The following is a 121,896-nucleotide window of genomic DNA, read 5'->3' as shown; positions in this document are numbered from 1 at the left end:
ATTCTAAATCGTAATGTTGATGAAATTCACATTTATTCACATTTTTACAAGAAAGGAGAGAAATAGAGGGAAAAAAATAATTAAATGTGCCCATATGATGAGGAGAGAAATAAAACTGTTGGCCTCAGAATAGTAATGTAATGTTACAATTATTTTGTGATAATTCAAGAGGATATATATTACAATTAAAAAAGAATACATGTGGAAATTTGAAGTTACTACTATTCAAGTGCGCGATTGTATAATACTATTATCAGAATAGTAATGTATTAATTTTCGTATAATTTAACTATTCAAGTGTGCGATTGTATAATACTATTATCAGCCAATATTTGATTTTGTTATTTTTCTATCTTTTTCCCTTCCAAACACAAGTCACTTCCCCACTTGTTCCACAATTAACTAACCACAACACAAAATAATAGTTGTACATATTTTTGCCTGATCCTAAGCTAATATCATATCTTATGTCTTCTTTCATTTCTACATCTTAAAAATGGTACCACGTTATCTACCATCTTACCATTTTTTGGACCATCAAGTGCATAGCCCCAAAATAAAAATATAGGGAGGCAACAACTATTCATTAAGCCTATAATACTTGATTCCTAATAGACTTGTAAAGCAGTTAGTCCTATAATACTTGATTCATGTTAGACTTGTAAAGCACTTAGTCTCAAACAAAACTATTCTCTTTTTTGCTACAAAGATCCTCCATCCTTCTTACTCTTTTTGTTGATTACACGTACTTTCTACTTCAATTCTATTGATTTTACTTCCTCAAAATAATGGTGGATTTGAACGCACTACTTATTGCATCAGAATCATCATTAATGAAACCAACTCAACCAAATAATTATTCTTTATTTAACAAACACAATGATTTAATACAAATAAAACTAAAAAATTGTAAGGCATAGGGTGGGCCGTGGCCCAAACAAGTCCTCCCTTAGATCAATCCTTGCACCTCCCTTTTTCTTTTTTTTGGGCAAACTTATTCTACATACAAACCATACTCTTCTATCCTTCAAAAAAAAAAAAAAAAAAAAAAAAAAGCCATACTCTTCTAAATTTATCCAACAAACCCTACTTACAATATTTTCTTTTTAAACTTTCTTACTTAAATTCCCTTTACAACGCTATGATCTCTCCATCTCTTGCTCTTACCATACAATTAGCCACTAGCTACGCTCTCTTGATATTCATCTTTAATTTGAATAACCTCAGAATTTGATACAAAGTTTTTTTTTTTTTTTTTTTTTTTTTTTTTTTTTTGTGCTAAAGATAAATGAGACTTTTATTTGATGACAGTGGAAGTAAAAGCCAATAAGTAAAGAAAAACAAACCAACCAAATTTATCTGTACTTAGTATATAAAAATACAAATCATAATGCCATATGTCATCCTTTTTTTTTAATTAAATAATACCACATGTCACCTCATTTAACCTACTTTCTTCATTATTTTAATATTGCACCACTTGCCTTTTAAGAAATTTTCACAAAAAATATTTCTGTTTATACTGCAAATATCCAATATACTCTTACTTTTTCACACTAATTCTTTAGTTTATATTTACATTACATGGACACTTCTACATTTTTACCTTTCTCTTTCTAACTTTTTCCTACTACCAAAATTATTGTACCCAACTTGAATTGTGCAATTATAAAAAAAAAGGAGAAATAATCTTTCTTTCTAGCAATCGTAAAAAAGAAAACTAGCCTAATACATTTTCTCCAACTTAATATCTCTTAGAAGTTTATTTACTTTCCACCCCTTTTCTCCTTTATAAATTATTCATTTTTCCAATAACTTAAATATACAAGTATTATAAAACAAACAATAAATTACATTATATACCTATGGACAAACCGTGCATTGCTCAGGCTAGAAGGCTAGTTGGTAGGAAAGGAGTAATATAGAAGTTGACATGACACTTTGAACAAGTGTTTCTCTTCTCATTTAAACCCCTCTCCTTCTCTTCTCAACTTCATTAAAAAAACTTAAACTTGTCTCCCTTCACTCCCTTATCTTTTCTCTTAAATTCTCATCAGCCCCATATACACTCCAAAGAAAATTTGTATTAACAAATATTGCATGCTTAAATCTTTAGCAATGCAAACACTTCTCACTCTTCCACCTTCTAATAAAAAAATCTCATTGTTTGATACATCAATTCTCAAACATGAACAAAACATCCCAACCCAATTTATATGGCCAGATGATGAAAAACCATGCTCACAAACGCCTCCGGAGCTCGAGGTTCCTCCCATTGATCTAGGAGGGTTCCTCTCCGGAGACCCGGTCGCGGTGTCAAATGCAACTAGACTTGCTAATGAAGCCTGCGAGAAGCATGGCTTCTTCTTAGTTGTCAACCATGCCGTTAATTCTAAGCTCCTAGACAAAGCACATGAACTTATGACTCAATTTTTCGAAAAGCCGATTTCACAAAAGCAGAGAGCTCTTAGGAAACCTGGTGATCATTGTGGCTATTCTAGTAGCTTTGTTGGAAGATTTACTACTAAGTTGCCTTGGAAAGAGACTTTTTCCTTTCGATATTTGGCTGATGATAAGGCTTCAAATATGGTAGAAAACTATGTTTTGAACTCAATGGGGACTGAGTTTCAAGAATTTGGGTAAGACAACTGCGATTTGTATGTATTACTTCCTTTGTCCCTACACAAAAATGACCACATTCGATACTTTTATATAAAGGACGTCGAAAAAAAATAAAATACGACTCTAAATTTAGTAAGTAAAACTTTTTATTTTTAATCCCTTTTCAGATGTGGTATATCTATATGTATATTATACTATATTATCTTTAAGAGACGATTTTAAAAGGTTTTTTTTTTTTCTTTTTTTTGTGCAGGCGGGTGTACCAAGAATATTGTAAGGCTATGAGCAACCTTTCTCTTGGTGTCATGGAGCTCTTGGGAATGAGTCTAGGAGTTGGAAGAAACTATTTCAGGGATTTTTTTCAAGAGAATGACTCAATAGTGAGGCTAAACTACTATCCACCTTGCCAAAAGCCTGATATAACTCTTGGAACAGGACCTCATTGTGATCCCACGTCGTTAACAATTCTTCATCAAGATCACGTAGGAGGCCTTGAAGTGTTTGTCGATGATAAATGGTGCTCCATTCGTCCTAATCCCGAAGCTTTTGTTGTCAACATTGGCGATATCTTCATGGTAATCAACATTGAAATTACTGTTTATTTGTTAATTACTCCCTCTGTTTCTACAATGTGTGCCCACTTTGTGACGTGAGTGACTCACCTATTACAAAGAGGGAAAACATTGTAGGATGTATGTTATGTAGGGTTTCGTACCACTTCCTCATTATTTTGCGCACTTGTCTTTTAACACGAAAATATTTTTGTGTAGGCTTTATCGAATGGAAAGTACAAGAGTTGCCTACACAGGGCAGTGGTAAACAACAAAACACCGCGAAAATCACTAGCATTCTTTTTGTGCCCCAAAGGAGACAAAGTGATTAGTCCACCAGGTGAACTGGTAGATGGCGAGTTAGGGCAGCCAAGGGTATATCCGGATTTTACATGGCCACTTTTTCTAGAATTTACACAAAAACATTATCGGGCCGACATGAATACCCTAGATTCATTCACAAAGTGGCTCAAAAACAGGTCAAGTGAAGAGATCAAACGGCAGCATTGCAACAACAAGAGTGAGTGAGTGAGTAAGAGTGTAAGACCATGCAAGACATAAGGCACTTCGACTGTTCGACAGGATAGCATATACTAAATGACCAAACAAAAGAGTGCTACGTTTTATGTTATTTGGATTTTCATGGTCCTACAAAAATCGAGAGAATCAAGTTAAAAATGATCGATCAATCGATAAATTTATCAACAAAAAGACTACTACATTTTAATTTAAGGAATAAAGAGTTGATTAATTACAACTCAAACTTTTGATTATATTATTATCTTTACAAAGTTATTAATGTACTATTTCTAAAGTTTATGTTGATTCATTGCAATAACACGTGGTATGAGTGTATGACCACTCTTTCTTTAATCCTATCTTCGACCCTTCAATCACGATTTTATTCATTTATTCTATTTCTATGCATTATTTTACAATGCTCAACTATAGTCTTATATTAACTCTGATAACAACACATAGGATAATTGTATTCTCTACTATAAGAATGTAACACTAATCCAGACTAAAGCTAGATCTCACAAACGAGTTGTGTCGTGTTCATGTTTGAAGATAAATAAATTGGGGAATCTCACTAACCTGACCGTTTATTTAAACATGTCGTGTTGACCCGTTCAATTATACGTGTTGGAAACTAGCCTTGACACATATAACCTGCTTTTCTTGTGACCAATGTGTTGTGTTATCTTGTTATTATGTTAAACATAGCCCCATTTACAAGATTTATCATCAATTCCATAAACTATTGGTTAATTTTTAGGCAGGTCGAATTGTACTTTGTTTTGTAATGGAAATCTTAACCCCTAACCTACGTGTTTTATTAAACTTATTGTGTTGTGTCATTGATCAATTTAATTAAAAAGATAGTAAACCTTTGACATTAATCCATTTTTTCCCTTCTTGTTTGGTTAGTGCTGTATTAAGTGTTAAAGAACCAGACCAACTCAACCAAAAAGTTAAGATGATGGTTGGAACTCAAGAATAGGTTTTATATTAACTTCTGCTAGCTCAAATCCGACAGCAGGGACACAAAAAATGTTATTGTGATCACTTAGACAGAGTGATGAACTATTTTGTGAAGCTAAGCTCCGGTGCTGGCAGTGCATGACTCTGACTGACCACAACAAATACTCAAGAAATGAACTAGGAAGTCGGTCACAATGGATAATACTAGTAGCAAACACCAACATATATAGTTGATAGTGACTAGCTAGTGAAGTGGATGCAGAAATAGTAGACATCCTATTGGAGATTTTATAAATGCTTCAATTCAAGCATTTACCTTCAAACACATAGTACAAATGTGGAGCCAAGAACTAACTATGGTGCTAGCTTTTTTATCCTAATTGTCAACTGCTACTTAATTAGGTGTGTAGTTTAAACAGTTTACTGTTTTGAATCAATAACAATCTCTAAACAAGGGCATTATAACTCTATAGTTGATATCGTCACAAGTCAACAACAACAGCTGATAAGGTATACAGCATTTTAGTCCGAAATAGTTAGTTAGCTGACACTTTCTATATCTAGTATATCTAGTGGCTTAACTCTAACTAGTTCAAGGTAGCCAGGCCATATGAATTTACTACTTGACTACAGCTAGGGACTCTGTTCAATTCCCTTCCTCTCTGATTCGCCGCAATAGCTTAAACTCATATTAGGGCCCTTCTCATCAGTTTTCATTAGGAAGAGAAAATATAGTTTACGATGACAAACAATATTTGAAAGCCTAAAGGAAAAGTTATATAGCACCTTATTAATTTCCCATTGCAAAGGTATTCAATTCATGCATATCTTGAAAGGAATTCATCTATACCGTCTTTTCAAAGGGTCTCTATTAGCCATAAAGGTATATATATACTTCAAGTTGATTATTCATATAAGCAATTAGCCCCGATCATAGTGTCTCTTCTTGTATCTCGTTATCTATTACTTGATAACATTTGACGTTTGATTTTATGTTAGTGATTTGTGTACTGTGTCTAAGTTATTAAGGTTGGACAAGATATCAGTAGGAACATATGATCTGAACCCATATGGCTACACGCCTACACATACGTGCACGAATTTGTAGGTTAATTTGTATAAGCCTTATGATCCAGTATGACTCTAGGACTATGACGTTTTACTATTGCACAAAGCAAAAGGCTCTCAAGTATAGCTTTTTAGAAGGTTGCAAATTGGTCTTGCGATATAAAGTCTAACTACTATGATTAATAATATACTTGTATATGCTATATGCATGTAAAACTAATTCATACATGCAAGTATATATGTATGACAACCAAACATTCTTGGTGAAAATGGCGGAGAACTCGTGATCACCTCGTGACTTTGAGGTTACAAGTTCAAGCCTACTATCTACATATGCTTATGAGTTATGAGTAGGGGATTTCTATAACTTTCCCATCTACTCTCAAGCATTGAACTGTGTAAATAGACTAACTAATCTATAATAGGGGATGAGTTCAGTAGGGTCTTTCTTCTTATTGATTAAATACAACTATATACGACAAGATATCCCATCATTCACAAGGGACTTAAGACAATGGTGCGGATCATACCTGTTATGCTACTCATTAGTAAACAAATTTTGGTGGATTTAGTATATATGTTATGGTGATTTATCTAAGTTCACATGTACAACATGTGATGTGGGCTCTAGTTTGTTAGTGTCTCCTTTGAAACAAACATAATTTGATGCCCAAATAAGGCTAAAACAAGAACGGGGGGTTACGCATTGAGTCAATGGAAATAATAATAGTAATAGCCACCCACTTTGAGTTTTGGCTATAAAGTACAAACCACTGAAAATAGAATCTTGATGATACAAGGAAAAGCTATTTTGGGCATACATACATAGGAATGAACAAGTACCTTATAGTGACAAATATGTACAAGTTGTACATGTTTTACATACTTGGGATATTAAAGAGTACTTTTCAATGGATATAAGTATTGACTTTTTTTTTTCCTTCTTCTTCTTAGAATCAAGATTAGTCTAGTTGGTTACAAGCTCACTTTCCATCCCTATGAGAAGGAGAGGGGTTCAATTCTCACCCCAAGCAACTAGGATCCCCAATTTCCCCCCTACTCGCAAGAGAATTCTCCTTACCCATTTTTTTTTTTTTAAAAGTATTGACTTGTATAATTGAACAAATTGAATCCCCTCCTAATTACTGTCATATGAGTATATGACAACAAACCTTTCTTGTAACTAGTACTGTACGACATATCAATCATTATCCTACCTCTGTTTCAAATTATTTAAAACGATATATTATATAATTATCCTAAACCTCGAAGAACCTTTTTTTAAGCATATTTTCGGAGGCATTAAGGAGTATGTCAGAGGTTTTTCATTAAATGACATGTATTATTGGTTGTTTCTGGCCAAGTAAACGACTTCATAATACAGTTTAAAACAACAATTAATTAACAGAGAAAGCTTACGGAGGAGCATATGATTATACACAACAAATCTTTAAATCTTCTATAAAATGATTTTCCTTCAAAATGATTAAATATTACATACCCTATAGTTTAATTTTAATACTGGCAATTAAGACACCAATTAATTGTATATTATTATTCTTTCATTTTTTTTTCTAAGCTTTATATAAAGATGACTAATAAATCAGCAATTAGGCTAAGAAATCCAGTTGTATTTTCAATTAAACAAGTATGTAATCTAAAGCTTGATTGTTGTTGTCTTATAAAGATTGAGAAGCCCCACTCAAAAAACATATCAGATCTATAGATAAGTTGCACAAGTGGCAGGTCCCATGATTAAAGGAAACACCCAACTTTAACAAACTTACGAGTAGGTTTCTTTTGTAAGTGTAAGGTAATGTCCCACTATTACATTACCAATTTTGTCTAATTACTCACCTTCAATAAGCTCCCCACACACATTATCTTTCCTTAGTAAGTTAAAGATTCTATACTAGTATATTATGTTTGTTTTATATTATTTACAATAATTAGATATTTTTTACTTATATTTATATCAAATCGTTGTAAATAATATAAAACGGAGGTAATATTATACATTACTCCCCCAATTTCAATTTCATCAAAATAGTTTGTATGACACGCATGTATTAATGCACAACTATGACCATTAATTTTTGTAACTTTATTTTTTTTACGGGTAATATTTTTAATTATATATTAATAAAAAAAATTATAAAAAGTTGATAAAAAGAAAATCAATAACATAATACTAAAACAGACACCAAGAATGACACATGTCACTTTCTAACCGGTGTCGTTTTTTCCCTCCAAAAACCTTTTTCCAAAAATAATTATTATTCTAACTTTATTTTTCTTTTTATATCTTTTTAATTGACAAATTATTTAAGACAAAAAAATTATAAATATTTAATTTATACTCCTTATATTATAATAGCAATTAAAGATTCTTATTACTAATATTAACATTATTTGCTTAAAATGATTTTTTTTCCTAATCTATTACACTCAAATGATTTAATTTATAGTATGAAATAATAAAAACATCTTTACTTTATAGTGCATCAAATCGACTTTAACACATAAATTTATAATTATAACTAATATATTTCTCTGTATATTAAAGGTGAAACCAAGATTGACATGTGTCATCTCCTTTATTTTTAAAAAGATTCCCACCAAGCTTTTTTTTTTTTTTTTTTTTTTTTTTTTTTTTTTTCGCCAAAGCTTCTTAGAGAATATTTAATACTAGGCGAAAAATAACGAACGCCACGGGGGCGTTGGATAAGATAGTTAAAACTAGAACTATTAAATTAAAATAAATGTTAATTACATCGATCGACGCGTGATTTTGACATGCATTCCCAAAGTAATACCACTTTAGGAAGTATTTTAAATGCTTATCTAACATCTCAAGGACGTTCGTTAGCAAGATCCTTAATACTATGCAATTATATTTCCTTTACTATTTGGTAATTATATTCAATTTATACACATTCATCAAAAATATTATTCTTTTATTTAATAAAATACAATAATATTTTCCTACATATAGCTTTGTGACGTAATATGTAATTATTTATATTAGTCGTGCATTATGTAATACTCCCACGATTTTCTGTAGTATGATATAATTTTATTTTTACTATTATAATTATGAATTTTTCATCTTATTTTGCATGAAATTAGATTATTTTTATATTTAAATATAGTGTTAAACTAAAAATAGATAGTGAAAATTACTGTACATGACACATAACCTAATCTAGTGTACTATAAAGTTTAACCCCAAAACATATTACATGACATGATTTGATTTTTATATAGTGGTAGAAAAATTATACTTTAAGTGCAAAAGTCAGTGTTGCAATTAATCTAAGACAATGGTAATATTCCTCCAAAAAAAAAAAAAAAAAAACAATGGTAATATACATTACAAAATTACAACTTACATTATATGACTATTGCTACACAAATTTTAGATGAAACCATTAATAAAGTGGTTAATTTGGCGAAGTTTAAAATACTACGTAGAAACATTTCCCTCTAGTGTTACAAACCCCTTTCAAACAATAAGATCCTCCAAGAAGCCCTTCAAAATCAAAGGTTTTGATCCAAACAACTCTTTTAAACCTCCCTTAAACTATTCTTTAGCAAACACTCATATAAGAGGTTTTGAGTTTTTACAAAATCTAGAAGGGGTCAAAACTCTAAACTTCTCTTTTTTCTCAAAACTCTCTTTGCCAAATATCCCTAATAACTTCCTACATACTACTAAACTTCTGTTAAATTCTCGTCCATATAATGCTATATCCTTGGCCGCCTGCCTGCAAAAATATGGAAATAAGACAGATCTTTCTCCTATCTTGTTTTGTGACATTAATACTTAGCTTAATCTTGCTCAAAGCTGAGTTCAAAAATAAAAGAAATATTATCGAAAGCATGATCAAGTTTTATTCTGCTTATAGACTCGGACTTTACTCTAAACCTAATGCAAGCATCAAATTCTTTATTTCACTCAAATCTATCTATGAGTTAAAACAAGCATAATTCAACATATTACATCCTAAAGATAATCAAAAGGCTCTGTTTATAACAGCAGAAGTATCGAGTCAATCGATGCTGATTTCCACACACTTGTTAGAATTTGACTATGGAAGGAATGGGAAAGACAGAAATCAAAAAAGAATTGAGAAAATCACCGCCCATGAGCATCTTATTACAAGGTCTCTGACGGCATAGGTGAAAATCAGCGCATCAAATAATGATAATATCCCCAATATATATATGTGCTATTTTGAATTAGTTACAGGCATTGAGGAAATTCAGAACCCACCAGTAAAGTCATATCGTCATGGCATTCACTGTGTTCGGTAGGTGACCCAAATTTCAACATTCCAGCAAGCTTGCCTAGTTGCCTACAGAGGAGAAATCTTCTAACATACAATGTTTGTAAGACAATGCAATTTTGTTGCTTCTACAGGAAAGTTTAAGACAAACCTGCATGAGAAAATGGTAAACAAATCACTTATCAGACTATTGGAGAACGTAGTGGCTCGTTTGAGAAAAAAGCTTGCAAGTTTCCTTTCACATGTTCGTATAAATCATGGTAGGCATCGTCTGTGCAAGCAGCTAGATGAGGTGATAGCACAACGTTGTCTAATCCCAATAGCTCTTTCGGGATACTAGGCTCGTTCTCAAACACGTCCAGCCCAGCACCTGCTATTTGGCCTTCCAGTAAAAATTTCACCAGCTCTTTCTCATCAACTACCGACCCACGAGAAATATTGATGACAATTCCTTCCTTTCCCAATGCCAATAGTACTTCCCTGTTTATCATATGCCTCGTTTCATCAGTTAATGGACAGCATATTACAAGAACATCACTATTAGCTGCCAATTCATGGATGTCTGGATAAAATGAGTATGGTACAGAAGGCTTCTTTTTCCTAGAGGTGTACAATATCCTGCAATTAAAACCCGCAAGTCTTTTTGCAATCCTGGAGCCAATGCTTCCCAAACCAACGATCCCTATCTTCCTGCATCCGAGCTGAAACCAGATGATGCAAACAGCAGCAACATTAGGGAAGAAAGGACGGGTGAAGCTAGATGAAAATAGTGACTTGCTAATTAGGATGCTGTGAAAGTTAGAGTGACAAGTGTACCATCAAAGCTCAATACAGGCCATGCATAAAATTGTAGTGGATGATTATCTGAATGAAAGCTACACGAAGGCTATGTGAAATGGAATTAAAGATGACATGGTAAATGAAAACCGTGCATAACTTGTTGGGGTTCTACGGTTCTCTACCTTCTCTTCTACCTTTGAAAAAGAAACGGTAGGCTTATGAATGGCAGTTAGCTGTGCAGTCATGTATATGAACAACTGAGAGTCTGCTGACATATGAAAAGAAAATTTAACTTTGTTTTCATACTCTTCCAACACCCCAGCAGCCCAGCCAAAATTTCAAACTAGCAAACCCAAAGTTCAATGATTTAGTTTTTTACATTACAAAAAAGTTGGGTGATTTAACAGGATATATGACAATTTTTCTAAATTCAGAGGTATTCTTCAGTTCTTCTTCAAATATTATTCGCAAAACAAATTCACAAAGACAACTAAGGTAATCCCTTCAAAGATTATACATACTGGGAAAAAAAACATTGATCATATTAGAATCATGATGATATTCATCAGTTACTTAAAAATCAAAATGAAGTGAATATATTTCCACAAGTGAAGTCTTGTAGAGAGTTTAATTAGTGTGGTAGTCTGGTTGAATTGATCATTTCATAACACATTGGTTGAATTGAGTTGACTTTGGATTGATCAGAGTCAGGTTAAAACTATGGATTGGGCGCCAAATGTATAATTCTGTTAAAATTTGTATCGTGCTCAAACTAGTGTTCTGGGCTGATAATATTAATCGGAGATTAGTCATATCTATTTTCAGGTAGGGTTAGCTACAATTCGATCAATTAAACTGAAATTATTAGCATTGCCTAACAAAATACGAAGAACTAATCCAACAATAACTCCCCATGCCATTAATAAACTTTAGTTAATAGCAATTGAATACAAATAAGAAACTAGGGTTTTGAATTTGCATATTACCCGATTACCCAACGGAAATGCACCAGAAACGCTCCAATTTCCGCGGCGAACGTAACGATCAGCGGCAGAAATCTTCCGGAGAACGTCAATTAGAAGACCAACGGAAGAATCAGCACAATCAGTGGAGAAAACGTCGGCGGCATTAGCGACGGAAATGCGACGGCGGCGGCATTCGTCAAGGTCGATGAAGTCGACACCAATGGTGGAGGTGACGATACAACGGAGGGAAGGTAAGTGGTCGAGAATGTCGGCGGCGGTGATTCGAGGGCCGAGGCTGGTGACGAACATGGCGGTGACATCGTCGGAGGAGTTCTCGGCGGCGAGGAACTCCGGGAGAGAAAGTGGGGATTCGAAGGATTTGAGGAAGTTGAAATGGTGAGAGAATTGGGATTCGAAGCGGTGGTAGATTGGTGGTGGAGGTTTTAGGAGGAGCACTTTTGGTAGATTTTTGGGGTTTGAATTGTGGGGTTTTGGGGTGGTTGTGTCCGCCATTGATGCAGCGGAGCGAGACATGTGTTTCAGGGTGATGTTCATTTTGGAGTTCAGTACTGTATATAGACTAGGACCATTAGCTCTTAGGTGGTATGCTGGTTTTATTACGACTTTGCCACTTAGGGTCGCTTCTGATTTACTGAATCGAGTTGAGCTGAATTGAATTGAATTGAATTGTTTATGAGAAAAGAAAATTAGGAATTGAACTGAATTGTTTATGAGAAAAAGAAATTAACAGCTGAACTAAATTGAATTGTTTATAAGAGAAGGAAATTATTACATGAACTGAACTGAAATTAAGCTGAAGAGAACATGCCCTTAAAATACAATCCATTGAGCATTAATGTGAACGTAATAACTATGAAGTGGCTTGTACAAGAGTATGTTATACGAAGTACATTTGATTCACTAAAATTGTGGACACCTTAATATGATAATGGCTCCTTACATATTGATAATTGTTTCATAACAAGTCAACAGAAGTGAGATAATGTTGATGTCTTATGTCTTTCATAAAAAAAAAAAAATAATAAAAAATGTTGATGTCTTAAAGGACATCAATCTCTGATCAAATCACAATCATGTTCTCAATCAAAGAAGATGTTAAGCGATGGAAACTAATTTAGGCCCTATTCTTTTGAGCTTTTGGGCAGAGGAGAGCAGATTTCAGCAGATTCATCATTATTATTATTACTATTACTATTACTATAACTATTATTATTACTATTACATTACTATTACTACTACTACTACTACTACTAATACTATTATTATTACAATTATTAATATGATCGCATTATTATTATAATCATTAAATATTATTATTAAATATTATTTAATCATTATTTTTATTATTATTATTAAAAATTAATAATTAGTATTATCTTTGAATATTAGTTATTATCTTTAAATATTAATTTTTATTATAAAAAATCAATTATTATTATCATTATTATTATTAATATTATTAATAATAAGTATTATTATTATTATTATTAAATATTAATTATTATTATTAATATTATAATTATTAAATATTAATTATTTATTATTATTATTATTATAATCCAATATTAATTATTATTATTAAATATTAAGTATTTATTATTATTAAAGATTAATTTTTAATTATATTATTATTAAATATTAATTTTTAATGATATTATTATTATTAAATATTAATTAATTATTATTATTTTTAAATATTAATTTTTAATATTATTATTATTAAATATTAATTATTATTTATTATTATTAGATATTAATTATTATTATAATAATTCAATATTAAGTATTATTTTTAAGCAGGGCAGGGTAGGGCAGATTGAAGCAGAGCAGAGCAGATTTCAACAGAGCAGAGCAACTCTAAAGAACAGGGTCTATGTGAATGAGATATGAGAGTGTAAAATTCAATTTATAGAGTGTCAAAAAAAATTTCTAGGTGTACCAAACACAGGTATAAGTCTTGTTGTGGACTTGTAGTGTGCTCCAGTATTAATTTCAAATATTCCGTTATTAGAGACTGGTGAAATTTTAGGCAATGGTACGTGTTAAAATGCAGAAAAAAATTGGTCTTTCGTACCAAGATAAGTTTTAATTGCTTTGCCTGCAGCTTTACATCATTTAAGGCTCACTTTGTATTGCTTGCAGCATTAATTTTAATCTAGCAAGTAGCAACAATTCAACAAAAAACACAGAATAAAACTTCAGCGATTTAACATGCATTTCTGACTTTCAACAGCAATCTAATAAACATACTTAAAAAATATGGTTGCTTGGTTGAACATAGAGCATTCAAATATAATTAAAACTCCAGCAATCCAAATTTGAACCTTGAAAACAACTTACTCCCCTGCTTCATATACATTTCTTCCTCTGCGAAAGCAGAGCGTGCAGGCTTCAAACTCAGAAATTAGCTAGACTTGTAATGCTGAGGTTGTTATTCAAGACTCTTGGTTTTATGACAATATTGTCATGACCTCTCCCTACCATCTTCATATCTTACTAACAGAGGAAGAACCTTCTGTATTCGGCTAGAGTATGACCCGTGAAACAAGGTCTTAGCCTCTTAGGATTTATCCATCCGTGACTGGAGAGAGTAATGGTTTGTTTGAAAAGAAAGCTTGGAGATTTCCTTTTGCAAGCTCAAAAACATCACGAAATGACTCGTGAGTTAAATAGGCTGCATGAGGTGACAGAACAACATTGTCCATTGCTAGCAGCTCTTTCGGCACATTAGGCTCTTTCTCAAAAACATCCAATCCAGCACCAGCTATCTTACCTTCAACTAAAAACCTCACCAGTTCATTTTCGTCTATTATAGGCCCTCGAGCAATATTAATGATGACACCTTCCTTCCCTAATGCTGTTAGCACTTCTTTGTTTATCATATGCCTGGTTTCATCAGTTAAGGCACAACTTAAAACCAGGGCATCACTGTTAGCTGCTAACTCGTGAATGTCTGAGTAGTAAGGGTATGAAACAGATGGTTTCTCTTTTCTTGAGTTGTACAGAATTTTGCAGCCAAAAGCCTCCAATCTTTTCGCAATCCTACAGCCTATGCTTCCCAATCCGACAACTCCTATCTTCTTCCCTTTTAACTGCATGTTTAATTGTAATTAATATATGCAACACAACAAGCTAAGAATCTCAGATACCTCAAAAATGTACAAGAAAATTCAAATAGCGTGCTGTCTTATTTGATTCATCTCGATATATATAATATATTCTACAAACAAAGGATGTATGCAGGACTGTAGGAGTTTTGCAAATGCCTTAACTTTTAAAATGAATGAATTGCAGACAAAAGTGTTAGATAAGATGATATTACCCTTTGACCCAAACAATACAGTCCATCAGTAGAACACCAATCACCTCGTCGCACAAACCGATCACCAGCAGACACCTTACGAAGAAGATTAATAAAAGAGCTACTGCAAAGTCGGCACAATCATCAGAGTAAGCATCATCAGCATAGGATACAGCAATACCACGGCGACCACACTCTTCAAGGTCAATATGGTTGAGGCCAGCAGTGATGGTGACAATGCAACGGAGGTTAGGAAGGTGATCAAGTACGTCAGCAGCGGTAATGGGAACGTGGCCACCAATGAGCATGGCGGTGACACCAGAGGAGTTTGCAGCAGCAAGGGATTCAGGCAGGGGAAGTGGGGATTTGTAGGCCTTAATGAAGTGAAAATGTTTAGAGAATTCGGCCTCGAAAAGGGAAAAGAAATGTAATGGATTGAGAATGAGGACCTTTGGAAGATTTTCCGGCTGAGGTTTTCTAGTGATCTCCATTGGTATGTTGATAAAGATGATATTTTGTGGGATGAGGTGTGGCAATGTTGCTTTTATTTGTATTAATGATAGAGGATTTGTTACATCTTAGAGTTGTGCAATAATTATTGAAATTACCTAGTATAAATTTGTTTGGATTTATAATTTAATTCAGTGAACTTGTACATCTAAGGAGAGCCTATTATGTACATCCGGAGTCATTTGTTAATTCAATAAATAAATAAGAAAATATATTTGCTTATTTGTTGATTAAATAAGCAAATGATCTCGAGTGTACGGTACGGGTGTATATAACGAATTCTAACATCCAAGGCACAAATCACAAATAATAGAGTATGAAGAGTGAAGAAGACTACAATGTACAAGTATTACTTTCAAATTTCAATTATTCTGTAAGTAGCCTACCTTAGGACACATAAGAGTTGTAAAAAGTATGTACATCAATGATTAATCTAACCAAATAATTAGCTATTACTCTATTAATTACGTACTCCGTAGTACTCCATACAAATAATCACTAAACATTTAATACCTATAACTAGTGTGTAGCACGAGCGTTGCACCGGGTTACTACTTTTAAATATATATAATGACATAATGTTGGTAAAAAAAAGACTTAACATTGTCTTAATTTTGTTGAATCTATTCGTTTTTATTAATTTTTCTCTACGCTATATAATTATTTATGTGTTTACTTAAACATATAGTAATTTATGTGTGTATAAATAACATGAGTTACTATTGGGTAAGATGGTAAGAATGTAATCTCATATACATGAAGTCACATGTTCGAATCTTGTGAAATGTTTTTTTCATAGGTTCTATAAACAACAATCATCATAGTATAAATAAATTGTTAATCAATAATCATCCATCATTATTTTTAGGAAATTTTGACTTTTGCTACCTCTAAAACACATGCATTTCACTTTTGCTACTTAGGAAATTTTTTATTTTATTTTACTACCATACAAATGACATTTTGTTAAAAATCGCTACCACTTAACGGAATTTGTTAGAGTTCCGTTAAGTTTATTTTAAAAATAAATACATAATATAAAATAACAATAAAAATAAAAATAAAAAAAATAAAAAAAACCCAAATGCCCAGCCCTCCCTCCCGTCAGCCACCCTCCCCCTCCCCCTGTCGACGACTGGCACCCAAAGCTGCAGCCGGCGCCGACGACCCCCTTCCACATCCTTTCCCCCACCAACACAGCCCAGCCCCTTCCCTTTTCCCCTTCTTGCTGCCCGACCTCAACCACCACACCGATTCAGTTCAATTCCAATTCAATCAACAATTCCAATCCCAATCCCAATTCAAATTCCACCATTAACAAACGGTTTGATGACGACGACGATGATGATGATGTTGGTGATGAAATTGAGGAATTTTTGGATGAAATTCGATTGAAATTGAATCAGAAATCAAGAATTGGAAGCAGAAAATGAGTGATTTGGGGAGTGGGAGAAGAGGAGAGAGAAAGAGGAGTTGAAAAGAATTTCTTTACTCTTTAATTATAATTTGTCTCGTTTGTTCATTCATCCTTCTACATTATAGTGTGGTTGTTGTTAATGATGCATGCCTGCATTTACCGAAAGCAAATCAAATATTGTTAACTGCAGATTCCAGTACGTCCATACAATCATGACGAATATGAAAGATTTTTACCAGTGGCTTTTCCTTACAATCATGACGAATTGGGGTTGAAATGAGGAGATCGACAGTAGAAGAGAGAGAGAAAAAGGAGGAGGCTGGGCTGTGGTGGCTGGGGTCGGGGCAGCAAGCAAGGGAAACGGGAGGGGGCGGGGTTGGGCTGAGTAGGTGGGGGAAAGGGAGTGGGATGGGTTTGCCGGTAGGGGGGAGGGGGCTGGGTGGCTAACAGGACTACGAGAGGGGCTGGGCTTGGTGGCTGGTCTTTTTAAAAAAAAAATTTTGTTGGCTGATGGGGAGGCAGTTAGGGTGGCTAAGGAGGGAGTGGTGGCCGGAAGGTGGTAATGAGGGTGGCTGGATCTCACTAACAGAATTACCAACTGAAAGTGTTAAGTGGTTGCGATTTTTAACAAAATGTCATTTGTATGGTAGTAAAATAAAATAAAAATTTTCCCGGATAGCAAAAGTGAAATGCACGTGTTTTACAGGTAATAAAAGTCAAAATTTCCTTATTTTTAATAATTTTTGTTCCAAACATCCCAAAGACCAAAGTCGATTATTTATACATATAGAGTGATTAAATAGAGTAATAATCACAATTCACAAGCGATATCAATCGATGAGGTCTTAGCCGAGTAAATGAAGCACGTATAAAAGAGCATAGAAAGAGGAATCAAAGTTAAAAGATGAAATTACCCGATTACCCAAGCAATAATCCCCCTTATCACTCCAACCACCTCTTCGCACAAACCCATCACCGGCAGTTACTTTCCGAAGCACGTCAATCAAAAGAGCCACCGCATGATCAGCGCAGTCATCGGAGTAAGAATCTCCGGCTGAAGCGACGGCGATACCACGGCGGCGACACTCAGGGAGGTCGATCTGATTAAGTCCAGCAGTGGTGGTGACGATAAAACGGAGGTTTGGGATGTAATCGAAGACGTCACGTGCATTTAAAGGGACGTGTCCACTGGCGAGTAAGGCGGTGACTCCGGCGGAGTTTGCGGCGGCGAGGAAGTGAGGGAGCGGAAGAGGTGAATCGGAAGCTTTGATGAAGTGGAAGTGTTGGGAAAATTCGGATTCGTGGACGGTAAAGGCTGGTGGTGGTTTGATTATGAGGACTTTTTGTAGTGGTGTTTTGGCGTCAATCGACATTGATGAGATAGAAATGTAATGGTCAAAGGAAGGTTGGTTTTGTATGTGGATTTATTTTTAATTCACAATTCTGTTGGTTCTAACTTTGATTAATGTGTGGACGGACAATCACGGTATTGGGGTCTTGTATGGTATTGCACTATAGCTTGTTAGGTAAGGCCGTAAGGGTGTCAATTTGGGTAAATGACGTGGTTAATTAGGTCGAGTCAAGTCGGGTTTAATTTAAGTTTGAGTTATATTTCTTCTACTCCGTATATTTTATTACTCCGTATTTGCTTCATTTTTTCGTAAGCAAAATTTTAGAAGAAATAGTATAAAGTAATAAAATATGAAAAAAGTAGGATTAGTGGAAAAATAAAGTATAGTAATTGAAATTTGGAAGGAAAGAGAATATGAAAACGTTAAAGTATAATAGTTGGGGCCTTGGGATCCACTAGGAAAGGAAAAAAATATAGTAAAATATTGTAAAAGGCTTTTAAAAAAGGAAATTGAGAAATTAATTAATTATGGTTGTAAACTTGTAAAAGAATAGTGGAGCAAGTAATAAAAAAATTTAGATTTAAGTTACTATCTAAATTGGGTTACTTGTACAAAGCACTTACTTCCTCTATTTCATAACAATCGCAACACTTTCCTTTTTTTTTTTTTTTTATCTAAAGTGGGTTAGTTGATACGTTTATTTTTTGGTTAAGTTTTATACCTTATTTTTTTTAGTGTACTCCACTTGCTTTATTACTCTCTCCTTATGTATGGCTAAATTGAACGTGTCAACTAAATAGAAACGGAGGAAGTATGTCATATTTTTTTTCATGTAAAAATCTAAAATTAAGTTAATTGTTGGTAACTTGGTTTAATATATAAGTAAGTCTGTAGAAGACAAGATCTTCTTTGGATATTTCAATGTATATTTTCAACATTCGAAGTATTAGTTTTTCATGTTTTAAACTAAAGGATAGATATACAAACTACAAAGTACTACATCAAGGTTCACAATTGCATTAATTGAATGGTTGCATTTTCTTACCCAAAAAAAGAGAAAAAAAAATGAATTGCTGCATTTACTTTTTATTTTTTATTTTAATGGAATTGTTGCATTTGCTTTGACAACAAAGTTATTACGGAGTATAAATTTTTATTTTTTAGAATTAAGACATTTGGACTTCAATTTATCTCACAATCAATATTCCTTTATAAAATACACTGTATTAGCTAATTTTTCTATGACAAATAAATAAATAATTGAAATACCATTATTTCCTATCTCGTATATTTTCCAATATAATAACAATAATTGATAACCAAATAATGAAATGGAGTAACAATATTGAGCACCACTTAAAATTATTTGTGACGAAAAGTTGAAACAAATTTCCGTATAGTATAGTTGTATAAAACACGTTGAATAGGGCCGTTGTGCATGAATCACGAACCTATTTGTCTCTTGAATAATTGTGTCGTGTTAAGCTTAAAGCAGCTTTTTCCAGGGTGAGGTCAATTCATGACAACTTGCCAAGCTCTATATACACTCAATGAGGCTTCAAGCCTTGTAGGTCCGCTGGATACATTTTCTTGATCGTGCCAATACATGATTGTCATAGGCCTCCACATAACCCAATTTACCGCCTCTCTAATCTTATTTGCTACGGATTACTTAGTAATACTTTTTCCGTTTTTTAATAGTTGCAACACACACTTTTTCACGATATTTAAAAAATATGGGGTTCACATTATATAATACACTTGAAATGAGGTGAGTGGTTGTTAAGAGTATAATTTAGTAGGCCATGTGCTTTAAATAAGGGAAATAATACATATTTTTCCTAATATAACTTTTCATTTATATTAATCAAAAAAATATTTGGTGGTAAAATAAAAGTTTTAGAAATTTTGGTGGTATTTTTTGATTTTTTTTTGTGGTAAAAGTCAAAATATCCTTTATTTTATAGAGGTGAAAAAATTAAATCAACTATATTATGTGAATAGTGCAAAAGTTGAAGTGATGCATTTTTTAAAAAAAAAAATGGAGGGAGTATAAGAAAGTTCTTGGACTACCACATGAGTTAGAATTTTATTGATTAATATCTTGAAGATTTCTCATTGATGATGTTATTACTAATCTATTATTTCTGGCAAAAATGAGATTGTTGAGTGGGACAAGGAAGTGAAGCAGTTAACTGAGAGGCTACTGGGACTATTCTCTCAAGGACTAGGAGTGAAAGCCGAAAAATTACCAGAAATGTGCAGTCCAGGAGAAAGATTCATGTTTGGACACTACTACCCACATTCTCTCAAGGACAGTTGGGATCGCGTGCCATACAGATCCAGTTCTCTTCACTGTGCTGCTGCAGGATCAAGTTGGTGGGTTGCAAGTTAAACATCAAGGAAATTGGTTGAATGTCACACCAGTTCATGGTGCACTTGTTATTAATATTGGTGACTTGCTTCAGGTATATCAAACATAGCTTTATTTTGAATGCATGTAATTAAACCTCTTTATTACGAGTACTTAATTCAGTGTTTCAATTTCTTAAAACAAACGCTGAATATAATGGTTTTGTGTCTTTCTCAGATCCTCTCGATCGAATGATAAGTGTAAGAGTGTAGAGCACCGAGTGTATGCTAATCCTCAGCATCAAGCACGGGTGTCAATCCCCGTGTTCTGCAACCCTAGCAAGAGGGATGACCTGTATGGACCATTACCAGAGATAGTATCACCTCAAGAGCCTGCACATTACCGGCACTTCACATACTCAGAATTCATTAACAGGCTTTTGAAAAAGGATCTGGATGGAAAAACCTTGCTCAAATTCTTCAGTTTGGAAAACTAGTGATTACTCAGCTCATCTCAATTGGGATGATTTCTGATCATGCAATTGCTCGCCGTGATTGCGTAGTTAATTTATGGATCATTTGGTTCTGTTGTTGTACTGATGTATACTCTTTCATGCCAGTATTGTGGTGGTTAACCTCTATCTTAAATAAGGTTGTCAAGCTGACAGAATTTTGGAGGGAATGATTACTTAAATATTTATTTTTAGTGATATAAATGTTTGCACGCTATTTTTAAGTATTTAAAAAGTAGACAATTATTCATCAGGATAAATAAGTAAATAATATTTTTTAAGGATATAAACTTTTTAAATGTAGAGAAGAGGAAATTATGGATCTCATTTGTATGAGTGAAAATCAAACTCCTCTCACTTAGTTGAAAGGAGGGCCTTCAATTGCTAAGCCAACCTTGATATTGATAGTTAAGTATATGAACTTGGAACAAAGTTTGAGGAAAGGTAGAGGCCAAAGAGAACTTTAACTAAAGAAATGCTAAAATAAAAAATATACATAATGCAAGTGGGGTTAATGAGATAGAAAAATAACAATAAAATTGGCCCCTATCAAACAACAAAAATAAGATATGGAGTAATAATGTAATAAAAAACAGATGAGAATAGTATTATCATTAGTCATAAACAAAAATTACTCCGTATTTAAAATAGATGAAAAATGTTAAGTATACTTTATTATTAGTAGACCGCTTTTACGAGTCACTAACTGACTACACGTCTACACTTTTACACTACGAGCTTGTGACCTCTTATTCCAATCTAGAGTTTCTAGACTGTACAATTTGTTGATAAGTTCTCGCGAGTATAAACAAAACTGGTCCGCAAATTAGAGTTGCGTAGCCTACAATATATAAACCATTAAGTTCCGTATTAATCTCATTTTTACCTAAGTTGAAAATTCACACCAAAAATTGACCATTACTCCTCCTTAAAACTACTTGTATATATCATCCCTATTCCCAAAATTAGATCACCCCCTCAAAGTCCTTACACAATTACGCCCAAATAAGAAAACAGGAACTATAATGACATCAGTTAATTCCGGTATTCAACCGGTCATCTTAGCATTCGACCGTCAAGACGAAGTCAAAAAATTCGAAAACACAAAACTAGGAGTTAAAGGCCTAGTGGATTCAGGTATCACCCAAATCCCTTCCATCTTCCACCACCCTCCAGAAAACCTGGTCGATACGGGAAACTCAGCACCCGACACGGGATCGGGTGCTGACCCAATTCCCGTTATCGACCTATCATGTCCAACACCAGAGGTGGTGGACCAAGTCCGTAAAGCTGCGGGTACGTACGGGTTTTTTCAAGTGATAAACCATGGAGTCCCAGTTTCTCTCCTTGATCGCCTCGTAAAAGCGGTCAAGGCATTTCATGAACTCCCGGCTGAAGAGAGGATGAAGCATTACCGGAGAGATATGACAGCCGGTGTTAACTACTTTTCGAACGTTGATCTCTTCGTATCAAAAGCTGCCAGCTGGAGGGATACGTTGCAACTTCGCTTGGGTCCTATTATGGCTGATGTTAATGCTATTCCGGATATTTGCAGGTAATAATGCTCATTTTTGTTAGCTTTATCTATAACGTTACATGTTTTAATTTGTGACTCAGAGTTTCGTGTTGGATTTTAATTCATCTTTTTGTTTGTCATTGTGTGTTTTTTTTTTTTTGGGTTTGGATCGTCTTTTGAATTTTCGGGTTTGAGATAAGTTTTACGTAATTATTTTATTTATAGATCATTTCTATTATATAATCAATTACGAAGTACTATAATTAATAATGTAGTACGAGTAGCGTAATTGAACAAAAATATTAAGCGACCCATGAATATCTTGGTGGTGTAACTACACGTCTCTACAAGACTACAATGTTCTTTTTTTTTTTTTCTTTTTTTTTTTCGCGTAATTATAAGTACAAGAAAATTCTTGCCTTCTCGGGCTATACCCTACAAGTTTGAATTTCGTTGATTAATGTTTGTAGTACGTTGCAACTTTACAATGTCCTTTGTCATTTGATCTAACTTCGTGGACAACTTAATTTTAGGACCATATTTGATTCACCTGAACCCAAATTATTCGGCATGTTAGATGATTAAATTTGATATTTCTTCTTTGATAAACTAATTTAGAATAAACATGACCTCAACCTAATCTTGATACGACTCGAGAAAAAAGACATGTTAGCTACCGTGACCTTAGCCACCCTTGTCATCTCAATCACTTTTTTTGTTTATTTGTTTGTTTGTTTATTTATTTTTTTTCTAAAACAAAACTGCAAGTTATTGAATTCTAAACTTGCTCAGAAGCAGTCCACTCACTAAAGCCGCAATGTCCAAAAATTTTCCCAGAATTAGATTAGTCCACTCTATGATATGGATATCTATATTAATCCTAATATTCAACTTTTAGTTGGTAGGAGTAATATTTTTTTATTTGTTGACAATCTTGACATTGGTATTAAGCAGTTTATTACGGAGTACTCAACTATGAGTAATTTTTCGTCTCTATTTGTTGTTTCTAGTTTGACTCTTTTATTTTCCTCGTCTATCAAAAAGAATCTAAAAAGACGGAAGGAGTAAATGGTTATTTTGGACAATTGGATACATAAGTACATAAATTACCCCTGTCCTGTCTAAAAGACTTTGTGAACTACCATTCTTGTTGATGTATATCCTAAGCATCATGGTAAAAGTACCAATGTTACGTATTGTGTTGAAACCTTACAAGTTGATTGATTTCCTAAATATTGGGTTTCATTGATGATGTTATTTCCAAATTATTAATTGTGGCAGAAATGAGATTCTTGAATGGGATAAGGAAGTGAAACAGCTAACTGAGAAGCTATTGGGACTATTCTCTCAAGGATTGGGAGTGAAAGCCGATAAGTTGGTAGAGATGTCATGTTCAGGAGGAAGAATCATGGTTGGACACTACTATCCTTATTGTCCCGAGCCTAACAAGACAGTTGGGATCGCGTGCCATACAGATCCCGGTGTTCTCACTGTGCTGCTGCAGGATCAAGTTGGTGGGTTGCAAATTAAACATCAAGGAAATTGGGTGAATGTCAAACCAGTCCATGGTGCACTTGTTATTAATGTTGGTGACTTGCTTCAGGTATCAAACATAGCTTAATTTTGACTGTAAACCTATTACTTACTGCAGGGTTTCAGTTTGTTAAAATACTGGTTGGCTTTGTGTCTTTCTCAGATCCTCTCGAATGATAAGTACACGAGTGTAGAGCACCGAGTGTATGCTAATCCTCAGCATGAACCACGGGTGTCAATTGCTGTGTTCTGCAACCCTGGCAAGAGGGATGACTTGTATGGACCATTACCAGAGATAGTATCACCTGAAGAGCCTGCTCATTACCGGCAATTCACATACTCAGAATTCATTAACAGGTTTTTAAAAAAGGAACTGGAAGGAAAGTCCTTGGCCAAATACTTCAGTTTGGAAAACTAGTGATTAATCATGTTCAGATGATTTGTGATCATGTAATTGCTCGGCATAATTGTGTAGTTAATCTATGAATCATTTGGTTCCGTTGATGTACTGATGTATACTCTTTCATGTCAGAATTGTGGTTAACCTGTATTTATCTTGTGCCTTCCATCACTAAACATGTTATCATTTTAATGAAAAACAGAACATTCAGAATTGTTGTTGATTTCGTTGATTTCTTTTGTTCACAAGTCATTTTTTGTTGAGGGTTTTAAATAAGTTAGTCAAGCTGAAGGCATTTTCCAAGGAAAAAGAATTACTTGTATATTATATACAACTAATGACCCACCAATCTATCCAACTAAAGTTTGCAGATCAAGTTGATGATGTTGACAGCACGCTAAATTATGCCACCAACCAATGTTTAGACCATATTTTCTACCTAATCCCATATTTCCTATCCCTGAAATCATGACAGCAAACACAAGCAGTATCAGTAGCCTCTCAAACTACAACCGTGATAAAGAACTACAAGAGTTTGATAACACCAAACTCGGTGTAAAAGGCCTGGTTGACTCAGGCATAACACAAATCCCTCGCATTTTCCACCACCCACCAGATACCTTGTTTCACCTCAGCAACACTGATAGCAGTTCAGAACAGGATCAGACGATACCTGTTATTGACCTCTTGAGTAAGCAACCAGAGATTGTGCAGAGTATCAGAGATGCATCAGCTAAGTTTGGATTCTTTCAGGTGATCAACCATGGAATTTCAGTCTGCCTCCTTGACCGCCTGCTCGACAGAATCAAGGCCTTCCATGAACTGCCACCTGAGCAGAAGATCCCTCATTACAGAAGAGATACCACTACTTGCAGCAGTGGTGGAGTGGGATTTTACTCCAACTTTGACTTGTTTCAATCTGATGCTGCCAGTTGGAGGGATACTCTTGAGATTCGGCTGGAACAATTTGATCCCAAAGCTCTCCCAGAAGTATGCAGGTGAGTCTGTGTTGAATTTATTTATTTTGCGTTGAATCAGTCTGTCTCTTCGAGTGACCTTGCACAGATTCTTCCTTGCTAATATTGTGATCAGTTATCTTCAAGATCCTCTTCTCTGCGTGGTGGACATAGCCAACGATTTGTTAGAGGAACACATTAAATCTGTATTCTTGTATGTTGATTTCACGTAATCATTCTAGCATATGCTATAATAGGCATGATTCAGGAGCTCTAATTTCACATTTCATACAAATTATGTTTGATTTCTGATTTCCTGATCAACTAAGAACTATTCTGATAAAAAGTATTCTGCAACGTCAGTACACTCACAATTCATTATTAGTATGTTGTTTTAGAGAAAATACTTCATATTTCTCTACTTAACAAGACTGCATATATTTAAACCTCCTCAAATTAAGCCAACAAAAACCTCCTCCTAAGTTGATATTGTAAAAAGGAATTAGAGATATACAAATTAAAACTGATTTTTCATCTCTTCTCCTGTTGCAAGTTATGTTAAACATGACCAGGTGTTACCTTAGCTTCGTTATATTTAATTTTTGTGGATGGTAGAGAGGAGGTGATTGAGTGGGACAAGGAAGTGAAGCAGCTAGCAAAGAGACTCATGAGGTTATTGTCCGAAGGTTTGGGGTTAAGCAGGAACAGATTACTGGAGATGTCCTGCATCGAAAGAAGACTTATGGTCGGCCAGTATTATCCACACTGTCCTGAGCCTAACAAGACTGTTGGGATCACTGCACATACAGATCTTGAGACTTTGACGATATTGTTGCAGGATCAATGTGGAGGTTTGCAAGTTAACTGCCATGGAAAATGGATTGATGTGAAGCCAGTTCATGGTGCTCTTGCATATCCATTGGTGACACGCTTCAGGTATCCTATCTTATATTATCATTACAACTATAAAAATTCTGAATCACTAACATGTTAGCTACCAAACACATAAAATTTGGGAGAAACATCTTTAAACCCAGATCAAGTACAAGTATATGTTAAAGACTTTTCTATATCCTAACCATTAGACCCCGTCAAAAAAAAAAAAAAAAAAAAAAACCATTAGATATCTCCAACATCCCCCTTCCCCAAATTTTTTAAAAAAATGTTCTGTTTTTAGTCATTTGAAACTAATCTCTATGAATTCTATATAGATGATATGCAATGACGAATACAAGAGTGGAGAACATCGTGTATTTGCTAATTGTTTAAGTGAACCAAGAGTGTCTGTTGCAGTCTTCTTTGATCCAGGCATCAGTGAAATCGAGTATGGACCTTTGCCTGAGTTAGTTTCACAGGAAAAACCTGCATTGTATCAACAGTTCAAATTCTCCGATGTGCTTAACAAGGGCTTGGATACAGGGCTAGAAGGCGAGGGCAAGTACACAATAAACTACTTTCGACTGTGAATCAGCATGTTTGATTGAAAACCAGACACGTACATATAAATGTAATGTTGGAAAGAAGTATTAATTGTCTTGTGTACTCCATAAGTTCATACTTCGTATACCAAGCAAAGCTTGGTGGAGTTGGTGGGGAAGTCACCTTGTGACATTGAGATCACGAGTTCGAGCCCCACCAACTACTAAATGTTTGGGAGTAAGGGGATTCCTATACTTCCCCCCTATTCTCTCTAATAACCCTACTACCAAATCCCATATCATTTTTCATACCAAACATGGAAATATAATAAAACTCACTTCTTTTCTTTTCCGGCCAAATCCCATCAACCAAACAAAGCCTAAGAGTATAAAAACGAGTTTCCAACAAAAATATGCAACTAAAGATTAAAGACCTCTATTCAAGCCAACCATGATGTGTAAATAATAAAAATGCATAAGAAAACATAGTTTATGGCATGAATTGCGTTGAATCAGCATTTCAAAGAATGAGCTCATTATCACTAATCACTGTAGCATCGTATTTATTTTTATCAATGTCATCCTCATTGATTATGCCATCAAATAAGGCTTGATCTAGAGAAAAGATTTGAATCTTATAGAAGATTTTCAGGGTGGGGACTTCCTAATCAATTCCACATGTTGTGCCTAGTGAGAGGGACCGGTCTTCTCCCTAACCTACCGAGCATAATGATTTGCTATAAATCTTTCTTGAACACAACCATGGATTTTTATAACTCTCAATCCCTAATAGAGTACAGGTTACTACCCAAATCCGGCAAAACACCTACCTATAATCAAAATTGTATAATCAGAAATGACAACTGAAGTTAGTGATTATGACCGCCGTAAAGAGCTAGAAGAATTTGAAAACACCAAACTCAGAGTGAAGGGCCTAGTTGACTCCGGCATAACTCAGGTCCCACACCACCCACCTGAGACCCTCTTTGATCATGAACAGCCCCAAACACCCAGTCCTAATGATGTGCATAAGCATATCATACCTGTCATCGACCTCTCAGCTTAGTTTGGGTTCTTTCAGGTGATAAACCATGGTATATCAGTCTCCCTCCTGGACCGTCTGCTTGATGCTATCAAGGCCTTCCATGAGCTGCAGCCAGAGGAATAGTCACTGCAGACAGTGGAGTGGGGTTCTACTCCAACTATGATTTGTTCAGTTCAAAAGCTGCAAGTTGGCGGGATACACTGCAACTCCATCTAGCTCCCAATCCTGTTGATCCCAATGAACTCCCTGAAGTTTGCAGGTTAGTTATTAAGGTTGATATCATACTTCGACAATATATGTCACCAGATAATATCAACATAGTTATCCAAATGCATCTTATTAGTCCACATTTGATATGAAGTACACACAGGGCCGGGGCTATAATTGGATAATATTTTTGGGCCCTGTTCAACTTATCAAATTGGGGCCCTAGATTCAGTATATATAATAACCAATTATTTATTTCATAAAATAAATTCATTCATTATGATTATTAAGAATTATGATCATCTTGAAGATTTATTTTTTATTTGTAAAATTGAAAGAGCTAGTCAAATACATATATAAAGAATTTGTGGAGAAAATCAACGGTATTTTTATTAATTTTAAGAATTTGGGTTGGGATTGTAAGTTTAAAAATTGGAAATTATAATGTTTAAAAATTAATAAGGGGTCAATTAATTTTAGGTAATTGTTAATTTTGAAGAAGAAATAAATGTAGATTGAAATATTTTGAGAGAAAGAAGGGATAGATTAAAAGATTTTGGTTAGGATTGAAAAATTTGAGGAGTGAATAAGGAAATGGTAGAGAGAAGATGAAAATTTTTAGGAGAGAATTAAGGGAAATAAGGAAGGGAAGATTTTTACGAGGTTATTCAATGAACATAGACATTCTCTAGTATTGCTTCCCAAAAAAAGAGTAAAATTTGTTGGTTTCAGGAATTGAACCTTAAACCTTTGTTTTAAAAAGTAGCACTCAAACCATCATTCCAATGTTATTTTTCTGTTTAGACATGAAACTAATATACAAATATCCAAAATTTGGGGCCCCTAAAAATTGGAGTCCCTGTTCGGTCGATCACCCCGCACACCCTTAGAACCGCCCCTGAGTACACAATTATACAATCATGGCTCCACCATTTCTGCATGTATTACTAGCTGTATTATTGTGATATATTCTTCTACAATCTTATCATATAGGTTTCTGCTAAAAAGAAATAACAATACTGCTGATTTTCTGCAGAACTGAGGTGATAGAGTGGGATAAGGAAGCGAGCCAGCTCATTAAGCAACTCATGGGACTGCTGTCTGAAGGGTTAGGACTAAGTGCTGATAGATTAATTGGGGAGTCCTATTTAGGAAGGAGGGCCGTGGTCGGTCAATTTTATCCATATTGTCCAGAGCCGAACAAGACCATAGGTATATCTTCACATACAGATCCCGGAATTCTGACAGTGTTGCTGTAGGATGAAATGGGTGGGTGTTGCAAGTTAAATGTGATGGCAACTGGATCAATCTGAAACCAGTTCGTGGTGCACTTGTTGTTAACATCGGAGACTTATTCCAGGTACCTGACCTTAAATCTAGTCCATTCTTTCTTCAGTCCCAGTAACTACTTACATAGCATAACACAGGTCACAGTTTAGTTATCGAAGACTTGTATTAACTAAATTGAAAGAAGCAAGTCACATGATGTATCACATGATTAGTATGTTTTCAGCTAAACTTACTCCTTGCATTTTCTTTCACTTAGATAATATCCAATGATGAATACAAGAGTGGAGAACATCGTATTTACGCTAATCATTTCCTCAATCCACGAGTATCTACTGCAATCTTCTCAAGCCCAGGCAATCCTGATAATCTAAATGGACCTTTGCCTGAGTTGGTATCATCTGAAAGACCATCAGTGTACCAGCAACACAAATTCTCAGAATTGGTTATAAAATTCCTCTCAAAGGAGTTAGATGGAAAGTCCATAACCAGCTACTTCAGATTGTATAAATGTGGTCTTTTCATGTCCAAAAAAAAAAAAAAAAAAGGGTGTTGCCATATAAACTTCAATTTGTATTACTATGTACTGTAACTCTGTAAGAGTAAAGTTTAAAAGGCATACTTTACTGTTTTAAAGGAAAGAATAAAGATGGCGTCAAAGCCAGGCGAGATAATTTAGGAAATTCCTCAAATGTGACTCTTAGGGCCTGTTCTTTTCGGATTATATTCAGTTCAGTTCAGTTCTTAATTTCCTTCTCTCATAAAATTTTCAGTTCAGTTCAGTTCAGTCAATCAGAACAAGCCCTTAATTTCAATAAAATGAAATTGTGATCCGTGAGTTTGTTAAAGTACACCTAGCCCCTAAAGTTAACATATATCCAAGTGACTAGTTACTGATGCACATTACAGCTTGGAGAATATTCAAATGATATTGAAAACACTCTTTAGAACATGTGTGCGTTATTCACAACTTAGAATCAACATCAACCACATTGATCACGTCAATTAAAAAATGGTCGTGGTTGCGTCATAATTTTGGCTTGAAAATTCATACCAATAGAGAGTAGATAATACTAAACTCTTGGTCTTTGTGAAACCATTCATTCCCCTAAAATATACGGAGTATTACAGATGACAACTAGCAGGAAGCTGCAAGAGATGAATATCCCCCAAAGATCTACTAGAATTCGATGACATCAAACTCGGAGTAAAGGACTTAGTTCCTCACAGACTCTCTTTGTTCATCAGCTTCAACAACCCAACCCAAGTAATGACCTGACCATACCTGTCATTGATCTCTCTGGTGAACACGTGGATCTGATGCAGCAGCTGCAACGCTGCGAGCTGCCTCAGCTAAGTTCTGGTTCTTTCAAGTAATCAACCATGGGATGTCAATAAGATGCAAGTTTATCCCCGAGATACGATCACCACTGGAAGTGGAGTGGGATTTTATTCTAAGAATTGTACAAAATGTTACTTAATCAATGACCCCCAACAAGGTCAACAACCCCCTAACCCCAGTCCCTCCAACCAGCACACAAATTAACACATACAAAAAGAAATTACCACAGAAATTATTGCTTTGGTAAGGAACTACCTTCCAGATTCCCATCATTGGCCTTCTTTTAGTGTTGACTTTTTTTCTTCATTTTCACCCAAATTCTTCTGCTTTAAAATAACTTTTATCACCTCAATATCACCGAATCCTCATCTCTGCACTTAGATAACGCTTTGTTAGCAAATCATAATTTTTTGTTACATAAGAAGTACTCCATAAATCAACACATCTTGAATGAAGGGGTATACATATCTTATTCTTTGCATCCGTTATAATTGATCCAATATTCAAAATATCGACACATCTTAAATAAAAGGCTATACAAATCTTATAACATTAAAAAATTTGAATTAGTAACGCATTCAAACTTATGCAACTTTCTTAAAACATACTATAGGCTGTCTATAGCAAATAATTATATAAAAACAAGCCAGAATGCTCAATTAATAATGCATTCCTAGGAGTAATAACTATCACATTATTTTTATCCTACTTCGGAGTATATATACTTCGTACAACTTTGTAACAGAAGAAAGATGCAACAAAAGACCTCTCTTTTAGCCAACCTTGATATTAAGAAGCATAGTTTATGACCATAAAAGAGTACATTTTAATATTCAATTGCGTTGAATCTACACTTTAGAACCATGTGCGCATTATCACTATAGACTATAGTATTGATTTTTTTAAAAAAATATATTTTATCTTGATTGATATCATCCGCATTGATTCCGTCAACAAAAACAACAATTGACTATTAAGTATTAATCTTTCTTAAAAGAACCATTTCTATTTATAACTCTAAACCTTCTTCTCCATGCCTCATACCAAAAGTAAACCACCCAGCTATAATCAAACAAAATCTATCAGAAATGACAACCAATAGTAATGATTATGATCGCCGTAAAGACCTAGAAGAATTCGAAGACACCAAGCTCGGGGTGAAGGGCCTGGTTGACTCCGGTATAACTCACATCCCACGTATCTTCCACCACCCACCTGAGACCCTCTTTGATCATGAACAGCCCCAAACACCCAACCCAGATGGTGAGCAAATCATACCTGTCATTGACCTCTCGGGTAAGCACGAGGAAGTGGTAAAGCAGCTGCGAGATGCCTCAGCTAAGTTCGGGTTCTTTCAGGTGATCAACCATGGGATATCAGTCTCCCTTCTAGACCGTCTGCTTGATGCTATCAAGGCCTTCCATGAGCTGCAGGCAGAGGAGAAGATGCAGCTTTATCGTCGCGAAACAGTCACTGCAGGCAGTGGAGTGGGGTTTTACTCCAACTATGACTTGTTCCAATCAAAAGCTGCAAGCTGGCGAGATACACTTGCAATTCGTCTTGCTCCCATCCCTGTCGATCCCAGTAAAATCCCTGAAGTTTGCAGGTTAGTCATTTATGTGTTCTATTATACTTCAACCATATATGCCACCGGATAAATATCAACATAGTAATCCAAAAACATCTTATTAGTCATCAACCTTTATACGTCTGCTAGCCACCTATACATGTATATATATATACTAACATAATAAGAAACTTACGCCCGGAAATATTCATTTGGACAATGGCTCCTCCACTCCTGCATACACTACAAGCTTATTACCTAAACTATGCTATACTCTTCTTATCATATAGGTTAATTCAAAATTATATTATGTACCCATCAAAAAAAAAAAAAAAAAAAAAAAAAAAAAAAAAAAAAAAAAAAAAAAAAAAAGTTGTGTATATCGGGTAAAAGATATATCAATCAACAATAGTGCTGGTTTTCTGCAGAACAGAGGTGATGGAGTGGGATAAGGAAGTGAAGCAGCTCGCAGACCAACTCATGGGATTGCTATCTGAAGGGTTGGGACTAAGTGCTGATAAATTGACAGGGACGTCTTATTTAGGAAGGAGAGCTGTGGCCGGTCAATATTATCCATATTGTCCAGAGCCAAACAAGACGGTAGGTATAGCTTCGCATACAGATCCTGGGATTCTGACAGTCTTGCTGCAGGATCAAGTGGGTGGGTTGCAAGTTAAATATGGTGGCAGTTGGATCAATCTGACACCAGTTCGCGGTGCTCTTGTTATTAATCTCGGAGACTTATTCCAGGTACCTGACCTTCTAATGTCTAGAAAACATCTTTCTTCAAAGTTCAAACCCAGTAACTAACTATAGCGCAGGTCACAGTTTAAATATCAGAACAGAAAATTCTGACAACAGAATGTTAATGTAAACTTGAATGAAGTAGCTTACATGATGTATCATATATACTCAGAATGCTTTCGGCTTTACAAAGCTTACTCCTTGCATTTTGATTCATGTAGATAATATCAAATGATGAATACAAGAGCGGAGAGCATCGTGTATATGCTAATCCTTTCCTCAAACCACGAGTATCAATTGCATTCTTCTTAAGCCCAGGCATTTATGAGAATCTCTATGGGCCTTTGCCGGAGTTGGTATCACCTGAAAGACCAGCACTATATCAGCAACACATATTCTCAGATTTGGTAAAAAATTTCTTCTCAAAGGAGTTAGAGGGAAAGTCCATGACCAGCTACTTCAGATTGTAATAATGTTATCTTTTGGTTCAATGATATTAGCTTCAATTTGTATTATTGGTTGTATGATACAATACAAGGCTTGAATAAAAATAAAACTAGATATTTAACTAAGAATAAAGTTAAAAAGGTATCTTTTACTTTCTTTTTTAACAAAAAAAATTAAGAAGAAGAAGATATTGGGGTAGATGCTAGGCGAGATAATTTAGAAGATATTGGAGTATTCCTCAAATGTGACTGATAATTTCAATAAGAATAAATTGTATGTTATAGACTTAAAGTACACCTAGCCCGTAGCCCCCTGCCCTAAAGCTAACATTAATCCAATTATCCATGTGACTAAAAACTGATGTACACATTACAGCATGAAGAAAATTCAAATGGTATTAAAACCACTCTTTAGAACATGTGCGTTATCCTTACGGCATATGTTAAAACTTAACATCAACATCAATCACGGTGATCTCTTCAATAAAACCATGGTTGAATCATAAGAATGGCTTGAAATGTCAATAAGTGTGACGACTAAACACCAATCAAGAGGATACAATACAAAACCCTCGGCTTTGTGAAACCATTCCCCAAAAAATATTACAAATGACAACTAGCAGGATACTACAAGATGATGAATATGACCGCAGTAAAGAGCTACAAGAATTCGAAGACACCAAACTCGGAGTAAAGGGCTTAGTTGACTCAGGCATAGCACAGATTCCACGTATTTTCCACTTCCCACCCGAGGCTCTCTTTGATCATGAACCTCAACAACCCAACCCAAGTAACGATATGATCATACCTGTTATTGACCTCTCTGGCGAGCACAAGGATCTGGTGCAGCAGCTGCGAGATGGCTCAGCTAAGTTCGGTTTCTTTCAAGTAATCAACCATGGGATTCCAATCTCTCTCCTTGACCGTCTAATTGATGCTGTCAAGGCCTTCCATGAGCTGCAGCCACGGGAAAAGATGCAAGTTTATCGACGAGATATGGTCACTGCAAGAAGTGGAGTGGGATTCTACTCTAATTATGACTTGTTCCATTCTAAAGCTGCAAGCTGGCAGGATACACTTGCAGTTCGTCTAGCTCCCATCCCTTTTGATCCCAATGAAGTCCCTGAAGTTTGCAGGTTAGTCATTAATGTGTTCTATCATACTTCAAGTATAAGATCAGCACTAACTTAAGTAGGTAAGGTCCTCTGCTGTCCAAACCAATCCACTGAATCAGCTCTCTGGCCAAATTCATTCTGTTTACAAACAAGCAAACCCATTCTAAATAAGCAGAACAAAACCAGCTTTGCAAAAGAGTACCTCTATCACCCTTTTTTTTCCCCCCTCTGCTTTTGCGCTATATTTCTATAATTCTAACTGATATCTATTTTGAAAGTGATCCTATTTTGATTTTAAAGTCAGAAGATCATGATCAAAATCAAAAACCACAAACCTTTTATCATGTTATTGGTGTCCTCAACAAATTGATGTAATTATAGGGCACTGATTAATGTAATGACATACAGAGTAATACGGAGTTTCTCTCTGATGATATTCATATATGTAATGCCTCCTGTATAAACAACTACAAGGTCTAACCTAAATCTTTATGAAATTGGACTGAACTTTAATTTTTATCATCATATCTATTATAATATATGTGATATCTGGAGAAGAAACAAGAAACATTTCATGCAAAATAGTGCTGGATTTCTGCAGAACTGAGGTGGTAGAGTGGGACAAGGAAGTTGAGAATCTTGGGGAAAGACTCATGGGCTTGCTATGTGAAGGATTAGGACTCAAAGCTGATAAGTTGACAGGGAAGTCCTATTTAGGAAGAAAAACCATGGTCGGCCAGTATTATCCCTATTGTCCAGAGCCTGATAAAACAGTTGGGATTGCTTCGCATACAGATCCTGGCATTTTGACAGTGTTGCTGCAGGACCAAGTAGGTGGGCTGCAAGTTGAATATGATGGAAAGTGGATTGATCTGAAACCTATTCATGGAGCTCTTGTTGTTAACATTGGAGACTTATTACAGGTACTCGTCTTTTATAATAATACTAGTAATTGACATCTTTCTTCAATCTCATAAACTAAGGCAGGACACAATTTACCAAATAAAACTGAAAATTCTGAGGATAGACTGCTATTTAAAACTAGAAAGTGAAAGTTACATCTAATTTGTACTAAAAGTTCAATGAAGCCTATAGTCTGTGTTACTTAAACTCCTCATTTCAACTTTGACATTGACATGATTACTTGACTCTTCAATTAGGACTAAACGTTTTTTTTTTTTTTTTTTTTTTTTTTTTTTTTTTTTAAAAAAAAAAAGCCAATTCCAATTTAGCACACACTTGTATTCGACATTAGTGCACGAGCTCATTCACATAGACAGCCGTCACATCATAAGTTCAGTACATTTTCATCCTAATGAAACTTATTCTTGAAATTGCCATTTAGATAATATCCAATGATGAATACAAGAGTGGAGAACATCGTGTATTTGCTAATCCTTTCCGCACACCACGAGTATCAATTGCTGTCTTCTTCAGCCCAGGCATTCATGACAATATATATGGACCGCTGCCTGAGTTGGTGTCACCTGAAAAGCCAGCACTGTACCAACAACTCAAATTTTCAGACTTGGTTAGGAGGTTCTTCTCAAAGGAGTTGGAGGGAAAGTCCATGGCTAGCTACTTTCGATTGTAAACTTGGTTCAGTTATATACTTCAAATTTCTAGAACTTATTTGCAATCGTTACAAAATATGGCTAAAGCAGGGCCTAAGATCCTATGAAGTCCTGATGGATCAATAATAGTTATTTTTTTCTAACTAGTGAAGATATAAGAGTATTCAGAGACAACCACCCAAGGATATTAGGAGAAGCTCACCAATTTGACGCGACAAATTGAGAAAGCCAAGATTGGAATTACAATCAAGTAACACAATCGAATTATATGTCCTATTAGGCTCTCCAAATAACAAGACAATGTTTAACTCTTCAAATTCAGCAAAATTTCACCCTTACATAATTTGCATTAAAAGACTATCTAAAAACTACAATGGTTCAAACTCTGTTTCATCATGACTAACATAACTTAGCCTACTTAGGTGTCCATCCTACACCCACCAAACCCAAGTGTAATTTAACATAATCTCACATTACGTACACTTACACCCGCGTATAGAATAGAATTCACCTTGATGGTTGTATATCGTTTTTTTATACACTTGTCCCATTTCTTTTTCAGGTACAAGTCATTTTCCTTGCTCCATCATCAGATAAATCTTGTACTAATCAAAATTCATACTATTTCTCATCCTATCCACTTCCACATCATACTAATCTACATATAACAACAATTCACAAAAAAATACTCCACAAAAATTCACATAAAAATAACAAAAATTCACACAAAATTAACAACAATCAAATTAATTTACGAAGTATTTTTCTTAATATTCATACCTGATCTTATGGAGAAATTTGAGAAACCAAAAGTTCCGGTGATAATAGCAATGAAAGGGCATCCAGGCACCGGAAAAAGCACAATCGCCGCCGTACTCCGGTGCTCACTCATAGACAAAGACGACATCCGCGACGCAACACTTTCTCTCTCCTCCACCGCCACGTCATCAGCTCTCAACGACCTCTCCTACGACGCCATGTGGCGCGTGGCATCAACTCAGATTCGTCTCGGTCTCTCCGTCGTCGTCGACTCTCCTCTTTCCCGGCGCCACCACCTCGACGCCGTCCGCCGCATGCCGGTGAGACCCACCGTGTTGTGATCGTGGAATGTCGGCCGTCCGATGAAGGGGAGTGGCGGCGGCGGGTTGAACGGCGGGGAGAGGAAGATGTAGTGGTGAGGCATAAGCCGGCCACGTGGCAGGATATGGAGCGGTTGTTGGAAGGGTATGATGGATGTACGGAGTATGATGTGGGTGAGGTTCCTAAGTTGGTTGTTGATACTACTAATGGTGGGGTTGATGGGGTTTTATCTAGTGTTATGGAATTCATTCTAAATCATTGTGGTGATCATCCGTCGTGATCGGGTTAAACACGCATCGCGTACATGTAGAGTTAAGTAGCTAATACTTCATATGAGTAGACTACTTAATAAAGGTTGTTCATTGTGTTTGTGAATGTCAATGGAGTAGTACATAAATATGTTGATTGAGTTTGGCATAATCTTGAATGAATTATCCTTCTTAAATTAGAGGTATGTTTGCAAAGTTCTTCAAGTTTCTAAATTAATAAGCTTTGCAAGTAATATCAATCACAAATTTACAATTTATGCTAACTTTTTTAACTCGTAAAATTAGATAACTTTATAATTTCAATTAGTTTATCGATTTATTAAGTGAATGAAAAATTTCAAGATTTAGCTTCTTTCCAACGATTTTTCTATGACTTTTAAGGATCGGTTTGTTCAGAGTGTGGAGTCATCTTCCATAATCCTAAAAATCAATGATTCAACTCATTACTTATCTCAAAACCAATTTGCACATTTAAAGAAGGAAATTTTTTGCAATGGTAGCAAATTTTTTTTATCAAAGTTTAGTAAAAAGCTACTAACTCATATAAAGTACGAAGTATTAAACAATAGACTTTACGATTTTAGATAGAATGGGTTATCTTTATAGTGTCCATTCCATAGCAAATAGCAATTAGCCCACCACTACATTGTGGGTAACCTAAAAAAACAAAACATTGATTTTGCACAGCAGTAGTACTCCAATAATATTTATATATAGCACGTAACATTTACAACCAGCGACATCATCTGTTCTAATTCATAACCATCGACAACCAAATTTCTTCAAAAACACCAAAATGAACACCCACCCCGAGAAAATTTCTAATAAAACGGTTGTAAATTCATTAGATTAACACTAAGAAATAAACTACCCTTAACAATGGAACACCAACAAGTTGAAGTAATCACATTGCGTAACCACGACCACGACCACGACCACGTGATTGATCAGACCAACAATCAATAACATCCTCACCTTCCATTTGAAGATCAAGAGGGGTTTCACAATCTTTGACTTGCTTACCCAAATAAGTGAACTTAAAGGCCTTGTAGTTCAAACCCAATTCAAGGCAATAATTAAGCATAAGCTTTCCTAGTGGAGCGTTACGCTTAATATTATAAGTTACATCTTTGGTGTTTTGCATTTGTACTGTAATCTTCACTGTTTTACCATCATTTCCTTTTCCTCCGGACTTTCTTCCGCTGCCGTCGCCCGGGATAGGGCTGGGTGTCCTTGGCTTTGATGATCCTTCCATTCAAAGTACGCAAAAATATGAAATTTTTAGTAGAGAGGTTTCGTTGTTTTGCCTATGCTACCATTTTATAGATAGGTTAAGGGAACTATTACTGTAGTAGGGTTTTGAATTGTGAATTTTCTGATGATTGGGCCTTTAGACTTTGGTATTTATTCCTTTTTCTTTTTTTTTTTTGATATTAAAAATTGAATTAAATTTTTATATTTTAAGTGGAGTAAATGAAATTTTTTATTTGAAAGATTGTAAATGGAATTAATTTAGATAGGGTAATATTAAAGGTTGCAAGTTGCGACAAAATATATTCGTCACAACTCACAAGTTTACATGGCACTTATTTATTGGTACCACATAAGATTTGACTCATCGTATTTATTAAACCGAAGAAAGAATTAAATTTATGAAAATTAGAATATCTTATAGTAGAACATTATAATAATATATTGACAAACTTTTAAATAAATCGGATGTACCGTTATAAAGTTACCCCTAAAATGAGTAAAATTACCCTAATATGAATAAAAGTTACCCTAATATAAATAAAAGTTACGAATTATTTATATTTTATTGATAAAAGTTACCTAAAAAATTGTAAAAGTGACTCTAAATTAATAAAAAGTGACCCCTGATGTACAGTAACTTACTATACACCAAATGTATAGTAAAGTTATTCTAATATATTATACGGAATACGGAGTGGTATTTTTTACCTTTGTATATCATAGCTTCTTTTTTTTTTTAATCAATTTGTGCATCATAGCTAAAATCAGGAAATATAATCCAAATATTTTATTTTAGGTAATCTTTAAATTTTATACTAGTATAATATTTTTTAAAAAAATTAATAGTCAAAGTTATACATAAGTTTATGTGTTAATCAAAATATTGCGATTATTATAAAACAGGAGAGTATGAAAAGTTGATATACTGAAAATGTATAACAATATAAATTAACTATAATCCCGTTAAATAATTTATCCTTTAGCCCTTAAGGTCTTGTTAAATGGATCTAGCATTTGGAACATATAGTGCTCAAAGGAAAAACAGGCAAAACGTTACTAAACTCATAATAAGAAAAACAATTCAAAATTAAACTAGTAGAATCAATTCAAAGCAACAACTAAAAACACCAACGAAAACTGAAAACACAAGGGTGATCATATCGTTACAACGCCTAGAAAACAAGAACACAATACGAAGAAAACACACATCACATTAAGAAACTAACAAAGCAATTAATTGCTTAATTAATAAAGGTTAAGTAGGTTACTCCAGTAATTAAAAAAGTTGATGACCACCAATTTGATCAGCCCAACAATCAATAACATCTTCATCTTCCATTTGAAGGAGATTAGGAGTATCAAAATCAGAAATTTGCTTACCAAGATAAGTAAACTTAAAGCCCTTATAATCAACACCTAAATTTTGACAATAATCAAACATTAACCTTCCTAATGCAAAATCTCTCTTAATGTTGTAAGAAATATTTTTGGTGTTTTCCTTCATTACTGTAATCTTCATCATCTTCTCATTTTCTCCTTGTGCACTTCCCTTCTTCTTCGTTGTTTTACTGCTTGAACCATCCATGTTTTTTTTTTTATTTATTTTTTTTTCTGTAACTTTTTTAAAAAAGTAATGTAAGTTTCTTTTCTTAAAGGAATGTGAATGAACAAGCAAGTGTAAATTTATTTTTGTAGATAGGTAAACTTGCTTTTATCATAGTAAATGCTGTCTTGAAATATTTTTACCCATATTTATTGCTTGTTTGGTTGATAACTTCTTATAATTAAACATAAAGAGAATGAAAGATCTTAGGAATTGAAAGAACATGTTTTTTGGAATATTAAAGGTTACATTTATTATAAAGATGTGAAAATATGCTAATCTTGACTTTATATGGAGTACGATTTTTTTATTTTTTTATTTTATTTTTTATTTTTTATTTTATTTTTAAAAGCTTAGGTCTTGTTTGGCATCATTTCTGGTTTTTAGTTTCTTGTTTTTTTGAAAATCAAAAACCAAAAACAGGAAACAAGAAAAAGGTGTTTTCACTTTTTTGTTGTCAGTTTTCAAAATTATCATGATTTTAATAAGTTTAAATAATTTTTGATTCATTATGAGACATATATCATATACTTTTAAAAAACAAAAAACCAAAAAACAGAAAACCACAACAATGTCAAACGAAATACTCGTATAATTTTTATAATGGATAATTACAAATAACACAGATTAGTTAAGTTTTGATAAGTATTAATCAAAGCAATGCACTCATGCACTTGTTAAAAAAACAGAATTAGAGTAATTACTTAAATTACTAGGGTAATTAGAACTTTTTGTAAAAGCAAAACTTTTCATTTTCAACCAAACAACACTTCATAATTCCAAAATTAATGTTATGGGGCAAAACAACCTCTTGGGGTCCTAACTCCTAAGGCATTTATTTTCCTTCTCTCTTCTTATCTATTCCCTTTGTCCCTTATTGATAGTTTATTTGCTTTTTTCAAGTACCATTAATATCAAATTCCCTTCAATTTGCAACAATATCTGTGCAAATTTAACTTTTTCCATGTAAATTTTGCTTTTTCATGTACTTTTATTACATTATCTTTCTACTTTTTTGCATACCCAATGTAAAATTACCTTTTCAATGTATTTTTACTACTTTAATTTATGTTTATTAATTCATGTGAAAATTACCCATAAGGTACTATCAATAAGGGACGAAGGGAGTAAATCAAATAACTAATGCATCAATTTGACTTTTACATTCGTAATTTGACTTGATGGAATGTATGTTTTCATAATACTACGTATTAAATTATTATTAGAATTTAAAGTAATACATATAAAATTAAATATATTAAGTGTCAAATCTACAACGGAGTATAAGTTATCACAATTAATACATAGTTAAAGTGATACACTTATTAAGATATGAATGGAGTATGATTTAAAGATCTCAAGAGTTCGTAAGGAAGAAAAAATACTTCTAAATAACAACAGGTTAAGTTTGGGAAGTGTAGATTTGAAAATGAAGAATAACCATGAAGCATGTTGATGAATTGTCAAATTGATGATAATCAATGAACTACAACTACCAGGGTATATCATTGTCAGATTGATTCCAAGTCAAGAATCATTCGTCAGATTTTATGTCAAATTTTTTAAAGGCAAAAGTTAGCGAACGTTTTGGAGGCCTTGGATAAGCTAGCTAAAAGCAGAAAGATTAAATTAAAATTAGCATTAATTACACCGATCAACACGTGATTTTTTCATGCGTAATCCGAGTTCGACTCCGTTAAAATAATCCGACTCCGAGTCAGTGGAGGGTCGGAGCCGGATCCTACAAAAAATCTGACTCCGACAAATGTCTGACTCTGACGGATCATTCGACTCCAACTCCAACTCCAATAGATAGTGGATTTTTGTGTGGGTCATGGTGGCATTGGGTGTGGGTTGTAAAGACCCAAATAGCCCAATTTCTCAAAGTATATTGAATAACGAAAAAAAACTCGGAGTCGAAGTCGGAGGTCAGAAAATGAAGTCGGAGTCGGAGTCAGAGGTCAGATAATGAAGTCGGATTTAGCCTCCGACTTCCTGTCGGGTCGGAGTCGGATTTAGCATAATCCGCTCCGAGTCCGACCTGTTGCCATCCCTAATTGTTTATGTGGTTTTGTTTTTCACAAATAGGTCAAACTTATTGAAATTGTGATAATTTTTGACAATTAAAAAATGAATCACCATTTTCTAGTTTCCTATTTTTGATTTTTTGTTTTCAAAAAATCAAAAAACAGAAAACAACGTCAAACAATCTCTATTTATATGCAGTCAACCAAGCAAACACTTAAAGAGTTTCATCAAAATAGTTGCTTTAGCAAATCTAATCAATAGGATATGCTCCTATATAGGAGTAAAATTTAACGAACCAAATATATTTACCTTCCCTCCAAAGATAACCCCAATCTAACGAAAAGGAAATGTGTTCATAGAATTGGAATTTTAAAGAGCCAGATACCATTGGAATGACATTTAATATCAGATTAACATTACGGAAAAAAACTACTCCGTAATATACAGAGAAAAACAGGAGCAACAGGTTCTAAGAGTAGTCCGTATACACTATGTAGTAGCAATATCAGCAGATAATAGACGGATGTACACTTATAAGTAAACGGATATAATAAAAACTTGAAAAACAAATACCTTGCAACTTCATATTATATAACAAAACAAGAACAAATGACAGGCAGCAGCTGCAATAGCAAACCAATTCAAAAGGAAGCAGAACGGCTAGCTTCAGATTAGATTGTGAAGAAACTACGGTTTCTTTACAGCACATGACTACACCTTTAGGAGGGCATATGATTAGCCCTTAATTACTTAATATATTATATCATTAGCCAAAACCAAAAGCAACGCCACTATACAAGCTGAAGAGCAACCCTACTTAGTACTTACAAGCAACAACACTTGCAGAATAAACAGAGAGATGAAATTTATCTAGATATGTAAGGCTCAAAAAGCGCTACACAAGGATTAGGATCATACTGCATAATCTCAGCAGCTCGTTCGAATTCCTCCCGTAGGACTCTAATGCTGCGTTTGTCTACCACTCGTCCTAGATCATGGGATGTCTCGAACGGATCTTCTATGCATATAAGGTGACGATCATTACCCACCCTTCTTGTCCAATCTTTCTCTTGCTTCCTACCAGAACCAAAGAATTACCCATGCATAACTTTAGCCTTTTAACCCAAGAGTACTTAAAGAAAGTGAAGAGCAACTTGTATTCAAATAAACCCAAACAGAAAGGTTAGCTCAACATATTATTTACTGAAGAAAGTAAACAAGGAAGACATGAAGTCCCACAATAGTACAATAAAGACCAATGGGAAGCAGCAACCATGGTATGGATTACTACACAAGGTTTGACAAGAAAGGTCTGTATTTAAAAATGATCCTGATAATAATTGAATATTTATCTCACCTGAGGATACAACCAGCACGAACTGATATGACATTATTTGCATAATCATGACAATATGCCCAATAATAAAAGAACCCCCACAGTAACTTGGAAATATTTTCGTTATTTCGGGCTCCAAAATCACGAAGTTTTTCAACTTGATCAAAGAAAGCGCATTCAACATTATCAACAGTCACAGCATATGTAGGTTTCATTCTCTGCAAGAAATTAAAGGGTCAGGCCGTCAGGTTACCAGAATATTCAGCTAAAAAGGCTTAGTTAAACTACTCAAAAAGGGCAAAAATTAATCCTTCAAATACAATGCTAAGAAGAAAGTGACGCATGCTTGCATTTTGATACAAATCAAGAACTTGATACAAAAGCATCATCAAAAACCTTTTTGTTAATCAACCTTTCCGACAGATCCTCAGAAGTTACATAATAAAAACAGAAAGCCGGTTTAGTAAGTGAAGGGAACATACGCACACCAAATGAATGTAAAACTTGGATACTCTCTTCCAATGTCACTAGATGGTTTATTAAAGAATAGAGTTTCGAGTTTCAACAGAATACACAATGGATCTTGCTATTATTGTTGTTGAGGCACCTAATGCAAGTGCAGATTATCTGGGGTCGATAGAAGCATGTTTAGTTGTTTTAATGAATCGCAGAATTTTACTCTTGGAATCTTATACTTTTGAGCAAGAACACGACGTCCCTAGACGCGGGTGAACTGTGAGTGCTCCTGCATGTATCTATTTTCCAACAGATTAAGAGGTAAAATAGTTTTAAGACAAACAAAATCGAAGAAAGTAATTCATTCTAGCTTCACCATAAGTCCTACAGCCATACAGCATCCAGTCCCACACTCACTCCATATGGTGAATGTATACTACATTATAAGCATGCTTGTTGCGTAGCTAAAATATCTTTTAGGCTATCTATTCAGGATATGAAGAAAGCTTTTAAAGAGGACAAACTAGTATAAAGACAGCAAGGCCTTTCAAACAAAAGTAGAAACCAAAATGCAAAATTAGCAAAGGCTTCCAAATTCTGCTAAAGACCTTTCAAAAAAGTATTTACTCCAAGTTATCAGGTCATCCTTCAAGCATATCCAAACAAAAAACCTTTGCATAGCATCCTTATGATTAATCAATCCAAAATAAATTATCACCCCACACACACACAGACACAAAAGAAAAAAGGAAGCAAGCTTTAAAATGGCCCTGTAAAATGGTACTTGTACATACCAGATGCTCCAAAAGAAGCATTTAAACTTTTACCTGCAAACAAGGAAGGATGGGAGGATTACGCTGCTGTAAAAAATGGATGCACATCAGCACATACCTGCATAACAAATCAAAAAAGCTCATTCCATGTGAAGAAAGTTAAATTTTAGAGGACCACCATCAAATCCACTGAGTGAGGGGACATGAAAATAAGTTATTGCACAAACTTGACTGAATCATGATTAATTCATCAACAACAGAAATGGAAAAGTTACATGGCAATGAAGTCACATAAGAGCTTTTGAAACTTAAAACTTAAAAAGGTAATTACTTTGTTAGTCTAAATGGCCTATTTAACAGACATAGAAGTATATTATTCAAGTGTCAATAAGAAGATGATGACGAGCAAACCTACAATGCCAACCCCCTTGGTATGAAAAATACAAATGTAGATATAAGTATATAACCAATCACATCACAAAATAATCATTTATTGAAGAAAAACTCACGCGTAACTAGATAGTGTTCCCTGATAAGTTTCATTAACTCCTCTGGACTTCGCCCAGTGTTTCACAAGAAATGCCAACTGCCTTAGTCTTGCATCAATTTCTCCATAATCTCGAAGCAGCTTTGTATTTACAACAGCTAAAACATTGTTTATGCAAATGTCACATGAAATTCCTGTCACTGGATCCATAAGCTTTACTATGGGAACCCGTGCACGAGTCAATGCCTGTAATCAGAAATTAAAGCAAATTGAAACACAAAAACTGCTTAAACCAAAGCATGAATTTGAAATGAGAGTATCATGCCCAAATCAACTTCAAATAAGAATCACATGCCACTGTTTCCAGATTGACCCAAAGGAGAAAAAGAGAGATGCATATCCTAGATGAATATATACCAGTTTTCTAACTTAGCCATATAAGTGATTTAACCCGCCTTAAGTTCATGGGGTGACACTATATTGGTATTACTAACCAGAAACACATAAAACAGTTGCTCATGCTTGTCAAATTCATTTTTAGCGCTTTTCAAATTTTATCTGAAAGAAAACACCAAAGTTAAGTTTTAAACGAAAAAAACTGTCTTTTGAAGTCCTTCGCTATATTTAGTTTATGTGTTCAATAAAATAATCACAGATGTAGTGGTAAAAGGTGAATTTTAAACAGTAATGGCAAAGAGCGTAAGAGAGTTGATACAAGATCATATTTCAGTATGGGCCCCATTGCAGAATGCAGAACTCATTTGGTAATATTATTATTGTTATGATCAATAACTTAAGAAAATTTTATCTATTAATACAAAATTGAATTGCTTTCATTCCATGATGAAAATAGAAAGAAATTAAATCATTTGGATACATCCAAACTGAAAAGAAGATTCCACAATTTATGAGAACAAACATCACCTAGTATAGACCACGTCCAATTAAAATTTTTGAATACTAGTAGTGCAAATACAATGCAAAAAATTTGATTGCTAACTTTAATAAGGCTTACCTGCACATCTTGGAGATTATCAGACTTTAAAATCTCAGCCAATTTCAACAACATATCAACCTTATTGATGTATAGATCATCAATGGCAAGGCAGACATCAATGTCACTTTTTGAGACTCCAAAAGAGTTGGCACAAGATCCATAAATATAAACCTTAGCATTAGGCCATTCCTTGCACACAAGTTTCTCCAATAATGCCAAAAACTGCTTTTGCTTGGCCTTCTCCTCCTCTGCTGGTATTAGTGACTCGTAAATTGCAAGAAAAGGGGCATCCAACCGGTCTATATCTCTCCGACATTCAGTCAGCCTTCTGGAGTTCCTTATCCTTTGCGAAAGGATCCATTTCCCTCTAGCATCTGATCTGAAGTCCTAATTGCAAGCACAACAGTTTGAGTACAAAAATTCAGCAGTCAATGGGCATAAGCAGTATGGGTGGAAACTTAAGTAACTATTTTAAACAGAATAAAATTAAGCTGATGAACATGCAAGTATATTACCCAGATGTCCTCACAAAAGAAAAAACGTTAAAAAACAATAGAAAATGGCATACAGAACCTCGAAACTTCTGTGACTCTATTAATAGCATGTGACAAGAAAAGAACTTTGCGCCAAAACACCCCTAGGGTAGGGCTAGATCACCATCATTAAATTCTACAAATGCATATACAACAACGTCAATATGAAAAATACTGCACTGAATCAGCTCTCCAGTAGGTATAATAGCTATGGCCATATGCAATAGTCTACCCCTTTCCCCGTCATTAAACATTTCCTTAAACTATGATATAACTTAAAAAAAGTCCTTTATTAAAAATGCAGAGTAAATAAATCATCAATTTTAGCTGATACCCCAAAAGAGTATCACACCAAGGCAAGTAGCAGGGTAGGGAAGGCTGGATGTAGGCAGCCTTACTCTCATGACAAGCAAAAGGTGGTTTCCAAACTCATCCTTATTCAATACATATCTAAATCATACTCCCTATCCCTAAATAAAAGGCACAATAGATTGAAGATCGCTATCAAGAAATTAGGTTGAAATACCATGATTATACTACTTTCTGTAAGAATATACTTCCTCCGTTTCTTTATAATTGCAACACACATTTTATCACGGTATTTAAGAAAAAAGGACCTCACATGATATAATACACTTAAAATGGGGTAAAGAGATTGTTAGGAGTATAATCAAGTGGGCCATGTGCTTTAAATAAAGGTATTAGTACAATTTTCACCATAAAAATCTTCCTTTTATGGTGTGTTGCAACTATTGTGACATTTCCAATGTAGGAAAGTGTTGCAACTACAAAGAAACGGAGGAAGTACATATTTAGTTCTTTACCATACCACAAGGTATCTTTCTTGATAAAATCATTAAGGGTAATATGAAAAGTTGTGAGCTTAAATAAACTATACTTAATACATCATAGAAAGAGGACTACTAATTTGGGACAATCTAAAATAGAAAAGGTAGATTAACCCGGGTTAATATAGTCCTGCATAACCCAAATGCCACAAATATAATACTAGATACGTGACAGAAAAACAATAACTTATACCATAAAACAACATCAACAAATTCTCATAATTTCTGAATTTCCTAGTATGGAGTAAATTAAAACTACAAAGTTGCACTTAAAGTTATTATGACTTAAAGAGTTCCCAACATTAGTTTCATAAATACGAATCCAGCACTACTCCCAATCAAACACAATCTAGCTTTGTTCTACCCCTTTCCTCCTTAACTCCAGGCCTAATTCTATTCCAAAAAAGAACATTTCTAACTCGGAAGATAATCATGGTTCAATTCAAAAGAATACTTATCTCTGATTAACTTGGAAGATAAAAAATCTAGGAGGTTTTGTTCACGTCTACCAATCAACTTATCAATATACATGTTATTACGTCTACAAATCAACATTTATCAACACTACCAACACAGGCATAATAATGAAAACTCACAAAGAAAGCATAAATCCAATAAAGAATATAAATGTTGTATAACTAGCCTAAATTTAATCAAATTGAATTGCTTCAAAATGCAATTGATAAGAAGAGACAGGAGCACCTAGATTATACCTTATCACGGGGTTGTTTCTTCTTAGCACTAGTATCATTATTCTCAGCAGACTGATCCTCTCCTAGAACTGAATCAACTAGCTGTTCACTTAAATCATCAATTTCGTCATGACTAACCCCATTATCAGCCACACCATCATGATCATTTAGCAAAGACTGTTCGATATCCGAAACCGATACAGACTTCAGACTACTCCCAGCAGGCAAACCAGGATGATCAATCTGTCCACTAATCCCACTTCCACTATCTCTACTCAAAAACCGCCTTTCATTCTCATAACTCCTACTATTAGAACCAAAATCCCTATGATTATTACCCCTCTTCAATTCACCAAAAGAACTACCAATCTCCCCACACACATTATTCTTCAAACCATCAAAATCCCGCCTTTGGTTAGCGGGCGTGCTCGAAAACCCCGGCGGAGGCCCAGACCGTCTCTGCTCAGGCGAACCATAACCCCAATTAACATTACCATCAATCCTTCGATTCGGATCAAACCCATTAACCCTCCTAACCCCTAAACCCGAACCCAGTTCACGTTCCTTCAACAAATTCAATTCCAACTCCAATTTCTTCAATCTCAAACTCTCATTCTCAACAGAATTCCCACAATTAGGGTAATTTCCAAAGTACCCAGTTCCAGATTGTTCCAACCCAGTCTGCTGCTGGTGTTGCTGACGACGAAGAAGATCAAAATGCTGATGAGGAGCCGAGAAAATCGAGGGGTTAGGAGAATTAGGTCGCGGAAACCCTTGATAATAGAAATTGGGGTTTTGGGTTTGAGGAGAGAGAGAGAAAGGAGAGCGAGAGTGAGAGTAATCGTGCTGATTGTGGTTGTGGTGGGGTCCGACGGAAGGTCCGACGGCGGCGACGGCGGGATCAAGAGAGAGTGTGTGAGAAGGAGGTGAAGGAGAGAAGAGATTGTGAGGAAGAAAAGATGGTTGTTGCTGGTGTTGTTGTTGTTGAATGTGTTGTTGCTGTTGTTGAAGATGTTGTTGTTGACGGTTTTGGACGAGGCGGAGGAGGAAATCGCCGCCGCCGTCGGTCATGGTGGGTTTAAGGTGAGATTTGGGGGTGATTATGATGGGATCATGAGTTTCAAGATTTTGGGTTTGTGGGAGAAATGAGGGGTCTTTTTCACTTTTTTTTTTTTTTTACTTTATTATTATAGGCTTTTTATGTTTTAGATTTTTTAAAAAGGAAATTTGGACACCTATTAAGATACTCCGTATTTGGATATTCTTCCCTTCTTTAGGAGGATTATCCAAACATGGTCGGATTCATTGATAATACGGAGTATTAGTAAGGTGAATTAAACATAGTTTTTCCTTTAATAAAAAAAAAGGATGTGTTGAATACAGTTTTATCTCCTTTAAAACACTTAAGGATAATAAAAAGAATACTCCATAGTCAATTTTGCTTGATATGGAGTTTTGTTTCCAATCTTCTCACGCTGTTGAAAGAATAACTATATTATTGTGTGTCGAATACATATTGAAAATGGGTACATTAAGAAAATGTTTGATAAGAGCATTTATTTGGCTGGAAATTTATTAGACCATTACCGTTACTAAATGTTTGATTAGAAGGTTTGTGTAACTTAGGGGTAATGGTTTACTGAATACCTATTTGTCACATCTCTTAAACTTGTGGTGACAATTAACTTAACCCTCCTCAAACAAAAAGAGAGGAGCTAGGTAGGTTTAAGTATTTACGTATTTGTGAATCTGTGATTAATATTAAACCAAACATATAAAAAGGTAAGAAATACTAGTACAAGACTTCGTTCCCTTTTCTTATTTGTTTTCTTTTCACTCCATTTCCGACAAGTCCTTTGAGTAGTCATTGTGTCTATCAGTCTATGACTAATTGAGTAACCCGCCCAATAGAAACAAACAGTATGCAAAGGAGATGAGCCCGTAAGATTTGCAAGACTCAAAATAAAGAACCCAGCTTTCATTAATAAACCCTACTTGCCTTGATTCATTTTTCTACTCAGGTTCTCCCTCACTTTCTCTACATTTCAGATTCACTTTTTCACATTTTACTAAATAATTACATTATTTTGCTTCATTTAGGGTTTCAATTTCAGCAGAAATGGCGCCCCCTGCGAAAGGTATTATTTTTTCATTTCTAATTTTCCATTTTTTTTTTTTTTTTTTGTTTTGATTTTTGGCCTTAATTGTTATTTGTGTAGGAATTCATGAGTATTTGGATTATATTTTGTTAATTTTTGATTTATGGATATTTAACAATATGAATCTAGTTTTAATTCAAGTGAATTTGGTTATAATAAGTAAAATTTTAATCTTGTTGTTTTTGTAATTCTGCTTTTACAAGCTTAATGTTGTTGATATAGCAATGTGTTAATGTTAGTGTTTTTAGTGATTATTAGAGTGCATGCTGTTGCTTTGATCAACTAAACTTTGGATTTGACAATTCCTGGCCTTTTGTGAATTCATTTGATTCTAGTTTTTTTCTGTAGATTTTTTTTTGTGATTTTTCTTTCACTTAAATCATTTGTTGATCATATTTTTGGTAATGTGATATGGCAAAATAGCGAATTGATGTTGAGAAATGAGATTATGAGATTGAAGGTTGACATTAAGGTTCTCTCTACATTTGGGATTGAAAGATTGAATGTGATAGAGGGATAAAATGGTTTTAAATGCAAACTTTGTTATGCTACTCTTGGGTTTAATGCTTTTTTTTTTTTTTACTGTTGCTTATTATTGTGTTATGTTGGTTGTTGATGCATTACATTATTTCAGTTTGAGTGAGTGATTTTGGTTTAGAAAATTTTAAATTGTTCTACCATACGAAGTATAAGATTGCCGTGCTAATTTCTATTCCTAGGGATTACTCTCGTTTGCTTGATTGAGAGTTGGTTAACTATGTATCGCTCTTGGCTCTTTATGTCATGTTATTGGAGCAAATTCTTGGTTATTTTTTAGGCTGACATCAATTTGAGTACCGATATTTAATCGGTTAGTAAGTGATGGGAAAAATTCTTCCTTGATTGTACAGTGCATTGCTTAATTTATTAGATATTCATGCAATCTCTCTTTCCAGTTTTCGATTTTGTTTAGTAATTTATTCTTCAGTTCCGGTGATTTGCACTTATGGATCTGTTACAAAACTGTTTAGCTGTGTAATATTGTATAACGTCTTTAAAATCCTAGAAGGATACCTGACATCAGTTATCTGGCAGATGTAAAGAAGGCTGATCCCACGGCACAGGCCTTGAAAGCTGCTAAAGCTGTGAAATCTGGCTCAAGTACCTTGAAGAAGAAGGCCAAGAAGATCAGGACCAAGGTTACTTTCCATAGGCCAAAGACATTGAAGAAGGATAGAAACCCTAAGTACCCTCGTATTAGTGCAACACCAAGAAATAAGTTGGATCATTATCAGATACTTAAATATCCCTTGACCACTGAGTCTGCAATGAAGAAGATTGAGGACAACAACACCTTGGTTTTTATTGTTGACATCCGTTCTGACAAGAAGAAGATTAAGGCTGCCGTCAAGAAGATGTATGACATTCAGGCCAAGAAAGTGAATACCTTGATCAGGTGAATATTTTCTGCCAATCAAATTGTTGCTCTTCACTTCATATCATTATGTGTTTCCTTAATGTTATGTTTCGATTCTCTCTTCACTCGTAAGATTATCTGTGTGAGACTAAGACATATTTTCTACAGAAAGAACTTATATTCCTCATTTATCACGAGGTTGACAGAATTGCATACTGTTACTCTGTTAGATATAGTTTTCTTGTGGCACTGATTTTTTTATAAATGGCAAACTAATTACTTGAGACTCAAAGGCAGCCATAAATTGAACAGTGTAGTGCCATGATGCCATCCTTGCAGTTTTTATAATCCTGCTTGCTGATTTTTAGCTTGTAATCAACTATTGATTAGGGTTTACTAAAAGTTTCCTGTGATTCTAATTGTTATTAGTAATTTCCTATTGGCAGGCCTGATGGCACCAAGAAGGCATATGTTCGTTTGACACTTGACTACGATGCCTTGGACGTTGCAAACAAGATTGGAATCATATAAGTTATATTTTGTTCCATATTTGTTCAAGTAGATGATCTCAGACATTTTTGATAGGAACATACTCGGTAGGAAAAACATTAAGTTTTGTTTGATGTTGCTATGCAATGCAGTAGCCTATGTTCTTATGGGTTCCATTATTTGCATTTTAAAGTATGTGTCTGTATTTCAAAATGATACTCAGTATATTTTCGGAACGCCTTTTGGTTCCTTTCTTTTTTTGGTGTTTAGAGAGCCACAAGGGCAGGGGTGAGAATCGATCACATGATCTCCTGGAACCAAGAGGGAAGCTCTAACCACTTGAGCTATCTCTCACTCTCACGCCTTTTGGTTCCAAAACATACGGGTTCATTTACCAAAACTTGAAAAAGAGCCTTCTCTCCAGCATTGATCTTGATTATGGCTGATTAAAATGCAGTGTTGCTAGTACAACAGGGTTTTCTTGTGCCGCTGGCTATTTAATGAATATTCACTTTATACAAAACATAGTATGAAGTAAAGGAGCCACAACAATGTCTCATGAAGGATATTATTACAACTTGGAAAATAATCGTTAACTACGAGTGTTATTGAGTGATATATACACTAACATGAGACTCCAGGCAAGAATCGAGCTTTGATTTGGTGCCTTTACGAAATAAAAAATATTCATTTTCAAACTCTCGTCTCTTAGCTCTATTTAACCAAGAAAAACAACTAATTCAATTATGAGATAATTTCTATGAGACAAAATTCTTAAGCAAATACACAATGTAAGAAGCTCGCTTGGTATCAATTAAATCAATTCCATGAAATCCAACATCAAAATGAGCCTCAACTTTTGCACCACCATTGATTAACATGGTCACAAATTCTTGTTGTCTATCAATCATTGGATCCATACTAAATCCAATAACCAAACACCTTCCTAATTTGCTTATCTTACTAATTATGGTAGGATCCTTCATAGGATTACAATACTTGTGGTCTTTATTTGCCCCCTTAGGCAATGCTAATTCCCACAACAAATCCCAAACTGGCAATGGACATAACTCATCACATGCATACTTCAACTCTGATTTTGTCCTTCGATTTCCACTAAACATAGGTTGGTTTAAGACTATTCCAGAGATTGATAAAGGACTAAGATCAACATCCATGGCCATGACGCGTGTGTTATATGCTATGTTCGCGCCATTCCCCCTCCCCGCTACATAAAATCTTGAGAAGTCTCCAAACTCCTTTAGCCATTTTTCACCGTTGGGATCCATCAATTGTTGTCGTACCCAAAAGAGTAAATCCATCGCGTCTTCATATGGTGCTGGTAGTCTATGCTCTGGTGCTAACCGATATGATAAGGATATTACTATGCAGGGAAGATCCCCGGCAACCTGTCCACATCTTTCATGACTGAAAATATCACCCACCTTATAATCAATCCACCCCCCATTATGAAAATAGGTCAGAATGGGAAGTCTAGCAACACATCCATCATTTGCTGGTAATTTGGTGGGACAAAATATTCTAGCCCATACATTGTTTTCTTTGTTTATTGTTACATCCTTGGATGCCACTACTTCTCCTACACCAGGGTTTGGATTTGCTTCCATTTGAGGCATTTTATTAAACCGACTTATCGTGCCATCATCATTCAGAGAGATCTTAAGGTGTTCATATGGGTTGAATTTTGACATGATTAATGACACAATAAGTTAATTAGCATCAAATGATTAATATGTTAATTAACATCTATGATCATGTTTTTCTATTCCATTCTCCTTCTATAGTTGCATGATTACTTTGTTAGAAGGTTGGGCTTGCTTCACGGATTAAATGATAGGAAGCCACAAAATAGCATGACTAATAAATGAACATTAGTCTAAATTTATGCTGCCCATTTTATAGGATAGGATTCTTCTAATTTCAAGAAGTTTTCTAATAATTATGGAGTCTTGTTTACAATTCTGTATGCTTTTAATATAGTGAAATACAAGTACTTAGTATGTAACTATGTTATGATTTACGGGGTAGCATACATAACTACTTCGCATTAATTAGTAGATCAAATCACTCATTCAATAAAATTCGTTCAAAAGTCACTTAAATAGAAGTATAGGATTTATGACTTAGGAGAGCCACACCTAGAGAGTAGAGACTCACATCGCAATATTGCAATAGAGCAATGCACATAATGCTCACGATTACTACGTTGACTTGAGTGGTTTAATTTGTATACTTTATTAGTAAAGTATGATATGAATATTTATATATAATAATAGAGACTTATCGAAGTCATATAACTCATATTAATAAGTGTTCATACATAATTTATATCCATAAAACATTTAGTCACACAAATTTGGAACCCTACATAATAGATCTAAGAGAAACATTAGACCCAACAAAACTCTTAACTTTATCAAGCAAAGCTTGAGCTTTTTCAGGCACAAACAACTCCACAGCATGATACCCTCCTTCATCAAAATCAGCTACCACGTGCACTCCACGTGACTCTAACATCTTAGCAAATTCCTTCTGTCTGTCCACAAGTGGGTCCCCTCCATACCCGTTGACCAGGACCCTTGGTAGCCGTCCGATCTTATCAGTGTAAGCGTTCTCAACCATTGGATTGCAGAATTCATGATTACGGTCAGCACCAACGGGCAGGGCAAGTGACCACATAACATCATTAGCTGGTAAAGGAACGATTTTGTCATCGGGTAGTCTTAATTCTGAATCTGTTCTTTCTTCTCCTCCAAAATATGCTTGGTTTATTATTAACCCTTCTATCTTCATTGGTGATAGATCATGATCTAATATTCGCAAAGCTGCATATACATCGATTTATCATAGGTTATGAATCAGTAACTAAGTTAATTAACATGTACATCTGATTATAAGCTATATACTGTACGACTTTTGTTCATCCTAAAATAATAAGTCATGTTAAGACGTCATAAGTTAAATCTTTTCATGCACTATCTTATCCTGATGTATACTCTTGACAATAGAAATGTGACTACGTTGGATGGATAATTAAAGATATATTAAAGATGTAAATTTATACGTTGAACGATATTTGTGATAATTCCTTAAAATTGATCACTTTAATCAAATATGACCATTAATCACTAAAAGTGACATATGTGAACAATTTTTGTACACTATGAAACTATGAGCCACCAATTGATCATTTAGATCAAAATTAATTAATTTAATGTAGTATATTTTTTTCATAATGATTAGACTTGTCAATTCGTGAATCGACCAGGTTACCCAACTCGACCCGACCCGATTTCAAATCCAACCCAACCGGATTCAAAATCGACTTAATTTGACCCATTTATCATAATTTGTAATGATCCAAGCAATTTAAACCATTCGGATCCAATGACCTAAACAACCCAAAATTTAACCTGAACCCGACTCGTTGACCCGAATTGACAAGTCTAATGATGATCATACTCCCTCCGTTTTTAAATACTTGCTCTATTTTCCTTTTCCGGCCGTTTTTAAATACTTGTTCTATTTCCTTATTTGGAAAGATTTTACAATATTGAATTAATTTCTTTTACCAAGTGGACCCAACAATATTAATTCCATATTCTCTCTCCTTCAATAAATTCCACTATTTTTGGTTTTTTACAATTTTTTATTCTTTCACCAACCCCACTACCTCCACATTTTATTACTTTCTCCAATTTAAAAACGGAAGGAGTACATTAGATTGAATATTTATAGGTCCATCTATTTTATTTTATCCATGCGCGCACACACCCGCACACATTAAAATAATGTTACTTGATAGCACAGTAAGATTGAAAAACTAACCTGCATGGTAAGTAATATAGCCACCAGAACTACTGCCCATGAGAAAACAACGCCCAAAATCAGCACACTCCTTCAACCAAGGATCGCTTCCTTCTCCACCACTACCACAGCTCACAGCTTGGTCTCGAACCCACAAGATAGCCTCAACAGCATCATCATAGGCAGCAGGAAGCCGATGCTCCGGCGCCAATCGATATTCAACAGACACGAATACAGCAGGTATAGCAGCTGACATACGGTTGCAGGACTCATGAAAGAAGACAGTTCCAGCAGAGTAAAACACAAAACCACCCCCATGATAGTATATTATAACCGGCAGCTTGTTCGATGAGTCGATTTCTGCAGGTCTGAAAATGCGAAGGAAGGTTTTCTTGGTTTGATTAAGGGGAACATCCTTTGAAATTACTGTAAAATTTTGATTAGTTCCAGGGTTACTGTCCTGTTTTTCTTCTTGTTTTAGTTGTTCAGTGGTTGGTACTAAGATTGTAGGGGTAAGTCTGGTAATTGTGCCATCTGGGTTTGGGGATATTTTCAGGAATTTGTATGGATCCATTTTTGGATTATTTGAAAAGGGTATGAATATAAAAATTAAGGATATTCTGAAGCCTGAAATGTATGAATGTGAAAGTGTATGAGGTTGGATTTAAAAGCAGAGTTTTGTGGCATTGAATGAGAGGTAGGTTGGGAGGAGTTGTGCCACATTTTGAGCATTGTGAAAAAGGCAGGTATAACCAACTTAATGTGCATTCAATTAATCGATCTACCGGATATTTACTATATGGTACAGTTCGTGACTGATTGTGCTATGCGTGTATAGATCAGTCATATAGGACAATGATGTAGATAGATTAATTTGATCCCGAAACTTCTATATTTAAGACTTTATTAGCAAAACTAGCTGACTTCCACCGATTGATTAGTTGAATATAGCTATAGCTATAGTAGCATGGTGGTAATTTAAGTACTCCGTATGATAGACTCTTGAGAGTACAATGTAGCTAAACCTCATTATTAACTAGCCGTCAACACAGTTGAGGAAGAAGGCTTTGATCAAGAACAATAACGACCAACACCTCATGTACTATTTACAAAGACTAAACGAAAAACAAAAGTTTACATCCTTTTGGGGGAAAATGGACGGCTTTAATTGACAACAATTGACATGTTATAACGCGAGATAGATGATTTAGTTAGTGAAAAACCGGTGGTGTGCTTGACAAACATAATTAACCATTTCTCCTAATTCGATTCCTCCTCTCGTTTAGTAATCGGATGGTTCGGTAACTAAAGATGATACTCACGCATTATGAATCAGTTGATTGTATCATTTGTATGCAAGGGGGCCGTTGGCTGTCCTATTCTGCAGTCAAAGCTCAACAACCTCCAATCTCATCACTACCCATCATTTCTGGGTTTGATCCTTCACTTTGCATTAAATTGGTTGCCGTTGTCATATACGAGTAGGAGTTATAGCACTGCCACTGCCACTGCCACTGCCACTGCCACTGCCACTACCACTACGCATTGGACAGTTCACCTTCCAACTTGCCAGTTAAGTGTCTAACCAAATCTATCTGACAAATTATACTCCATACTGAACTAAAAACAATATCCTACGGATGTTATGGAGTAAGTTGTACTCCAAAAAAATATTTATTCTACGTAGGCAAAATTCCTAAAACCGAATCCGGAACTTGTAATACGGAGTACTTATGTAGTTATGTGTTTTAAAATTGTAAAATGGAACTGGTGTTTCAGGTTTTGGTTTCGAAACCAAAAGTTTCAATTCAGTTCGGGATTCAATTCCGGGTACCTTGTACTTTGCTCACCCCTTCATAGAGTTATAGACTGGAAAAGTTCATGTTCCCATAGTACTAATCAAAGAATCAACATTATTAAGTGGCACTACAGTACATCCTCAAAGGACGAAGTTAGAAATTTGTATGGAAGGGGGCCAAAACATTAAACACAAAAAAACAAAAATTGGTAGGTAGTATAAAATTATAATTAACAAGTTTAAAAATTATACCTATTGATTAAAGATATACTGCAAGTCCACATTCTCAACTCTGGACCTATACAGGCATGATAAAATCACCAAGGACTGGCCGCGGTGATCAGACTAATTTCCCACAAGGCCACTGCAGATGCAAAAACTCCCATGTGCAACATTTAGACCCACCAAGCACAAACATTGGTTCAGCATTGGATAGCCTGACCATACCAAAAGACGACGAATAAAGCAACATAACATATGGAATGTGCCTCACTTGGTGGTCATTCAGATTCAACAAACATTCACCAGTTGAAAGTGAGGATTAGTTGGGGCCTTGGCGTGGGGAGAGAAGGGAGTACAACCAACACTTCCACCAAATTAAATCCTGCACTGGATGATCCTTGTTTCCTTGCAAATTTACTACTGATATATACTGCTATTGCTACATTGAACTGAAATGTAGTGGAAAAGTTTACTGCATAACATATAAACCAGAGACATGAACTTGAGCAGAAACCCACATATCACAATGTTCAGCATTTCCATGCCTCGAGCCTCATTTTGTGCACTTCCCATGTGAGCAAACCGTAAACCAGAAGAGCTAATTTCCCCTTTTTTTTTTTTTTACGATGCTTCAACAACCAAGACATTGCAAACAAATTTAATAGCTTCACATATTTTACCTAGAAAAGTTCCAAAACCTATCCTGCTGTAATTAGAGGAAGCAGGAAAACAATGTTCCAGGATTAAAATCTACTCGTCTGCAAGGATCTGTTCTATCACAAAACTTCTTTCGCATATAAGGGCTCAAAGGACACACACAAAGGTTGTTCATCTAACAAAAGCGACAGCCTTAGTTTTAATGAACTCAATTACTTAGCAACATTAAGCACTAATTAACTAGCACTAATTCCATTTTTTTGGATTAAGCTGCCAAATACATGTTATACTAGATTCAATTATGTTTCAAAATTTGCACTGAATGAACAGCCCAACGTATTTACTTTGATTACTACAGTGTCAGAATCAGTTAGCAGGGCAAGCAGAAGGAAAAAGGAGGGGGGGGGGGGGGGGGGCGCAGAAACTCGTAAAGGCAATCAACATCAAGCAACAAATGTCACGGATGATGAATTTATTGTTATTCTACCACTGTATCAACAAAGACTCAAAATCTCAAAAAGGGTAAAAATTCTTATAAGAAGATAATAACAGTGATCTGAATTCATCAAGTTTTCTTGTGTTTTCTCTTTTTCCTGCTACAATTGTTAAAGATAAACAAAGTTTGCTATACAAAAATTAGCAGCAATAAGATTCACCAGCGGTAGCCACATAAGTAATGCTGAAAATAAATTATTCTTTAATAACTATGTCTGTCCTGTTAAATATTCTGTAGTTAATCCCAAGTTTCATATTTTGACCAGAAAGTACAGTTCAAGACTTTAAGTTTACGCTAATGAACGCGAATAAGACGTTTATGGTTATCTAAATTAGCAAATGTGGGTCCAAATTGAACCATGTAACTAACATGATTGATAATGTAGCACGAAGGCTATCAGACAGAAAGAAAAAAATCGAAAAAACAGCAGGGCCCAATTGGTTTTGGTTATATATAAAAAGCAAGTTACTCAATAACAACTCCTCCTGCACTAAAAGATATGTGCTTGATGATTATGTCTTAACCACTTGGAAAGTGAAAGGCAGTAACTTTACAGTTTACACTCAGAAAAATGCATGGGATTCCTAACACAAATCAACCCCTAATCATGGCTTTCTAGATATAAGTCAAATTACAATGAGATTACTACTTTAGAAGTGCAATAGAAACAGTGCTAATAAGCAAAGTAGAAGTTATGGGTTGAAATTAAGGAGGATTTTCGACTTTTTTCGATTTCCTTGTGTTATTATCTACAGAAGATGACTACATTGAAAAATGTCATACACAACAACAATTCATTCTATTGTCAATTAAATGAAATTCGACATTAGATTAAAAAGAAATCGAGCTACAATTTAAGCAAAACTCACCGAGCCTTCTTCCTTGACTTGAAGGGAAAATTTGAAGGCGGTGATGGAGAAAACTCAAACGGTAAATGGGGTGGCTCGGCCTCCCCGGTTAACATTTCTACTATCTCTTTCATGTTAGGCCGTTTACAGGGTGATCTCTGTAAACAGAGGAGTGCGATTGTGATACATAGCATTGTTTGGTCTTTATCCAATGACTGTATAGAAGAGTCTACAAGGTCTAATAGCTTGCCATTGTAAGCCAACTGCCTAGCCCATGAAACCAAATTCGCCCTTTCGAATTCTGACATCGGAGAAGCCAATACTTGCAATGGTCGACGGCCTGAAATAATGACCAATACCAAAACACCAAAACTATACACATCACACTTTTCTGATAACTGTCCACCTCCACCATACTCAGGAGCAATATAACACACTGTCCCTCTCATACTAGGCGTGCTACTAATCCCACCACTTTTCGGTATTTCCCCACTAGCCCAATCTTGACTATGTTTCCGGCCACCACGAAGCTCGCCACTCAAACCATCTAACCACCAATCAATACTCCCTAAGCTACCCCTACTCTTCCTCCTTTTCTTCCTCTCAGGAGCAACAAAATCCTCATCCCTTTGCCACCACAATTCACCTCCACTACTCGATTTAACCCCCATCTTCTTCTTCTTACTATTACATTTACTCTTCTTAGTCAACTCCTCACAAAACTCCTCTTTCCACCACTCCCTTGGCCTCCTACTCTTCTCCCTCTTCCTCCTAAACTTATCCTCATCCATCGAAACCCGCCACCAATCCAGCCTCTTCTTCTTCACCTTCTTCGCCTCAACTTTCTCCCCAACAACATTCACATCACCACTACCATTACAACCTAAACCAGCAACAATCCCTATCCCTCCTCCAATCAAATCAGAACTCTTAGGCCTTTCCTTCTTAATCTCACTCCCAATCCACTCCATCACATAATCCTTCACTCGCCCTGACTCCGATCCACCAACAACGCCATTACCTCCCCCGCCACCATTATCCTGTTTCCACCACCAATAATCCCTCCCTGACCCCCCACCACCACCATTCTTCTTCTTCCCACTCTCAACACTCATCTTATCCACCAAACTCTCCGGCAAACTACTCGCTCTTTCGAACCCGTCCGATGGCGACGCCATCACATTACTCCCCACCGTAGTCGGCGACAACTCCACCTCCACCGTCGTAACCACACTCTCCGTCTCAACAATTGACCCAATTTCCTCCTCCAATTTCCCCACCTTATTACCATCATCATCATTACCTTCACAATCATCATCATCAATCTCAACCAAAACCCTAGAATCATCCTCTCTCTCTTTCTCAACCCCATCTAAAATCGTAGCTAACCCAAAATCCCCCAATTTCGCATTAAAATCTTCATCCAATAACACATTACTAGGTTTAACATCACCATGAACAACAGCAGTTGGTCCACAATTATAATGCAAATAATACAAAGCTCTAGCAACATCAAGTATTACCTTATACCGTTTCTCCCAAATCGAAAGTTCTACACACTTGCAATCTAGAAGCTTCTCCTGCAAGCTTCCATTCACCATTAATTCATACACCAGAAGCTTCCTCTCCCCTCCACCACCACCAACACCACTTTCTCCGGTGAGAACTCGCCGTCTTCCTCCGCCGCAAGAGTAACCCAGAACTTGAACCAGAAACGGCGATCCAACGGTGGAGATTACACGATTCGCGAGAGAAATCTCGTTGTGAAACTCACGTTCACCTTGGATAGTTCCAGAAGTTTCCATAACTTTCACGGCGACATTCTCGCCGGAGTTCGGGAGTGTAGCACGGTAGACGGAACCAAACCCACCTTGTCCGAGACGATGAGAGAGTGAGAAAGAGGAGGTTGATTTTCTGAGGAGAGAGAAAGAGAATCGCCGGAGCTCCGGCGGAGTTTCTCGTCGGCGGTGAGCTTCTCTCTCCTCATCAAACGGCGTCGTACGGCGGCTCAGTGTGAGTTTCCGGTAAAGAACAACGATGATAATAACAACGGTGAAAACGACGGCGCCGGCGACGGCGATGAGAGGGATAAAGTGACGGGAGATAGCATGGTGCGGCGGTGAAGGTTGCCGGGATGGCATAGTTGTAAATAAAACGAAGTTTAAGGGTAGAAGTTAAAGATGAAATCGGAGTAAAGTCATCGGAAGTTTGAGCTAAAGAGTGAAAATATTTTAGGAGAGAGAGAAAGATTAAAGTGACGGGAGTAGCAGGGTGGAAAAATGGTGACAGACGGAAGAAGTTATTGTTACGTTGTGTCTGGCATTGGATTCTAGCTTTATTATTTTGCGGGAAGGTGGAAATGGTGGTGGAGTATTTAATGTGATTTTTGGAAGGTTTTGACTTGATTTTTTTTTTTTTTTGTTTCTTTTTTATAATAAAAAAAGAAGTAGTAATTTTTAAAGAATATTGTTTGAAAAGTGGGTGAATCAACACTATAATCTGGACTATATTTTGAAATAGAATTGACTATTAACTGAATATATTGTTCTTTATTTTGTCTATTACCTAATTTTTGGAATTTTCGTTGGTTTTTTTATGGACAAATTTAGAAAATGGATTTTTTGATACAATACAAGATGTAATAAATATAAGAGAGATTTTATTCCATATATTTTTTGTGATAAAATGTAGTGTAACAAAATCTTGCAGTGTCAAGGGTTTTATATCTTTAAATCTAAAAGGGATCATTAGTATAATACTATAATGTGTCAACCATAATTAACAATTATTAGAGAGAATTGAAACTTACTTATCTAGTGGTGGCATGAAACACCACACATTTGGTCATGTTCATGCTTACTTTCCTTAAGTTAACAAACTCATTAAAGATTATTTTTACCAATATTATAACTAGTCATACATTAATAAAAATGAAAGTATGGAACATTATTATTAATAGTATTTCTTATTAAGATAGAAATTAAGTGTTTATTTAGTTGACAATAATATGAAAAAGGTTAAATTTTCAACATAACTCGTTTGATATGCACTAATAATATGTCGAGCTAATATGAGACGATCGTATATTCATATTGGAGTGTACAGCTAAATTTAACCTAATGGTGTTATAAGCAAGATTAATCTGGTGATTGAATTATGATTAGTCTAGTATAGAATGGCACGCTCCAATGAGGTAGCAGAATTGCAGGTGGGTAGACTTTTTAAAAATCACGTGATAAACCTTTAAACAGGTCAAAACGGAAGTATTCCAACACTACCCTTAGTTTGACAAAATCTACAAGACTTTTGATAATATTAAGGCGTACAACGCGCTCCAAGTATCGCGTGTAATAACGTGCTTTGTAGTGTAGTTTTTGGTGTTATACGATGATTGTGAAATATCACTGGAAATTGTGCCAACTTGCATGTGCCCAGTGGATGAAATTGCAAGCATAACCCATGAACTATGTTTGACTCAATTAATTTACATGCCATTTTAAATAAAATTATTATGGTAAGTGTCCTCTTAAGTTGAAATATTTGCCTAATATAGATTTCTTCAAAGGAAAGCTTTAATTTCAATGTAAAATGCAAATTTTAATCACTAATGTAAGCAACTAAGCATTACTTTTTTGTTTACTTAAGGAGTACGTACTTGTACGTATTATGAGTATAACATGTTTGACGGAAACGATCTTATAGTTAATAATTTAGTATAATCGCAACAATTGAATAACAAATATTATTAATACATAAGTTTTGTCCTCGATCTTTCCTTCAAACATTTAAAACTATCTCAATTGACTTTGTTCACCTTTTAGGCTTTTTACAAAGTTGTAAAATACAGAGTAAAAGCAAATGGGTTTGAAGATTTTATTTATTTATTTTTTTCTTGCATTATATTAATTGATTTTGGGATTAAGGCTTTGATTGATTGATTGATTGATTATATTAATTGATGGATTTAGAACGAAGAGAGACAAAGGGTAACCATTAGTCCATATGTCAAAAATAATACAGAGCATTTTGGGAAAAACAAATTACAAAGAAAATTAGGTATGTTAAAAAAAATGATTTTTGTAGTGTTAAAACTCAAACCAACAACACAAAGTCTTATATGTGGCTGGCCACATCGTTTGGTAAGGGTTACTTCGTTAGTATAATATGGGTTACTTGGTCAGTGTTAAAGAGGTTACTTAGTCAGTGTTATAGGTTTACTCGATTAGTGTTATAAAGGATTACTCAGTTAGTATTACAGGGGTTACTTGATCAGTTTTATATGGGTTACTTTATTCTTTTATAAGTGGACATACGCAAGACAAGCTGAACCAACAATAATTAAGTTGAAAGTCTAACAATCTTCAACTTTTAGTTATACTTTTTATACCACCGTTTTTTTGAGTTGACATCATTTGACTTTACACTATTTACAAACTACACTTTGACTAGTTTTTGTGATATATAGCTACGATAAAATATAGTCAAGTGGGATCTTGTTTGAATCGTCTCACTGTATATTTTATTAATATCCACTTTTTTATAATTTTACAATGTCAAGAATTAGAGATATTAATCGTTAAAATAGCGTGTTGGCAAGCGTGAAAAGAGAAAGGTGTCAACTAAATAAAAACGGAGGTAGTATTTATTAACACATTTAATTTGATTATATACCTAACTTTGACTGAGGGGTTTATTTATATATTTGTTTCCATTAGTTATTCTATTGTTTAATAATATTGATGATGCGATATATATATATATTTATATATATATATATATATAGAACCAAGTTATAATGAAAACCAAAGCTAAGACAAGAACTAGGAACTAATCTAGGCCCTTAGATTATGTTAATCGGACGTCTTACATGCTTCCCGTGTCATTAATGATATTTTTGTAATATTTTAACTTTATAAAGTAGTTTCCAGTTTCATTTCTCAAAAGTAAATGAAAATTTAGTAAAAGTAAATGAAATCAGTCTTAAAGTAAATGAAATTGCCTTAAAAGTTAAAAAATTGAAAAAAAGTTTAAAACAGCAAAATTACGAGAATGTCATTAATGAGAGCGGGTGTAATGTGTGTCATTAGATGAAGTGCGATCAATGGCTGAAATTAGTTCCTAATTCCTATTATTCACCTTGATTCTCACATGATCTCAATTTTATATGTATATATATTTAAATATTACAATATGATATTTATAATAATGACCCAGAACATCGCTCGGACACACACTAGTTTACACATAAAATGGAAGTAAAATGACGAGCTATAAAAATAATGGTAAAAACATAATAATAAGAATTTTGACTTAAGAAAAGATGCTACTCGTAATAGTGCAGCAAAAACAAAAGTAAAAGGGGTGATGATGATGGACAAAAACTAGAGAAGAGAGACAACAAGGTCGAAAAGCAAAGATCCAAGAAACTACGTACTGTTTGAAGATACCTTGATAGTTGATATTGAATCCCTAAAAGACAATAATAGTATGGGATATGACAGCCTATATTATACTACAGTACGAGTACTACTCTTATGGTTTTATTTGATTTGTCTACACTCTACCCATCTCATGTTTAAATGTCAACATTGGGAGTACTCCCTTTTTGTTTACTCTAACCTTTCTCGTTGCATTAGAAGTGAGGGCTTATTCTAATTTATTAAGCTGAATTGAACTGAATTGTTTATGAGATAAGAAAATTAGAAATTAAATTAAACTGAACTGAAATTAAGCTGAAGAGATCATGCCCTGAGTATTCCTTCCTTCCATTTTTTCAAGCGACACATTAGTTTTAATGGGGAGATATAAAATAAAATTAAATTATACGAGTAAGGTTTATAGATAACGCTGTAAGAGAGAGAATTGGTTTAAAATGCAATCCTCATACTTTGTGAAAAAAGAGAGCGTGTGCCTAAGTTGGTGGGGGATTGTGCCAGACCGGAGATACCCATACCACACACTAGTTGCAACCATTATATTTCCATTACTTTGAACCCCGTCTATGGCTGAATCTGCTGTTATTAAGCTGTTGCAAATCCAATTGCCAGACAATTTAGCTCAACCACAGCAGTTTAGTGTAAAAGCTAATTAAAATCATTAGTTTCTGTTGTGCTACTAAAATTCACCTTCAACACAATCTTATGCTACAGCCAAGTATTGAAAGTCTTGCAAAAAATGTACTATAGCAAATTTAGGAACCTCGGTTTAAAAACAGATGTCCATAATCAAGTCCAGCAAAAGTTCATACTTTGAATCATTTCATATTATACATATTGTTCATTTTTCATGCACCCTAACAGGCGGTGGATTAAAAAAAAAAAAAAAACGAAAAGTATATGTTGAAGAAAGTTCTGTGCAACAAATGCTAAAAATTCCTATTAACATTTTAAAAAACTATGACAAAAAAATAAAAAGAAGCTAAAATACACACTGGTCAAATTCACCTGAAAACTACTGATTCTATCTGCAAACAACTACTGGGATTTCATGCTACCGTTTTCCTGGCTCAAAGGTGTAGTTGAGCCACTCCTCCTGCTAGCAGAATGCCCAGTAATTGTCCTCCCCATGAATCTCCCAGCTTTGCTTAGGCCACTTCCAACGGCTCCGAAACCTGAACCAACAAGACCAACGCCAGCTCCAACACCAGCTCCAACACCACTTCCCACCATTCCGATCCCGGATCCAACAAATGATGCAGCTCCATCAAGTGCATCCACAGTGCTCCCAATGACACCAGCTTCCTTCATCTTCTTTTTCTCCTCGGCCATCAATTTCTCCGCTTCCAAGGCAGCTAGTTGCTCTTCTTTGTTAAATGGATGATACATCACCTAAAGATAGATCAATACATAATTTCTCATTAATTCCTAGAAATATCACATTTTGCTGGGCAGTCAGCCCAACCTTCGCTGCTGAAGCTTCACGTGTAATTTTTTTAATAGTTTAATACACCATAGGATATTGAAGCAGCTAGCAGTTTCATCATTAATACATGCCATAAAGGATTGGTAGCTTAAATTATGAATAACTAGTCATGCATAAAGGCAACATGAATATCTAATGCGGGGAAGTTAAATGGGATTGTAAATATCTATGAACTTGGTGATATAGGGGAGAAAAAACAAAAAGGAGATACCAAGAAGACGACAATGGACATCTAGTATTCAAATTTTAGGATCACTACTTTCATACCTAGAGGACTAGACATATAGACATATCATTATGCCCCCAAAGCAGGCAAGTGAACACCTAAAAGCATATACCAACTTATCATGTAAACCCAACACTGCATCACTAAACAATTACTCAAAACACAATGGTAAATGTCCTCTTCCTCTCCCCAGCCACCACACAACCACCCCATATCCCCACCTGGCTGCCCGCTGCCGCATAAGCCCCTGCACCCACCTGACCACAATCCTACCCCAACTCTTAAAAAAGAAGAAATATCCATATACACAAGCTGCATCATGTCAACCAGGCAATTTAACTCACAATTATAAAAAACGAATAGAATCAGCACAAGCGTACATGCAAAAATCAACTGTCAAATTAACGAGCCATAAAAGTAAACATAAGAATAATATTTCAAGTATATAGTGGCACCTTGAGTGTTATAGTTCCTCTGTCCTTCTTATCTTTCACCTTAGTCATATCAAGTGACGGTGTCAATCTTAGTTCAACTTCTTTAAGACTATCAGGTTCCAGATCAAAGAGAGGCAATTTTGTAATGCCTAGTTTCTTGTCTTGCCCAATATCCTTGTCAAATACCTGCACGAGGAAACGAATCACTCCCCGCTATTTATAGCAATTGTCGATTCCTTTTACAAAGTTAAAAATAGTCTACCTATCAGCTTAAGTTTACTAAAAGCAAAATTTTTATTACAGTTTTTAAGATGCTAATTGCAGGTAACATGTTGCCCTATTTTAATGAACATCGACCAATGTACAATTTACATCATTGCGCTAATGAATATTAAAACTAATATAAAGTTCATACTTCAAAACTTAAATGCAACCAACACCTAAATTAGGACCCAAGAGCAAGTTACCATGAAATGAGAAAAGGCTGGCAAAGCAAGATGTACCTTTGTACCAACATTTAACGTCATCAAAAGTTGTCGAATAATTTCAATAAAGCTTGAAAAGGGTTAGCTAGAAACCTTGCAAGAACTTAAGCTATCTTATACAACTACATAAAATCACATTTTGTCAATATCTAAGGTTGAAGCAATAAAATTACAAAACAGTGAATCATTACTATTTGTCAATATTTAAACTTAATGGTGTATCTCAAGAGGAGTTTTATATGGGGTAGCAAGGAAAGCAGAATGACAAAAACTCACATAAAAAGAAAGTGGAGATGGAAGGAGGAAATTCAAACCTCAATTATAAGTGATTGTGTCTCCTTGTCCTCTGCAATCACTTCAAAAGTTTCATTCCAAACTGGATTGAGATTGTCTTCGACAACCTTTGTCTTAACCTTAAAAAGTGGACGAATATGCACAACTGTATAGGGATCTGACTTCCCAATTAATTCCTTATTCTTCAAATCATTGGCTTTTACAACTGTCACGGTCAACTTGCCTTGGGGTTTAAGCTCCAATTCACTGCAGAATAACCAGCAATAAGATATAGCTTAATTAAAAGATATAGTGAGAGAATGAAGGAGTGGAGATAAGAGGCCCATGATTAAAGAAAAAACATCAACAATGTGAGAGGGAGATGAAGTAGACTAGGAAAGTTGAATTACTCAATTGACAAAAGGCTGATCTGAGAATGTATCAACTACTCAGGGATAGCTTTTCATCAGAAAATAACATCATAGAGCCAAACAAATTCCCACAATGTAAAAACATATTGCACCACAATGATAACCTACTGACTATCTGATAGAGATGGAAATGAAAGAAATCATAAACAATTAAAACCAATTATTAAGCTGAAAAAACTCAGCTAATTCTCAATATGATTCATAATATTCAAATGAGAAAATACATAGCACATAGGTCCTATTTACAAACGAAAATGAGTTAGGAAAATAAGATACTTCCTAAATCATAATCTTAATATTAGGAAACTAGAAGATAAAACCCACATATTAGAGCCTAAGCCTAATATAACTGATTAAAGCAAGATATCTAAATACATCCCAAGGCCATGAGGCCCACAACCCATGACCAATAGATTTTAAATTCAATCTTTAACAATTGGGAAGGAAACAGGACATATACGCAATAACTATTCACTTATTCAAAAGGCAAGGGACTAGATAACATGTAAGGCTTCTATAAGAGTAAAATTTTCAGGTTATTGGAAAATTCAGATGAGAGGGTCTTTCCCAATTTAATCAGTTAAAAAAATAAAAACGGATATTAAGGAATGATGTGACCCATATAATTATTATACACAATGATTCTTAACTACCTTCAACATAATGACATGCATCATTGCATCTTAGCACATTCTGCCTCAGTTAACTCTCCTCCAGTCCTCCACCAGTCCTCCATGCTGGTTTCAATATCTCATGCTGATGTTTCTATCTCTTTCTTCTCTTTACCATTTAAACTTACAAGTTATAATATAACCCATAACACTCTTGTCTATTCAAATTTTCATAAACATTAACTTCACGCTTCTAGTACCCAATAACAAGCTAAGACACCAGAAACAGCTGCAGAGTTAAGTACCACTATTTCTACTCTTTCAAATGTACTACAAGCCTCAATTGACAACACAGTGAGTCGGTGACAACTATAAATCTAACAGCATAAAATGGGACGATTATCTGGATATATAATGAACATCCGACTTCAGCGTCCTCACATTGTAAAATGTAATCAAAGCAAACATGTAAACAGATGGAAAGTAACAGATTAAGATTAAAATTCAAAAAGATCTTTACACCTACAACTTTATTTTAACTATTGCAGGCTCCCATATATAAGCCAAAACAAATCAGGACAATAATAAACTTCTATTACCTTATATCCACTGGAATACCACCAATTGGAACAACGATCCTGTGAGGCCATTGCAGTGTATCAGTTACAATTGTGTTCACCGTATCCTGCACAATTGAACACAAAGAGCATATTCATATGTTCAAGCTACAGTATCTTCTGGTTAACACTAGGAGTTCATATATACGTTAGAACCCCCAAAAGATCAGATGATAAAGCTTGCTTACATCAATCATGTCAGAAATACCAGGTAGAGCTGTTAGACTCCCACCAACTGCTTTTAGAGTATAATCAATTCGAGGCTTTGGCTGGTCAAAAATAAGACGAGCACCATTCAGTTTACAACCCCCAAAAAAGAATCAATAAAATAAATATACTCTGCAATAAGGTCCAAACAAGATCTATGAAAAAGGAAAAAGAACAGGCTGATGTACATCTGAAAGTAGAGCAACAACAACAGCAGAAATGCAGGGAATCTCTTCGGCCAGTTGGAAAATGACACGGACAACCGTAAAAACTTGAAGATCTTTGAACTGCAACCACAACAAGTGATGGCCAAATGAGACAACATTTGGGAATGTAGATGAGCAAGGAATGCAATAAACTTTATGAACCAGGAGAGGAATACAGACGATGGGGAGTAAGGAAGTAATCATTCAAAAAAGGCACCAACTGACCTGAATAGGAATAGAAGCAACAAGTGCAGCTTCAACACCTATAATGATGTTGGGGTCACCACCCCATCGTAGGTCAATATCCATGACTATTTGACTCTTCTGGAAGCTCTGGACACGTATACCTGCAGTGGTTGAGCAAATGCATGTAAGCGTATTCAAAATAATACAAATGAAGCAGCTTAACTACACCAGACTAGACAAAGGCGGAGGCACACTTGTCCAGGACTCAAGAAGTGGGTGCAAAAAGCCCAAAAGCACTCCCTAACAACATTCCCATCAATATAAATTGATCATTTCCTTCTATTGCTATCAATGGAATCGTGGAACTGACAGGCTAACAAGCGTACAGAGATAGAACAAACTTCTATACTACAGAAATCAGCAAATTGCTTCCATATGACTGCATAAGTCATCCATGAGGAAGCAATTTAGGACAAATCATTTAAAATTATTCTGACATTTCAACATACTAGCTATATACAGTTTTACACATTAGTTATGTCTTAAATTCAATAAGCACTAACAATAGCAACAATACGTGTCATGCATGATTAGAACTGGAAAAAAATTATCTTAAGAAATAACATATCACAAAGTCCCTCCAAATTAAAGGATCAGATGAATGAACAAAAACATACCTTCTATTTTAGGGGCAACAGTACCAAGAGTGAGTTTAGTGAACTTCATTGAAGTAATTCCAGGCGGACGATATTCTTCCAGAAGTGGTTCGACAGACTCCCTTATTATCAGCTCTGCTGCCTGAGAATAATTCAGAAACACAACTATTTAAAAAAATAAACAAATAAAAAGAAAAAAAAAAAAAAAAAGAAGAAGAGGAAAGACTTCAGGTGGTAAAAAGGAAAAGCTGACTCTCTCCTTCTAAATTCTGGGCACAAACACCAGAATATCAAAATTCTTTTTCAGAGCTTATCGAAGTTCAGTACACAATTGAAAAGAGTACAGAAACCCAAGTGATAAAAAGCTCCTAAGAATCCTAACACAGTGATCAGCAATAGCCCAATATCTAAAAAGTACCACAACTGCTTTATACTTAGAGCTGTGATTATAATGAAGAACTCATTCCAAATACACAGAGTTCACACTAACGTCACCCTATCAATCTATCATACAAGATTCAAACCAATGGATGGGACTAGAGCTTAATTGTATATAGCATAAATTGTTAGCCTGCAATTGCTAGGAGAGGCATCTCTTGATTTGACAAAACATTAGTACATGCCACTCAGCAAATAAGTGAAAAATAATTCAAATAGAGATTTGGTTATGCCTGTTATAACATTTACAAAAAAATTAGTTTAAGACTGTAGAAAGAAACTATTTTGCTGGTTGGAAAGCTATGTAACAACAGCATTAATTATTTCCAGTTTTGAGCACACACATCACAAAGCCATAAACTAAGTGTTTTATTGCATAAACACCACTGCCCTTCCACACCTTCACATCTACCTTCCCCCATAGTGTGTAATATTATCACTCAACTGCTTGGTCAATGCTTCAATGCATGGACGGAAAAGAATTCCTCGTGAAAATCCTTTAGACTCGTGATAATCAAATTTATCAAAAATCATCCAAATAACTGTAAGCTAATCATTCATAAACCTTACTCCCCTCCCCCTAACCCAGATATAGAAAAACGAATGTAAGAAAAGTACAAAGGCTTTCATTCATCATCAATTACGATTTTTGGTTATCATCATGAAAGAAACTTGTATTTTCTCATGAAAGAACTTACATCGGCTATATATGGCCACAGCTTGTTCAACTGCTTGTTCAACCATTTCACCTGAAAAAACATCAGAAAATATCAAGATACTAAGTCAGCCTGCTTTCAACCATAAAAGTTTTTGTGACATCTCTTCAACGTAAATCATAATCAATGTATAAAATTTCTATTTTCTTAAATTTGCACTTTGATCTTTCTACACTATGTCGATAAGAGTCAGAGATTGAAAGCAATAACATATAGGAGCATAGAAAAAAAAAAAAAAATTTGACAGCTTGCATCTATGTTTAAGAGTAAAAGGAGGCAAAAGAAGATTATCAAAGTAGGGACCTGCTCAAAAACAGGAAAAGATATCCACTCCGGAAAACTTTCACCACAAATTTTCTTCAACTCTTCTCTGCCAAGGGAGGCAAGAACCTTAATATCAGCTGCCTGCATGACAATGGAAGCAAATACAGAATTACACAAATAGACAATGCCAAAATCCTGAGAGCCAAAAATTTAAAAACCTGAAAAACATCTAAGTATAATTCTAATCAAGAAGCATCAACAGTCAAAAACAGTTCCACTAAGAAACAAACACATGTAAATAACACCAAGAGACAGAGTCATGTCAAAGTTCCCAGTAAATATATATAGTTTAATACCATATAGGTGTAATAAACAGATCCAGGCATAAGTTCATAACTAACCACAAGTAAAGCAAACATTTTGACTCATCCACAGTCAATTTTTATAAAGGGTTTCCAGCAAGCTATTAAGGGTAGAGTAATTTATCATGCAACCTTAGCAATCACTAGAGAGGTGAACTGTGGTTTAAAAACCACGAGTCCAAGATGCTCTCATTTCATAAAACAACAATCACAACAGAAACCCATTAAATTTCCTACCACGGCAAGGTTTGGGAAGTCTAGACGTTCGCAGTTTCTGCCTCTAATCTGTCAAAAACTATACCTAGAATCGACAATCAACATTTCACGTAGTATGACTAACAAAGTATTGACATGATAGCAAATTCCTTTCACTAAAGAGAGTCCCACTATTCCTCTGAATCTATGATCAACTACACCATACACATGATCAACTAATCCTCTGAATCTATGATACTCGAAGCAGCCCTCTTTCATCAAAACACGGACTACCTCTCTAACCCCAATACACAGAACAAATTTAGTACTTCACAAATTATTTTATCCAAGTCATAAACCTAGCTATGCTCAAAATAAGTGTGCAAATTTTAACTTTTGGTATGCAGCACAAGATACATTTTCATCCTAATCCCACAATTCAATTTTCACAATAATCAAATAACCATATTGGAAAAACCTCAAATTAGAAAGAAACAAAACAAAACCCAGAAAAAATGGAAGGCTAAATGTTCAACCAAAAATCAACAATCAACAAAAATATTCAGTAAATTTCAAAAACCAAAAACGTAAAAAAAGGAGAGATAAATTAGTCAATGAGATGAAATAAAACCTTGGCAATTCGTTTATTGCTTCGATGCTGCATCATCCGATGCCAACCAGCCATCAATCCGATCCCAACTATTACACCCAACATCATCCCCGAAATCAAACCCATTTTTCCTACCTATAATTTTCCCTGCAAATTCAGAAAAAACAAAAACCCAGAAAAAATCAAGAAACAAACAACAAATTAAACAAAAAATCAATCAAAAAATCACATCAAACCAAATTAAAAAATACCCAAAAAAATCTCGAGGAAAAAAAAAAGGGGAATCAACAATTGCAAAATGAGAGATTAGTAGGGAATAATTAAGAAAAAATCAAATAACGGATCAAAAAGGGTAACTGAAATGGTGTAATAAATGAGAGGGTTTTAAAAGTAATTACTGGAGAAGACAGAAGTTGATGAGATTTATGGGATGATTTCGTTATCAAAGTGGACCTGGGATTATCTGAAAAGCTTGAGAGTAATTAGTTGATAATCACAATACAGTAATTAACCCGCTAAAACGATGAAGTTGGAGTTTGTGATTGCCATTAAAAATGTTATCACCCTCTTAAGACAAAATCGTGGCGTAGCGTCAACCTGCAGGAAAAGAACACCCGCTGTTTGGGAATTGTTTTCAGTAATAAAAAATAAATAAAAATTATAACTGTCACTTTTTTTTTCTTTTTTAATTTTATCCTACAAAAAAATATTTGAATTTTCTTGTATACTGTCTTAAAATCCACTTTTTTTTTTTTTTGGTTTAGCGCTTTTTTGGTGTAGCTAGTTACATCATACAACAAGCTGACATGCGAAAGTGATCTCCCAGGTTTGTTAAAGTGTATGCCAGAAGGTATGGGTTTCCATCTTTTCACTCATCTCCAAAGTTCAATGGGAAATGGAATGCGAAAGTGATAATTGGTGTTCCAATAAACAAGTTCAAAGACAAGTGATTGGAGTTTCACGACAACAAGATCAAGCGAGGAAAGTGGAATGTTGTTTTATTTGTTTTTGTAACAAAGGGGCAAGTAAAGTTCCTTTGAGTTTGTTAGCAAACCTTTTACCTAGTTTGTAATAGCTTTGTTGATTAAGCATATGTCCAAAAAAAAAGCTGACATACACTAAAACATTAACTGGACAATCCCTAACCAACCGAGTAACCCGTCCACATTATAATTGATCGGGTAATGCCTGACCGCCCGATTAACTTATGACTAGGTAACCCTAGCCACATGTAAAATTTTTTGTATTTCTTTTGCTTGAAATGGTTATTACATAAATGTGTGGTTATCTCTAATTAAATGGGTAAGTTCAGGTTATTTGATATGGAGCAATTTTTTTCACATAGGATTTAATTCTTTTAAATGTGAGCTTCACTGAGTTTTGTTTATTTTAAGTTGGGTTTGGTTTGATCGGTTTATTATTTTGTGTACATTTTGGGTCATTTGATGCATATCATGAAGGGTTAAGTATAGTTTTACTTTAAATAAGTTTGGGCGCTTGATCTAATTTAACCTAGTTAGATTTTTAAAAATAAAATACATACTTCGTATTACTCTTATATATGATCATATTCATGATGTCTAATTTTCTTATTTTATTATAATAAATATGTACCAATCAAAGATTGACCTAATTTATGATCAACTTACATGTAAATCATTCTACTTCTACCCACAACAGTACAATACACATTTCATACGCATCTATGAGTATATGCTTAGTTGACTTTGTCAAAATAAAACAATTGATATTATATAGTACATTGGTTGTTAGTACCCATATGACCTAAATGAAAACTATATTACAAATTTGTAGGTTACATGTTTAAGTATTGAAAAACCCATATAATTCGATGCAAAGTATATATTTCGTCTTCACTAAAAAAAATAAAAAATAAAATAAAAATAAAATAAAACCTACAAAGTATACATTGCATAGAATTATCTCTAGATCCGACGTTGTATAGATGCTAATACTATTCTACTCGTAGTTTAATCAAAGAGGTATTACATTATCACATCAAAAGAAAAATAATTTAAAGTATACATGTGTCTCCCGCCAACAATAATTTCATGGCTCTTTAGTCCTTACCGACATCTAAATCCAAAAACTACATTTACTAAACTACCCTTCAAAATTGACCTTCGATTATGGGCTTACTTCAACAATTAAAAAACAAAGCCCAAGCCCAAAACAATAAGACCAGCCCAAATCACAGCAACTCCAAATATTCCATCAGCTAGCCTCTCTACTCCATTGTACATGCTTTCTCCTTGACCACCTCCACTCCCTTGAAAAGCCGGGGGAGGCTCCGCCATTGGCGGAGCAGTGTACAGCGGAGGTGGAGGTTGATTAAGGCTCGGGGGAAGGCCCAACCCTTGGCCAACCTTAATGTCAAACCTCATGCCACGTTGGCATTGGCGCCCATCCTCGGCATCAGAAAAGAAGTAGTTGGGGCCCACTTTAGTCAATGGAACGGAGATGGTCAATGGCTGATCAAACTTGGTGGCACCCGAGTTGAAGACGAGGGTGTTGTTGTCGGAGGAGTCATCGGAGGTACAGTTGTTGTAAGTATTGGAATTGTATGTTTGGATCACTGTTTGATTAGTGTTGGTATTGAAAACTGCCAAGATAAAGAAAGAGTGGGAAAGTTTGTTAGTGTTGTGCAAATTGAAATGATGGTAATGGTAAATTTTCCCGGGTAAAACACAAGGGAAGAAAATGATTGGGATACACAAGTATTTACATTTGGACACTTTATTAACCACTACTTAAAATTAGGAACTTAGTATAGGATGACAATTTTTTTTTTTTTTTATCAAGACAATTATTACGTAGTACTTTGTACTTATTTTGAAATTTGACATCTTTTTATTTTAGTTATTTACTACTCCGTGTAATTGTCAATTTATCAAGACATACCATATTTCATGACAAACTGCAAAACACATGTTGCATTCTTATTAAAGAACTTGTCATTTTAAAATTAATGCATGAAAATGAAAGATCGGGTAGGAATTATTTCAAAACACCTAATAGTAAATTGATTCAATTCTAAGGCTACAGTTTGTACGAGTACTAGAGTACTCTAAAGTTTAAAGAGGACTAGTATTATGTAGTATATACTATGCATATAAAGAATTCAAAATTAAACGAGCCTATAAAACCATCCATCTACATTTTCATAGAATCTAGATAGAATACCCAATATTGTGATATGTCAATTAGTTAAATACTCTGTAGTCTGTAATGAATCTTAATTGACGTGAGCTATTTGAAGTTATTTTAAATTGTTTGAGCTAATTATAACTTATAATCCAAATACAGCATATTTGGACTAGTGATCATTACTGACTAGTGAGTAGTCTTTGAAAATTTGTCATCTAAACTTATTTTGTAAGGAATAAGTTATTACTCCATAGAAATTAAGTTCATATCACGACAAAACTTCAACTTAGAGCTTGTTTGGTTACCACAAATTCCTATGGGCAATGAAAATTCCCATGAATTTCAATTTTCATGGGTTGTTTGGTTGCCTTGTAATTTGTAAAATGCAGGCAATGATATTTCCTTGGGAAATCATAATTGCTGTACGGTACAGGAAGTTTCTCACCTTGTACCCCCTTGGTCAATTACACTTCCCACATGAATTTTTAGAGTGAATTTACGATTTTAGCCCTGAAATAATAAATTGGCGCTGCTTTTTTTTCATTTCCCTCCTTTTTCCCGTCACTTTTGTTTCTCTCTCCAAACTCCTTTGCTTTTCTAGTAGTGGGCATTTAGGTGTTGTGGCTATTGTGTCTCATATCTCTCCATCTCTTTCTTCCATAATCAACCAGGGAACCAAATTATAGGTATGTAATTTTATCCTCTTCTTCCTTGGTTTATCAATTTGATTTGTAAGAACTAGTACATCTACATTTTCATTTTTCTAAACTTGTGTAAAGGATTTGATATGGAGGCTTGTCTAAATTGGTTTAGCAAGGGTTGAATTTTTGCTTTCATTATTTCTCCGGAAATCTTGGTGCATGTAAGTAAAATGGGTGATATAAATTATGAGGTTCTTGAATTGACAGAAAAATTATTCCAATTTGATAACCTAGGTTTTTAAATTACCCAAATATTTCTGAATTGGAATGGAGAGCATAGCATGGATAGGGTAGAAGGAATTATTTTTTTGCAATTTTTTGTATGATTTTGCATAATCACTAAGATAATGCTGTTTCTAGTAAAAAAAAAAAATTAAAAACGTTTTCTGGGTTCAAATTTTGGTTTCTGGAATCTTCTTCTTTAATTATTTATGGGTTCAATTTTGTTAAATTTCATAAATAGTTGGATGGTTGGGGTTTAACGTTTTGATTAGCTTGTAGTATAATTGATGAACAAAGGGCTTAAATTTGTTTTGGGAGTATTAATCATGAGTCCATGATTCTAGAGATACTTTGGCTCAAATTATTTGTATTTTGCTATGATTAATCACAATTTCACCATGATTCTTTATTGCTAAGAATTTTAAATAGTCAGATTTAGATATATATGAATTTGGTGTATGCTTGAACTTGGGCCCCTCCAAGGAGTATATACATTCTTTGTTTGCGTAAAAAAATGTAAGGATATATATTAAGGCATGGATTTAGGAGTATAAATTTGACTACTAGAGCATATCTTTTTTTGACAAGTACTAGAGCATAACTTAAGAGTATAATTTGAAGATATTGGTATATTGTGATTTGTGAGGTTATTGCTTGATTTTACAATTGTTACTTCAAACTACACGGCTAAACTTGATGATTGAATCCTATAGTGTATTTCGTTTGTGCTTATTTCATTTTTGTTAATAATTTTACATATTTTCAATTAAATGCATCTGGATTATTGTTCATTTTAAGGAGCTCTTTATGTGAATGAATATAGTTTTCAACTTTCTATTTTATTTCATTGTAAATTGTGAAGTAGAAGTAGTATACATTTGGTGATATAAGCTTATGAAGAGCATTGTTTATAAATATTTGTCAACAATCAGCAACTCCTCTCATTTTTTTAGATTTTTGCTATAGATAAGATGTACAATATGCCATTATATCTTTGTCTTTCATATATATATTTTCTAGGTACGATTAAGTTTAGATATTTAATACAACCTTCCTTTGATTTTTTTTTAAAAATTACTCTTATGCAACTAAGACTAATTTTTATTTGTTACTCAGCTATGGCTCGTATGCCTTTAAGTAAACAGAAAAAGATTGCAACAACATGTATTGTCATATATAGGCAATTGATGATCATGTTAATGAAAATAATGGTTGATCTCGTGTATCTTCTTACTATTTTGAACGTCAAAATTCCAACGCCCATAACCTACATATTTGATAATTCTATGGAGGAAAGGGTTTATGCTAGGATTTTAAATATAAGACCAATGATCCAAGGGAGTGATGTAGCATGTTTGGATAACCTTAGAATGGATAGAGCTTGCTTTTATAAGTTCTGTGAGATGCTTAAGGATGTTGGGAAATTGCAAGGAAATAGGAATTCAAGTTTGGAAGAAATAGTTGCTTTATTCCTTTTTACACTTTCTCATGATACCAAAAATCGAAGAACTCAATTATACTTTAGAAGAAGTGGGGAGACAATTTCAAGGCACTTCAACTTGGTTTTACAAGCTCTTCTTAGATGTCACCATATTCTTTTTAAAAAACCAGAGCCAGTGACTGAAAATTGCCAAGATGACAGGTGGAAATGGTTCAAGGTAAGTTGCAGCTTATAGTAATTTTTTTTTAACAAGTGCATACACATATAAAATCAATTAATAAGTGAAAAATTATTGTAGAATTGTTTAGGTGCTTTGGATGGAACACATATCTATGTTCGTGTTGGAGACAAAGATAAAGTTAGATTCAGAAATAGAAAAGGAGAGATTTCTACTAATGTCCTAGGTGTGTGTACACGAGATATGAAATTTGTGTATGTGTTACCTGGGTGGGAGGGCTCAGCACATGACAATAGAGTTCTTCGTGATGCACTTTCTCGAAGAAATCCATTAAGAGTCCCTCAAGGTAATGAGAACATCTAATTTTTCATTAATTAGTAAATTAAATATAAAGATCTGTTTAAGTCTAAATGGATTAAAGACCTTTTTTTTTAAGGTAACTACTACTTATGCGATGCTGGATATATGAATTGTGAAGGATTTTTAACACCATTTAGGGGTCAAAGATATCATTTGAGTGTTTGGAAAAATGGTGCTCAACCACTATGTGCTGAAGAGTATTTTAACATGAAGCATTCTCAAGCAAGAAATGTCATAGAAAGATGTTTTGGATTGCTGAAAATGAGGTGGGGTATTCTACGAAACACAACTTGGTATCGTCGTAAGGTCGTATGTAGGATTATTTTGGGTTGTGCTTTGGTACATAACTTCATTCGAACCTATATGAATGTCGATCCTATGGAGCATTTGATTGAAAATTATATGCAAGAAGATGTTGGTGAAAGTATTGAGGTTATGGAGATTAGCACAGCATGGAATTCTTTTAGACATGACCTAGCAACTGAGATGTATGTCTCTTGGTTGCAATCCAGGGCTGATTAAGTAGTTGTCTTGATTTTAATAATCTACCCTCGTACAACTTGTATTACGAATTTTTTTTTGTAAGAATACTATTACTATTAATTGTACCATGACATGATCATACCAGAGCATGGTCAATTTTGTGTACAATTTTATGTATTATACAGATATATATCTATATCTACTGTTTTTATTTTTATGATATTTATTATTTTGAATGAGTTTTGCGTACTTGCTAACTATGAAGTTGTATATGTCATTAATTATTATATACTTAAAGATCACAAAAATTTTGTATGTCTCCTGTAATATGTGTGCTGGACAGAGTACATGCTTTCAAATGAGTCAGTGTACTGGTCAAGGGAGCTTCAAGCAAAGTGCTGGAAGCAACTCTACTAGAAACTTGTCGAGATGGTCATTACATGAGGATCGTGCACTTGTTAATGCCCTGAATGATCTAGTCGATCTTGGTGGATGGAAAACTGACAACGGCCAATTTAAAAATGGTGCTTATGCTAAGCTTGAAGCTCTTATGAAAGGAAAACTCCCCGGTTGTGACAAAAAAGCTAAGCCTCATATTGAGTCTCGAGTTAAGCTTTTGAGAAAGCAATACGATGCTATTACTGAAATGCTTAGCCCTAGTGCAAGTGGATTTGGGTGGAATGATGAGGGAAAGTTTGTCACATGCCCGCAAACTGTTTGGGATGAATGGATTAAGGTAATTATTAGAACTAATGTCCTATATTGTTTGTCTAATATCCTTGAAAAAAACTTGATGACTGAACTTTGTTTTATCATTCTACTTGGCAGAGCCATAAGAATGCTGCAGGGTTACGCAACAAACCTTTTCCATTTTATGATGACCTAGGAAAGATTTTTGGCAAAGACAGAGCAGTGGGAAATGAAGCTGAAAGTGTGTTTGATGTGCTTGAGGAGATGGAGCAAGAACAGAGAGGTGGAGAAGAACAAGAAGTCCATTGTAATGAAGAGGAATCTAGTCCAACTTCTGAATGTAGTCCTACTGGACCTCCACCATCAGCAACACGATCTACTACCAAGACAAAGAGAGCAAGGACAGAAACCATTGAAGCCTTAAAAGACTTTTCGACCAAGCTTGCAAAAATTAGTGACGTGATGGAAGGTGCAAGTGAACATATTGGTCGTCTTGCTAGTTGTTTTCAACATGAGTCTAATTCTGCAGAGAGAAGAATGAAAGTGACAAGTGAAATCATGAAAATGGAGGGATTATCTCCAAATGATGTTCTTACGATCTCAAAGAAGATTGCTCTTAATCCTCTTGAAGTCGATTTCTTTTTCAGCCTTCCAGACGATTACAAATATGCTTATGTCCAAGGTTTGTTGATTCCCGATTAAAAGGTATTTTTGCAAGTATACTATGAAGAAGAGACTAGTACCTAAAAGGATCATATGAGCTGCTCTTCAAGTCTCTTAATTAGCAGGACTATTATTGTTACTTTTTGTGATGATACACTACAATACGACACCAATATATATGTGTCGGCTAATTTACTATTGCTGCTATGTCGATTATAATATTTTGTGCAGCTTTTTGTGATTTAAAATAGCAAGATTAAATGTAAATTTTTTGTAATGCTCGTAACCTGACATTTTATGGATTTCATCAGGTTAACTCTTTTGTAAAGTATAATGTATCTTTTGTAAGGGAAGGAAGGAAGAAACAATACTTCATAGCTCATCTTTTTAATTTGATACTGATGCATGCAAGTTGAAAAGTGATGTTTATTTTTACGCTTATGTGGACTAGTGGAGCATGTAGTTTCCATATGATTGAGCTTTTATACAGTGGATTAGATTAGTAAAGCATGAAACTGCCATGAATGAATGTAAAAAAAAAAAAAACGTAATTTAGCTCTTATTAAAGAAAAAATTAAGAGTTGATTGTTTGTGGCAAGTTTCAAAAAAAAAAGAATGTATTATAATTTTGATAAAAGGTAGTTAAGTTTGTTAAAATACATGGGAAATGTAGCAAGTGAACCAAACAAGATAAGGGAAGTAAAATCCTAGGAAGTTAAAATTCCCAAGTATCAACCAAACAACTTTAAGCCAATTCCTAGAAATTTCATGTAGTAATTAAATTCCCATGTGTTACAAATTCCTTTGGGAAATAACTTCCCATTGCAACCAAACAAGCTCTTAATAGGTTATATTGTTCCTTATAAAATTTGAACCACATCATGTTGCTAATTTGATGTTACTTTACTCTCCTAAATTGAAGTACTACCTCCGTTAAATGTGGTAATTTTGCAACTTCATAACATATTTAACGGAGGCAGTATTTAGTTTGATGAAATGACGTTCAGTACTACACTTGACAAGTTTAAAAACAATAAACATCAACTGACACCCGACATTTGGGCCATAAATAGATACCTCACTATGAGCCATTAAGCCCAATACAAATAGCCACTTCCTCTCCCAAATAAAACAACCGTAATTAGCGCACATTTATTCCGAAAAGTGTCTACTAATTAAATTCAAACACGCAACTTTCTTTAAAAAAATAAAATAAAATAAAGACAAATTGAGATTAATTCGACTCTGTAATTTACAATTTGAATTAAATCCATTCATAGCAACATTGTATTTGGATGTTATTCTAATTTAATTCATGCGAAATATAAGTAAAAAAAATTAACGATTCTAAATTATATTTTTCGGACGATTGCAAATTTTTTGAGATGAGAATATGAGATGAACTTACTAAGATAATCGCCGAGGTTGAAGGTTTGAGTGGCAGCCCAAGCGGAGTAATTAGTAGAAGATACATTGGAACTACTATTAAAATACCAACCCGATGGCGGCGGTCCTCCCACCGTGTGATTGGTGTAACTTACGCCGGATGTAACACCAATCACGGCGGTTATATATATTACCGCAGCCATTATTGCCGCCATTTGTCTATCTCCGGCGGCTGGTTTAGTTATTATATGGTTTAGGTGGATGGTTGAGATTAATTTGAGTGAAGTTTATCGTTGTAGAATGTAGAGTAGGATAGTATATTTGGAAATTGGCAAGAAAGGGAAAGGAAACAACGTGGGGGATGACCACTGTTGCACTTTCGCATGTGACTTCGAGATGACTGTACACTGTACTCGCTCCGTTCTATTTTCGGTTTATTTTTCAAGAGACTTTATTAGTCGACGACAGTACTATGTACTCCCTCCATTTTTATTTACTTGCTCCAATTTTTCACGCACGGATTTAGGAGAAATTGAAAAAAGTAATAAAATACAGAGATAGTGGGGTAGGTAAAAAAATAAAAAAATTGTAAAAAGCAAAAGTAGTGGAGAGATTTGGTTGAGAGAATATGAAATTAATAAAATATGATTTATGTTGAATCCACTAAGTGAGAGAAATGAATTAAATATTGTAAAAGTATTCCAAATAAGGAAATGAAGCAAGTATTTGAAAACGGCCGAAAAAGAAAAATGGAGCAAGTCTTTAAAAACAGAGGGAGTAGTATGATATATGGTACAGAGTATTGTTTGATCCATAAATGAAAATTGAGTAGATAGGATAATTATATGTTTCCTATAAATTACAATGGGTTGTATTATGAAAATATTGCAAATTTCAAGGGTATTGAAATTAGAAATTGAAGGAGTTAGAGCTTGTCTGGTTCACCTTATTTTTGCTTATCTGATCTGTTCTAATTTGATATGCTCTGGTCTGATCTGATCTGAATGTCAAATTTGACTTTAAATATACGGAAAAAATATATTAAGTGGGTCTTCTTAAATTCATAATAATGTGTATTTTATTAATATGTGATTTTCTTAATTTTTTTCATTACGAAATTAAAGATATTTAGCGATAAAACAAAATGATGTTCTGATCTAAACTTATTTCTTCTGATATGATCAGATCTGAATTTATTTTTTTTCTGATCTAAACTTATTTTTTCTTATTTTCAGAAAAAATAAGGTGAACTAAATAAGGCCTTAATCATACTACATTTGTCTTTTATTTTTATTTTTATTTTTATGTTTTAAATAACAAAACATTTGGCACAACTCCATGTATTATTGTATTGTACTCTGTAACGTAACTAATATCACTCACAACATATATTTTAATTTATTAAATTAGTATTCCTCATCCAAGAATAAAACTAATTTAACATGCATTATTAACACTTCTATATTATCAAAGACTCTTAAAAAATTTTCAAATATGAATATATAATAGAGTGTCATATAGAACACAGTAAGGGCCTGTTCTTATTGACTGAAATGAGCTGAGCTGAACTGAATTGAACTAAACTGAATTTATTAAAGCTGAACTAAACTGAATATTTTATAAGAGAAGGAAATTAGGAGTTGAACTGAACTGAACTGAACTGAATTTGTTAGAACTGAAATAAACTGAACTAAAATGAAATGAACTGAAAATAATCTGAGAACAGGACCTAATTATACATTTCACATTCTTTGGAAGATCCACTTGCTTGATCATGAATGATATGATGTACTAAGAGGGTACTCCTATAGTTTGAATATCCCGCCCAAGCACAACTTTTGAGAAGCAAACAACGGTAATGATTACACTGTAATATTATATTGTATTTTGAAAGATCGAGCTAAACTCCTCAAGATCCTTGGTAGTTGATCACTTAGGAAGTGGAATAGCTAGAAGTGGCTCAACTTTTTGCAATGTAAGCCCAAACTTTTCTTCAATGTCAGTAGCTTTTGGACTTGCCGCATCCCAATTGAATGAATGGATAAGAGTGGCTAACATCAAATGCACCATCCTATTTGCCAGTGGCATCGCTGGACACATCCTTCTTCCTGATCCAAAGGGTATGAGCTTAAAATCTTGTCCTTTCATATTAATATTTTTCTCTAGAAATCTTTCGGGAGAAAACATATTTGGATTTGGCCAAACACTTGGATCTTGACCAATAGACCATATATTAACCCAAACAATTGAGTGTTTAGGTATCAAATAGCCACATAACAACACATCCTCTTCAGCCTTGCGAGGTATTAAAAATGGTCCGGCTGGGTGCAACCTCATTGTTTCTTTCACTATTGCATCAATGTACGGTAAATTTGTGATATCGGATTCTTGCATGATTGATCCATCTTTGCCTAGCACTTGGTCCAATTCAGTTCGAGCCTTTTTCATTTCTTCGGGGTTGCGCAATAATTCTGTCATCGCCCACTCTAATGCACTTGATGTTGTATCTGTTCCCGCTATAAACAAATCCTAGACACACAAATAAATTACTAAATGAGAATACACTTTATAATTTATTTTTATATACAAGTATAAAATTAAACCCTCAATTAATAATATTCAAGGCAAGAATAGTTAAACTAACTTACCACGAGCATATGTCTAATGTCGTCAACGCTCAATTCTTGATTCTGAACAAGCTTAAGTAGAGTACCTAGAACATCATCCTTAACATTTGTTGGATCTTTCAACCTTTCATCAATTATTCCCTCAAAAATTGCAAGTAGCTTCTTGAAGTAACCCCTTGTTCTCTTCAATGCTCCTTGCAAATCCAACTTCTTAAGTAACGGGAATAAATCCGATAAATTAGCCCTTCCACACTCTACCAATATATTCCAAATAATATCCTTAAACTCTTGATTATTTGAAGAAACATGGCTAGCTAAATCGATCAAGAAAAATGTGTTGGACAACAAATTTAGCGAAGTTGTGAACGCGGCCTTACCAATATTAACAGGCAGACCCTTTTCGGAACATTGTTGTACATACTCAACTAGCTCTTTCACCTTCTTTTGCCGTATGTCTTGACTCATATTAAGTTGTCGATTGGTGAACAATTGGATTGTCGCAATCTTTCTAAGGTTTTTTCGTTTGGAGCTTACTGATGGAAGCCAAACCATGGAAAATTTTTCGTGGTTTTCAGCCTTTTCAGCCTCTGGGACAAACCTACTAGAAAGGGCTAAGTCATGGTTAAGGAACATTTCTTTGGCTACTTCCGGGGATGATATAACTATTGTAGTTTTGCTCCCTAGCTTGAGAGACATTATGGGACCGTAAATTTTTACGAGCTCAGCGACAGCACGATGAGGCTTGTCGCCGAGCTTGAGAATGTTGCCTATAATAGGCCATGGTTTTGGTCCTGGAGGTAGTTTGGATTTACCAAACAAATTTTTCGAGATTTGGATGGTGGTGATGAGGATGGCGAGGAGTACTAGTAAAGTGGTGTAGTATTCCATTTTGTGATAGCCTTATAATTCCGAAGGTACAACGTACTCGTATTTATATGATAATTGAATACGTACTCTATAACAATTAGACCCTTACGAGGTAGGACAAACTAATTAATACGAAGAATACTATTGAGATATAATTCGATACTCCGTAATAGATACGTTAGTACAAATACATATATTATTCCATTATTGTAATAGAAGATATTGAGATATGATGAGAATTAGTGGAGTTATTGAATTACCGACTAATTATTGTAATAGAAGATATTGAGATATGAGAATATGGAGTTATTATTGAATAACCGACTAAATAATCTGCTCGTATGAGTTATTGAATTTTTTTAATTAAACATGCTATTAATGAGCTAGAGTATATACTCTACTAGTATATTCAATGATTTGCTGGGGAAGTGATTTCTGTAAAAAAAAAAAATATTTGACAAACGCAAAGTCCCAAAATTCAATTGAAAATAAATCAAAACTGGTGAGCGGAAATCACCAGATTTGCAGGTATGAAATATTGAATTGATTAAATTAGTTTTTGAACGTTGACTCCCGTGTAATATTAACCGTGGTTGTTGAAACCTTTAATTTGATTTAAAGTAATACATTATTATGGAGTATTGGAGTTGTTGATTATTCTAAGGAGTAAGGACTAAAGTAGTATACATTTTCATGCATTTTAATTTAAAACTCCTACCATTTGTATAAAAAACTACATACAAAGTGCTTTTTTCGTTTCTTTTTAATTTTAATATAACATGTCTTTTCGACACACATTTTAAAGAAGAGATTAAACAATGTAAATGAATAAATTATTCAAAATAATTTATACTTGTAATCTGGATGTCCAAATTATTTTGATAAAGTTGCTCATTTATCAACTCTAATCAACTCGTTTTAAATAGTGCAAAAAAAGGGGTGTGACATTTAAAATAAAACAAAGAAAGTATATTTTAATACGGAGTATCATACAGACTATATCTCTTATATCATGGTTCCTACTCAAATCAACTTTTTTTTCCTCTCATCACATCCCTTACATACTTTTTTTAAAAAATTAGAGTAGTTAATGCACGCGAATGCGCGATGCACACACATAGTTAGCCATATCCGGAATTCTCTTTAAGTTTGGTTTTATAACATAACTTTTTTTTATTAGTAATATTAATGAAGGAATGCGCAATGCACGCACATAGTTAGCCATGTCCGGAATTCTCTTTCAGTTTGGTTTTATGTCATAACTTTATTTATTAGTAACATTAATGAAGGAAAATATGAAGAAAAAAAATGGGGTATAAATGTCCGCACTATTTTTAAGAATTATCTCAAAAATTTTAAAAGAAGATGGGGAATTATTTTTTTTTTTTTTAAAAAAAAGAAGCCAAAAAGCTACATTGGTAATATAAAAAGGAAAAAAATTGAATTGAGCTGAAATGAATATTTTATGAGAGAGGGAAATTAGGAGCTAAACTGAACTGATTGGAGCTGAACTGAACTGAACTGAAATTAGGTAAATGTGAACAGGCTCTGAATGTGCATATTTTTTGAATAAAAAGTGCAAAAAAAATCTAACCGAAATTGTAAGATCCTTACAGCTACATTTTGTAAATGCATATTTCATCCTTCTCATTGGATCTCTATCCTATATATATATATATATATATATATATATATATATATATATATATATATATATATATATATATATATATATATATATATATATATATATATATAGTATAGTATAGTTGACATAATACTATTCATAAACGTTTGATTAAACTTTTAAAATTTATTAATACCCCAAGTAACTACCGCACTTATATCTTATTACTCTATATTTAAGGTAATGGTATATGTAACCCTTACAGCTACAAATAAGCATTTAATGTCTTTCTTTTTTTTTGGTGTAAGTTTGGGAATACATGACAAAATCAAGTGCAGATCAGTATAATTAATGAATATATTTCATTAATACTTTTCTTATAATACATAATCCTTAGGGTTACATATAGTATAACATTCTCCTTATAAGTTTACACCTAAAACTATGCGTCATTCATAATGTAACAATTAAAAAAACTAGAGAGAGTAATAAAATACTAAAGTCAATAAATCTGCCAACTCCAACTATACTCCATCCAAATCATTTCAGCTAAAATACTACTCATACTAAATAGAGATGGAGGGAGTATAAATTAGTGGGGATTTTGGCCTGGGTTCCCGCTAGTCATCCTATGTTACGCTCTTGACGAATTAGGACATGGATCTTATGTTACGCTCTTGACGAATTAGGACATGGATCTTATGTTACGCTCTTGACGAATTAGGACATGGATCTTTCATGTACATTTCAATCCAGCTAAAGTAGTGAAATTTCTATAAAGGGTCTGACCTCGTAAGTTCCAAAGAACTTTCAATTAAGTTGCGAGATTCCAAACGAACCTTGTAGCTAGTGCTAGCCGTGTCAAATTTGTCCATTGTCGATAATGTATGAGTTGTTTTTTTTCCGACTCAAATGTCTGAAACCAAAACAAATGAACACAGTATGTCTAAATAATCAATTAACTTTGTTCATCAGTCATCAGTGTTTGTACACAATTATAATATGAATCTTTATTCCATTATTTAGCTCCACACATTTCTATGATCAACTTTACTACATGCGCCTCATAATATAATGAACCATGCCAAAAACATGGCATGTAGTTGTCACAAAATTAAAATTTTGAGATGATCGATCACCTAATAAAAGGAATAGCTTCAAGTGGATGAGCTTTTTGAAGTGTCATTCCAAACTTTTCTTCCATGGCTAAATCTTCTGGAAGTTCTCCATGACCATTCTTCCAGTTGAATGAATGTATTAGAGTAGCCAACATTAGATGCAACATCCTGTAAGCTAATAGTATTCCTGGACACATCCTTCTTCCCGCTCCAAAAGGTATGAACTCGAAGTCTTGTTTCTTAGCATCAATTTCTTTTTCCAAAAACCTTTCAGGTAAAAAACATTCAGGGTTTGGCCATACACTTGGATCGTGACTTATCCACCATACATTAACCCACAAAGTTGAATTTTTCCGAACTAAATAGTCACATAGTTGTACATCTTTTACAGCCTTGTGAGGTATTAATAGTGGGACCGGTGGATGCAATCTTAATGTTTCTTTCAATACTGCTTGAATATATGGTAAATTTGAAATATATGATTCTTGCATTGATCCTTTCTTGCCAAGTACTTCGTCCAACTCACTTTTAGCCTTTTCCATCTTTGTCGGATTTTGCAATAATTCTGTCATTGCCCACTCTAATGTGATAGAGGTTGTATCTGTTCCAGCTACAAATAAATCCTGAATATACATTGATATACATTTATACATATATAATAACCAATTCATTTTGTGCTTCTTGTTAATTTGAATTTCAATTGACAAAAATTAATGCTTCTATATGTATTTCAAAATATACACCCTAACATAAATTGTCATGCTTATGAGCTAACAAAAATAAAAATTATGTTGTCAAACAATTTTTAAAATGTCAAACATAAAATTAATTAATTAATAAAACAATTAAGATGTAGACTATGTCAAACTAACTATGCTTCCACAGTTGTACATATAGAGGAGTTCTTACTTACATACGTACTTTTATCAATATTCATAAGATTATTTAACTCCTACATAGAAAAGTGACCATGGTGCCAATCAGGATTGTGAATCAAGGTCAAGTTGGATCTATATTTGTTGGTTCATGTTCAATTGGGAATGCGAAAATTATTGGTTGCTTTTGAGTTTGAGTTGGGTCAAATCAGTTCGTGTCAAGGTAGATCAACAAAAAAATAATATTTTAATCCATGTGTTACTTGTTTATCTACTGATCGTACTAAAAAGTGGATATATATAGTGAACCAATCTAGTTGGGCCTATGACCCGCCCACTAACTTGGTTAGCCTTGCCTGCTAATCGGACTGGGCTAGTAAAATCACAAAATTTCAATTGAAGAAACATTTTGTAAGATAGATAGAACTTACCACAAGCATATGTTTGACTTCATCAAGGTTTAATTCATTGTTCTCAACAAGCTTAAGTAGAGTGCCTAGAACATCATCCTTAACATCCATTGGATTTTTCAATCTTTCATCAATAAATTTCTCAAAAATCCTCATCAACTTTCGAAAGTAAACTGTATGCCTTTTCAACACACCTTGTATATCCAAATGCCTAACTATTGGAAATAGATCGGACACATTAGGCCTTGCAGCGTCTTCTACTATATTTCGAGTCAGATCTCGAAACTCTTGCGATTTCGAGTCGGTATGACAAGCCAAATCGATCGAGAAAAACGTGTTCGACAACAAATTTAGAGAGGTAGTATTTCCTGCCTTACCAATATCAACAGGCAGGCTACCTTCACAACGTTGTTGCACATACTCAACCAACTCGTTGACTTTTTTTTGCCTTATAACTTGGCTGGCATCAAGCCGTTGACTTGTAAACAATTGAATGGTTACGATCTTTCTAAGGTTTCGCCATTTGGGACATACAGGGAGCCAAACCATTGAGAAAGTATCATGGTTTAAGACCCTCCCAATGTCAGGGATACTCCTACTAGAAAGGACTAAATCGTGTTTCGTGAACATTTCTTTGGCTACTTCCGGGGATGATATCACTATCACTCTGTTGCTCCCGAGTTTGAGAGACATTATAGGGCCATAAATTTTGGAGAGCTCGGCGATAGCACGATGAGGCTTGTCGCCGAGTTGGAGAATATTGCCTATTATAGGCCATGGTTTTGGTCCCGGAGGGCTAGGGAGTTTGGTTTTTTTGTGTTTTGAGATGAAGAATGCTAGAATGATGGTGAAGGGTAGCAATTGGAGTAGTATTGTGTAAAATTCCATAGTTATGATTTTATGGAGTATTTCACATTTCAATGAAGAATGATGAGATTCAAAATGTCACTTTAATTAGATAGCTAATGTTCATCTACATTACTTTATAAAAAAACTTTCTAAAGTAATGTGTTGATGAATTTATTAGATTATATATCTTAAGCAATAAAATAAGGATACAATCATACAATGACATTAGATAGCACGTTACATTTTATTAATGCTCTATATTATATCATCAACAATAATGATTATTGATATTTGTTTAAACCATTTTTTCAAAACCATGGCAATCTTCCTTTTTTTTTAAAGTACATTAATTAAGAGAGGAAATGATGTGATCACCTAGGAAAAGGAATTGCTTCAAGTGGTTTAGCTTTTTGAAGTGTTAAACCAAACTTTTCTTCCATATCTATATCAATTGAACTCACTTCGCCGTGAAATTTCCAATTGAATGATTGAAGAAGAATAGCCAACATTAGATGTACCATTCTATAAGCCAATGGCATCCCGGGACATATCCTTCTTCCTGCTCCGAAAGGTATAAGTTCAAAATCTTGACCTTTTACATCTGTTTCCCTCCCCAAAAATCTTTCGGGCGAAAAAACAAGTGGGTTTGGCCATACGCTAGGATCGCGCCCAATGGACCACACATTCACCCATATTTGTGCACTTTTTGGTACAAAATAGCCACATATTTCTACATTATTATTAGCCTTACGGGGTACTAAAAATGGGGCTGGTGGGTGCAATCTGAAAGTTTCCTTTACAATTGCTTGAATGTAAGGTAATTTTGAGATGTCTGACTCTTGAATGGTTCCATTTTTTTCCAATAATTTGATCTATTTCAGTCTGCGCTTTTTGCCATTTTTTCTGAATTACGTAGAAACTCAGTCATTGCCCACTCCAATGTGCTGGAAGTTGTATCAGTCCCCGCTGCAAACAAGTCCTTATGTATAAAATATTCGAAAAAAGAGAAAACACACATGTTAGACATTACTCCGTATATCAAATAATGAATGTATGTTATTCAGTTTTATAATAAGCTTAATAATAATAATCTAAAAATGATTAATTAACTACAATATTATAGGATGACTATTCAATGGCTACAATAAAATTGTAACTATTGTAATTAGTTTTAATCTTGACCCTTTATTTTTAATGACTAATCCTGTTCATCCATTCACTTGACTTAAATATTTAATAACAAATTAAAAAAATAAAAAAATTTTGATTTTGATTTAAATTAAACAGTTTTTGATCGGTTTCTAAAACAAATAACTAAAATTTCCCATAATACCTATACCTGCAATTTCTAAGTTCAAAGGATTCTTCAATATCCATTAAAAACCAACATTTGATTTTAGTTTATCAATAATAAGTCTACTCCGTAGTACTTTTGTCTCTACAGTATTACAAGGTCCATAAATTTTCCATTAATTCTATTAAAGAAAGAATTGAATCATCCTCCATGTAAAACAAAACCAGAAAAAAAGAGCGAAGCAGATGAAGATAAAAAATAAAATAAAAAAAAGGTGAGATTTGTCTCTAATTTCAAGAAACCAATTACTTGACATCAAAGGTAAAAAAAAAATTAAAAATCCTCCAATAAGATAAAAATCAGCCAATAAGATAAAAATCAAAGGTTTAACCATCAGACCAGATTTTCCATTATTAAAAAAGTTGAAATCTTTTTCAGTAGTTTTTATTTATTTAAAATCTACAGTATTTAATTGTATTTAGTTTTGGATACGATGTATTTAAATTTTGATTAAATGATCTATATGGAATGAATTTTGTGTCTGAAAAATTGACTCTTTTATGTTTAAAGTCAACTAAATGGATGAATAGGATAAATTTTATAAATTAGAGGGCTAAGATTCACTCAGTTATAATAACCACAATTTCATTGTAGCCATTTGAAAATTGTCCTAACATTATAAAGAGAAACAATTAGACAATAGCTAAAAATAAAATAGGGGGGTAATAGTAGAACTTACCACTAGCAAATGTTTTACTTCATCAAGGCTCAAATTATTATCCTTGATGAGTTTGAGTAGAGTAGCAAGGACACCATCTTTTGGAGCATTTGGATCTCTTAATCTTTCATCAATAATATCCTGAAAATTTTTCAAAGATTTAGTATAGTTTCGCTTACTTCTCTTCAATACCCCTTGCAAATCCAACAACCTAATTAACGGGAAAAAATCCGAAACATTAGGCCTTCCAATCTCTTCCATCAAATGCCATACAAGCTCCTTAAACTCTTGCAAATCCGACGAAGAATGGCTAGCAAAATCCATCGAGAAAAATGTGTTGGACAACAAATTAAGCGCGGTTGTGAATCCTGCCTTACCAATATCAACAGGTTGGCCGGTTTCACAACATTGTTGCACATAATCAATTAGCTCTTTCACCTTCTTATGCCGTATATCCTGACTATCATTAAGCCGATGTGTTGTGAATAATTGAAGGGCTAAAATCTTCCTAAGCTCGCGCCATTTAGGGCTTACTGGGAGCCAAACCACAGAGACCTTTTCATGGTTTAAGGCCCTCACAGCATCTTGCACAATCCTACTAGAAAAATCTAAGTCATGTTTAACGAACATTTCTTTGGCTATTTCCGGGGATGATATCACTATTGTAGTGAGGCTCCCAAGCTTGAGAGACATTATGGGGCCGTAAATTCTTGAGAGCTTGGCGACTGCACGATGAGGCTTGTCGTCGAGAAGAAGCATATTACCTATGATAGGCCATGGTCTTGGCCCTGGAGGGTTGATCACTTTTGATTTGCTAAATGTGTTATATATGAACGTAATGTAAACTATGGTAAGGAGTAACGTAACAATAATGTAGTACTCCATTGATATTTGATTTAGCAGCTATAATTTTTGGACAAGAAATTTTGTGAAAATTTATAATCAAGATCTACTGTAGTTGGACAAGCTGTATGATTGTACCGTGCATGATTTTGAGCCACATCCATTTTGGATATGAATTATTCAGGATAAGAAGTCATCATCATGGAATTATTTTTTATAATTTTTACTACATAGTTACATTATAATCATTAAGGGGCAGTTACTCTTTTTTTTTTTTTTTTTTTTAACGGTAAGGAGAAGGACCCTGATCGAATCTCAAATCTAACGGTTTTTTTTTATCCGGTATTTGCGGGTCAGACACTTTGAGGAGTGAGGGGGGAAGGGTAAGGGATTCCTCACCCTCAAAGTGCCTCTAGTGAGGATTGAACCCCCAACCTCAAGGTTGAAAGGTACAATCCTTACCACTAGACCAAACTTAGCTTGGTAAAATTATTAGAAAGGGGCAGTTACTTGTTTTTGGAAAAAGTAATGTATTACGATGGAAAGTATAGTAGTTGAGCCTTTAGGGTTTCGACTACTTCTAAAATCGAATTCTAAGGGTCTGTTTTGATTGACTGAACTGAACTAAACTGAATATTTTATGATAGAAGAAAATTAAGAACTAAACTGAAAATAATGTGAAGAGAAACAGGCCCTAAGACTTCTACCAACATTTTTTGCATCAAATAATTTAGGATTTTTACTTGAGATATTAATGATTTAAGTGTCGTAAAAAAATGTGAAAATTTAAATTTAACAATTTTTACGGAAGGCTTTTTTCTTTTTTTTTTTTTGGTCAAAGAACAATTGTTTGTCTAAAGTCTTTCATTTAATTTTTTTTTTTAATTTTATTTTTTATCTATAACTGAGTTTCAAGAAAAATTCTTTATCATATTGTCTCATGTCATTTGTGACATTTTATAAGCTCGGGCCAAATGATGAGGACTCAAAAATCTCAAAATAATTTAAATGTTTCACCCTAGAAAAGAAACTGAAAACTATCAATCAATATCAATATCAATCAATATATATTATTAAAACTCAATGGCAAGAATTGAAATCTTGCCACGTGTCGTTAATTTCGTCATGTGGTGCCATGTCATGTTATTATTGATATTAATGTTTCCTCTCAAAAAAATTCTAATTTGTTAGCATTAATATTAACACATCTTATGGTGATAAAGTTATTTAAAATGAGTTATTCATATTCATTAATTCTAAAATTTTAATTGTCTTATACGTGTATTTTTTAACAACAATACTTATTTAAAATATGTATTTCTTTCAGTTACTCATTTAAAATATGTAACCCAAAAAAGTATAACAAAATTTTGGTTTTTTCTTTTAATCACAATGTATGTTTAATTAAGGAATTTTTTTTATGACAACTTAAGAATAAAAATCCGTTAACAAATTAAAAAAAAAACTAATATACTTCATCTGTTTCTATTTTATCTAAATTATGCTCAAAAAGTGCATATGGGGGCAACTTTTGAAGGTAATAAGGTAAATCATGTGCAACAAGGGACACAAAATTACAATTTCTCTCTCCTCTCTTTAAATATTGTGCCTAAGGCCATGGGTTAAGTAAATAGAAATGGAGGAAGGGCCTGAATTGAATTATTTATGAGAGAAAGAAATTAGGACCTGAACTGAACTGAAATTAAGCTGAAAATAACAGGTCCTTACGATAAAACATTTAGGTTATCGCATATTATTAAATAAATTTTGACGTTCAATAATATTTGCAAAAATTAACAAATGTTTATTTTTTAATGAAACCACCAATCCATTTCACTTTATTTTATTATAGTAGTTTTATATATATATATATATATATATATATATATATATATATATATATATATATATATATATATATATATATATATATATATATATATATATATATATATATATATATATATATATATATATATATATATATATATATATGACCCGGGGCATCGCTCGGGCAAAAAACTAGTTATATATTTATATATAGAGGGGAACCTTCCACCGGGGCCATTTAGGGCCTGGCCCCTGGTAAATTATTGTAATTAATTAGTTAATAAATTTAAATAATCTTATTTTACTTATAAAATATTGGATTATAGCGACTAGTTTAAAGCGAGAGGCAAAAGTTTCAAATTTCGACCCCTTTAATACTTTCGGTCAAGATCCGCCATTGTTTATATAGGATGATACAATCATCTTGGAAGGGCAATTGCTTGAAGTGGTTGAGCTTTTTGTAGTGTAATACCAAACTTTTCCTCCACATTTATATCTTTATAACTTTCGGTGCCATGATATGTCCAATTGAATGCATGAAGAAGTTTAGCCAACATTAGATGCACCATCCTATAAGCCAAAGGCAAACCTGGACATATCCTTCTCCCTGCTCCAAAGGGTATAAGCTCAAAATGTCGGCCTCTCACATTGATTTCTTTGTCTAGAAATCTTTCCGGTGAAAACATAAGCGGATTTGTCCATACACTTGGATTACGACCAATAGACCATACATTCACCCACACATGTGCATTTTTTGGCACAAAAAACTTGCCTAGCTCTACAACCTTTTCAGCTTTGTAAGGTATCAGAAATGGCGCTGGTGGGTGCAATCTAAAAGTTTCTTTTACTATTGCTTGGATATACGGTAGCTTTGAGATATCAGATTCTTGAATAAACCCATGTTTACCAAAAACTTGGTCTAATTCAGTCCGAGCTTTTTTCATCTTTTTCGGATTACGTAGTAATTCAGTTATTGCCCATTCCAATGTGCTAGAACTTGTATCCGTTCCTGCCGTGAACAAATCCTAATGACAAAAAAGATATATATACAATTAACTTGATATCGACTCACAACAACCATGATCCAAACCATTCAATAAAAATTCACCTAACCTGGCCCATTTATTTCTTTTCTTTTATTTTTAGGAAGGCCCATTTATTTCTTAATACAAGTGGTATAGATTTTAAAATCTTACTTTAATTTCATAATTAGCGAATATGTGAGGTTCAATTCAATTTTCAATTGTGACACATTATTGAGGACAAACATAAATAAGAATGTGGCACTTGAAACAGAAGGAATATTTGTAAGTTTGTAACCCTATAGTAAAAACCTAGATACACCAATGACACACTGACATGTAGATCAAAGCTCAAAATTTTTAACATTTTTACGGGGCATAGTAAACTAAGTTAAATGTGACTATAAGTTTTAAATATATGAATATTTCTAAAATTTTATGTTAGATTTGACTACGAATTCTCAAAATGCTAATAAAAATGGGTAACTTTTGTTAAGATGTGTTTTTTAACATTAAGTACCCGTTTACCACGTTGATATTTTTTTTTTTTTTTTTTTTTTCAAATCGGTCTTACACTTATTCACCATCTAAATTTAATCATGAAGCATAGTTATTGAAAAATAAAATAGAAGAAAAAAATACAAGTGAGATTAAATGGGAGCATTACTTACCACGAGCAAATGCTTTACTTCATCAAGGCTTAATTCGTTGTTATCAACAAGCTTAAGTAAAGTACCTAAGAAATCATCCTTTGCATCATTTGAATTTCTCAACCGTTCATCAATAATCTCTTCAAAAATTCCTAACAACTTGTTAGCAAAATCCGTAGCCCTTCTCAACACTCCTTGCAAATCCAAGCCTCGAATGAGCGGGAAAAAATCCGAAACGTTAGGCCTCGCAGCCTCTTCCAACAAGGTCCAAATAATATCCTTAAACTCTTGTGAATTCGACGAAACATGGGTAGCCAAATCCATTGAGAAAATTGTGCTGGACAACAAATTTAACGTGGTAACAAAAGCGGCCTTACCAATATCAATTGGTAGGCCGGATTCACTACACTGTCCCGCATACTCAACTAACTCATTTACCTTTTTTAGACGTAATGGCTCACTAGCATCAAGTCGTTGACTAGTGAATAAGTGTGTTGTTGCAATCTTTCTAAGGTTACGCCATTTTGGGCATATTGGGAGAAAAACCATGGAAACTTGATCATGGTTAGTTGCTCTCATAGCATCTATAATAGCCCTACCCGAAAAATCCAAGTCATGTTTAAGGAACATTTCTTTGGCTACTTCGGGGGATGATATCACTATCGTAGTGATGCTCCCTAACTTTAGGGTCATTATGGGACCATAAGTCTTTGACAGCTCGGCGACAGCACGATGAGGTTTTTCACCGAGCTTAAGAATGTTGCCTATGATAGGCCACGGTGTTGGCCCTGGAGGAAGTTCATTGGATTTGCTAAGCAAATTTTTTAGGAAAGTAATAGTGGTTACGACGATGAGGAGGAACAAGGCAATGGTGGTGTAATATTGTTCCATTGATAGCAGAAATGTGATGTATGACAATCTAACACGGCAAAAAGTTTGATAAATATTGACAAAAATATTTAAGGGACTTTATTACATGTAGCTGAAAACTACCATATTTTTATAATTATAATTAATGAAGATGACGAATGGAAGAATCGTGAAGATAAGGAGTGCAGAAATCTTATAGGCAAGTGTGTGGATGTGAACAATATGATCATGATCTATCTGGACCATGTACTTTTTCGTATTCAATAATACAACTATACAAGTCCATTCTTTCTTTTTCAAATCTTTCTTCACTCAAAATTATTTAAATAATTTTTAAAATTAAAAATTTGAAAATAACATGTGTTGAAGTTTAAATGAAACAAAGAAGTACAATAAAAGAAGTACGATAAAATCAATCACATAATTTCTTGATTGAGATGTAGATAACAATCATCTGCAAAGTGGAATAGCTTGAAGTGGTTTGACTTTTTGCAAAGTAAGCCCGAACTTTTCTTCCATGTCTATATCTTGAGGACTTGCTCCATGACCGGTCTTCCAATTGAATGAATGAAGAAGAGTAGCCAACATCAGATGTGTCATCCTATAAGCAAGTGGCATTCCAGGACATATTCGTCTTCCTGTACCAAAGGGAATTAACTCAAAATATCGTCCTTTGAAATCAATTTCTCTATCCATAAACCTTTCCGGAGAAAACAATTCAGGATTTGGCCAAACATTTGAATTGTGGCCAATCGACCATATATTGACCCATATAGTTGAGTTTTTAGGCACTATAAAATTGTGTAGTTGTACTTCCTTCTCAGCCTTGTGAGGGATTAAAAATGGGGCAGGTGGATGCAATCTAAGAGTTTCTTTCACGATTGCTTGTATATATACTAGTTTTGATATATCTGATTCTTGAACAGATTCATCCTTCCCGATTACTTTTTCCATCTCTATTTGAGCCTTTTGATGCACTTCAGGATTACGTAATATTTCAGTCATCGCCCATTCTAATGTGCTAGAGGTTGTATCTGTTCCCGCAACAAACAAATCCTAAGCACAAAAGCAGCAAATTTTATTTTGAGAAAAATGTTTCATCAATGATAATTATTTGATTTTACATAGTGTTATAAAGATGAAATAAGTGACATATGTGAATATTGTCAAAATTAAAGTGAGACTAACCTGTATTATAAAAATGTAAAAAGTGATGTATGTGAATATTGTCAAAATCAAACTGGGACTAACATAGCAAAGACGCGAAATATATACGTATCCATTACCTCAGTAAAAAAAAAAAAAAGGTTTTCTTATTTATTCCAGTCGGTCTACCTGCATGCCATGCGACTCTTCTCGAATTCAATGAGTTTTTAATCCAATAAGTAATCAAATATATACTTCGTAAGGTAAAACATGACAATTATTTGCAAAAATTTAACTTGAAATCAAAAAAGGTCATTAGTATTTCATACCACGAGTAGATGTTTGATTTCGTCAAGGCTCAATTCATTGTTTTCAACTAGCTTGAGTAAGGTGCCTAGAACATCATCCTTAGCGTTTGTTGGATCTTTCAACCTCTCATCAATAATTTCCTCAAAAATTCTCATCAATTTTTTGAAGTAAACCCTAGTTGTTTTCAACACTCCTTGCAAATCCACGTGCTTAATCAATGGGAAAAAATCAGACACATTAGGCTTAGCACACAAATCTAATAGAAGCCAAACAAGATCCTTAAACTCTTGCGATTTCGAAGAGCTATGGCTCGCCAAATCCATCGAAAAAAATGTATTTGACAACAAATTTAGCGAGGTAGTAAACCCCGCCATACCAATATCGACTGGCAGACCCTTGTCACAACATTGTTGTACATACTCAACTAGCTCTTTCACCTTCTTGTGTCGTGTATCCTGACTCGTATCAAGTCGTTGATTGGTGAACAATTGCATAGTTGCAACCTTCCGAAGGCTCCTCCATTTGGGGCATATCGGAAGAAAAACCATGGAGAATTTGAAATGGTTTTCAGCCCTCGCAACATCCGGGACATTCCTACTAGAAAAGGCTAAGTCATGGTTAAGGAACATTTCTTTGGCAATTTCCGGGGATGATATAACTATTGTAGTTTTACTCCCTAATTTAAGACTCATTATAGGTCCGTAGAGTTTTGCAAGCTCGGCGACAGCACGATGAGGTTTGTCGCCGAGCTTGAGAATGTTGCCTATGATAGGCCATGGTTTTGGTCCTGGAGGTAGTTTGGATTTACCAAACAATATTTTTGAGATTTGGATGGTGGTGATGAGGATGGTAAGGAGTAGTAGTAATGTGGTGTAATATTCCATTTTTTTTTTTTTTTTTAAGGTATAATTTCGAAGATATAACGTGCTCCTATTTATTAGGAAGCTACTCCGATCCATACTTTGGAAGTACGGAGTAACATGCAAATCAACGTCGCTGTTGGTCCAATTTGCATTACAATATTCCGTAATGAAATAGACTCCGTATTAAACAACAATATAAAAACAAAATTCAAATCCAACTTACCGGCTGAATTATACGCTCGTATAAATTATTAAATTTTATTAACACGGAATAATGATTAATTGTGAAAAAATAAAAAAATTCGGAGGACTAAATTTAATTATTAAACACGGTGTTCACGAGTAAGAATATATAAAATACATTCATATTTTGATTGATTATTTTCATTCTTGTCATTTGTGAATATAAAATTTGAAGTATATCCATTAACTTCATCTGATTTTACAAATATATAAGTGCAATTTTTTGATTGAGAAAACATGTTTATTAATGTATTGTATAATTAATATTTTAACTATCATCAAATAGTAGTAAACTAGGTTAGAACCCGTGTGATGCACGGTTTATATAAAGCTTATTTTTAATTTGTACATTTTAAAAATAAATACTATTATACATGAATATAAATAAGAATAACGTATATTTTGTAATTTTAAATTTTTTTATTTTAATCAAAATTATGATATAGTATATGCTCAACGTTGTCTAATTCATAGTTCAATATAGGAGGTTATTTATTAGTATGCTATTTAAAATTATTTCAATTTCCTACAATAAATTGATAGAGTCCTAGCCTAGTTACTCATCGATTAGAGCGCGCCTTAACACTTTGAGAGTGGGAGAAACAGGAAACACCATCTTCAAAGTGTCATCATATATAAAAGCCGAAATGTCATAGTTTTAATCATTTACTCCCTTTATTTTTAAATAATTGCTCCACTTTTCTTTTTCGGTCGTTTTTAAATACTTACTCTATTTTCTTATTTAGAAATCTTTTACAATCTAGTATATATACTAAAATAACAACCGCTGATGTCATCACTACCTACGTGTCACTTTCTTATTTTATTTTTTCCCTCCAAAATGATGTATGATGTCATATTTTTCCTTTACAAGCTACCCTATTTTGCTTTGAAAATTAAATTCCATTTGAATTTTTAAATTTTGGATTTTCTACAGATATTATATTATTTAGTTATTTATGATTTGTTAACAATAGTTAATAATATAATTTAATTGAAATTTCCTAATTAAATATGAAAATTATGCACTTTTGGGAATTGTATATTCATATTTAATAAAAAATTAATTAGGAAAATGGAGGAAGTAGTTATTTTTTTTCAATATGTGTTAAAAGTCTATAATTCAATTCTTATTATAAAACCGTGCATCGCACGGGATTAACCTAGTATTTAATTTATTTTTCTCACCTAGTGGACCCAACATAAATCATATTTTAAAATTTTCATTCTCTCTCCTCCAATTCTCTCAACTACTTTTGTTTTTTTTTACAATTTTTTATTCTTTCTCCAACCCCACTACCTCCCCCTATTTTATTACTTTCTCCAATTTATTCTAAAACTCCGCACACGAAAAAATAATGTAGCAAGTATTTAAAAACGGAGGGAGTACTTCTAGAGCCACGACTTGTTCAGTTTACATTTTACTCGTACATATATGCTCATATAACTTAAGAAAATGTTATTAATTCCTTTGTTTTTTTTTTAGAATTAGAGAATGTAAACGTAGCATGCATTAATTAGGAAAATAAAATGAGGTGGTAAGAAGACAAGGGGGATTGAATTACCTGTGCAACAATGGTAATGTCTAGGGTGAACCTCTCAAATGGTATGACACAATAATTAGTAATGCTCAAATCATGCTTTTCCACCACTTCAATTAAGTCGGACAAAATCCCTTTACGATTTTCACAAAAGACTTTTAAGAGAAGGGTATTATCCAATATCTTAATTTCGATTTCTGGAAGTGATGATGAATTCTTAATAGATTATCTGCGTTATTACTGTTACTACCATCATCGTTATTGCCACCACTAGCGCTCATGACGTCAACAAGAATGGAGGAAGAACCATCGTTATCGTTATCGTTATCGTCGTCGTCATTCATTGACAACTGATATTTCTTAACCACCACCGTAGACTTGGTAGTATTAAGTTGAGCAGCAGCCACTTCAAGTTGTTTTACTTTCTCTTGAAGCACTTTCATGTGTTTGATTGCGTCTCCTAAGATTGTTGTTTTATCCATCTGCATCATATTTACATACTATTACACTTAACAATAGTTGATCACGTAGTAATTTCAATTCTAAGAGTAAATATTGATATTGAGCTATACAAACGTATTTCAAAGATTGTCCCACGAGGGCCACGAGTTTCATTATAGGTAGCATGCATGGTCAAACTAGAAATTAGTAAAATAATTACCATCTAATAATTTAACAATTTTTTAGTTATGCTTTTACTTTCAATGCTAGCTAATATTTTTAAATTGTAATGGGGTGTGTATATATATTGTGTTTTAATTCTATATTTTTCAGGAGTTCTTCAATTACTACCTCCGTTACATATTATATGTAATGATTAGATATTTTTCCTCTTTATTTTATGTTAAATCGTTGCAAATAATGTGTAATAGAGGTAGTAATTCTTTGAATTGCTATTTTCTATATTTATTTTGATACACAAATGGTGCAATATGACGATACTCAATCAAGTTAACAAGTTTAATTAGGTGAATAAACATGACCCCGGTATCTTTTCAAGTTACTTAACCACATGCAATAATTACTTAGTACTCCACGCATAAAACACTAACCCACAAACTTATGTATTAACTAATTCTTTGAATAGGTACTCCCTCGATATGTCTTAAGTATAATACTTTGACTTTTATCACTATATACTACAAAGTATAATTTATACTTTTACTTGACTCTTTTCATAGTACATTAAAATTAAAAATAAACAAAAATAAATAAAAAGGTGTTAATGTGTAATATGCTGTTGGATTAGCTACTATGTGTACATTTATAATATCTTTTTTTTAAATAAATATCATTTTATTATTAATACTTAATTAGAGAGATTAATGGTTAAAGTCTGCATGTGTTTTTGGTCAAATTGTGACTATTAAAATAAAGGGAGTATCAACAAATAGGGTTGGAACAAACGTAAAAGGACATAGAGAAATATCTTTTACCAAAATGGCTAATTTTATAAAAGTATTTACCAAAACGGCTAATTATAAATTTTAATTTCCAAACTAACTAAATCATTTACTTGAAAGGAATTTTTTTTTTTTTTGAAACAAATCAATTCATTAATAAAAAGTCATCCGCCATCTACAAATGAAATGTACAATAACAAATACATAAAATTGAATCAAATTAGGGTTTCCTTCATCAATGCTACGATTGTTGAAAAAATCTTGCACTGTGGTACATCTTGAAAGAGGAAAACCGCAATCACCACCTTTAACGGACTAACCAACCACCACAACCGACGCCAAGGGAGGAGGAGAGAGCCGTGAGAGAGAGAGTTTGAGAGGGGTTTGGTCTCGTGTTTGCTAATTAGGGTTTGATCAAACTGATCACTGAATTGTGTTATAAAAACCCTAGGCACTTAGTCTATTTATAATCCTATTATAATTAGACTAAGTCACGAAGCCCAAAACCCTCCATATCACTCCATATGGCCGAATACTAGGGGATGAGGCCCATCATAGGCCTCGTCCTCTCGTGCTCAATCTAGGCACTTTATGTGACCTTTTTGGATCCGTCCAAGTGGGATTTGGCCTATTTTACTAGCCCAAAGATCGTTAGTACCTCTAGCTATGATATAACGACGACCCAAATGTACAAACTTAATTATCTCCATAATTTGATCCATTTATATATCTATTAATTGCACATGACGAACACATAAATCTTTCACATCTCTCGCACATATCGCTGGAATATACAGCCTGGGGGTCTAACTATTTGTTGTAGCCGTAAGGATGATTTTCATCTGATTCACTTGAATGCATTTCAAAACTTGACAACCGTTGCGATCCTGAACAAATCTTTACCAAAGAACTGACAATAGGGAAAAACATGATTATCAAAACACAAACAAACCCTAAACATAAACAAACAACTAAACCAACAAAAACTAACGACTCCACCATAGGGAGACGGACATATCTACACTTACTCGTGTAGATCTATTGAAGCCTAAATTGTAAAACTAAAGAAAATTTAGGGAAAAGGGTCGGAAATAGTCTAATTTTCGAAGAAATTAGTATTTCCGACCTAAACGGTCAAGATTTTGGAGAAACCCTAGAAGAGAGGAGGAGAGAAGAAGAGAGGAGAGGCAATAGATGTAACCACAAAGGTTTAACTTTTAAATAACCCCTCCTTTCTCCTTTCGTCTTTTACAATTGTATTTACTTGAAAGGAAATTATTTATTTATTATTTTCCTTTGAACAAGTTTGGTTCACTTTATGGTTTTTTTTTATTAATATTTTTTGAGTTTTTATTTTTATTTAAATTTTGTTTTTTTTTTGTTTTTTTTGGGGGGGGGTGGATTTTAATGCCATAGTTTATAATATACTAATAATCAGGAAACTCTACTTTGTTCAAGGTATTATTGACTTGAAAGGAAATTATTTATTTCTTATTTTCCTTTGAACCAGTTTGGTTCACTTTATGGGTTTTTTACTTTTTTTCTTTTTTGAGGGTTTTTTTTTCTTTTTTTTTTGGGAAATTCTAATGCCATAGTTTAATATATACTAATAATCAGGAAAGTCTAAGCTACTTTGTTCAGGGCATTTTTTAAAAAGTTACACAAAATAATAAAATAAATAAAATAAAATTTTAAAAAAAAACTGAGAATATATTCATTGTTTGTCATTTTATATCACATAAATATATGTAAATTTGATTTATTATACACATTAAGCTCAAAAAAAATTCAAATTAGCCGACATCAACAAAGACTATACATTAACAGAGAGTATACAATTACAAGCATGAAAAAGATGAACCACACCTTAAAAACCCTTATTGTTGTATACATTTGCGTAATTGCGTTAGTGGTTGAGAGTGAAATGAACATATGGCTAAGAACTTCCCGTCACTTCCTCTCAGCCAAGATGTGATCATACACTTGGGTTGCTTGTCTTTTCCTCCTCGGCCTACCTCCAGATCCACTCTCGGCTTGCTTCCCAACCTTACACTTCTTCGACCCTCCGGGCTCTTGGACGACACTAAAGTCGCCTACCAAATGTTGGACATTTTCATCATCACCTTTGTCGTTGTTGTTGTTGTTGTCGTTGTCGTTATGATTGTGGTTTCCATTGATAAAATAAGGTGGTGGCGGCGTAATGATTTGGTCGAAAAGGCCGTAACCAATGTTCCACTGAGAATCAAAGGTGTTGTTCTCGATAGAGAGAGGATAAGAGAAGTCATCAAAAGGCGCAGCTTCTTCCATTGTTTCCGTTTGGAATAATTGAGGGTTAGAATTGTTGATTAAGGTTGGAACTAGGTCCATGTCCATTTTTCTGCATGCAACAAGTATATATTCTTTATTTTCTGGCATATTCAGTTTTTCGCAGCGTTATTTCGATTCTAGTTGTGAAAGATATTTCCCAAATTTCCTACTTGTAAAAATCCTATGTTTTTTATGCATTACGGATGGTCTTTCTAATGCGGACCTTTTTTATGCTTATGCCAATAATGTCAATGAAAATTACGCACATGAATACTTAGAACTTTTCCAGTCTCATCCACTCATTCTAAATTAATGCCAAAATAAATTTTAGGAATTAAAATAGAAATCCTCTCCAGTGGAGTCGCCAAAAACTGTAGGGAATATTTCAACCATCCCACACTTGAGCCCCACTGTGATCATACACATAAGTATGGTGACGTCCAAAGGGAAGGAAGTTAGACCAAAAGAGTCGCCAACAAGTTTTAGGAACTTGTAAACCGTTCACAAGGTGAAGGTTACACCCCTTCACGATCCATGAGATCGCTAACTCCATAGTGGTCTGGAACCATGACTGGATATTCGGGAATGAAGGTACAAATCCAACCTAAAAGAGATTGAACCTGCCCTAATAATAGGCCTCTACTTTATTCTTCTCATATTCATGCGCGCTTTCTAACTAACATACAATCAATATATTAATCCTAAACCTGTTTAATCTATGTTGGTTGAATATTAATGCACAAACTAACAAAACTATTATTGGTTATCACTTGAATTAAAATCATATTAGCCTAAACAAGATTATTAATTATCTTATTAAGCTTGATTTCAAGTACAAATTCCCTTTAAACCTGCAAGAGAGGGCGTGATCAAGCAATAACAATAATATATAATATCAAGCAACATAACAATATTGACACAACAAATCATCATCATAATAACCTTAATCTCATCAAAGAATAATAATATTAGCAAGATCCTAGGCATGATACTAACATGATTAATAACCAATCCTAGTATGTCACTAAACATTAAAGATCAAAGCTTTAGCCTAACATGATAGAAGAAATAGGAAGCAAGCTAAATATGATACTAGAAATATTAGTTAATACCCTAAACATGATACTAGGAATCATAAAGACATCCTAACATGATACTAAGAATTAATAAAATAATCTAAGCATGATTCCCAAAGACATAGCAATGAAATTACTTACTTTGTTACCTCGTATCTCTTTCTAATAACAAAATACACACGTTAGTAACTTCAAGGAAAATATTAAATCAAACAATTAATTTGAATAATTGAAATAGGGATTTGGGATCAAACCCTCAGAAATTATCAACCTTTCACGTCTAGGGCGAAGGCAACTTCGAGCTTGGCTGATCTGTCTAAAACTTGTGAACGCGGTATTTTTATTTGAAAAGGGGAGGCTTAGAAAGAGGGAGAAAGAATATGCTATTAGCTTGAGAGAAAAGAGAAGAGAATAGAATTAGATGATTGTGAATCATTAAAAACGGGGAAATACGACCCTATTTACAGAGAAAGTAGCCCGGAAACGATCAGAAAAAAGACCAAATCCTACCTGGAATAAAATTACCTCTGTCGCAGAACGACAGGATCCAGCGCGACGCGACAGCCCTGTCGTTGTGCAACAGACTTGTCGTGGCGTGCTAGCTTTGTCGTTTCGTGATGGTTCACGCGTTTTCTAAAAATCGTACGGAATCCTTAATCTAATTAAATTCGTTTAATTAACATCCGTACTTATCTTTGAAAATCAGATTTAATCTATTTAAAACACTTGTTTTAATCCAAATAAAATTCTTTATTTTCATAAAAGATATAATTATTATTCCTAATCCTATTAGAACTCAAAATAACCTTCTAGATTATTCTAGAAGATTAAAATCAATCCTAATAATTTTAGGAATATTAATTAATGGGTCCTCCACTAGATCATTGTGCCATAAAACCACTTTAGGCCCAATTTAGTATTTTGGTCATTACTTCCTCATTACATCGATTGGACTTATAATATATCATTGGAAAGCTCTTTTCGAGCCAATCCAACTACACTATTATTGGACCCTTATCATGAACCAAACTAAATTGGACTGGACAATTCCATAAATAGAGTTCATTTTGGAAAACAGATTGAAATATATTTTATTAAAACCACCGCATCACAAGACTTTTCACACTTTCACTTCGTTCGATAATCAAATGGCGTGAAAGGTATTCAACACTGGGTTTGGTTTTGGGGAGACACAATTAGGTGTCTACACCCTCCCTATTCCCGTAAAACTATCGGTCGACTCTTAGGGTTTCAAGGGTGGTGGGAGAGTCGGCCGACGGTTTTCTAGGGTTTTGCGAGGCTTGGGGATGTTTTTTCGGGGAAGAGGAGAACTGTGAGGTCGCGGCTAGGGACGGGGGAGGTGTGGCGAAGGGCGGTGGGACGACCGACGGTTCGGTGGCTGGGTTTTTCGATGGTTTCGGTAGGAAGTAAGATGGTGGTATGATGTTGTTGGGGTGGCTAGGAAATGGAAAATGGAAATAAAGGTAATGGAGGGGGTAAAGGGAATGAGAAAAAATGACTAACAAACAACAGCAAAGGGAATCGGGATAGTTGATTCCCTTTCCCTTTGATGAATACCCCCAACCAAACGGCCCCTTAAATAATGGCTTTAATCAATAATATTTATTTTAATTTATGTTTTGTTAGTCAGCCCATTATTGACCCACAACTTGTATCGGCCCGACCCGATATTGACCTTATATAATGTGACCCTTTTTGACCCGATCTTAACCCAACCCACCTAATAACCAGGTCTATTTAGAAGAAAGCGACAACCGAGTCAAGGTATAGCACGTGGACGGTGGTTTCAGGTTGGTGGTGGGAGCCATTTGAGGGATAATCTATAAAATAGTGTCGTTTTAGATCTTATCGGTAGAGTTAACTGGACTATGGTCTACCTCCAAATTTGCGTTCATATATGTAGACATATTTTAATAATTTGAGTATAAGAGCAAGATTAGCACAGAGTCTTAAGACTCCACAGGACATCATTATCATCTCAAGTCTTAAGACAAGACTCTCTGTTTGATCCCATTTTTCTTGAGAAATCGTAACTAAGTTTCAAGTTGAGTCTTGAAAATTCAAGACTTAATTTAAGACTTGAGTGTGGTCCCTACTTTATTTTTTTTATTATTACTAAGAGTAAAAAATAAAAATAAAAAAATATAATAATATATGATATGAGAAGTCTTAAGTGAATTTAGGGATAAAGATGTAAATCTGATCGAATCTTATGGAGGTTTAACATAATTAAAAATTAAAAAAAAAATAACCTAATAACTAATGTGGCAATTGATTATAATTTTAAGACAAAACTGATAATCTTGCTCTAACATTCGGCCCACATTTAAATTGAGTTTATCGTTTTGTTGTTAGAGGACAAAAAGAGTTGAAGGTCTTAATCCCTAGACCTAGCTATAGTCCAGAGACCTGATTTTTTGCTTTGTACTCGCGCGTACAAGTTTCTAGTTTCTACCAAATAAACTTTGGATCATTTTCTACTTGGGTTAAAAAAACAAACGCATTAAATTGGTTTCAAACTCTCAAATCTCCATTGTTAACTACTCCCACCCATTTCTTATCACCATTTGGCTGGAATGTTGGATTTCAGATTTCTTAAATATAATTAGGGGGCGTTTGGTATCAAATTAGTGAAGGTAACAGATTGGAAACAAATTAGGGGAGGAAAGGGTAATATATTGTGTTACCCTTACTAATTGTTTGGTATTCTTAAGGAAACGTAAACGATTACAACCAATTCGGTTCCTCTTGTTTGGCATAAATAACTTGGAAACAAAAAAAAGCAACAATGAGCCTAGTATATGAGCAACAACAGTTTTCTACTTATTGATCTTCTGGATCATTTTAGCCAAATCTTCTTGATCAACTTAAAGATAGGATATAAAATTGTTTCTTCTTGCTAGGTTTTGTATCTTCCCTTCATCTTATGCTATCCTTTCATTAATTAGAGAGTATTAGGGAGTAAAAAAAATTAGCCGCATTCGATAAAGTGGATAGAATCAAGCATTTCTGGTTCTGATCATGTAGTTAAAATTTCAGCTAGGCTTTTTATCAAACAAGTTATGAGCACCCAAAAATGAATTCTAAATCTAGGAAAGATCAAACATGTAGTGATTAGTATACTGTAAGCGATTTGCATCAGTTACAATCATATAAAACAATATCATTAAACTATATACTATAATGTTACAAGACTGATTACAAAATTTTGTTCATTATTAAAAGAGAATACCTCGAAATTGGATAAACGTTGGAAGCATCAAGCATCATATTAGCAATAATGTCATGAAGCAAAAGGCAGGAGATTCAATTGAGAAAAGTAAAACTCAAATAAAAACAGAAAAATCAAGACAGAAAACCCTAGAAATTAACACCATAGATGGAAAATAGCAATCAACAAATAGATTAAAAACTCAACTTGAGCGAAATCTGTAGCTTCGATCGATCAAAATTGGGATTTTTTTTTGGAGATCTGTCGTATGAGAGCCTGAGAGGAAAGAGAAGAGGTAGAGTTGTCTTTTTGAGTTAGAGGAGAGAAACGGGATTTGTTTCCTCATGTTTTACACCGGAAATAAAGTGGTAGAATAGGTTAGAGGAAAGAAACGGTTTCTGTTACTTAACTCATTAACCAAACATGTTCTAACGGAAACGATAACACAATTCCATTTCTAGCCCTATAAAAATAGCATACCAAACACCCCCTTACTGTTTTTACAAATAAATATTTTTTTTATTTTTTGGAAACTGCAAATGAATGATTGTAGCGTATTATATTAACTGACGTTTGTGTAATGTCGGTGAAAATAACAAACGCATTAAAAGTTTCTCACTCTCAAATCTCCATTGCTAAGTCTGCTAACTAGAAAAAGCTACACATACAACCATTGTATGTGGTCCTCGCATACAATGTGACATGGCAACCTTTAATTGGTTGGTGAAACGGGCCCTAAAATCCACTAAAGTTGAAAATTCATTTGAATTTCAAATACATTTTAGATTTAACCTAAACTCTGAATTTCAAAATTTGTGTCATTTCCAATGCTACTTTTATTTATTTATTTATTTTTATTTTTTTTAAAAAAATTGTTCCTTTTTTCAGCCATGGAATGATAGACATGGAATGTCATCCTCTTCCCTTGGTTTCTTCGGCCATTTCGCCATGAAATTACTTTGTGTGGTTTTCGTCTTTAAAGCTTGAATTTAAGTCATACACATAGCTTTTATTTTTCGAATTTTCCCATTTCAAACAAAGTATATTCCAATTAAATAAATAATTGTTGTGTGATTATTTGCAAAAGATAAAGTGTAATATAGTTTGTGGTTTAATTAAGATAATCTTCGTCATTTAATCGTCTACCACAATTGAAATTGGTGTTTGAACTTTTGAAATTGGTCATCTACTTCTTCTTCCCATTCTCTATTGAATTTGGAATTTGTGTAGAATTACAATAATTATTTAAGTTACAAAAGTAGTGATAGTCATATTCGTTGGTAAAAAAAAATGGAGAGTCGAAGGACCTCAACAATGGCTGAAAAATGTATAAGGTCGGCGGAAATGGCAGAAAACCCCCAATAATATCAAACACTTTAGCTTACTAATTTATTTAGTAACACAAGAAAATTATTTAGTAACACAATTAGTTATACTTAGTAACCAAATATCTTAAACCGACATAGCAATACTTATTATAAAAAGAATTTTCTACAAATGTTGATATGGTGTTTATCCCGCAATCTTGGTTACTAATATAGCGCTGAACATAAATTTGCAATGATGAAACATTGTCTCCGAGTTCGATTGCACGCAAGAACAAAGGTTACTTTTTAAAAAAAAAATTCCTAACCCTCAAATTGATATTTGCAAAGTTAGTAACAAATATAGACAAAAGTCTTCTGTCGTACAACGAGTGTACGTTAATTTAAAATTTGTGATGAGTAAGTTATAATTTATAAATAAACTTTTGTAGTAACAAGAAAACCCCAAAAAAATTGTAAACATGTAATTGTAAACCATAAAAATTCAAACCTACAATATATAATTAAAGAGGTAGAAAAATATACGGGAACAATTATCTCTTGATTCCTCTCTCCAAAGGGCTAGGGTTTTGATATTTGTTTATAGTACGGGGCCTTGTCGGCTTAATCCATACTATGTACCTACAATATTTGGTAGGGAGGAGATGGAGTCTTTGTGACTTGTTCCATCTGAGCCTAATTAAACCCTAGATTCGACCCTCTTTATATAGAGAGTCGTAGAGTAGTTTACAAGATAATAATCATATATTCTACGAGATCCTGAAGATAAAAATCTTATATTTTTTTGATATTATCTCCTTATTTACATATATCTGACACCTAATAATTAACAAAATTTCGATGTCAACAGTAATTATTAGTAATAAATTGATATAATGAATATATTTCTCAATAATTTAGCAAACTTTGAATATTGTACGTAATTGTAACTTAATTTCAAAGTTACCAATTTACCCTTTATAATTTGACTAAGGTTATCTTTCCCTTATGAACGTTGGAACGATGTTTATAATTTGAACAAATCATGTAATTGAATTAGGTAAACTATTTCTTCTTGAAAATGATTGGATGGATATAGGCGCAATTCCTCAAAACGATTTCGAAGGTATTACAAAATTATTATTATTATTATTATTATTATTATTATTATTATTATTATTATTATTATTATTATTATTATTATTATTATTATTATCATCATCATCATCATCAAAAAATTACAAAGTCAATTGATTTAGAAGAAATTAGTAGGGAGCCGAGATAAAATCTGGGCCCCCACCCCTCTAAATACAATCAATTAATTATTATTATTATTTATTTATTTCACTTTATATTACTAGCTTACTAATTGTTAAATATATAATTTACTAATTTATTTAGTAACACAAGCACATTATTTACTAACACAAGCCATTTATTTAGTAACAGTACGAGTAGTAGATTATTCAGTAACACAAATAAATTATTTAGTAACATAAGGAAAGTGAATCAAGTTAATAGCAATCTTGTTTCACATCATTAATAATAAGCATCGAATTAGATAACAATTAATTATATTAAATTTGATTAAACTCTGACAATGTTTTACTATTGCACAATATTAGTTAACAAAATCGTTTTGCTTATTGCAAAATGAAATTTCATGACTTAAGTTAATAAATTAAACTAATAAGGTTATATTCCCCTATGAATATGGAACAATGTTTATAATTTGAACAAATCGTGTAATTGAATTCCTAAGTTTATATATATATATATATATATATATATATATATATATATATATATATATGTTAGAATAATAATTTTTTATTTTAAATAAATATTGCATCATGGGTAAGAAGACTCAGAACAAGAATAATACTTGGAGAGGGAGGAGGATGTCTATATGATTTATGATTTAATATAATAGATGATCATAACGTAAAAATATGATATCATATTTTTTTTGACACAAAAATATGATATCATAAGGTCATAGGTATATTACATCTTTTATTTTTACCATGCTAACCTTTTACTTATAATATAACACTACAAGAAATAGGTCATTTTGCGACGGAAACCTTGCAACGGACTACAATTCCGTCGCAAAAAGGGTTAATTTGCGAGGGAATAAATTCCGTCGCAACTTTGCGACGGAAACAAACTTTTGCGACGGAAATTCCGTCGCAAAGTTTGCGACGGAATTTATTCCCTCGCAAAAGTTTGTTTGCGACGGAAATAATCGTCGCAAAACAATATTAAAAAAAAAATAAAAAAAAAAACATTTTGCGACGGATTCTGCGACGGAAATTCCGTCGCAAAAAGTTTTTAAATTTTTTTAAAAAAAACTGAAGTTTCGCTGAAGGAGAGAGAAAAAGAAAACGAAGAACAGAAAGAGGAAAGCGTAGAGAGAGATAGAGGAAAGCGTAGAGAGAGAAAGAAAATCCGGCCACTTCACCGCCGCTGTCGCCACCGGAACGACCGGAATCCGGCCACTCACACCTACTAACGCCCACCCCCTCCGTTCACTCCCACTCACGCGCACTCACGCCCACCCACGCCACCCCCTCCGTTCAAGCCCACTCACGCCCCTCCGTTCGCCGGCGGTGTGCAGCCACCACACCACCCTCCTTCCGGCAGCCGGATTTCCGCCACAACACCCTCAAATCCCGGTGAGTATTCCACTATCCCCCTTTGTTTTTGTTTTCAATTTAATTTTAATGTAAACCCTAACTTTTTCTAATTATGTTTTTTAATTTAATTTGTAACTAAATTTTATTATTTAATTACTTGTGTTTAGTGTAGTGTAGTTTAATTTATATTGCAATGTTAGAATTAGTTTAATTTTTAAGATATATTGCAATGTTAGAATTAGTTTAATGTATGTTAGTTTAGTTTAAAATATATGTTAGATTAGTTTATAATGTATGTTATTTTAGTTTAAAATATATGTTAGTTAGTTTATAATGTATGTTAGTTTAGTTTAAAATATATGTTAGATTAGTTTAAAATATATGTTAGATTAGTTTAAAATATATGTTAATTTAAAAATACATGTTAGTGTATGTATGTTTATTTGAATGTGGGTAATTGTGTGTTAATTATATGTGTTTCATCACTTGCTTTAAACTTGTTTAAATTAAACAATTATGGTATGTATGTTAATTATATATGTTCACTAAGATTTGAAAGCATTTGCATCTTCTTATTCCTAGATACCCGTTCAAGACATACACATTAGGAGTATGTCTTGAATAGTCCCCGGTTGGGACTGTCCTTTGACGTTTAATCTCACTTTAGGTGGTGAATGTATGCAATGTTTTTGATTCTATGGAATATCTTGGCGTCTCATTTCTCTACAATGTTTTCTGGGTACATATGTTGGTGTGTTTAATTACCTACATCGTGTACTTGGAGAACTGTAGGGATATGCTGTCGGATTTTCTATAGAATTGAAAACTAGGCATACATTCACTAGTGAGATAAGATGTCCAAGGATGGGTTAGGTTGGAGTGGTAAGGACCCCTGGATATATGTCATCTAAAACCTCATGTAGGTTTGATTTTATGAAGAAAAGAACTTAGCTTGATACTTTGCTACTATTGTTTGTGACTGATATGATTATATGCGTGAGTTGTGTAGAAGTTGTGACAATGAAACGAACAGAGCGTAGCTGGATGTATGAGAGGTTGTGTGGGCGGAATTCTATTGATCCTAGATTCGTGAAAGGGGTTAAGGAATTCATTCAGTATTGCAAAGATCATCCTGAGAGTAGTGACCCCGAGGAGATTAGGTGTCCTTGTGTGAAATGCAAGAATAAGAAAATTCTATCTTCGGATGATGTTCAAGTTCATTTGTATAAGAAGGGGTTCTTACCTAACTATCATGTGTGGATGAATCATGGAGAAGGGTTTCCAGGAACCTCCGAAGGACATTCTAATGAGTATCGTGAAATGGTTGAGGATGCTCTTGGTCATAATGCAGATCATTCGGCTACCGAAGAGCCGAGTGTTGAGGAGGAGCCTAATGCACAGGCAAAGCAGTTTCTTGATTTACTGACGGCATCTGAACAACCGTTATATGAAGGGAGTTCAATGTCTGTGTTAGAGATGGCATCTAGAATAACGAGCCTGAAATGTGAGTATAACTTGCCTCACAGGTGTGTTGATGGGTTTGCTTCGTTGATGAGTGAAGCAATTCCTAACAACAACCACATGGGAGACACATTCTACGAAGTGAAGAAGATTGTTAAGGGGTTGGAGTTGCCTCATAAAAAGATCCACGCATGTCCAAAAGGCTGTATGTTGTTCTGGAAGGAAGATGCTGAGTTGTCTACATGCAGGGTATGTGGTAGTGAGCGGTACAAGAAGACTTCAAAAGGGAGGGTTGTTCCTGTGAATGTTCTGACCTATTTCCCTATCACCCCTAGGTTGCAAAGACTGTTTGCAACAAAGAACATTTCTGAGGAAATGACTTGGCATGCGAAAAATCCACGAGTACAAGGCACAATGGCACACCCTAGCGATAGTGAAGCTTGGAAACATCTGGACAATTGTTATCCAGAGTTCGCCTATGAACCTCGTAATGTTCGCCTTGGAATGTGCACAGATGGTTTTGCTCCTCATGGTAAGTTTGGGGGTCAATATTCCTGTTGGCCTGTCATTCTGACGCCGTATAACTTGCCCCCCTCAATGTGTATGAAAAGACAATTCATGTTCCTATCTTTGCTAGTTCCTGGTCCCAAAAACCCAAAAGGGAACTTAGATGTGTATATGCAACCACTAATAGAAGAGTTGAAACAATTATGGGAAGTGGGAGCAAATACATACGACATATCAAGGAAACAGAATTTCAACCTTCGAGCAGCTGTCCTATGGACTATTAGCGATTTCCCTGCTTATGGTATGCTGTCTGGGTGGTCCACATCTGGTAAGAAGGCTTGCCCCTACTGCATGGACAAAACCAAGGCATTCTGGCTGGATCACGGTGGCAAAGTAACGTGGTTTGATTGTCATCGACAGTTTCTTCCCGCAGATCACCCTTTCAGAACGAGCCGAACAGCCTTTTGTAAAAACAGAGTTGACAAAGATTTACCTCCACACATCATGTCAGGAGAGGAATTGTGGGATTGTGTGAAGAACATGCCGAAGGCCACTGATGGGCCAAAAGCACTGAAGCGTCTGAAAAAAGCTAAAAAGGGTTGGTTTAAACAAAGTAGCCTATGGGATCTTCCATATTGGAAGGACCTTCTCATCCGTCACAACTTAGATGTCATGCATATTGAGAAGAACTTCTTTGATCAGTTAATTCACACTGTAATGGATGTGAAAAAGAAAACTTGTGACACAACCTCGGCTAGAAAAGACATTGCGAAATATTGTAAACGACCGCAACTCCATGCTTATGAGGATGATAAAGGCAAGGAGGTTATGCCGAAGGCCCCATTCGCTCTTGACAGGGCTCAAAGAAAGGTTTTGTGTGAATGGGTTGGTCAACTGCGGTTCCCGGATGGGTATGCATCCAACCTGAATAGATGTGTTGATTTGCAAGCGGGCAAGCTACATGGAATGAAAAGTCATGACTGCCACGTCTTCATGGAAAGGTTATTACCGGTTGCTCTCAGAGAACTACTACCTGTCCATGTTTGGAATGCAATTACAGAGATTAGTCAATTCTTTCGTGATTTGTGTTGCTACACAATCACAGTTAGTGACATGGAGCGACTTGAGAGGAATATTGCTGAGATTATTTGCAAGCTTGAGAAGATCTTCCCCCCTGCGTTCTTCAACTCCATGGAGCATTTACCAGTGCATTTACCGTACGAAGCCAAGTTAGGTGGCCCTGTTCAATACCGATGGATGTATCCGTACGAAAGGTAAACCGATTACTTACATCATTGAACTTTTTATGCTTCTACCTACATCAAACTATTATTTGAATATAATTTCAGGTTTCTAAATCATTTGAAACGGAAAATTGGTAATAAGGCTCGTGTTGAAGGATCAATATGCAATGCTTACCTTACTGAGGAGATAGCAAACTTTTGCTCAAATTACTTTCAGCATTCAATTGACACAAAAACACGAGATCTTGGTCGAAATGTGAATGCCGATGTTGAATGCAGCTCCCACAACGATGTCGTTCCTGAATTGTTCACAGTGGACAGTGGTCGTGTGCGAAATCGAGGAAAATATAGGTATTTAGATGACAAAGAACTTGGTAGTGCCCACATGTTCGTCCTATCAAACAGCGGCATTTTAGGTGAATACGAAAGGTAAACCCAGTTTTACAGTTACTTTTACATTGGTCGTACGATTATGATCAACATCTTACCGTTTTACTAACAGGAAGTTTGAGGATTTCATTCTTAGCACTCGACCAAATTTGCGTAGAGAACATGTGAGGGAAAACTTCGAAGGGTCGTGTTAGAGGTCTTGGTGTTGGTGCTGACTTGTACTACGGCACATCTAGGGGACGAGGATCGGGTTCTTCCAGCCAATACGTACCGTCGGTCATAACTCAAATGCAGGAAAACTTCCACAAGGAGTTGAATGAGAGGGTGGAAGCAATTGAGAGCCAGATCGATAGCCGTGTGGCGGAACAGCTCGATGCTCGAGTGGAGGCTCGAGTGGCAGAACGGATGGCTGAAATCGAGAGGAAGAACAAGGAGTTCTTAGAGGAGTTAGCCAGTAGATTTACAGGATTGACCACTCCTTTCACTTGTTCTACGATTCAGCCTCAGATTCGAGACCCCAGGAACGACCCGGGTGGTGGTGGTGGTGGTGGTGCAGGCCAAGGACAGCCAGCTTGTGTTTAGTTAGGTGTCATTTTTCGATTTTTGTATATGGATGACATTGTAGTTTAAAAAATTATATCATGTACCGTACTTGGTAGTTACGGCTACGTGTTGTATATATTTGAATTATGTTAGGGCGTGGACTTTTTGACTGAAATTATTTTAAATGCACGTATTTTATTAAACAGGATTGCATGAATACAGGTTCCAGGAAAACAAAACAAAATACAAAAAAATTAAACAGGATTGCAGGAATACAGGTTCCAGGAAAAAAAAACAAAATACAAAAAAAAAAAAATTAAAATTACAATAACTTTGCGACGGAATGTAATTCCGTCGCAAAATGGAGTATTTTGCGACGGATTATTTTCCGTCGCACACATGCGACGGAAAATAATCCGTCGCAAAAAACTTCATTTTGCGACGGAATTACATTCCGTCGCAAAATTTGTGACGGACTATTCCGTCGCAAAAGAATCCATTTTGCGACGGAAATACATTCCGTCGCAAAATTTGTGACGGAATATTCCGTCGCAAAATGATTCCTCTTGCTACGGAATTTTCGTCGCAAATATTGTTTTCAGCTACAACTACCTTTCCGTCGCAAAATCCGTCGCAATTCGTTTTGCGACGGATATTCCGTCACAAAAGGACTGTTTGCTACGAAAGTTCGAGCGACGCCATGCCTGTGACGGAAATCCGTCGCAAAGTCACTTTGCGACGGAATTTTGCCAGTTTGCGACGAATTATTTCCGTCGCAAAACGGCCCTTTTCTTGTTGTGTAATACATAAAGTTCTTTTCATCTATTCTATCTAACACATTTTTATTTATCTTTAAAATCAATATTTGGTAACTATGCACCTATTAAATAACACTACAATGTGGACATTTTAGTATGTTTGAGTGTTTTCTAGTAACAAAACCATATTAATTTGTAACAACTGATCTTATTAGTATATCACAAAAGACCAATACAATAAATTTGCAAAATGTTACAAGGTGAATCTCGCAATATTTGTAAATAATTCTGCAATTTTGGTTAACAATGATGACAAAAAGTACAACAATCATACATGGTTTCAAGTTCGATCCCTTCATTAAGCATATATTTTTGCCTATGTCCAATAATCATACATGGTTTCAAGTTTGGCGAAATGTTCGAACACAATATCTAACGAAAGCATAGCTTTGTTAACAATTAAAGCCGGATATGTACTGGGTGAACAATTTTCCACTACTATTTTACAAATAAATATAATTATACGAAATAATTAGGAATATTTCTTTATTGATTTTGATATCTAGCTATTAGTTACTAAAGAAAATGTTATTGTTACTTAAAAAATAACAAACATTGGATGAGACAGGGACATCACAAGAACTACAATCACGACATGTATATCAGATTATTAGATATAATTGTTGACATATGATTTATTAATCAAGTTCTACAAAAGTTTAGAATTTCGTCAAAAGCTGATGAAATGAAAAAAATGACATAAGATTAATTGTATATAAAGAAATATTTTAAATTTTTTTGACAAAAACCGAGCCAAATTTATTAAAAGAGAGCTTTGTCTGACAAAGCAGACATTACAACTTCCTGAGGACCATCCTCCATCTAGATCAAATCCTCCCCAAAAGATAAAGCTACTTTGTGGCCATAGAATGGGCCACTTTATTACAAGTTCTATGAGCAAAATAAAAGCAACGGTAATTAAAAGTCCTAGCCAAGGCTACAATGTCATTCACGACCACTTGAGTAGCACAACATTCAACAGATTTTGCTTGTAGAAGATCAACGAGGTTTGAGAAATTTGACTCCACGATTAGAGTACGGAGACCGGCCTCAAATGCGTACAAAAGCCCGAACAAAACTGTTGATTTGAAATATTTTAACTAAATCTATATTATGTACATGAATTTTGATCCTAATCTGAAAAACCCAGATATATGGTGGATGAAAGAAAAATTAAATACAAATTAAACTTGCCAGACATGATTGATTGTTGAACAAAATCGATTTTCTTTAACTTGGATTGAACAAGCTTGCAAATTCAAGTATTTTGATACTTAACCGGAAAATTCGTCGGCGTTAGTGGATTTTGTCATCTTTTCCGGCGGTTTGTTCATCTTCTCTGGCATTTTTTTAATTGTAAAAATGTTGAAATATTATCCAATATTTATGGGTTAAATTTTTAGAAAAAAAAAATACTATTGTAATTAATGCTCATTGCACCAACAATTTCAACCAAAAAGATTCCCACTCAAGTTGCAATATAGCACCATAGTGGATGAATTGTTTCCCCCCAATT

At 34.3% G+C, this 121,896-nt stretch overlaps 19 protein-coding genes, 1 long non-coding RNA gene and 4 pseudogenes across 27 annotated transcripts; 9 read left to right on the top strand and 15 right to left on the bottom strand.

Moving 5' to 3' along the window:
• The first annotated feature begins 2,118 nt into the window (after positions 1 to 2,118).
• LOC145585666 (gibberellin 20 oxidase 1-like) lies at positions 2,119 to 3,829 on the top strand. Its single transcript, XM_081642373.1, has 3 exons — positions 2,119 to 2,639; positions 2,876 to 3,197; positions 3,393 to 3,829. The coding sequence occupies exons 1-3, from the start codon at positions 2,119 to 2,121 to the stop codon at positions 3,699 to 3,701; spliced, it is 1,152 nt and encodes a 383-aa protein (XP_081498499.1). The 3' UTR covers positions 3,702 to 3,829.
• Positions 3,830 to 9,645: 5,816 nt separating this feature from the next.
• On the bottom strand, positions 9,646 to 12,313 carry LOC145585665 (glyoxylate/hydroxypyruvate reductase HPR3-like). Its single transcript, XM_081642372.1, has 2 exons — positions 11,782 to 12,313; positions 9,646 to 10,716 (listed from the first exon to the last, which is right to left on the bottom strand). Exons 1-2 carry the CDS (start codon positions 12,292 to 12,294, stop codon positions 10,198 to 10,200), a joined length of 1,032 nt encoding a protein of 343 aa, XP_081498498.1. The 5' UTR covers positions 12,295 to 12,313; the 3' UTR covers positions 9,646 to 10,197.
• A 1,547-nt stretch (positions 12,314 to 13,860) lies between these two features.
• On the bottom strand, positions 13,861 to 18,457 carry LOC145586754 (glyoxylate/hydroxypyruvate reductase HPR3-like). The gene is made up of 2 exons (XM_081643661.1): positions 17,924 to 18,457; positions 13,861 to 14,873 (listed from the first exon to the last, which is right to left on the bottom strand). Exons 1-2 carry the CDS (start codon positions 18,380 to 18,382, stop codon positions 14,349 to 14,351), a joined length of 984 nt encoding a protein of 327 aa, XP_081499787.1. The 5' UTR covers positions 18,383 to 18,457; the 3' UTR covers positions 13,861 to 14,348.
• A 3,726-nt stretch (positions 18,458 to 22,183) lies between these two features.
• On the top strand, positions 22,184 to 24,891 carry LOC145585664 (1-aminocyclopropane-1-carboxylate oxidase homolog 4-like). The gene is made up of 3 exons (XM_081642371.1): positions 22,184 to 22,780; positions 24,023 to 24,344; positions 24,438 to 24,891. The coding sequence occupies exons 1-3, from the start codon at positions 22,251 to 22,253 to the stop codon at positions 24,690 to 24,692; spliced, it is 1,107 nt and encodes a 368-aa protein (XP_081498497.1). The 5' UTR covers positions 22,184 to 22,250; the 3' UTR covers positions 24,693 to 24,891.
• A 235-nt stretch (positions 24,892 to 25,126) lies between these two features.
• On the top strand, positions 25,127 to 27,170 carry LOC145586752 (1-aminocyclopropane-1-carboxylate oxidase homolog 4-like; annotated as a pseudogene). The gene is made up of 3 exons (XR_014101014.1): positions 25,127 to 25,672; positions 26,246 to 26,566; positions 26,842 to 27,170. The product of XR_014101014.1 is annotated as a 1-aminocyclopropane-1-carboxylate oxidase homolog 4-like (transcript).
• Positions 27,171 to 27,509: 339 nt separating this feature from the next.
• Positions 27,510 to 30,260, top strand: LOC145586753 (1-aminocyclopropane-1-carboxylate oxidase homolog 3-like; annotated as a pseudogene). Its single transcript, XR_014101015.1, has 3 exons — positions 27,510 to 28,352; positions 29,337 to 29,660; positions 29,847 to 30,260. The product of XR_014101015.1 is annotated as a 1-aminocyclopropane-1-carboxylate oxidase homolog 3-like (transcript).
• A 361-nt stretch (positions 30,261 to 30,621) lies between these two features.
• On the bottom strand, positions 30,622 to 34,656 carry LOC145586751 (uncharacterized). Its single transcript, XR_014101013.1, has 4 exons — positions 34,495 to 34,656; positions 33,391 to 33,603; positions 32,208 to 32,522; positions 30,622 to 31,300 (listed from the first exon to the last, which is right to left on the bottom strand). It is a non-coding gene; the product is annotated as an uncharacterized LOC145586751 (long non-coding RNA).
• LOC145586750 (1-aminocyclopropane-1-carboxylate oxidase homolog 3-like) lies at positions 31,960 to 33,899 on the top strand. The gene is made up of 3 exons (XM_081643659.1): positions 31,960 to 32,535; positions 32,925 to 33,246; positions 33,462 to 33,899. Exons 1-3 carry the CDS (start codon positions 32,018 to 32,020, stop codon positions 33,708 to 33,710), a joined length of 1,089 nt encoding a protein of 362 aa, XP_081499785.1. The 5' UTR covers positions 31,960 to 32,017; the 3' UTR covers positions 33,711 to 33,899.
• On the top strand, positions 34,245 to 36,543 carry LOC145586749 (1-aminocyclopropane-1-carboxylate oxidase homolog 4-like). The gene is made up of 3 exons (XM_081643658.1): positions 34,245 to 34,822; positions 35,403 to 35,724; positions 36,147 to 36,543. The coding sequence occupies exons 1-3, from the start codon at positions 34,296 to 34,298 to the stop codon at positions 36,393 to 36,395; spliced, it is 1,098 nt and encodes a 365-aa protein (XP_081499784.1). The 5' UTR covers positions 34,245 to 34,295; the 3' UTR covers positions 36,396 to 36,543.
• Positions 36,544 to 38,628: 2,085 nt separating this feature from the next.
• On the bottom strand, positions 38,629 to 40,563 carry LOC145584437 (uncharacterized). Its single transcript, XM_081641278.1, has 2 exons — positions 40,275 to 40,563; positions 38,629 to 38,972 (listed from the first exon to the last, which is right to left on the bottom strand). Exons 1-2 carry the CDS (start codon positions 40,561 to 40,563, stop codon positions 38,629 to 38,631), a joined length of 633 nt encoding a protein of 210 aa, XP_081497404.1.
• Positions 40,564 to 43,167: 2,604 nt separating this feature from the next.
• Positions 43,168 to 49,908, bottom strand: LOC145586748 (UTP:RNA uridylyltransferase 1-like). The gene is made up of 6 exons (XM_081643657.1): positions 48,753 to 49,908; positions 46,677 to 47,045; positions 45,684 to 45,907; positions 45,229 to 45,292; positions 43,967 to 44,163; positions 43,168 to 43,686 (listed from the first exon to the last, which is right to left on the bottom strand). Exons 1-6 carry the CDS (start codon positions 49,800 to 49,802, stop codon positions 43,476 to 43,478), a joined length of 2,115 nt encoding a protein of 704 aa, XP_081499783.1. The 5' UTR covers positions 49,803 to 49,908; the 3' UTR covers positions 43,168 to 43,475.
• Positions 49,909 to 50,711: 803 nt separating this feature from the next.
• LOC145585663 (large ribosomal subunit protein uL23-like) lies at positions 50,712 to 52,967 on the top strand. Its single transcript, XM_081642370.1, has 3 exons — positions 50,712 to 50,869; positions 51,965 to 52,325; positions 52,733 to 52,967. Exons 1-3 carry the CDS (start codon positions 50,851 to 50,853, stop codon positions 52,815 to 52,817), a joined length of 465 nt encoding a protein of 154 aa, XP_081498496.1. The 5' UTR covers positions 50,712 to 50,850; the 3' UTR covers positions 52,818 to 52,967.
• Positions 52,968 to 53,533: 566 nt separating this feature from the next.
• LOC145584436 (putative carboxylesterase 9) lies at positions 53,534 to 54,487 on the bottom strand. The gene has a single exon (XM_081641277.1). It carries the CDS (start codon positions 54,485 to 54,487, stop codon positions 53,534 to 53,536), a length of 954 nt encoding a protein of 317 aa, XP_081497403.1.
• Positions 54,488 to 55,076: 589 nt separating this feature from the next.
• On the bottom strand, positions 55,077 to 57,322 carry LOC145585662 (putative carboxylesterase 8). Its single transcript, XM_081642369.1, has 2 exons — positions 56,625 to 57,322; positions 55,077 to 55,621 (listed from the first exon to the last, which is right to left on the bottom strand). Exons 1-2 carry the CDS (start codon positions 57,175 to 57,177, stop codon positions 55,161 to 55,163), a joined length of 1,014 nt encoding a protein of 337 aa, XP_081498495.1. The 5' UTR covers positions 57,178 to 57,322; the 3' UTR covers positions 55,077 to 55,160.
• Positions 57,323 to 60,477: 3,155 nt separating this feature from the next.
• LOC145586746 (receptor-like serine/threonine-protein kinase At2g45590 pseudogene) lies at positions 60,478 to 62,982 on the bottom strand (annotated as a pseudogene).
• A 3,841-nt stretch (positions 62,983 to 66,823) lies between these two features.
• Positions 66,824 to 75,056, bottom strand: LOC145585660 (calcium-dependent lipid-binding protein-like). 2 transcript variants are annotated; one of them, XM_081642368.1, is made up of 12 exons: positions 74,861 to 75,056; positions 74,484 to 74,609; positions 73,335 to 73,436; positions 73,014 to 73,064; positions 71,899 to 72,019; positions 71,261 to 71,382; positions 71,018 to 71,116; positions 70,811 to 70,891; positions 70,605 to 70,690; positions 69,005 to 69,230; positions 68,227 to 68,391; positions 66,824 to 67,451 (listed from the first exon to the last, which is right to left on the bottom strand). In XM_081642368.1, the coding sequence occupies exons 2-12, from the start codon at positions 74,586 to 74,588 to the stop codon at positions 67,098 to 67,100; spliced, it is 1,512 nt and encodes a 503-aa protein (XP_081498494.1). In that variant the 5' UTR covers positions 74,589 to 74,609; positions 74,861 to 75,056; the 3' UTR covers positions 66,824 to 67,097. The 2 variants fall into 2 exon arrangements, with proteins under 2 accessions (XP_081498494.1, XP_081498493.1); XM_081642367.1 differs by lacking the exon at positions 74,861 to 75,056 and adding an exon at positions 74,714 to 74,842.
• Positions 75,057 to 76,166: 1,110 nt separating this feature from the next.
• Positions 76,167 to 84,105, bottom strand: LOC145586745 (early nodulin-like protein 18). Its single transcript, XM_081643656.1, has 2 exons — positions 83,777 to 84,105; positions 76,167 to 77,085 (listed from the first exon to the last, which is right to left on the bottom strand). The coding sequence occupies exons 1-2, from the start codon at positions 83,967 to 83,969 to the stop codon at positions 76,631 to 76,633; spliced, it is 648 nt and encodes a 215-aa protein (XP_081499782.1). The 5' UTR covers positions 83,970 to 84,105; the 3' UTR covers positions 76,167 to 76,630.
• LOC145586744 (uncharacterized) lies at positions 77,921 to 82,743 on the top strand. Of its 4 annotated transcripts, none has more exons than XM_081643654.1 (4): positions 77,921 to 78,316; positions 79,670 to 80,211; positions 80,293 to 80,518; positions 80,670 to 81,254. In XM_081643654.1, the coding sequence occupies exons 2-4, from the start codon at positions 79,672 to 79,674 to the stop codon at positions 80,687 to 80,689; spliced, it is 786 nt and encodes a 261-aa protein (XP_081499780.1). In that variant the 5' UTR covers positions 77,921 to 78,316; positions 79,670 to 79,671; the 3' UTR covers positions 80,690 to 81,254. The 4 variants fall into 4 exon arrangements, with proteins under 4 accessions (XP_081499780.1, XP_081499778.1, XP_081499781.1 ...); XM_081643652.1 differs by having other exon boundaries at positions 80,609 to 81,254; XM_081643655.1 differs by having other exon boundaries at positions 80,594 to 81,254.
• Positions 84,106 to 85,683: 1,578 nt separating the features above from the next.
• On the bottom strand, positions 85,684 to 87,269 carry LOC145585659 (cytochrome P450 monooxygenase 76AD131-like). Its single transcript, XM_081642366.1, has 2 exons — positions 86,403 to 87,269; positions 85,684 to 86,283 (listed from the first exon to the last, which is right to left on the bottom strand). Exons 1-2 carry the CDS (start codon positions 87,267 to 87,269, stop codon positions 85,684 to 85,686), a joined length of 1,467 nt encoding a protein of 488 aa, XP_081498492.1.
• Positions 87,270 to 89,896: 2,627 nt separating this feature from the next.
• On the bottom strand, positions 89,897 to 92,166 carry LOC145585658 (cytochrome P450 monooxygenase 76AD131-like). The gene is made up of 2 exons (XM_081642365.1): positions 91,300 to 92,166; positions 89,897 to 90,616 (listed from the first exon to the last, which is right to left on the bottom strand). The coding sequence occupies exons 1-2, from the start codon at positions 92,164 to 92,166 to the stop codon at positions 90,011 to 90,013; spliced, it is 1,473 nt and encodes a 490-aa protein (XP_081498491.1). The 3' UTR covers positions 89,897 to 90,010.
• A 199-nt stretch (positions 92,167 to 92,365) lies between these two features.
• On the bottom strand, positions 92,366 to 95,030 carry LOC145585657 (cytochrome P450 76AD1-like; annotated as a pseudogene). The gene is made up of 2 exons (XR_014100699.1): positions 94,161 to 95,030; positions 92,366 to 93,106 (listed from the first exon to the last, which is right to left on the bottom strand). The product of XR_014100699.1 is annotated as a cytochrome P450 76AD1-like (transcript).
• A 2,188-nt stretch (positions 95,031 to 97,218) lies between these two features.
• LOC145585656 (cytochrome P450 monooxygenase 76AD131-like) lies at positions 97,219 to 99,385 on the bottom strand. Its single transcript, XM_081642364.1, has 2 exons — positions 98,506 to 99,385; positions 97,219 to 97,837 (listed from the first exon to the last, which is right to left on the bottom strand). The coding sequence occupies exons 1-2, from the start codon at positions 99,373 to 99,375 to the stop codon at positions 97,232 to 97,234; spliced, it is 1,476 nt and encodes a 491-aa protein (XP_081498490.1). The 5' UTR covers positions 99,376 to 99,385; the 3' UTR covers positions 97,219 to 97,231.
• A 419-nt stretch (positions 99,386 to 99,804) lies between these two features.
• Positions 99,805 to 101,721, bottom strand: LOC145585655 (cytochrome P450 monooxygenase 76AD131-like). Its single transcript, XM_081642363.1, has 2 exons — positions 100,830 to 101,721; positions 99,805 to 100,410 (listed from the first exon to the last, which is right to left on the bottom strand). Exons 1-2 carry the CDS (start codon positions 101,691 to 101,693, stop codon positions 99,805 to 99,807), a joined length of 1,470 nt encoding a protein of 489 aa, XP_081498489.1. The 5' UTR covers positions 101,694 to 101,721.
• A 14,102-nt stretch (positions 101,722 to 115,823) lies between these two features.
• LOC145585653 (uncharacterized) lies at positions 115,824 to 119,710 on the top strand. Its single transcript, XM_081642362.1, has 3 exons — positions 115,824 to 118,659; positions 118,735 to 119,058; positions 119,132 to 119,710. The coding sequence occupies exons 1-3, from the start codon at positions 116,402 to 116,404 to the stop codon at positions 119,211 to 119,213; spliced, it is 2,664 nt and encodes an 887-aa protein (XP_081498488.1). The 5' UTR covers positions 115,824 to 116,401; the 3' UTR covers positions 119,214 to 119,710.
• The last annotated feature ends 2,186 nt before the right edge of the window (positions 119,711 to 121,896 follow it).

This window comes from Chenopodium album, chromosome 16 (assembly GCF_948465745.1).
Source record: "Chenopodium album chromosome 16, dcCheAlbu1.1, whole genome shotgun sequence".
In the NCBI taxonomy this organism is placed as follows: Eukaryota; Viridiplantae; Streptophyta; class Magnoliopsida; order Caryophyllales; family Amaranthaceae; genus Chenopodium; species Chenopodium album.
This window is presented reverse-complemented; position numbering and strand designations above follow the sequence as displayed.

Excerpts from the sequence above, each read along its gene's own strand:
- LOC145585666 (XM_081642373.1), top strand. The coding sequence starts at position 2,119 with ATGCAAACACTTCTCACTCTTCCACCTTCTAATAAAAAAATCTCATTG. Across the intron at positions 2,640-2,875 it reads ACTGAGTTTCAAGAATTTGG|GCGGGTGTACCAAGAATATT; the intron begins GTAAGACAACTG and ends TTTTTTGTGCAG. Across the intron at positions 3,198-3,392 it reads ACATTGGCGATATCTTCATG|GCTTTATCGAATGGAAAGTA; the intron begins GTAATCAACATT and ends ATTTTTGTGTAG.
- LOC145585665 (XM_081642372.1), bottom strand. The coding sequence starts at position 12,294 with ATGTCTCGCTCCGCTGCATCAATGGCGGACACAACCACCCCAAAACCC. Across the intron at positions 10,717-11,781 it reads CATTTCCGTTGGGTAATCGG|CTCGGATGCAGGAAGATAGG; the intron begins GTAATATGCAAA and ends ATCTGGTTTCAG.
- LOC145586754 (XM_081643661.1), bottom strand. The coding sequence starts at position 18,382 with ATGTCGATTGACGCCAAAACACCACTACAAAAAGTCCTCATAATCAAA. Across the intron at positions 14,874-17,923 it reads ATTATTGCTTGGGTAATCGG|TTAAAAGGGAAGAAGATAGG; the intron begins GTAATTTCATCT and ends TTAAACATGCAG.
- LOC145585664 (XM_081642371.1), top strand. The coding sequence starts at position 22,251 with ATGACATCAGTTAATTCCGGTATTCAACCGGTCATCTTAGCATTCGAC. Across the intron at positions 22,781-24,022 it reads GCTATTCCGGATATTTGCAG|AAATGAGATTCTTGAATGGG; the intron begins GTAATAATGCTC and ends TAATTGTGGCAG. Across the intron at positions 24,345-24,437 it reads ATGTTGGTGACTTGCTTCAG|ATCCTCTCGAATGATAAGTA; the intron begins GTATCAAACATA and ends TGTCTTTCTCAG.
- LOC145586750 (XM_081643659.1), top strand. The coding sequence starts at position 32,018 with ATGACAACCAATAGTAATGATTATGATCGCCGTAAAGACCTAGAAGAA. Across the intron at positions 32,536-32,924 it reads AAAATCCCTGAAGTTTGCAG|AACAGAGGTGATGGAGTGGG; the intron begins GTTAGTCATTTA and ends GGTTTTCTGCAG. Across the intron at positions 33,247-33,461 it reads ATCTCGGAGACTTATTCCAG|ATAATATCAAATGATGAATA; the intron begins GTACCTGACCTT and ends TGATTCATGTAG.
- LOC145586749 (XM_081643658.1), top strand. The coding sequence starts at position 34,296 with ATGACAACTAGCAGGATACTACAAGATGATGAATATGACCGCAGTAAA. Across the intron at positions 34,823-35,402 it reads GAAGTCCCTGAAGTTTGCAG|AACTGAGGTGGTAGAGTGGG; the intron begins GTTAGTCATTAA and ends GGATTTCTGCAG. Across the intron at positions 35,725-36,146 it reads ACATTGGAGACTTATTACAG|ATAATATCCAATGATGAATA; the intron begins GTACTCGTCTTT and ends ATTGCCATTTAG.
- LOC145584437 (XM_081641278.1), bottom strand. The coding sequence starts at position 40,563 with ATGGATGGTTCAAGCAGTAAAACAACGAAGAAGAAGGGAAGTGCACAA. Across the intron at positions 38,973-40,274 it reads TTGTTGGGCTGATCAAATTG|GATCATCAAAGCCAAGGACA; the intron begins GTGGTCATCAAC and ends TTTGAATGGAAG.
- LOC145586748 (XM_081643657.1), bottom strand. The coding sequence starts at position 49,802 with ATGACCGACGGCGGCGGCGATTTCCTCCTCCGCCTCGTCCAAAACCGT. Across the intron at positions 45,908-46,676 it reads ATAATCTCCAAGATGTGCAG|GCATTGACTCGTGCACGGGT; the intron begins GTAAGCCTTATT and ends TTCTGATTACAG. Across the intron at positions 43,687-43,966 it reads CGTGCTGGTTGTATCCTCAG|GAAGCAAGAGAAAGATTGGA; the intron begins GTGAGATAAATA and ends TGGTTCTGGTAG.
- LOC145585663 (XM_081642370.1), top strand. Across the intron at positions 52,326-52,732 it reads AAAGTGAATACCTTGATCAG|GCCTGATGGCACCAAGAAGG; the intron begins GTGAATATTTTC and ends TCCTATTGGCAG.
- LOC145584436 (XM_081641277.1), bottom strand. The coding sequence starts at position 54,487 with ATGTCAAAATTCAACCCATATGAACACCTTAAGATCTCTCTGAATGAT.
- LOC145585662 (XM_081642369.1), bottom strand. The coding sequence starts at position 57,177 with ATGGATCCATACAAATTCCTGAAAATATCCCCAAACCCAGATGGCACA. Across the intron at positions 55,622-56,624 it reads CTATATTACTTACCATGCAG|CTTTGCGAATATTAGATCAT; the intron begins GTTAGTTTTTCA and ends ATGTATATGCAG.
- LOC145585660 (XM_081642368.1), bottom strand. The coding sequence starts at position 74,588 with ATGGGTTTGATTTCGGGGATGATGTTGGGTGTAATAGTTGGGATCGGA. Across the intron at positions 68,392-69,004 it reads CACAATCACTTATAATTGAG|GTATTTGACAAGGATATTGG; the intron begins GTTTGAATTTCC and ends TTCCTCGTGCAG. Across the intron at positions 67,452-68,226 it reads GAGGAACTATAACACTCAAG|GTGATGTATCATCCATTTAA; the intron begins GTGCCACTATAT and ends ATCTATCTTTAG.
- LOC145586744 (XM_081643652.1), top strand. The coding sequence starts at position 79,672 with ATGGCTCGTATGCCTTTAAGTAAACAGAAAAAGATTGCAACAACATGT. Across the intron at positions 80,212-80,292 it reads ACAGGTGGAAATGGTTCAAG|AATTGTTTAGGTGCTTTGGA; the intron begins GTAAGTTGCAGC and ends AAATTATTGTAG. Across the intron at positions 80,519-80,608 it reads TCCATTAAGAGTCCCTCAAG|GTAACTACTACTTATGCGAT; the intron begins GTAATGAGAACA and ends TTTTTTTTTAAG.
- LOC145586745 (XM_081643656.1), bottom strand. The coding sequence starts at position 83,969 with ATGGCGGCAATAATGGCTGCGGTAATATATATAACCGCCGTGATTGGT. Across the intron at positions 77,086-83,776 it reads CAACCTCGGCGATTATCTTA|TTTTCAATACCAACACTAAT; the intron begins GTAAGTTCATCT and ends TTATCTTGGCAG.
- LOC145585659 (XM_081642366.1), bottom strand. The coding sequence starts at position 87,269 with ATGGAATACTACACCACTTTACTAGTACTCCTCGCCATCCTCATCACC. Across the intron at positions 86,284-86,402 it reads ACATTAGACATATGCTCGTG|GATTTGTTTATAGCGGGAAC; the intron begins GTAAGTTAGTTT and ends TTGTGTGTCTAG.
- LOC145585658 (XM_081642365.1), bottom strand. The coding sequence starts at position 92,166 with ATGGAATTTTACACAATACTACTCCAATTGCTACCCTTCACCATCATT. Across the intron at positions 90,617-91,299 it reads AAGTCAAACATATGCTTGTG|GATTTATTTGTAGCTGGAAC; the intron begins GTAAGTTCTATC and ends ATGTATATTCAG.
- LOC145585656 (XM_081642364.1), bottom strand. The coding sequence starts at position 99,375 with ATGGAACAATATTACACCACCATTGCCTTGTTCCTCCTCATCGTCGTA. Across the intron at positions 97,838-98,505 it reads AAGTAAAGCATTTGCTCGTG|GATTTGTTCACGGCAGGAAC; the intron begins GTAAGTAATGCT and ends TTTTGTCATTAG.
- LOC145585655 (XM_081642363.1), bottom strand. The coding sequence starts at position 101,693 with ATGGAATATTACACCACATTACTACTACTCCTTACCATCCTCATCACC. Across the intron at positions 100,411-100,829 it reads AAATCAAACATCTACTCGTG|GATTTGTTTGTTGCGGGAAC; the intron begins GTATGAAATACT and ends TTTTGTGCTTAG.
- LOC145585653 (XM_081642362.1), top strand. The coding sequence starts at position 116,402 with ATGATTATATGCGTGAGTTGTGTAGAAGTTGTGACAATGAAACGAACA. Across the intron at positions 118,660-118,734 it reads TGGATGTATCCGTACGAAAG|GTTTCTAAATCATTTGAAAC; the intron begins GTAAACCGATTA and ends ATATAATTTCAG. Across the intron at positions 119,059-119,131 it reads ATTTTAGGTGAATACGAAAG|GAAGTTTGAGGATTTCATTC; the intron begins GTAAACCCAGTT and ends TTTTACTAACAG.